Below are 142,895 nucleotides of genomic sequence, written 5' to 3'. Positions count from 1 at the left end.
GTTCGCTGTTTGTTTTTCCCACCCATCGCGAGCCCACTTCGCCGGCTCGCGGCACTTCCGTTTACTTTCAACCAGCCACGACACTCTACAATTCCCACTCACTGCGTCTGCGCCAGAGCTCCCCGTGTGCGCTCCTCTTGAAACGACCGGGTAGAAACAACAGCCCCGATAGCCTTCTCGGTACTGGCGCACCCAAACAAAAGTACCAAATCGGTTTTTTTTCTCTCGCAATGATGGATTTCGACTTGGAGTGGCTCGAAAGGCGCAATGTCTATTTCTGGGGGAATCTAGGTGGCACTCCACTCCAAGGAATTTAGATTTTCGTCACGGTTTTCGTGCAGTTTCCCATTATCATGAGGTCAAATTATTGATTTAGCAATGAAGGTGTATTCATAGATTAACACAGCTTGCACTTTAAGGTAGAAAAAAAATCCCAGCGTGCTTTGTTCAAACAAACAAACAGGCAAAATTCATCATAAAGTCTTAATTGTTGGAGATTTAAGGATGAGTGCCTCCCTGCACACTCAGAGCGTGGTTTTAAAGGAGCTCTCGAGGAAGGTGAAGAGTTTTAATCGGTTTTTAAGTTCTACTTCCTGGATTTTCAAACGGCATTTGATAAATTGGCATACCAACAGGTTGATAGGCAAGATAGGAGGCATGGAACTTGGGGTAATAGTGTGGGTAGCAGATTGCTTACAGACAGGAAGCAGAGAGTGGGCATAACTTGGACATTTTTAAGTGGGGAGGACATAGAGAGACTACAAAGAGATAATGACAGGTTTTGTGAGTGGGCAATAGGATGACAGGTTAAAGATAATGTAGGAAAGTGTGAAGTATATTCACTTGGGTCAAAAGAATGGAAAACCTGTTTTTTTTTTTGAAAGGTGAGAAATTGGTAACTTGATATTCAAAGAGATTTGGATGTGCTTGTCCAAGGAACACAAAGTTAGTATGCAGATACAGCAAGCAATTGGCAAATGGCATATTGCAAGGGGATTAGAGTATAGCAATAAATAAGCCTTTCTATGGTGGACAGGGTTTTGGTACAACTACATCTGGAGTACCATAGAAACAGATAATAGGACTTCTGATTGCGGCTATGTCTAGGTAGGTCGCACGTTCGGCAGCTCCCGCCGGGAACGGACTTTTGGGCTCTCTAGAGGGGCCTCAACGGCAATTGTTCGAAGGCTTCCAGTGTGGGAAGGTGACAGCAAGGTCCCCCCGACATTATATGGATTGAACCAGGAGTGGAGGGGTGAAAAAAGTGATCTTGGAGCAGCGAAAAGTGAGAGGGAGAAAAAACAAGATGGCGGCGGGTGGAGACGAAGCAGCATGGGCGCAGTGGTCGCAGGAGCAGCAAGGGTTTCTTAAACGCTGCTTTGAGGAGCTGAAATCTGAAATGCTGGCGCTAATGAAGGCGGTGATCGAGAAGCTAGTGGAGACCCAGAAGGCACAAGGGGCGGCAATCCGGGAGGTGCGGCAAAAAGCCTCGGAGAACGAGGACGAGATCTTGGGCCTGGCGGTGAAGGTGGAGGCGCACGAGGCGCTGCACAAGAGGTGGGCGGAAAGATTTGAGGACCTGGAGAATAGGTCGAGGAGGAAGAATCTTCGGATTCTGGGTCTCCCTGAAGGAGTGGAGGGGCCCGATGCCGGGGCATATATGAGCACGATGCTCAATTCGCTGATGGGCGCGGGAGCCTTCCTGAGGCCCCTGGAGCTAGATGGGGCTCACCGGGTCCTAGCAAGGAGACCCAAGGGCAACGAGCTGCCAAGGGCTGTAGTGGTGAGGTTTCACCCCTTTATGGACAGAGAGTGTGTCCTGAGATGGGCCAAGAAAGAGCGGAGCAGCAGGTGGGAGAACACGGAGATCCGAATCTACCAGGACTGGAGTGCAGAGGTGGCTAAGAAGAGAGCTGGTTTCAAGCGGGCCAAGGCGGTGCTCCATCGGAAGGGGGTGAAGTTCGGTATGCTGCAGCCAGCGCGATTGTGGGTCACGTTCCAGGATCGGCACCACTATTTTGAAACGCCTGATGAGGCATGGAGCTTTATACGGACTGAAAAGTTGGACTCAAATTGAGGGTTTGTTGTGGGGGGATGTTTCCTGTGTATATGGTGTTTATAACGTTTCGGGAATGTTTCTTTGGTTGGGTGCTGGATGGGGATGGGTGAAGGGATTTGATGGGGAGAGTGTGGGCGTCGGTGTTGGAGGGGCAGACCCCCACGAAGGAAGAGGGGGAGTGGAGGCCCGGGGATGGGGAATTGGGGTAAGGCCGCAAAAGGAGCTGCGCCAGAGGGGGCGGGGCCGGCTCAGGAAAGCGGGATGGCGGGAGAGGCCGGGTCAGCAGGAGTCAGCTGACTTACGGGAGTGTTATGGGGGGAGCAAAAGGGCTAGATGTGGATCTAGCGGGGGGAGAGGGGGGGTATAGGGTTGCTGCTGCATTGGCCAAAGGGGAGCTGGAAGTAGGAGAGGTGGTCGGGGCGGGGGTCCGCCGTCCTGGGGACTGGAGGGTGCGGGAGGCGTGGGCACGTGCCTGGCCTAGAAAAGGAGATGGCTAGTCGGCAGGGGAGGTGGGGGGGGGGGGTGTGGGGGGGGGGGGGGTGAGCAGCCCCCCAATCCGGCTGATAACTTGGAATGTGAGGGGCCTGAATGGGCCGGTCAAGAGGGCCCGGGTGTTCGCGCACTTAAAGGGACTGAAGGCAGATGTGGTTATGCTCCAGGAGACACATTTGAAGGTGGCAGATCAGGTTAGGCTGAGAAAGGGATGGGTAGGACAGGTATTCCATTCAGGGCTGGATGCGAAGAACAGAGGGGTTGCAATACTGGTGGGGAAGCGGGTGTCATTTGAGGCAATGAACATTGTAGTGGATAATGGAGGTCGATATGTGATGGTGAGCGGTAGGTTGCAGGGGGTGCGGGTGGGACTGGTAAACGTATATGCCCCGAACTGGGATGATGCCGGATTTATGAAACGCAAGCTGGGTCGGATTCCGGACCTGGAGGTAGGAAGCTTGATAATGGGGGGGATTTCAACACGGTGCTGGACCCAGCACTGGATCGCTCTAGGTCCAAGACGGGTAAGAGGCCGGCTGCGGCCAAGGTGCTTAGGGAGTTTATGGACCAGGTGGGGGGAGTGGATTCATGGAGGTTTGTCAGGCCCCTGGCCAGGGAATTTTTCATTCTTTTCCCACGCCCATAGAGCCTACTCCCGGATAGATTTTTTAAATTTTGAGTAGGGCGCTAATCCCGAAAGTGGAGGGAACGGAGTATTCGGCCATAGCCATCTCAGACCACGCCCCGCACTGGGTGGAGCTGGAGTTAGGAGAGGAGAGGGACCAGTGCCTGTTGTGGCATCTGGATGTGGGATTATTGACGGATGAAAAGGTGTGTGGGCGGGTGCGAGGGTGCATTGAAAGATATTTGGAGGCCAATGACACCGGGGAGGTGCAGGTGGGGTTAGTCTGGGAGGCGCTGAAGGCGGTGGTCAGGGGAGAGTTAATCTCCATCAGGGCCCACAGGGAGAAGAGAGAGGGCAGGGAGAGAGCGAGGTTGGTGGGGGAGATCTTAAGGGTGGACAGGAGATATGCAGAGGCCCCCGAGGAGGGACTACTTAGGGATCGGCGGAACCTCCAGACGGAGTTCGACCTGTTGACCACAGGGTAAGCGGAGGCACAGTGGAGGAAAGCGCAGGGGGCGACGTACGAGTATGGGGAGAAGCCGAGTTGGATGCTGGCACACCAGCTTCGTAAGAGGGAGGCAGCGAGGGAGATAGGTGGAGTTAAGGATAGAGGGGGGAATACGGTGCGGAGTGCGGTGAGAATAAACAAGGTATTTAGGGACTTCTATGGGGATTTGTACAGATCTGAGCCCCCAGTGGGGGAAGAGGGGATGCGACGATTTTTGGATCAGCTGAGGTTCCCGAAGGTGGAGGAGGAGGAGGTGGCTGGTTTGGGGGCGCCAATTGGGCTGGAGGAGCTGGTTAAAGGATTGGGGAGCATGCAGGCGGGGAAGGCCCCGGGGCCAGATGGGTTCCCGATCGAGTTTTACAGGAAATACGTGGACCTGGTAGGCCCATTGCTAGTGAGGACTTTCAATAAGGCAAGGGAGAGGGGGGGACCTTGCCCCCGACAATGTCCGGGGCGCTGATCTCTCTGATCCTGAAGCGGGACAAGGACCCACTGCAGTGTGGGTCGTATAGACCGATCTCGCTCCTCAATGTGGATGCTAAGTTGCTGGCAAAAGTGCTGGCTACAGGAATTGAGGACTGTGTCCCGGGGGTGATTCATGAGGACCAGACGGGATTTGTAATGGGCAGGCAGCTAAACACCAATGTGCGGAGGCTCCTCAATGTGATTATGATGCCCTCTGTGGAGGGAGAAGCGGAAGTAGTGGCAGCTAGCTATGGACGCGGAGAAGGCCTTCGACCGGGTGGAGTGGGAGTATCTTTGGGAAGTGCTGCGGAGGTTTGGGTTCGGGGAGGGGTTCATCAGCTGGGTCAGGTTGCTATATAGAGCCCCGGTGGCGAGTGTGGCTACGAATCGGCGGAGGTCGGAGTACTTTCGGCTGTACCGAGGGACGAGGCAGGGGTGCCCCCGTCCCCCTTGTTGTTTGCATTGGCAATTGAGCCTCTGGCCATGGTACTAAGGGAGTCCAGGAAATGGAGGGGACTGGTCCGAGGGGGAGAGGAACATCGGATGTCGTTATATGCGGATGACCTGTTGCTGTCTGTGGCAGATCCAGTGGAGGGGATGGCGGAGGTCATGCGGATCCTAAGGGAGTTTGAGGACTTCACGGGGTATAAGCTCAATGTAGGGAAAAATGAGCTTTTTGTGGTGCATCCAGGGGACCAGGGAAAGGGGATAGACGACCTACCATTGAGGAGGGCGGAAAGGAGCTTTCGGTACTTAGGGATCCAGGTGGCTGGGAGTTGGGGGGGGGGGCCCTGCACAAGCTCACTTTGACGCGGTTGGTGGAGCAGATGGAGGAGGATTTTAAAAGATGGGATGTGCTGCCACTCTCGCTAGCGGGCAGGGTGCAGTCGGTTAAAATGATGGTCCTCCCGAGGTTTCTCTTTGTGTTCCAGTGCCTTCCCATTATGATTCCCAAGGCCTTTTTCAAACGGGTAGGTAGGAACATCATGGGTTTCGTGTGGGCAAATAAGACCCCGAGGGTAAAGAGGGTGTTTCTGGAGTGTAGTAGGGACAGGGGAGGGCTGGCTCTGCCAAATTTGTGCGGCTATTATTGGGCTGCCAATGTGGCGATGATCCGTAAGTGGGTAATGGAGGCAGAAGGGGCGGCGTGGAGGAGGTTGGAGATGGCGTCCTGTGGGCACGAGCCTGAGGGCGCTGGCGACGGCACCGCTGCTGCTTTCGCCGACAAGGTACACCACGAGTCCGGTGGTGGCGGCGACGTTGAAGGTCTGGGGGCAGTGGAGACGACACGGGCGAGGTGGGAGCCTCGGTTTGATCCCCGATTCGGGAGAACCATCGGTTCGTCCCGGGAAGGATGGATGGGGGGTTTCGGAGCTGGCATCGGGCAGGGATTAGAAGAATGGGGGACCTGTTTATAGATGGGATGTTTGCGAGCCTAGGGGCGCTGGAGGAGAAGTTTGGGTTACCCCCGGGGAATGCTTTCAGGTATATGCAAGTGAGGGCTTTTGTGAGGCGGCAGGTGCGGGAATTCCCGCTGCTCCCGGCACAGGGGACTCAGGACAGGATGATTTCGGGGGTATGGGTTGGAGAAGGCAGGGTTTCGGCGATTTACCAGGAGCTGAAAGAAGAGGAGGAGGCCTCGGTAGAGGAGTTAAAGGGCAAGTGGGAGGAGGAGCTGAGGGAGGAGATAGATGAGGGTCTGTGGGCTGATGCCCTGAGTAGGGTTAACTCTTCCTCCTCTTGCACCAGGCTCAGCCTAATACAATTCAAGGTTCCTCACAGAGCACATATGACAGGGGCGAGGTTGAGTAGGTTCTTTGGGGTGGAGGACAGATGTGGGAGGTGCTCGGGAAGCCCGGCGAATCACGTTCACATGTTCTGGTCATGCCCGGCACTGGATGGGTTTTGGAGGGGTTTCGCGAGGACTATGTCCAAGGTGGTGAAAGTCCAGGTCAAGCCAAGTTGGGGGTTGGCACTATTTGGGGTAACGGACGAGCTGGGAGTGCAGGAGGCGAAAGAGGCCGGTATCCTGGCCTTTGCGTCCCTGGTAGCCCGGCGGAGGATCTTGCTATTATGGAAGGACGCGAGGCCCCCCAGTGTGGAAGCCTGGATAATTGACATGGCAGGGTTCATTAAGCTGGAGAGCATAAAGTTTGCCTAACGAGGGTCTGTGCAGGGGTTCTTCAGGCGGTGGCAACCGTTCCTAGACTATCTCGCGGAGCGTTAGGAGGAGGGCAGCAGCAGCAGCAACCCAGGGGAGGGGGGGGGTCTCTTTCGGGGGGGAGAATTCGCGTGGGTGGGGGGGGGGCTTCCCTATGGGTATCTTTGAATGTCATTTGGTGGGGTTGCTGTATATGGGGGAAACCCAATGTATAAGTTTTGTATAATTTTGACTGTTGTGTTTGTGTTTCTTTCTTTTTGTTATTGGGGGAGGGTTTTGTTAAAGATTCTGTTGGAAAATTTGAATAAACATAGTTTTTTTAAAAAAGAAACATAATAGGAGGAGGCCATTCAGCCCTTTGAGCCTTGAGGCAAGATCTATTTGGCTGAGACGAAGTTGAATTCAAACTGAGGCTTTATTAGTATCTGAAGTGTGGCCTCCTACAGCAGCTGACGAATTGGCTGCGAGCTGGAGGCCACGCATATTTATAACCCGGCTCCTGGGCGGAGCTAGCATGCAGGGACCCAGGTGAACCTGCAGTGCAGGTTCTACCGTACAACCCTTAATATAGTAACACAGTGGTTTACCACATTCACCCCCTGTTAAAATTGAATCCGGCGGGGGTGGTGGATAACTATATACAATTCGCAATCTTTAATATTTACAGAACAGTGAAAAATAAAATGTCTCTGGTCATCCGGTGGGCCGGTCCGGCGCCTTGATCGTCCTCTGGGATCGACGAAGTGGAGCCAGCGATGTTGGTGCTGCCGTGGTCGAAGTTGACTCCGGGAGCATACCAAAATCGTCTTCATCAACGGGGGTGGGCAGGGGGAGGACAGACAGTCCTAGGGGGGGGTGATGGGGGCGGCGGGGGAGGGGAGGGGGCGACGGGGGTGGTGTGGGGGTGGAACCTGCTGGTGCCAGGTCCCTGAGGGAGACGGTATCCTGGCGACCGTCGGGGAACGCCACGTAGGCGTACTGTGGGTTTGTGTGGAGCAGGTGCACCCTTTCCACCAACGGGTCCGCCTTGTGGAGCCGCACATGTTTACGGAGAAGCACGCTTTCCGGAGCTGTGAGCCCAGTTGGGAGTGATACCCCAGATGTGGAATTCCTGGGGAAGGCAAAAAGACGTTCATGCGGTGTACTGTTAGTAGCAGTGCAAAGTAATGAGCGAATGGAATGTAGTGCATCAGGGAGAACCTCTTGCCAGCGGGAGGCCGGGAGATTTCTGGACCGCAGGGCCAGCTGGACGGCCCTCCACACCATCCCATTCTCCCTTTCTACCTGTCCGTTTCCCCGGGGGTTTTAGCTCGTCGTTCTGCTGGAGGCGATACCCCTGCTGAGCAGGAACTGGCGTAGCTCATCATTCATGAATGAGGATCCCCTGTCACTGTGGATGTAGGCAGGGAAGCCGAACAGAGTGAAGATAGAATTAAAGGCTTTAATGACGGTGGCAGACGTCACATGGCGAAGGGAAAACGGGAGTATTCATTGATTACACTGAGGAAATACGTGTGTTGGTTGGAGGAGGGGAGGGGGCCTTTGAAATCCACGCTGAGGTGTTCAAAGGGGCAGGAGGCCTTCACCAGGTGCGCGCGGTCCGGCCGGTAGGATTACGGTTTGCACTCCGCACAGACCTGACAGTCCTTGGTGATCGTCCTTACTTCCTCGACGGAGTAGGGCAAATTTTGTGCCTTAATGAAGTGGTACAACCGAGTGACCTCTGAGTGACAAAGGCTGTCGTGCAGGGTCCGGACCGGTCAGTCTACCTGTGCGCTGGCACATGTACCTCGGGATAGGGCGTCTGGGGGCTTGTTGAGTTTGCCAGGGCGATACTTAATCTCGTAGTTATAGGTGGAGAGCTTGATTCTCCACCGCAAGATTTTGTCATTTTTGATCTTTCCCCACTGTGTTGTTGAACATGAAGGCTACCGACCGTTGGTCAGTGAGGAGAGTAAATCTCCTGCCGGCCAGGTAATGCCTCCAATGTCGCACAGCCTCAACGATAGCCTGGGCCTCCTTTTCGACGGATGAGTGCCGAATTTCGGAGGCATGGAGGGTGCGGGAAAAGAATGCCACAGGCCTGCCTGCCTGGTTGAGGGTGGCGGCAAGGGCGACGTCCGATGCATCGCTTTCTACTTGGAAAGTGTTTTTGAAAACTCACCACTATTCTTACAAGTCCCCCTATACCAAAAAGGGCCGACATTCCAAATGGTGATCAGGAATTCTCACTCCCCGACTCCGATACAGGCTTCAGTGGGTGCTATTCAGGTCAAACTATGTTTTCAAGTTATCCCCTGGTATAACCCATACCTTCACCGAAGATTTAATCTACTTACCACTTAGTAGCATCGATCCTGGGTCTCGCATTGCTAAGTAAGTAAAGTAGACTTTGGAATAACCACTATTTCAGGTTAAATTAAGTTATTTTAATATATGTTTTCTTTTAAAAGCTGCAATTACTGTCTTTACATAAAGGCAAAACGATCTTGCTTCTGGATCCTACTGGTTGGTTGAAGGGACCTTCAGGCCCACCTTGACATTCAATCTTCTTTAAAGTCTGGTCTTCTTTAGGTGCATTCGCTGATGTGCTCGGTTGCTGTGTCCTATCTTCCCCATGTACAGAGCTGTGAGAGCTTACTCTGCTGGCTATCTCTGAGCTGAATCTGCCTACTCTTTAAATTCTAGTCTACCTTAGATATATTAGCTGTTTTAGCTCGGCTGCTTTGCACTGTCTCTTTCCCATGGCCGAGCTGACTGTAATCTGACTCTGAGCTGCTTCTCCGCCTCTCTCTGAGTTCTGCTTCTGGTTGCCCTGGTCTCTAGGTTTATATTCTCTTTCTAACAGTTTAAGTTTTTATGAGTTTATTGTAAAGTAACTCTTATTTTCTTTGATTGTAAAAAAAGTATCTTTGATCTAAATCTTCTAATCCAACTAAGTACTCATTTTGACATGACTTCATCTCATTGATCTGATTACATTGTTTCCTTTGTGATATTCAAAATGCTTTGACCTCAAGAGGTGTTACTTTTAATTCCTGTCATTTCTATAGTTTTATTTTCCAATTGTGTCCTCAGCTCACAATGTTTACTTTGATTTTGGCTTTGAATTATGTTTCTCATAGACTGATAGTCTCCAGTTTTCTTTCATTTACCTGGTATTAGCAAATTTGCACACCTAGAATTCTCACCAAATTCAACTGAACCTCATCCATTATTTTCCAGATCCTTACTAAGATAGTTACTTTCAATGAGGTGTGAGCCATTGTTTTTGGCTTCATTCAAAATCCTGTTTGTCTTGTTTTCTAAGCTTGACCAAGGAAATGAATGAATGAATGAATGAAAACCGCTTATTGTCACAAGTAGGCTTCAAATGAAGTTACTGTGAAAAGCCCCTAGTCGCCACATTCCGGCGCCTGTTCGGGGAGGCTGGTACGGGAATTGAACCGTGTTGCTGGCCTGCCTTAGTCTGCTTTCAAAGCCAGCGATTTAGTCCAGTGTGCTAAACCAGCCCCTGCATCTGCATTTTACAATCCTGCTCTGGCAACTGCTGTTAACCCTTTGTGGGATCTTTCCCTGTATTCTCTCATGTTTCTCTCAGACCAGATATTGCCAGACTTCCATGTTTCAAATGACACATCTTTCCATATTTTCAATAACACCCCGTCTTGACATTTGAAACATAACTATATCATTTGGTCAATTATCCCCCCCCCATCCAATTGTACTAACATTTATCCCCGATCTTTCTCATTTGTCTGTACATGTTTTGTGATTTTAAATTGTGCACCGAAATCAATTCGTAAATGTATCCATATCTTTTCGTTCTTTCCTCAAGTCCAATTACCGTGAACCATAGCCGCAGTTGCTGAGGAAGGTAACACAATAGCTATATCCGTGTTCCACTACCTCCAAAGCATTTTACTTCCTTGGGGTAGCAGTACCGTAGAACCTTCCTCATGTCCCTTAGAAATAGCACACAATTCAGTCCATCAGTAACCAAAAAAGGTCTTTTGTCCATCATTGGCTGTTAAGTGTCCCATTTTTCTGTCATCCAAATTGCTTTCCGTTTCTCATTGGAATGGTAAATTATGACATCATGTACCACCCCTTGCTTCATTAATTTAAAAGGTTCAATTGATCCTGCATCTATCCCTGACTTCTCCACATTAATGTCTAACATTTTCCTGAACCATGTATGTCTGCCAGCCCCTGGTGTACATGAGAGAATATCTTTCTGACAAATTTCCTTCAACTCCCTTTCGTCTGTCATCATTTCCCTTACGACATTTGCAATACAACATGCCCACAGTATTCGCAAAACCACATCGAACTGTCACTTTTTCCAAATAAATTCTCCTTCTTGTTAAATACACAGTTAAAAAAAAATTAAGCCTTATCTTAACACATTAATCATCACCTAACTACACAAATAGACTGTGTGTTACAACTTTACATATTTGCAACTGTTATTACAATTTCAATACTAAAAATAAAGTACAATATCGACACATCCCTTCGAGGCTTTGGAACCAATAGTCATTACATACTAAATATGGCGTGTTAACAACATCAATATTATTTGTGATGTTCTATGCAGTTAAATCAAGACAACACACTAAACTACCACTATTCCCCCTCTATTAAAACATTCACACAGTTTAGAAATGCTGATCAAGTTCTTGAATGGCACACATACCCCCATTATCATACATAACAGTCCCTACCAATTTACATGACATTTCTTCTTTAATAACGATTACAGCTCTTCAATGCAATATTGTTTGCTGCATTGTTAACAATTTTCCCGCCGTGGCATCAAGCTACAAAAATTCTTAAACTTTTGTCATTTATCATATTGGAGTTCCTTGTCAGTCGCTGCTGTCTGCCGAGACCCTTAATAACTCCACCGCGTAGTACATACCCCGTGGAGACCTCAGATCATCCATCAGCTGATGTCCAATTAGAGATGTCTGACCGGAGGTTTCTTTGCTCAGTAATAATTTGATATTTTGATTTGTTTCTAACCCGTAAAGTTTTCCTCTGGGTTCTGTCATTTAATTCCCTCAAATATGTAGCCAATTGTATCATTAGTTCCCCCCCCCCCCCCCCCCAATCCTATCTAAAACATTCTTCTCTGGAGTGCAGTTCTCTTCCTTCTTGTGAACTGGTTTGTCTGTTATTTATTTTTTCCATCTGAAAAATCAAATGAACAGGTCAAGAGTGGAGAGGGCCCTATTCTTTAATTTGTACTTTCTATCTTTGTTTGGATTCCAGAAGTGCCCTCTCCAGGACTTCCGGATTTCTTTTGCCACCATTTCTTTCCTTTTTTTAAAAACTGGTTTATTTTCCTTATCATTTATGACCTTCATACAATTAAGGCCTTTTAAGCCTCCTCCTTCTGTCATTGCACCCCTGAGTGAGATTCAAAGAATCTCAAACTCCTCCTCTTTTGCTCACTCTGATCCAATCTGTCGAAACCTTACCCTGATACACTCCTGATATTGCATTTACTTTAATTACTTTATTTTGATTACGGCTGGATTTTTATGAAGGTAAGTTCCAAACATGACATTTTAACTTCATCATCTGTCCAATCAATGCTGCTAACGGGTTTTAATTCACTGCCTTCCCACCAATTGCGTCATGTGTTTTAATTGTGGTACAATTTCTTTTGCTCCAGGCACCATTCTTCTCTAATTCAACTGTATGTTTACCCAAATTCTGAACAATCTTGTCTTTACATTTTACAGCTTCACTGATTATTTTTCTTGCAGTTTTAGTTGGTAGCTTCACCCAAACTTCCTCTCTATTATCAATTGATTTTATATCTTAATTTTTACCTGCATCAATTTTTATTAAATCTTTCCCTGCCATCAGATTCTCATTTCCTTATACTACAAGTAATTCTCTTAATCTAACTGTTGGTCCAATATCTTTATTCTCCAAAGCTCCTTCTTCAATGTATTTAACATTCTAAACATCATTATTTTTTTTGCTAGTGAAGTTTGGTTATCGTCGGGCACTAGGACCCTGCGGAGCTATCCAGTGTCAATTTCAACTCTCAGTTTCAAAGCCTGCAAGCAGCTGACTGCTGCCCAGTACAAACTCTTTATCTGTTTATTCTAAGACTAATTAAGTTCTGAACATACTGATTTACCACCTTATAATACTGATCACATTTCTACCTGCCATTTATAACTTCCAATTGATGTCAAACTCGGTTTTGCAAAATACAACATTTTAAAAAAAAATACAAACACCAAAGGAAATTCACAACTCCTTATTAGACATACACATACTCATTCATCCACTCAGATCTTGGATCTCTACTTTGTAGGGTTTCACAAACCCTTATTGAACACACACTCACGTTTATCCACTGAGATCTTAGACCTCTATTCAGTAGGGTTTTAGTTACTTTTAACAAAAATTGAGACCCCTCCATGCTGATAAAGTTTCACTTATGCAGGAGTTTTTTGCCTCTGTTAATTTCTTCCACTCTGTTTCATTGCTTCAACTCACTTGACCGTGTTTCAGAGCAAGAGGATTATTCTAATTGCCATTTTTCGGAATTCGAAGTTCTGTTCCTGGTTGTCCCTTTCAGTTGCAATCTGAAATTAAGGATAAGAACCCTTTCTGGACCCCATCCAAGGCTAACTAAGGCACTATCTTCCTGTTTTAGTTAAGGGTCGATTGGTTATTGGTCTCTAAAGATTCTAGACATCCCCTACATAGACCAGAAACTTCTAATATTCTAGCCTTTGTGCCGGTTAGAAACTTCTAATATTCCAACTGTTTCTTGGGAACTAGAAACTTCTAATATTCTAGCCCCCACTCTAGCCCCCATTCTGCTCAACTAGAAACTTCTAATATTCTAGCCTCGTTTTCCCTAGAAACTTCTAATATTCTAGGATTCCGCGCTGGATGCCATGGAGAAAGCAAAACAACCGGCTGGGCGTAATTAACACAGTGTTAACACGACGGCTGCCATGTAGAAAATAAAGCAACCCGCTAGGCGTAATTAACAGAGTTTTAATTAAAATGTTGGGCGCCATGTTTTTGAAAATTCACCACTATTCTTAGAAGTCCCTCTATACCAAAAAGGACCGACATTCTAAATGGTGATCAGGGATTCTCACTCCCCGACTCCGATACAGGCTTCAGTGGGTGCTATTCAGGTCAAACTATGTTTTCAAGTTATCCCCCGGTATAACCCATACCTTCACCGAAGATTTCATCTACTTGCCACTTAGTAGCATCGATCCTGGGTCCCGCATTGCTAAGTAAGTAAAGTAGACTTTGGAATAACCACTATTTCAGGTTAAATTAAGTTATTTTATTATTATATGTTTTCTTTTAAAAGCTGCAATTACCGTGTTTACAGAAAGGTAAAAAGATCTTGATTCTGGATCCTTCTCGTTGGTTGAAGGGACCTTCAGGCCCAGCTTGACATTCAATCTTCTTTAAAGTCTGGTCTTCTTTAGGTGTATTCGCTGATGTGCTCGGTTGCTGTGTCCTATCTTTTCCATGTACAGAGCTGTGAGCGCTTACTCTGCTGGCTATCTCTGAGCTGAATCTGCCTACTCTTTAAATTCTAGTCTTCCTTAGATGAATAAGCTGTTTGATATTACCAGACTTCCATATTTCAAATGACACATCTTTCCATATTTTCAATAACAAAGGGAAGTGTTTCGTCTACAGCGTGCATTCCAGCTTTGGCAATATCAGCTCTGATCCGGGGGAAGGCCTGTTGGGCCTCTGCCGTCAGGGGGAAATGAGTGGACTGTATGAGTGGGCAGGCCTTGTCCGCATAGTTTGGGACTCACTGAGCGTAATACGAGAAGAACCCCAGGCAGCGTTTGAGGGCCTTGGGGCAGTGGGGGAGTGGAAGCTCCATGAGGGGGTGCATGCTGTCGGGATCGGACCCCAGAACTCTGTTCTGGATCACGCAGCCGAGGATGGCTAAGCGGTTTGTACGGAACACACACTTCTCCTTGTTGTACGTGAGGTTGAGGAGAGTGACGGTGCGGAGAAATTTAGCGAGGTTGGCGTCGTGGTCCTGCTGATCATGGCCGCAGATGGTCACATTGTCTAGGTATGGAAACGTGGCCCGCAAGCCGTACCGGTCGACCATTCGGTCCATCTCCCTTTGGAAGACCGAATCCCCATTGGTGATGCCGAAGGGAACCCTAAGGAAGTGACATAGCCGGCGATCTGCCTCGAAGGCGGTGTATGGCCGGTCTGATTTACGAATGGGGAGCTGGTGGTAAGCGGATTTCAGGTCCACCTTTGAGAAGATCCGGTTCTGTGCAATCTGGTTAACCATGTCAGATATGCGTGGGAGGGGGTACGTGTCGAGCTGCGTGTACCTGTTGATGGTCTGGCTGTAGTCCACGACCATTCGATTTTTATCCCCAGACTTAACTACTACCACTTGAGCTCTCCAGGGGCTGTTGCTGGCCTCGATGACTCCCTCCTGAAGCAACCGCTGGACCTCGGACCTGATGAAGGCCTTATCCTGGGTGCTGTACCGTCTGCTCCTGGTGGCGACGGGTTTGCAATCTGGAGTTAGATTGGCAAAGAGGGAAGGAGGATCAACCTTTAGGATCGCGAGGCTGCACACAGTGAGGGGTAGTAAGGGTCCGCCGAATTTAAGGGTCAAACTCTGGAGGTTGCATTGAAAATCCAGGCCAAGGATAAGTGCAGCGCAGAGGTTAGGGAGGACGTAGAGGTGAAAACCGTGGAACTCTACGCCTTGGACTGTGAGCGTGACCGTGCAGTACCCCCGGATCGCTATGTGATGGGATCCGGAGGCCAGGGAGATACTTTGATTGGTAGGGTGTACTTTAAGGGAGCAGCGCCTTACCATATTTGGATGTACAAAGCTCTCAGTGCTCCCGGAGTCCAGTAGGCAGGAGGTCATGTGGCCGTTGACTTTCACGCTGGTGGATGCGTTGGTCAGAGTGTGTGGTCTGGACTGGTCGATTACCATGGATGCGAGTCATGGTTGATCGTCGGGTAGTGAGGCGGCCGCAGCGTCAGGGTCCTGAAACGCCGTTGGTCTCCATGTGCTGCGGGGTGGACAAGATGGCGGCGCCCGGAGGTCCTGGGGGTCACAAAATGGTGGCGCCCATGGAATGCACATTGTGGGGGTGGAGCCCATGGAATGCACATTGTGGGGGTGGAGCAAGATCGCGGCGCCCATGAAACGCACGTGTTGTACGGGGGAGAAGATGGCGGCGCCCATTGCTCGCACATGGCCTGAGGAGGATAGCGGCGCCCATTGTCCGTGACCGGCAGGGGTGGGGGCTGCCGCTGAGCGGGCCTGGCACACCGCTGCGTAGTGCCCCTTCTTCACGCAGGCCTTACAAAGGGCAGCGCGGGCCGGGCAGTGTTGGCGGGGGTGTCTTTGTTGGCCGCAAAAATAGCGTTGGGGTCCCCCAGAGATCACTGGCTGGCTCGTAGCGCAGGCGTATTGAGTGGGTAGCGCCCCCGCTGGGGCGGCTGCCTGTGGGGCCCATGAAGCATAGGAGGAGTGGGCTGCGCGGTTGGGGGCGTAGGACTGTACATTGCGCAGGGCGACCGTCATGGAAAGCGCTAGTGTTTCAGTCTCTGCGAGGTCGCGCATGGCCCCTTCTAGGAGCCGCTGCCTGATAACATCGGACCCAATCCCAGTTACAAAAGCGTCCCTCATAAGGAGATCTGAGTGCTCCTGAGCTGTAACGTCCTGGCAGTCACAGTCCCGAACTAGTGGGATCAGGGCCCTCCAGAAGTCCTCGATTTACTCACCCGGTAGTTGAGTACGCGTTGCAGGCGCATGTCTGGCGAAGAGCGTGTTCGTCTTCTGCTCATAACTCTCTTTGAGTCGAGTCATAGCATCAGCGTAATTGGGCGCATCTTGGATCAGCGGGAAGGTTTTAGAGCTGAGTCTGGAGTACAAGATTTGAATCTTCTGGGCCTCTGGAACAAGGGTCGGCGCCGCATTGATATACGCTTCAAAATAAGCTAGCCAGTGCTGAAAGTCCTTTCTGGCGTCGCTTGCGTGTGGATCCAGCTGCAGTCGATCTGGTTTAATCCGGAGGTCCATCTTCTGAATCAAATACTAATAAATTGAGGCACGATGAATTTGGCTGAGACGAAGTTGAATTCAAACTGAGGCTTTATTAGTATCTGAAGTGTGGCCTCCTACAGCAGCTGACGAAATGGCTGCTAGCTGAAGGCCACGCATATTTATAACCCAGCTCCTGGGCAGAGCTAGCATGCAGGGGCCCAGGTGAACCTCTGGTGCAGGTTCTACCGTACAACCCTTAATATAGGAACACAGTGGTTTACCACAAGCCTGCTCCAACATTCATAATGATCATGGCTGGTCATCCATCTCAATAGCCTAATCCCACTTTCCTCCCATATCCTTTGATCCCCTTCGCCTGAAGTATAGAAACATATAGAAGTATAGAAAACGATGTGCTGCTTTGGCCTCCACATTTAAGATGGTATTGGAGATGGTACAGCGAAGATTCACTAAATTGGTCCTTGGGATGAGGGATTGATGAGAGATTGAGCAAATCACATCTATTTTATCTAGAATTAGAGGCGATTTCATTGAAACATGGAAGATTCTGAAGGGGTTTGATAGGGTAGACACTGATAGATTGTTTCCACTCGTCGGGGAAATCTAAAATATGGAGGCACTCTTTTCGGATAAGGGGCTAATCATTTAAGACTTAGATGAGGAGAAATTACTTCACTCAAACGGTTGTGAATCTTTGGAATTCTTTGCCAGAGGGTTGTGGATGTTCCATCATTCAATACATTTAAGTCTGGGATAGACGGGTTTTTGATATCTCGGGGAATCAAAGAAAATAGGGAATGGGCACAAAAGTGTACTTGAAGCCCAAGATCAACCATGATCGATTGAATAACGGAGTCTAAAGCCTACTCCTATTTCTTGGGCTGTTGTGAATTCCAGAATCCAGTGCTTATTTGTTGAAGTCATAGCCACTAATATTTGGGAAATCAAAATTTAAGATACAGAAGAGGACAGAGTTAAAACAATGCAGAGTCCTTGAAAGGTTAGGAGTGGAGAGGTTTACAGATATATGGAGGGGCCATGAAGGAATTTTAATTTGCTGCCCTAGGAGACCAATGTTGGTCAGCCAGCTTAGATGAAATTAGTGAGCCGAACTCGGTCCATGATAAGATATAGGCAGCAGGTTATTAGATGAGTTAAAGTTCATGGAGAGTTGAGGTGAGGCAGACGGGGACAGCATTAAACAATTGACGCTGGAGATGGCAAACAAGTGGACAATGGTTTCAATAGCAGATGGGCTGAGTCAGGTGATGTGAAGACATGTGGGAATATAGGAGAGCAATTAGCTCAGGGTTAGGGGATAGGTTGCAGGTAAACTTAATGCTTGGTATGATGGGAAAGGGAGAGCTGACATTGAATAGGTTTTTCCCTATTAAGGGGCAATTTAGCATGGCCAATCCACCTACCCTGCACATCTTTTGGGCTATTGGGGTGAGTCCCACGCAGACACGGGAGAATGTGAAAACTTCACACGGACAGTGACCCAGGGCCGGGATGGAACCTGGGACCTCGGCACCGTGAGGCAGCAGTGCTAACCACTGTGCCACCCACCATTAAGTATAAACGGTCAATTTGGATATATACCAGTACGAATTTCATCTTAATTTAGTTTGATCTTCATAGGTATATCATTTTTTTAAATTAAAGATAACTTCAAGTTGGCCCAACATATTTAATCATCAGGTAATTATGACAAGGAGGTCCTTCAGTCCATCTTATTTCATCCACCAAGAAAGATCCTAAAGTTGCGACCAGTTTAGCTTATTATTCCTCAATTATTCCTCAAGATTCTGGGCATTTGTCTCCACTACTCTTCCATGAAATCTATTACATATTTTGAACACATTCATGTAAATAATTTCCTGACATCCATCCTAAATTTACCATTTATTAATTTGAATCTAAGATCCCTTATCTAACACTGTGTTTAACTCAAAGTAACGTTTTATGTTTATTTTTATTTATTCTGTTAACTATCTTAGTCTGTTAATGATTCACTCCATGGACACGTCTTCTGAGCTGAAATGCCCAAATACCTCCATCTTTTCTCAAAAATCAGCTGTTTAACACTTGGGAGAAACCATGTGGTTCTTCTCTGCACTGCCTCCACTGTGCTGAAAGTGTTATGACATGGTGACCAGAAAGTGGATGCAGTTCTCTGAAGCGTGATCTGACTAGAAGGCTAAAAAATTGAGCACTAGCTCTTCGGTTTTGCTTTGGCCAAGTCGTCCAACATTCTGTTGCCTTTGTTGGTCACTTGCTCTGCATTGCTTGGACGTGCAGAGTCTCATTTTGCTTTAGTTTTAATTATTTTTAACACCATTCCTGGAGAATGTGCTTTGTTTTATTTTTGTTCCTATGTGTAACATTTTACTTTTGTCCGCATTAAAATTAATTAGCCATTTTACTGCCGATTTACAATTCTGTCCAAATACATTCTGTAATTTCTGAGCTTCCATCACAGATTTCACTCCTCCTCCTAGTTTGGTGTATTCTGCAAATTTGACCACTTAATGAGTTTCTGAATCTAGGTCTTTTGTTTAATTTTTAAAATACTGTAATGAGCCCTGGAGCACCTCACTCAGTACTTGTGTGCCATTCCAACCCCAACATTAGTCCTCTAACCTGTATTCTTCAGCCATGAAAGAGATTTTAAAATAAGGCTAATTTCCAATATGTCTGAACTAGTTCACAATGGTTCTATTTATTTTCTGAGTAAAACATCAAGGGTATGTGCCAGTGGACATTTCTCTTCACTAAACTTATATTTTAGTTTATTTTGTTCTATTTTCAGCAATTTTGAGCTGCCCTTTCTTTGTAATGAAAACTGGGCACATAGAAAAGGAAACTTTGCTTTTAAATTTTTGAACCACTAGCATAATTGCAACTGAAGTGAGTAGGTTATCATGGTAATAGCAGTCTCAACACAAAATGTTACATATTTAATCCCTAACTCCTTCCTTCCAGAATCCATCCATTACTAATATAAAAGGTCTCTGACATAACAAGAGAGCAGGGGAGCACAGTAGCTGAAGAGGAAACCCAGAAATCCCAGGGATGTGACCGTCCTGCTGAATTTAACGGCAGAGCTTCATTATCATTTTTAAAATCCTGTTTCCAACTCAGCAGCTGGACACATTGACAGATTGACCTTTGTCAGCGGAAAGACAGCAGTAGAAGACTGCAGCCAGACTGTTCAGACTTTTGTCCCTGGCACTTCAAAAAGATTTAAGGTTGATGTGGGGGGAAATCAAAACCTGGCAATTGAGAGGGAGTGAAAGATTTGGCTGAAAGTGGGTGGGGAGTCAGACTGGCAATTGGGAGTGTAAGGGAAGATAGATTAGGTATTGAAAGTGGGTAGGGGGAGGTGCACAGGGTCGGCTGATCTCAGGGCAAGAAGCTCAGGATCTCAGGAGATAAGGCCAGTGAGAAGGCAGAAGGTTTGTGCGAGGGGCAGTTAGGAGCACAGAAGAAACAACGTTTACTAAAATAAGTTACTTCGAGAAGACTAAAATAAACTAATTCAATATCATTTTTATTTCAAGAATTATCTATTTAGAAACAGATAAATTTACAGTGCAGAAAATGCTGAAAATACTCATCATGTCAGGCAAAAATCTGTGGATGTTAACAGTTAATATTTAAGAAGATCGGGACTTCCGGTGGCGGCCATGGAGGAGTAGGTCGCACATTTGATAGCTCCCGCCTGTAATGGACTTTTGGACCTGTTCCCCCCGTTTTTTGGGGGATTGCATGTGATAAAGCAGTGAAGAGTGAGGCAGTAAGGAGAAATCCCCCTCCGGTGTATGGAGAACTGGACCAGAAATGGCCGTGTGAGACGACAAAGTCCTATAAGGGAGACGCAAGCAGAGCTGGTAACACGGGACAGCATGGCGGAGGGCAAGGGCCGCGGGGAGATGGCACAGTGGTCGACGGAGCAGCTGGTGAAGTTTTTCGAGGATTGCCTCGCCAAGCTGAAGAAGGACACGCTGGATTGATTGATCAAGTGGTTCAAAATCAGGAAACCCATGGGAGAGCGATCCAGGAGGTTGAACAAAAGTTGTCCGAGCACGAGGAGTATATAACCATGCTAGAAAGCACGGTGGAGATGATGAATGACCGCCAGAAAAGAATGCAGGAGAAGCTGCAGGACCTGGAGAATAAGTCCAGGAGGCAGAATCTCAGGATTGTTGGCCTCCCTGAAGGCAGTGAGGGAATCAGATGCGAGGGCCTATGCGACGGACATGTTGGAGAAGTTGATGGGGGCTGGAGCGTTCCCTCGGCCCCTGGAATTGGACAGAGCGCACCAAGCCCTCGCGAGGAAGCCCAGAGCGAACGAACCGCCGAGGGCCATGGTGGTACGTTTTCACCGTTTCATAGACAAGGAACACATTTTGCGGTAGGCCAAGAAAGAACGGAGCAGCAAGTAGAAGAACTGTGAGTTGCGCATTTATCAGGACCTGGGAGCGGATTTGGCCAAGAGGCGAGTTGGGTTCAATCGGGCAAAAGCAACTCTCTTTAAGAAGGGGGTGAAGTTCGGGATGCTGTACCCAGCCCGTCTGTGGGTCACACATGAGGAACGGGACTTCTACTTTGAAACGCCAGACGAAGTATGGACCCTTATTAAAGAAATGAAGCTGGAGGCAAATTAAAAGACACTTAATCCTTGGAGAAATACTATGGCAGCGATTTGTGGTGCTGGATTGTAAAAATTTAAGTAGCTCTATGTGAAATAATGGGCAGTGTGGATGGTTAAAGGTTGATCTGTCTTGCAGGGACCTAGTTAGAAGGGGGGATGGGCTTTGAATTTAGTTCTGCTTTTTGGGTGACTATTTTTCTAAGGTAATTGTTTCTTCACTTTTTTTTCTGTTGTTTGTTTACTGGGGAATGTGAAGCTTTTAAAATGTTTATTCATGTGGGGAGGGGAGAGAGGAAAGTACAATAGGGAGACAAACGGCTTTGTGCCAGAGGCAGGAGCTATCGAGTCAGCATGGGTCAGCTGACTCTCGGAAGCGCAGTGGGGGGGGGACAGGTATTAAGTTGGAGCTTGACTTGGGGGATTGGGTTTTTAGTGTTGTTGCTAGGGGGGGATGGAGGGGGGGAGCTGCTTTGCTGACAGGGGAGGAACTGTTACCAGGGGACAAATGGCAGGTCGGGAACGGCGAGCTCGAGGCTGGCCTAAAAAGGGTGATGACTAGTCGGCGGGGCGGGAGGGGGGGGTGGGGGGGCGTTGGAAACCCCCCGCCCAGGCTGATCACATGGAATGTGAGGGGACTGAATGGGCCGGTCAAGAGGGCTCGCGTGTTCGTGCATTTGAGGGAACTGAAGGCGGACGTGGCAATGCTACAAGAGACACACCTAAAGGTTACAGACCAGACGAGATTGAGGAAAGGGTGGGTTAGCCAAGTGTTCCACTCAGGACTGGACTCAAAGACCAGGGGGGTAACGATCTTGATCAGCAAACGAGTGGCATTCGAGGCAGGGAGAATTGTGTCAGACAAGGGGGTTAGGTACATAATGGTGAGAGAAGCTGGAGGGGGTGCGAGTGGTACTTGTGAACATATATGCTCCGAATTGGGACGACGTGGAATTTATGAGGCGGGTGTTAGGTAAGATCCCAGACTTAGAGTCACATAACCTGATCATGGGAGGGGACTTCAACACAGACATTGATCCGGAATTGGACCGGTCAAAATCCAGGACAGGGAGGCCGGCTGCGGCAAAGGAATTGAAGGGTTTTATGGAACAGATGGGGAGAGTAAACCCATGGAGGTTTGCATGGCTGAGGACGAAGGAGTTTTCCTTTTTTTCACATGTCCACAAGGTATACTCTCACATCGACTTTTTTCTTCTGAGCAGGGCGCTAATACCGAAGATGGTGGATACTGAGTATTCGGCAATTGCAGTGTCGGATCATGCCCTGCACTGGATGGATCTACGGATTAGTGTGGAGAGAGGGCAACGCCCGCTGTGGAGACTGGGTGTGGGGTTCCTAGCGGACGAGGCGGTCTGTGGGCGGGTTAACAAGTCCATCCAGAACTACCTGGAAACAAATGATACGGGGGAGGTCTCTGCAGCGACGGTCTGGGCAGCTTTGAAGGCAGTAGTCAGAGAGGAATTAATTTCGATGCGGGCCCACAGAGAAAAGGTGGAATGGGCTGAGAGGGATAGATTAGTGGAGGAGATACTCCAGGTGGACAGGAGATACTCTGAGGTCCCGGACTCGGGGCTACTGAGTGAGCGGTGGAGATAACAGGTGAAGTTTGGGCTGTTGACCACAGGGAAAGCAGTGGAACAGTTGAGGAAGGCAAGGGGGGCGATCTATGAGTACGGGGAAAAAGCAAGCAGAATGTTGGCGCACCAGCTCAGGAAAAGAGAGGCGGCCAGGGAGATAGGTAAAGAGTAGAGATGGTAATACTGTCCTGGACACAGCAGGGGTGAACGAGGTGATTAAGGACTTTTATAGTAAATTATAGGAGTTGGAATCCCCAGCTAGGGTGGAGGGGATGAGGCAATTTCTGGATCAGTTGATGTTTCCGACGGTGGAGGGGCTGGGAGCCCCAATTGAGATTGAGGAAATAATCAAGGGGCTGGAGGGTATGCAGTCGGGCAAGGCCCCGGGGCCTGACGGCTACCCGGTGGAATTCTATAAGACGTTTTCAGAGATATTGAGCCCAGTGCTGGTGAGGACATTTAACGAAGCAAGAGAGAAGGGAGTCCTCTCCCCAACAATGTCGCAGGCCTCAATTTCATTGATCTTGATCTTGAAATGGGAGGAGGATCCGGAGCAATGCGGGTCATACAGGCCGATTTCTCTCCTGAACGTGGATGCCAAACTGCTGGCTAAGATACTGGCCACAAGGACAGAGGACTGTGTCCCGGGGGTGATAGGGGAAGACCAGACGGGATTTGTTAAGGGCAGGCAACTCAAGGCCAATGTTCGAAGGCTTGTTAATGTTATTATGATGCCCTCAGAAGGAGAAGAGGCGGAGGTGGTGGTAGCGATGGATGCGGAGGCGGCTTTTGATCGGGTGGAGTGGAATGACCTGTGGGAGGTGCTGGGAAGGTTTGGGTTTGGCGAAGGCTTTATTAACTGGGTGCGGTTGCGCTATCAGGCGCCAGTAGCGAGTGTGTGTACGAACCGGCTGAGGTCGGGGTATTTTGAACTACACCGAGGGACAGGCAAGGGTGCCCCCCCTCCCTCCCCCTCCCTGTTAAGAGCCTCTAGGAACTGGAAAGGGCTGGTTCGGGGCAGGGGGAGCACCAGGTCTCGCTCTATGCAGATGACCTGCTCTTGTACATTTCGGATCTGTTGGAGGGGATGGGGGTATAAATTGAACATGGGGAAAAGCGAGATGTTTGCGATCCAGGCAAGAGGGCAGGAAAGAGACTGGGAGAGCTGCTGCTTAGAATGGTAGGGAAGAGCTTTCGATATCTGGGAATCCAGGTGGCCCGGAAATGGGAGCTACTACACAAGTTAAACCTATCCCGGTTGGTAGAACAAATGGAAGGAGACTTTAAGAGATGGGACATGCTCCCGCTATCACTGGCGGGGTTGGTACAAACCGTGAAAATGACGGTCCTCTCCAGATTTCTGTTTGTCTTTCAGTGCCTCCCCATCTTCATCCCAAGGCCTTTTTCAAGCAGGATAAGAAGATTATTTTGGGCTTTGTGTGGGCGAGTAAAACCCCGCGAGTGAAGAAAGTGTGGCTGGAGCGAAGTCGGGGGAGGGTAGGTTGGAGCTGTCGAATTTCTGCAATTCCTACTGGGCGGCTAATATAGCCATGATCAGGAAGTGGGTAGTGGGGGAGGGGTCATGTAAAGACACCAGTCTGGGAGCATTGGTAACGGCACCTTTGCCATTCTCACCGGCCCGATACACTACAAGTCCGGTGGTAGTGGCGGCTCTGAGGATCTGGGGGAAGTGGAGGAGATATAGATAGTGGAGGGAGCATCAATTTGGACCCCGATTTATAACAACCACAGGTTTGTACCGGGTAGGCTAGATGGCGTGTTCCGGAGTTGGCAGAGGGCAGGAATTAGAAGGATGGGGGATCTATTTATAGATGGGAGCTTTCCCAGCTTAAGAGCTTTGGAGGATAAATTTAAATGGCCAGCAGGGAATGGTTTTAGGTATTTGCAGCTGCCCGACTTCCTGAGAAAACAGGTGCCGGCCTTTCCGCTGCTGCCGCCACAGGGGATACAGGATAGAGTAGTTTCCAGTACCTGGGTGGGAGAGGGGAAGGTTTCGGACATTTACCAGGAGCTTTCGGAGGCGGATTAAACTCCGGTGGAGGAGCTTAAGGGCAAGTGGGAGGACGAGCTAGGAGAAGAGATAGAGGCAGGTCTATTGGTGGATGCCCTAAGCAGGGTTAATACCTCCTCATTGTGCGCCAGGCTTAGCCTGATACAATTTAAGGTAGTCCACCGGACACACATGACAGTGGCTAGGATGAGCAAGTTTTTTGGGGTAGAGGATAGGTGTGCGAGGTGCACGGGAAGCCCAGCAAATCATGTCCACATGTTTTGGGCATGCCCGAAGCTTAGAGGGTTTTGGCAGGGTTTAGCTATGGCAATGTCCACGGTGCTAAAAACATGGGTGGTGCCGAGTCCGGAGGTAGCGATCTTTGGAGTGTCGGAAGATCCGGGAGTTCAGGGGACGAAAGAGGCCGACGTTCTGGCCTTTGCCTCCCTGGTAGCCCGAAGACAGATCTTATTAATGTGGAGGGACTCAAAGCCCCCAAGTATAGAGACCTGGGTTAGTGACATGGCTGGGTTTCTCAGTCTTGAGAAAATAAAGTTCGCCTTAAGAGGGTCACTGTTAGGGTTCTCCCGGAGGTGGCAGCCGTTTGTCGACTTTCTCGGGGAAAATTAAAAATGTCAACAGATGCAGTATTCCAAAGGGGGGGGGGGCGGGGGCAGGTTGAGGTGTGTGAAGATTGGGCTGGGGGGGGAAATGTTTATTTTACCATGTTGATGTCATTGTTTTTGTTACTGTTATAAAAAATTTCAAATACTTTAATAAAATATTATTTGAAAAAAATATTTAAGAAGAAGGTCATTCAGCCCATTGTGTTCACACCGGCTGAAAAACAAAGAACCATACAGCACAGGAACAGGCCCTTCTGCACTTCCCAAATCCGTAACTCTCTATTCTCATCGTATTCATGTATTTGTCAAGATGCCACTTGAACGCCGCTATCGTATCTGCTTCCACCACCTCCCCCAGCACCACGTACCAGGCACTCACCACCCTCTGTGTAAAAGACTTGCCTCACACATCTCCTCTAAATTTTTTCCCTTGCACCTTAAACCAAATTCCCCAGGTAATTGACTTTTCCACCCTGGGAAAAGGCATCTGATTATCTACTCTGTCTGTGCCACTCATAATTTTGTAAACCTCTATTAGGTCGCCCTCTCACGTTTCAGTGAAAACAATCTGAGTTTATCCAACCTCTCCTTATAACTAACATCCTCAAGAACAGGCGACATCCTGTAAACCTCTTCTGTACCCTCTCCAATACCTCCACATTCTTCTGGTAGTATGGTGACCAGAATTGTACACAATAAGAGAAAAAAAAGTTAATCCCACTTTCCAGCTCTTCGTCTATAGCCCTGTTACGGCAGCTCAAGAGCGTATCCAAATATTGTTAAAATACAATCACAGTTTATCAATCTATAGAGTCTCGAAGTGGCTTTGAAAAAAATTGATTTGTTAATTATTGTTAATTATTTTATTTCAGAGTAGCAATGTCAAGTTTCTTCATAACCTTGACAAGTGTTCTGGGTGATGAAATGAAAGAGCTTTTCTATGATTGTAGCTTTTCTTCTAATTGTTACCATTCAAAATATTATTGTAATTTCAATGGCATTTAATTGAAGATAAAACTGATTAAAGGTATTGAAAATCATCACAGTTCACTCATTTAATTCTGCTTTTAAGGAGTTTTCTTTGGTAGAAACCACATTTTGTGTTTTTTAATCCATCTAACCTTTCTGGCATTGATTCATTAACTACACATCTATTATAGCCATTGCTCGATGAGTCTGACCATAGGAGACTAAGGATTACAATCAGAAGATTGCTAAATTGATACAAGACAAATAAAAGCAACGTATAAAGTCAGTAAGATTGAGATTCCTAGGTGAACAAAGCAGATTTTTCTTTTAAAAAAAGCTATTCAGCCAGCACTGACATGGGCCAAATGCTCCCTTCTATACTGTAACTATTCTATGATTCAATAACTAGGATTTTTAATAAATCTAATTAGATTTCGAATTTCTGTAGCTGGATACAACGCTGGAGTGTTGTATTGTATTTGAACATTGTTTTCCTGTTACCAAAAAAATGATGTGAACACAAAATAATTTAAGAAGTTTTTCCTTCAACACCAAAATACAATTGAAAAATGTCTCCACATTCCCTTTCATTTAAGAATTGGTACAGCTGCCCCAGATCCATATGATTTCCCTTGGTACCACGGACATCAAATATTTTCTCTTCAAAGTCTGTAAACTTCCGAAACATTTGTATTGCAGCATCCACACCAATGTTTGTAATGTCCAAGATAGCATCCTCTCTGTGGCGGATTAGAATCCTTTTCCAGGTTAACCGTTTTGCTCTGTAAGGAGATGGAAATATGTTATGGAAGAGGTGGTGCAGTGAGTTGGTGCCTATGAAGACCACACCACCCAGCTTTAGACATATCATTCTGGAAATGCATCCAAGTTTAGGTCAGGAACTATGCTCTTCAACTCAGTCAACTTAATCAAACACTATTTGTCTTTACCAAATCCTTGCTGAGATTCATTATTAGCCCCTAGTTTTCCAAGTGCTGAATTAAAGTCTCTAAAATGTTGCCCACCACTGCTATTGTGCTGTCTTGCCCTGTATTGACAGATTTATGCCTCAGCCATTTTTGTTTGAATAGGACTGTAACATTTACAATTCTCCAGTCCTCTGACATTGGCCCTTGTAGGAGGATTAGAAGATTGTGGATAGTCTTCACAATTTCCACCTATACTTCCCTCAGTAAAGTACAGTACGAAGTCTTACAACACCAGGTTAAAGTCCAACAGGTTTGTTTCGATGTCACTAGCTTTCGGAGCGCTGCTCCTTCCTCAGGTGAATGAAGAGACCTCTTCATTCACCTGAGGAAGGAGCAGCGCTCCGAAAGCTAGTGACATCGAAACAAACCTGTTGGACTTTAACCTGGTGTTGTAAGACTTCGTACTGTGCTCACCCCAGTCCAACGCCGGCATCTCCACACCTCAGTAAAGTAGGATGTATTCCACCTGGACTTTTCTACTTTGCAGTATGATAACCTGGCAGGGCCTAGATTTAGGCCTGATTAAATTAGGTATTTTAAATTTAATAATTGGGTACTTCAAATCAAGCCACAGCCACTCCAGCACAGAGCCCCATGGGAATTCTAACGGGCCAAGTTTGAATACATGGAAATCAGACAGGCTGCTAGGACATGTGCGGACCTGCCCTGTCAATCGACCATCAAGAGATAATCGATCCGATTGGTATGCACCGATCTATTGTTCAAAGCCCAAATCGAGCCAGACTCTCGGGAGCAGATCGAGCCAGACTCTCGGGAGTCTAGAGTTCCCGCTGTCACCTTATTTGGTAAGGACATATGCGCAAATAACGCCACCAGAGATGGACACCTGGGGTTGGCCCAGATGCCCTGTCAACCCGCATCATTGGATACTGGAATCCCATTAGCAGAAGGCCACGGGAAGGAACAAAAGGATGTGAAGTCAAGGGGGATAAAAATAGGCATTCCGGACACCTCAGGATCGAAGACCAGTGGGTGATGACCTTCACAGACCAGATAACATAGATGGAAAGATGGAAGAAACTATCTTTGTGACGATGGACCAGAGGGACTCATGGATGCCATCAACAGTCATACCAAGCCATCTTTGAGGGTATTATAAACTAATCTTGGGTACCTCAAGAAAATATTTTGTAGGTGATATACGGGTAATTGTGTTAAACAAAGAGTGTTTGAATTTATATCTGTGTTAGTACTTTGTTCTCCTCGGTATTAAAGGACACCTAGGTAAAACATTTAAGTAAATAAACTGATTGAAAGTATCTGAATTAGATTGATACAACAGCGGATTGTCAACCTTTCAAGTACCTCTTTTAGCCGATCCATTATCACTATTATCTTTTCCTTTACTGCCACATTGTCAACTTCCTTTTTGAGGGAAATACTTACTAAGTCATTTAGTACCTAAACCGCACCTTAAATAATTAAAGTCACTACAGAGAAGCACTTTAACACAAAATATGACATCAAGACACATAAGGACATATTAAGTCAAATAATCAAAAGCTTAGCCAAAGGTAGGCCTTGAGGGCAGCATGGTGGCACAGTGGTTAGCATTGCTGCCTCATGGTGCCGAGGTCCCAGGTTCGATCCCGGCTCTGGGTCACTGTCCATGTGGAGTTTACACATTCTCCCTGTGTTTGCGTGGGTTTCGCCCCCACAACCAAAGATGTACAGGGTAGGTGGATTGGCCTCGATAAATTGCCCCTTAATTGGAAAAAATGAATTGGGTACTCTAAATTTTTTTTTTTTTTTTAAAGTAGGCCTTGAGCAGCATCTTTAGGAGTAAAGTGAAGTAAAGAGGTGACGAGTGTAGGAAGGATACAAAGAACAGTACAACACAGGAACAGGCCCTTCAGTCCTTCAAGCTTGCGCCAACCATGGTACTTGCCTGAACTAAAACCGTCTGCACTTATAGTCTGTATCCTTCCATTCCCACCCTATTCATATATTTGTCTACATGTCCCTTAAATGTCGCTATCATACCTGCTCCCACCACCTCCCCAGGCAGCATGTTCCATATATTTACCACCCTCTGTGTAAAACACTTGCCACGCACATCTGTTCTAAACTTTTCCCCGCGCACGTTAAACCTATGTCCCCTAGTACTTGACTTTCCTATCCTAGGAAAGAGCATCTGACTATCCACTCTATCCATGCCACTCATAATCTTGTAGACCTCTATCAGGTCGCCTCTCAACCTTCGCCGTTCCAGTGAGAACAGACCGAGTTTATCTAACCTTTCCTCATAGCTAATGCCCTCCATACTAGGCAACATCCTAGTAAAACACTTCTGTACCCGCTTCTAGCCATCTAAGATGACCACCTGCAAAGGACCATGGGAATTATGTCCAACCCAGAGACAGATACAGAGCCTATGTGTATTTGAAACACAGGTAACCAAGCCTGATCGAAACCCCCGCTCGTTTGCATTTCAATGGCCCATTTTCCCAGGACAATAGAACTCCAATCAAGAAACCGGTACAGCCACAGATTGATCGGCACCACTCCCTTTACTCAGAGAGCCCAACTGCCAAGGTCAATGACCGCTAAGGACCCGCCCAGCCACCAAGGCACCCGCCCCTTTATTGGCCGAAATTGAAGACAGTGATCAGCGCCCTGTCGAACTATTGGGTCCAAGGTTAAGGACCGCCCCAAAGAGCGCAAAATCACAGAGGGATAAAAGAGAGCACAGCCATGTGTTCTGTCTCTTTTGGATCCAGCCTGTGCCAGCCCAACTGTAGCAGGAACAGGCAGCCAAGTTCAAGACCAATGATCGCTACCTGAGAGATGAGCCCAGCAGAGACAGAGCCACTTTCTTCGAACCAGCCAAGTGAAATCCAGATAAAGGCCTTATCCATTTGCACAGTGCCAGTCGCTCTGAAGTTAAGTATAGGTTATTGTAGCTGATAGGTGTAGTTTAACTCGTAGTAGATATTGTGTTTGCATGTCGAGGTAACTCTTGTGTATGTAAATAAACCACCTTTTGAACTAACTAACTGGTTTGTGGTCATTTGATCGATATAAGGGAAGGTTTGTGGTTCACCAACATTATAATTAATATTAGCAACAGTATTGGCGACGCTGTTGGGATCGAAAACGAGCAACACTCGCTAAAGCATCCACATCCTTCTGGTAATGTGGCGACCAGAATTGTACGCAATATTCCAAATGAAGCCTAATTAAGGTCCTGTACAGCTGCAACATGACTTGCCAATTTCTTTATTTAATGCCCCGACTGATGAAGGCCAGCATGCCGCATGCTTTCTTGACCACCTTATCCACATGCGTTGCCACTTTCAGTGATCGGTGGACATGCACGCCCAGATCTCTCTGCCTGTCAATACTCGCAGGAGTTCTCCCATTTATTGTCTAATTCCTACAGGCATTGGACCTTCCAAAGTGCATTACGTCACACTTGTCCGGATTAAACACCACCTGCCATTTCTCCGCCCAAGACACCAACCAGTTTATATCCTGCTCTATCCTCTGACAATCCTCTTTACTATCCGCAACTCCACCAATTTTTGTGTCGTCTACGAACTTACTAATCAGACCAGCTACATTTTCTTTCAAATTATTTATATACACCCAAAGAACAAAGGCCCCAGAACTGATCTCTGTGGAACGCTGCTAGTCACAGCCTTCCATTTAGAAAAGCACCCTTCTACTGCTACCCTCTTTTCTGTGCCCAAACCAGTTCTGTATCCAACTTGCCAGCTCTCCTCTGATCCCATGTGACTTCACCTTTTGTACTAATCTACCAAGAGTCTACCTTGTCAAAGGATCCACAGCTTGGGTCTAGGTAACTGAAAACATGTCTACCAAATGTGGAGTGATTTGGGATGCACAAGAGGCTATCATCAGAGGAGCATAAATATCTGACAGTGTTGTTGGGTTGGATGAGATCAACAGATAAAGTGAAGGTCGAGGCCATGGATGGATCTGAAAATAACACTGATAATTTTAAAACCAAAGCATGCTTGACCAGGAGCCAACGTAGATCAGCAAGCACAAGTATGATAGGTGAACGGGACTTGCTGCTAGTTAAGATATGTGCAGCAGAGTTTTGGATGACCTCAATTATACAGAGAGTAGAAGATGGAAGACATGCGAGGAGCGTAATGGAATAGCCACCTTCTCAGTTAACAATGCTAAGGATGAGGAATTTCAGCAGCAAATGAGCGGAGATGGGTGCAAGATCTTGTGATGTTTGGTGTACATAGGTGGTCTTAGTGATGGCTTGAAGATGTGGTTGGATGGTCACCTTGAGGTCCAATATGATACCAAGATTGCTAACAGACTGTAGTCTCAGACTGTTGTCATGGAGAGGACCGGAGGTGGTGGTTAAGAAATGGAGTTTGGAGCGAGTCCAAAAACAATGGCTTCAGTCTTCCCAGTGTTTAATTGGAAGACATTTCTGCTCACCTGGTAGTGAATGTCAGATTATCAGATAATTTACCAACAGTGGGGTAATAAAGAGAGGTGGTGATGAGGTAGAGCTGGGTGTCCTCAATGAACATGAGAAAACTAATACTGTGCTTTTGGATGACGTTACCGAGGGCAATATCGAGATGAGAAATAAAGGGTGCCAAGGATAAATACTTTGCTACCAGAGGTAACAGTGCAGGAGTGGGAAGAAATGTCATTGCAAGTGATTCACTGGCTAAGATTACAGATAACAATGGAACTAAGTGAGAGCAATCCCATCCAGCTGGAGAACCGTGGAGAGGCATTGAAGGATGGTGCGGTCTACTGTGTCAAAGGCTGCAAAAACAATGAGGAATAGTATGCTTTTGCCACAGTGGCTTAGGATGTCATTGTGACTTTAATAGTCATTTCAGTACTGTGGCAAGGATGAAAACCAGATTGGAAGGATTCAACATGGAGTTTATGGAAAGGTGGGCACGGATTTAGGTGATAACAACACGTTCGAGGGTTTTGTAGAGGAAAGGAAGGTTGACAATGGGTCGCTATTTCACAAGGAAAATTAGATCAATGATTATTTTTTTGAGGAGAAGGGTGATAAGGGTAGATTTAAAGGAGAGGGTCAACATCTGAAGAGAGAACCATTAACAATATCAGCTAATATGGGGGATGAGGAGGGGGATGTTGACTAGTCAGCATATTCTTGCGAAGGGGTCGAGGGACTTTGGAGAGGGCAGAGAGGAGATAGAGATGCAAATTCATCGCTCGGGCATATCAATGATATGTGCCTTGTGTGAATACAATAAAAACCAAAGGCACTATAGCGAATAGAATCCAAACTGAAAATCTGTCAACATAAACCATGGCGGTCCGGTAGGAGGGAGATGCAAATCTCTTGGAACTCAGGAGTGGCAAATTTAAAAATTACAATTCTGTCCCTGAAACTATGATGAGGAATATAAATTCATATTTTATCCTGTGCTCTGTTGCGTTTCTTGATGGTACTTTTTCTGATTAAACCAATAATGTACCAAAGTCAAACCTTGTCCAGTATTCTTCACATGCACTCTGTGCCCCTTCCACACAAATCACTCCAGGTTTGCCAGGCATACTGAACCCAGTAAGTGAAAGCTCTTTTGCCCACTCTAGAATATTTTTTCTCTTTTCTTTGTTATAGATGTGGTGGCTGTAGATCCAGAGTCGGGTACAAATTACATCTTTGGTTCTGTTAGCAGGTTGTCTCTTTTCACTTGGAATAGTTTCTTTGCTCATGTATGCTGCAGCATGGTCCTTTATCCATTCAATTGCATTCAACACACATATCTCACCACAACAGTTCTCTTGTAGATACTCATGAAGGTCCATATTTAATTGCGCTTGCTGTGTTCTGTATATAGCATCAGATCTGGAAAGTAGAATGTCAGTTAATTTACACTGGAATTTACAGCACTTGTACACAGAAAAATTAACTGAATGTATTCTTTCAACTCAACTCTGAGGAATTATGTTCCTTTTTTAATACAAAACTTTTCCATAATTATAGAAAATGCTGAAATACCCAGCAGGTATAACAACATTTGGAAAGACATTGGATGAACAGCTTGGATGCAGGCATTTTAACAAACCTTATGTAATTACAGTTAAAATGTTTATCCCAAGAATCCCTACAGTGCAGAAGGAGGCTATTCGGCCCATTGTATCTGCATCAACTTTTTGAAAGAGCACCCTACAAAGATCCCACTCCCCCACCCTATCTGCATAACCTCAATTACTTTCACATCTTTGGACATTAAGGGGCAATTTTAGAATAGCCAATCCACCGAACCCGCACATCTTTGGATTGTGGGAGGAAACCGGAGCACCCGGAGGAAACCCATGCAGACCTGGGGAGAACGTACAAAGTCCATACAGTCTCTGTTTTGGGTTTCCAGATGCTGACGGAATCATTAATTTTTCATCATTTTCAGTATTATTTCCGTGTGCAGCTTTTTTCTTTTTAATCTGTCCTTGGTTTTACTGGTTTTCCTGGATAACAAAACAATTCATACTGTACAGTGGAAAACTACAACTCCAAGAAATCAAAAAGATTCTTGGAAGAGATTCTTGGAATGGCAGCCATCAACATTTTGCTCTTAGTGGAATCCAGTGAACCTGCCCCAAGGACTTCATTGTCGACCTATGCAGGTTTATTATGCTACAGCCTTGTCTGCAAAACCATTACCAAGATCAACCCTTTAAGGAAAAGAGGGAGTTTCAGCTACTGAAACATTGACAATACCCACGTCCAATACATGAATTAAGCACAAAATTTTGAATCTATCCCACTCACCTCACGTGTCAACATTTCTCTTCCCATCACAGACAGTATGATGGTTATTGCTTCTCAATACAGACTACACACATGCACATTAAAGCTGTTATTGTTCTGGAATTTTCCAACAACCCTATTAACCTGAATATTTGAAGCACCTTTTCCCAGAGAGGGTATTGTTTTGAAAGCAGGCCACTCACGTATTTACACAGCTTCGAGCTGCCTCTTAACAAAATTCACAATTTGCTTAACCAAGGTATAGGAAGTTACAAGAGCAGAGAAAAGAAACAAATTATCTTGTGAAACTTCAACTGCTCCTCACCAAAAATAGCTTGTCTTGTGAATTATAGCAACCCAAATGTTTGACACTAGAAACTGAAGATTCAATTTCTAGTTATACCAATATAATTTGAATACGCTTTGTTTAAATTGTTTCTTTTCTACCAGCTAGTTAGAACGATAACTTTACTTTTTCTGAAAATAATCTGTTGCACAAATCTGCCATAAGGACATACATATACTTTACCTTGTTGATATTTCTGGTACCACTGCGGGATAATTTGGAGGAAAGGCACAAGATAATACACAAACTTCCTGCAACAAAAGAAGTAATTCCATTGGAGCAAAGGATATTACTTTTCATGTACAATTCTTCAAAACAGCCAAAAAGATGTACATTACATAAGCATTTCTAATGTGGCACTGACATTAGGAGCATCCAGCTGGAGGTGTACAGTGAACTGCAGTCTTGAAGTTGGTGGGTTCAGTATCTTTCCTTGGGCGTACTCGCCGAGATCTGCGAAAGCCAACTGATCATCCACCAGAAGCTCATTAGGAAACATACTGAATAGAAGATCCAGTTCAGATATTTGGGCCTCAGCATTAGCAGGACTGGTCATTTTTTAAAGAATGGCTCCAAAAGGTATGATGACCCAATGAGAAAACCTAAAAAAAAGGAAAGATAGCATTCTGCATATCAAATACCGAATGTGTAAAAACAGCATTTTTTACATTTCCTGAAGGAAAATTCACTGCAGAATCAGCATGGAAATGTCCATGAGTCGGGCTTCTTCATTCCTGGTGGTGAATGCATGCAAGTAAATGATAGGCAAATTATATAAAATTAAATACAATATTACAACCTGTTATTGCACTCATCTGAAACATATTCTAAACCATATCTACCCTGTTATCTAAAACAAACTGTCAATTTAACTAACTTGCAGGCTCCCAAGCAGTATCAGGTGCAAATTCAATATCATTACTGATCTAATGTCTAACTTCCATGGTCCTAATGTTTCTCCATGCAAGTTCTTCTTCCTTTGTCTCCAGACCCATATGCATCCAGTTTCAAATGTCAAGATATTTCAGTGTCCACATCCAAAAGTCACCAGATAAAAACATTAATCACCAAGACTAATAGAAAGCTGGCCTTTATCTCAAAAGGGTTAGAATTGATAAGTAAGTAATTGGTGCTTTGGTTTTAGAACTTTCACCAAAACCCACCTGGAGTACTGTGTTCAGTTTTGCACACTGAACCTCAGGTTGTGGAGGACTTCAGTGTAGATTCACCAGAATTGTGCCAGGGCTTAAAGGGTTCAATTATTGGGCCACGTTTCATAAATGTGTCTTGTATTTCCTTCCATTTAAAAGGTTGATGGATGATTTAATCAAATGTTTATAATGATAAAGGGAGATGATAGAGTAGATGCAGTGAAGTTATTCCCTCTGGAAGAAAACATCAAAAACTCTTCAGTTCTAAAGTTCAAGCTCAAACTTTACAACCATCTCCCAAAAAGGCAAAACAAATGATGTATCTGTCCCATTGTTACACATTTGAGTCTGCATAGATACCCTTTTAGTTACGGTAACATAAATTGTTTGAGCATCACACTATTGCAGTTTAATCCTGACAATACTATCAGAATAACTTATCAGTGTATTCAATGTATTTCTTCTCCATCAACAAGACTGCCTGCCTACAGCTCCACAACACTGTCCAACCCTGCTGAAACACTCATCTGTGCTTTTGTTACCTCAAGATCTTCTGGAGGCCTCCATCAGCCCCACATGCTTTTGTGATATCTGTAATCCTACTCTGGCCCATTGTGCATCTCTGATTTTAACCAATGCAGCAGAGGAGGCTGTATGCTCACCTGCCTTGATCCTAAGCTCTGGAATTCCCTACCTAAACCTCTCTGCCTCTCTACCAGTCTCTCGTCCAAGATGCTCCTTAAAACCCTGTCTTTGACGAGATATTTGTTCATCTGCTGTGATATCTCCCGTGGTTTTGTTTAAAAATGTTTTTATTGATATTGCTTCTGTTCAGTGTCTTGGAACAATTTGCTATATAAATTTAAGTTGTTTGTTTTTGGCAGCCAGTAAGATCCGAAGGGTTACTCAGGGTCTCTGTTGCTAACCTACTTTTTCTGGGCAAAGGGGAGACTTTTGGCTTAATCACAGGTAACTGTTCCAGCAAGGAGGTTCTGCTTGTGGAATGAAAAGTGATTGATTTCATATTAACTGCAGTGAAAGTTTGTTCTAAACTTGGGAAGGTAGTGAATTAAGTGTAAACCTTAGTGCTGCTGTTTTAAGATGTATTTATATGTCCATTGCTTCAAACAATCCACCGTTCCAAAGTCCATCTGATGGGAATACTGTCAAAGTTGCTGTTGCTCCTTTTGCAGTTAAACCCAATTGAATACTCAAAATATGTTCCATTTTCTCAGGAGTAGCTTCTTCATACAGTACTTAACGAATTTACAAACACATGCGATAATGTAATTCACATAGTGAACTGGGACATAACTTCACTCACAATAAATATCCCTGTCATTATTCTGGCGCCCGCATTTTCTGTATTCTCTCTCATACCCTCTCAAATTATTTAATTAAGGAACAAAGCTTGGCTTTTAGGACACGATACACAGATGTGGACCTGAGTGGAGTATTTATACACAGAAATAGTACAACAATGATTTAAAAAACACCGAGAAAGCTTAACTGGATGAAAAGTGTCAATGATAAGCCTATAAGTAAAATTACTCTAATTCGGTTGTAAGGACTGGTAATATTAAATAAAGATAACGTCACTGCCTGTCTACGGCCTTGCAGGTCGGTTACTAGCCATTTTTTATGGGACAACGGTTACACGACATCACATCGAGAGCACAAAATTCAATGTTGTCCTGTACCTGCTCTTTGTCAGTTGTCCTCCACTTCCGGCCCCCGCGCGCCTCTCGGGGGTGTGTTTGAGCTTCTCGGCCACCGTCGCCCCGGCTTGGTTGCGCATGCGTGCTGCTAAACGCTATTGGTGACCTGAGCCACCTCGCGGCCGCGGCTCCCGGGGGCGGAGAGCAGTCGGTAAGAGGGTCAGTCAGTCCCGGGAAGGTCGGCTTTAGCAGGACACCAACGTTCCAATTTAGCTTATTTTACTAAATGTATTTATTCATGTATTTGTAAATCTCAGCTCATTTCGTACTATAACTCTTAGCTGTGCCTGCGTTACCTCCAGGCTTGACGAATCCAACACACTACTGGGGTGGCCTTCTGTCTTGCATCGTCCATACAGATGTGCTTGAGTTCATCCAAATCTCTGTTGCCTGTCTTGACTCGCACTAATTCCTCCTGATCTATCATCCCTATGCTCGCCACATTGCACCCCCTCCCCCTAGCCGATCAGCGTCTTGATTTTTAAATTTTCATCTTTGTTTCCAAGTCCTCCCTATCTCTAATTCCCCCAGACAGTTTCATAATCCCCTGAGATATCTGTCCTCTGATCTAATTCTGGTCTCTTGTGCATCTCCTGTTTTTATTGTTCCACCATTGGTGGCCCGACCTTTAGCTGCCTGGGTACCGAGCTCTGGAATTCCCTCCCGAAGCCTCTCTGCTTGGCTTAAAACACCCATTAATCCGATTTGATTTGTTGTCGTGTGTACCAAGGTACAGTGAAAAGTATTATTCTGCGACCCTCTTCGAGCAAGTGTTTGTTCACCTGCCCTTTTATCTGCTCATGCAGCTCTGGATCAAAATTTGATAATGCTTCTGTGAAGAACCTTGGAGGTTTTATTATGTTTAAAGGTGCTAATGTTTAGGTTCAAGACGGGGGGATGTTATGCCCCTCGTTGCCCACAGGCAATTTGGACTTGTTCAATCATTTATAAAGGATTTGGGGTAATGCTGAACTAAGACGGGTGGCACAGTGGTTGGCGCTGAGGATCTGGGTTTGATCCTGTCCCTGGGTCACTGTTTGTGTGCAGATTGCACATTCTCCCTGTGTCTGCGTTGGTTTCCTCCGGGTGCTCCGGTTTCCCCCCACAAATCCCAAAAGGTGTGCTGTTAAGTAATTTGGACATTCTGAATTCTCCCTTCGTGTACCCGAACAGGTGCCGGAGTGTGGCACCGAGGGGATTTTCACAGTAACTCCATTGCAGTGTTAATGTAAGCCTACTTGTCACAATAAAGATTATTATTATTTTCACATTGTCCCTGTGTTTGTGTGGGTCTCACCCCCACAACCCTAAGATGTGCAGGATAGGTGGATTGGCCACATTAATTTGTCCCATAATTGGAAAAATGAACAAAAAATTAAGTTTACCATCCAGGCTGAGATGGATTAGAGCCCTCCATGTAGGTGGTGTTAAATCGTTGGCATCCCCATTAAGTCACATGTTCAAACTAACATGAGTGACTCATTCCTAATGCTTTCCTAATGATTCACAGGCCTCTTCATTTTATTATTTTGTAACCTTATCCCCTTTCACTATATAAATTTTGCTTTTTGATTCCCACCTGTAAAGTTCCCATGGCAGAGTTTTGTGGTGGGGAGGAATTATTGTGCGTTTAAGATCCAAAATGTTAGTAGTTGTGCATACAAACAAGCCAAATAATTTGCATGCTGGAAAAAATGAAAGAGCACGGTAGCATTGTGGATAGCACAATTGCTTCACAGCTCCAGGGTCCCAGGTTCGATTCTGGCTTGGGTCACTGTCTGTGCGGAGTCTGCACATCCTCCCCGTGTGTGCGTGGGTTTCCTCCGGGTGCTCCGGTTTCCTCCCACAGTCCAAAGATGTGCAGGTTAGGTGGATTGGCCATGATAAATTGCCCTTAGTGTCCAAAATTGCCCTTAGTGTTGTTTGGGGTTACTGGGTTATGGGGATAGGGTGGAGGTGTTGACCTTGGGTGGGGTGCTCTTTCCAAGAGCCGGTGCAGACTCGATGGGCCAAATGGCCTCCTTCTGCACTGTAAATTCTATGATTCTATGATTAAAGGAAAATATTAGAGAAAACTCAGCATGTGGAGCGTGAAACAGTGTTTCGGGTCAATGACAAGATCAACAACAACTTGTAATTCGAATCAGAGTTTTACAGCACAGAAAGAAGCCCTTCGGCCCAAAATGTTTGTGCAGACAATCAACCACCTAACTATTCTAATCACATTTTCTATCATTTGATCCATAGCTTTGTATACTATGCTATGCTATTCCAGGTGCTCATCTAAATGTTTCTTAAATGTTGAGGGTTTCTGACTCTACCACCTTTTCAAACAGTGAGTTCCAGATTCCGACCACCCTCCAGTGAAAGGTTTTTCCTTAAACCCATGTAAATCTCCTGCTTCTTACTTTCGCAGTGGGTTAAACAGCTGGCTTGTAATGCAGAACAAGGCCAGCAGGACGGGTTCAATTCCCGTACCAGCCTCCCCGAACAGGCGCCGGAATGTGGCGACAAGGGGCTTTTCACAGTAACTTCATTGAAACCTACTTGTGACAATACGCAATTATTATTATTAATAAATGAGGGTTTTGGCAGCAAATAAGCTGAGGCAGGTGCTGAGTATGGAGATTTTACATAGGTGGAAAATAGGAGTTTTACCAATGGAATGGATATATGATCAGAAGCTCATCTTCAGATCAAATAGGACACCAAAGTTGCGAACAGTCTGGATCAGCCTTGGATGGCTGCCAGAGAGGATTGGTGTCTAAGGAGTGGAGTTTCATTTGGAAGTAGAGAACAATTGCTTCAGGCTTCAAAATATTTATTTGGAGGAATGGATGTCGGACAAGCAGTGTGATACACTGGAGGAGTTGAGAGAGGTGGTGGTGGGTAGAGCGTTGTGTCATCAGTGTACATGTGGAACCTAATGTACTGTTTTCAGATGATGTTACCAACGGACATATTTTGTTTTTAGTTCAGATTTCCAGCACCTGTGGTATTTTACTTCAGGCACGTTAAGTGGTCAGTAAATTAATGAGAATAATGTTAAGAATGCAGGAGATAAGTCTCCTGGACAAGATTACCTCGGAAAGGCGATCAGGGGAGATAGAAACTAGAGTAAGACATAAGTTCAGGTCTAGCACAGGGCAATGGGGGGAAGTGGCAGAGACAGTTGATCGGATTGTCTCAAAGAATTCCATGAGCTTTTTGCACTTATTAGAGGTGAGGGTGTAGAAGACAAAACAAGAGAGGTATAAGAAGATGGTTCACAATAGAAAAAAAGGGGCTGGGTGTTATTTTTACATTGCATCCTGGAATTGTGGGCAGTTCTGGTAGATGAGAGCATGATTCGCTAGTGCTTTATGTGGCCAGCTAGATCTGATGGTGAATAGCTAATACAGTTGTCTGTTCAAATCTGCATCCCTTGGACTTAAGGGAGCCTTACTGGGGGAATGGCTATCTCTTAGAAGATGATTAATATGCAAGGTATGTTAGCTCTGTTTCTCTCTCCCCACAGATGGTGCTTGACTTGCTGAATGTTTCCAGATTTTTCTGTTTTTATTTTGGGTACATACATTGTTTTCAGCAGTTTGAGCAGAACTGCACACCAACATACTGTCTTTTGACAAGCAGGTGGAGGCCAAACTCTTGAATGGAAGGGTGTTGGAAATTTACATTTGGTTATTTGTCTATTTTGTTAGGATCCCTGTCGAGACCAAATAACTTTGAAAAAGAGATATGAATTTCTCAATGATCAACTCAAAGACTTCACATTTTAAGACTTTTACTGTAAAAGAAAAATAAACTAAAATCAACATTGAGTAGATGTTACTTAATAGGCAACTAACACACTAAACTACAGTAAAGGTATTTCCCTTTAACTTAACACAGAGCGCCAGATCATGTTTATACATTATACCACACTCTCCACAGACAAAAGCAAATTACTGCAGATGCTGGAATCTGAAACAAAAACAGAAAATGCTGGACAATCACAGCAGGTCTGACAGCATCTGTGGAGAGAGAAGGAAGCTAATGTTTCGAGTCTGGATGACTCTTTGTCAAAGCTAGAGATTGGGTCAGATTCATATTGTTGTGGAGTGGAGGGTGGGGGGAGCGATGGGGCTGGATAGGGGGCCAGCGTCTTTCTCTCCATAGACATATAGGCTTCAGTTTAAAGCCCAACTCCTCGTGGCATTAATAGGATCCCTTCCCCATGCCCTGCCAAGGTGAATCTTCCAGTATCCTTTTAAACCACGTCTTCTTCACTCAACCCTTTGAGCTTAATCAAACAGGCGTCCTATTGTAAGTTTCCACCTGGTGATTCCGTGGTATTTAACGTTTCACAATCCTGGTTTCCTCCAATATTGATTCGTGCCTGACTACCTGTTCCTGAAATTCTTTGAAATAGTGCCATGTACTCTTTCACATCCACTTGAGCGGGCAGGTGGAGCCTCGGTGTAACACCTCATCCAAAAGATCTCCAGCAGACTACCTTTGCACAATTCACCACGGCATGGAATTTTGCCTGGATTTTGTGCTCCGGATGTGGAGTTGGACTTGAACATAAATCTTCTGACTCCGAGGCAGGAATGTTACAACTGAGCTGCCGCTGATGGAGTTGGGAGTTTAGGGTAAATTTGAGAGGTCACTGGGGAGAGATTCTGGATGATGAATATACTAGGATTTAGAATATAATACTGTCCTATATAAGGGAGATGAGAAATAAATTGTGGTGTCTTGTGTTTGGAAGTCAGTTTAGTTGCCTGCTGATCATTCAGAGGTACTCAAGGTTTCCTTATTCTTGCATATCCTATAGTCATTTGATTCAGTAGACATGTTTGTGAAATTATTTTTTAACAGCATTGCACCACATTGGTTTTATTTAATATCTTCAGGCGTACAGTTTTCCAAATGCTTGGTCTTGAAGTTGCCTTTCTGTTTTTGTGGGCATTATAGTTGAAGGATACTGGGACAACATTGAAATGGGAAAGAAAAAGGAAAGACAAAATTCTCCACCAGCCAGTGAGACCTCTGACAGCTGTGGTAAGAAAATGCTTCTTTGGTTTCAAATTGTAAAGTGAGGGCAAGTAATACTAACGGTATTGTGCTTTGAAAGAGCCAGCACAGACACAATAGGCTAAATGGTCTCTTCTGTACTATTCTGTGATCTGTGCCTTTCCTACAAAAGTTTATTCTTTCAACTCCGTTTTGTTAAGGATTCAAAAGAAATCTTCAAATAAACTAGAGTCAAAGAAATCAATCGCCAAAACTAGCAAAATAATAAAAGTTCTTTGGGAAACAAAAACTGCAAATGCCTGATGGCCTTGGGCTGCACTTGGTTGGAATCTTTAATTTTTTGTCAGTGCTCTGTGTTCTCTAAATAGCCATTCATTTAAAAAAAAAAAAATTTTGAGTACCCAATTAATTTTTTCCAATTAAGGGGCAATTTAGCGTGGCCAATCCACCTATCCTGCACATCTTTGGGTTGTGGGGGCGAAACCCACGCAAACATGGGGAGAATGTGCAAACTCCACACAGACAGTGACCCAGAGCCGGGATCGAACCTGGGACCTCGGTGCCATGAAGCAGCAATGCTAACTACTGCGCCACCATGCTGCCGTTTAAACAGCCATTCATAAGAATATTCATTTTCATTAGTGTCAGGAGAGCGAAATTTGGAGTGTAAGTCGTCATAATTCCTGAGGACCATACGCTGCTCTCCCCTTTTGAGAGAGAGCTGACTGGTGATGATTTTAACCTGAGTGTCACTGCACCGCAGGCGAGGGGCAAGATTTAGAAAGCAGTGCCTTCATAGATAACTTCAGCTGATCCTGGAATTGAACCCACGCTGTTGCCGTCAATCCTCATCCAGCCAACTGAGCTAGAGCAAATTGTGTAGATTGATTGACTACACTAGTTTTCAAGCAAATTGGGGACACCTTCGTGCAATAAGCCTAATGTTGAGTGGCAGGTAGACAGCTAGATGTAGCAGGGTAGGTACTTGGATAGTCCTGCATTAGACAGGACAACATAATTATTTTATTTCTTGTGCAATATCATTCCGTTTCCTTCATCGGTAGAATACACTAAGCTCCAGTTTTTCTACCTGGACTTAGCTAATCACATAGTTAGAGCGGCTAGCCAGTTTGGAAAGTTATTCACAAAAGATTTCTAAATATGTGGACGACACCAAATTGGGGAGAGAGAGTTAATGGTGATAACTGCAACAAATTGCAGAAAGGCATTAATAAATTGTAGAATGGGCATGTCATTGACTAATTTCATTTTGGAAAGAAAAAGGAGGATGTGGCGTATTTGGAAAATAAGAATCTAAACGGGGTAGAGGAACAAAGGAAGTTTCAGTACAAATACAAAAGTCAAAAGGTTATGGCGCAGGCCAACAAGGCCATCAAAAAAAGCAAACCAAGTACTAGAATTTATTTTTTGGAAGGATAGAACTGAAGAATAGAGAAATTATGCTGAAGCCTGTATTTTTTTTAATTCACTTACAGGATGTAGGCGTCGCTGGTTAGGCTAGCATTTATTGCCCATCCCTAGTTGCCCTTCAGAAGGTGGTGGTGAGTTGCCTTCTTGTACCACTGCAGTCCTTCAGGTGTAGGTACACCCACTGTGCTGTTAGGGAGGGAGTTCCAGGATCTCGTCCCAACAACAGCGAAAGAACGGCAATATATTTCCAAGTCAGGGTGGTGAGTGACTTGGAGGGGAGCCTCCAGGTGGTGGGGTTCCCAGGTATTTGCTGCTCTTGTCCTAGATGGTAGTGGTCATGGGTTTGGAAGGTACTGTCGAAGGAACCTTGGTGAGTTACTGCAGTGCATCCTGTAGATGGTACACAAGGCTGCCACTGTTCGTTGATGGTGGAGAGTTTGAATGTTTGTGCAAGGGGGAGCAATCCAGCGGACTGCTTTGACCTGGATGGTGTCGAGCTTCTTGAGTGTTGGAGCTGCACTCATCCAGGCAAATGGAGAGTTTTCCATTACAATCCTGACTTGTGCCTTGTAGATGGTGGACAGGCTTTGGGGGGTCAGGAGGTGCATTACTCGCCATAGGATTCCTAGCCTTTGACCTGCACTGGTAGCCACACTATTAATATGGCAAGTCCAATTCAGTATCTGATCAATGGTAACCCTCAGGATGTTGATTGTGGGGGATTCAGCGATGGTAATGTAACCATGGCTCGACCATACTTTGAGTACTGTGTGTAATTTTTCATTTTCATATTATACAAAGGATATGGACACACGGGTCAAGAAATTTACAAGGATGATACCAGTACTGAAAAGTTATATCTGTTAGAAAAGGATGAATAAACTGGGCCACTTGTAAAAAGGCTGAGAGGTAGCTCCAAGAAATAAAACAGATTCAGAAGAAACATCCAGAGAGTGGTGGGAATGTGAAACATGTTACCACTGGACGTAGTTGAGGCAAATTATGTAGATCAGGCTTGTCCAGTGTCTGGCCTGCCAAGGCTGGCCATCCAGCCAGCCAACCAGTATGCGAAACACTAACAAACTTACTCTTGTGAACACAGGAGGTGTTTGGCAGCTTTCAGCCTGAGACCTGAAGACAGGAATGGCAGTATCCCTAGAGGTGAGGAAGAGACTGTGAGGGAGTGTTTGTCTGCTAAGGGTCGGGGGAGAGGCTAAGTGGGAGTGTTTGCTTGCCGAGGGTCAGGGGAGATGCAGTGGGGAATGTTTGTCTGCCAGGGATAAATTGAAACTGGCCAGTAATTGCTCTAGCAAATTCCAAATTATTCTACCAATGTCCTATAAGCAACAAGCACTGAATTGAAATGTTGAATTTTAGAAAAGCAAGAAATTCATAGATTTGTACCCAAATTGCTGATGGTTGTTTTGTTTGCGTTGGAATTGTGCATGGCGTGCGCCTTTTCTTCTGTTAGAAAACTATACAAGTTTGCAACCTGGAGTTGCAGGTTTGGAACACTGACTCTCTGGGAGAGGCTTTGGGCCTGCTGTGCCATTTCTTGCTGCATGGGTGAATGCAGAATCACAGCTGGTGGTTCAGTTCATCAGCTTAATTTCCATTGGTGGTCACTGATCGTCAGTCTGAACTGTCACATATAGGTCAATAACCTTAAATCAGCCGTAAACTCTCCCTTGAGTCAGCTAGTGCAAGTGCTAGACTTGGCAGCAGTGAGTAGGGCAATAACACAATATATGTCCACTTTAGGGCAGGAGTTTCATTCCATTTTAAGGAGAATTAACTGGGGTTGCAGTTGGATTCAATTCAATTGATGGGTTGGTCCAATCTTTAGAGCAGGAGAGAAATAGAAAAACCAAGAATAATTTTTTAAAAACTTGTCAATCCAGCACCTTTCACCATCTCAGGACTGATTTGGACAAATCCCGTTCACCCATCACCTCCTGTGCTTGATCACCAACATTGGTTCCCGGTCAAGTAACTCCTAGATTTCAAATTTCTTAGCAAGTAAGCTAATACATGAATCTTTTCATTTGAAGCACGTTTATAAAAGTGCATACTTCTTGTTGTTTTTACAATCAGCGAGATGCATTTCTAATTCCTTATCTTTCACTAGCCCTGTGAGTGTGAAAATAATTGATATGTGGCCCCTGGCCTGAAAAGCTTAAACACCCCTGATGTAGATGCATTTAAGGGAAGCAAGATAAGCAAATGAGGGAGAAATAAATAAAGGACTATGCTGATAGATGATGAAGGATTGGAGGAAGCTGTAACGGAGCATAACCACCAACATGGACTTGTTGGGTCGAAAGGCCCATTTCTGTGCTGTGTAATCTATGTAGTTCGATGTACTAGTGAGGTAAATTCACAAAGTACAGGGCTACTGCAAAGAAAGAAAAACTTTCAATTATATTAGAGCCTTTCACAACTCAAAGCACTTCAATGTCAAAGAGCTACTTTTGATGTGTAGACACTGCAGGCAAATTGAAATGCCCATTTCCACACAGCAAGTTCCCACTATAAAATAAATGGCAGGTAATCAGTTTTAATATTAGGGATCTGGATATTCGGAAAATACCCTTGTTCTTCAGATAACTTTGTAGGATATTTTATGTACACCTGAACCGACAAAAGGGAGATTTCTCTAATATTTCACGTGCAAGATGGCAGTTCTGACAGTGCAACTTTCCCGCAGCACTATAATTTTGTGATTAAATTCTTTTGGATCGGGGCTTGAAACCTTAACCATGTGAGTCAGGTGAAAATACTACCCTGAGCAAAGGCTGGCACCAACATTGTTCTATCAAAAAGGTATTTTAGTTCTTGCCAAATTGTGATAAAAACTGTTTCTATTGAAAACGTGAGACTGCAGATTTTGGGTAAAAATTTCTGCCTGACTGCCCCCCAATTAGCATCTGTATCTCCAATCTCAGATAGCAAAGTAAGCAGATTACCTGCTTTCAGACTATTAAAATGTTGCTGTAATCAACCACTTAGAGGTGCACATGATAATGTTATATTGACCAAGATTTTACAGTCAAAAATGAAGTGAAACTGTTTGCCACTGGCAGAGAATGTTGACCACAAAGATCTGGTCATCACTGTTGCCTGGATTTTACCTTTCTTGACCTTGCATTCCAGCATTAGGTCTAGCATCCAACAGGTGATGACATCAAGGAGGCCAAGGAACCAGTCACATTGAAGATTTCTCACAGACAGCACACCAGGAAGCAAAAGCACTGATTATCCATCACATTTTAATAATTTTACAAGAACAAAAAAAGATTGGGATGTTTGCATGGAATTAAGATGGAAACTGAAATATCAGGAACTTTAAAAAGAAAGTAAAGTCTATGGGATTTTCAAATCACAATCTGGAAGTTTGACATTACACAGACATGAAATTAGTTTTACAAGCGCAGAGAGGTTGTCCAGAAGTCATTATGCCATAGTATGTTGTTTAAAAGCCCAGTTACACCTCATTCAAAGTATAACCTTTTCAAGGATTTTTGCAGTGAGACACATGGTGCGTAAAGTGAAGTTCACATCAATTCCTGAAATATTTAAGATTTCCATCTACAAACGCTTTAACTGTGCATCCTGTGGAAGAGCAGGGAATCACCGGCAGCAAACTCTGAATTTCCAAGTTTAATTACACACATACGGTTGCCAGGCGTTTCTGTCAGTTTCAGAGTTGTAATGATGACAAACACTGACAGTTGCATTGTCATTATAACTGCAAAATCCAAGCCAGTAATTTGTTTTGTCACCTTCATGGGGCAATATTTTCTTGATACTCTGTGCACCCAACAAAGACTAAGAGCTCAGTGGGAATATACAAGTATCAGTCTGTGTCCTCCGAATCCAAAGTACAACACAGTGGCACTGCAGCTTTATCTTTCTGCCAATGCGTAGAATTGCTCCATATTAATATAGGAACAAGTTCATCATCCATTTTATATCATGTATTTGCTGTTCAAGATATAGCACCAGTTCAAGTTAAATCTTTTACTACACTATTTGAATTTAGAGCAAGAATATTTATTGCAATCAATAACATTATATATGCAATTCAATACCAAATTTGAATGTCCTAAACAACTTGTTACTTCATTTCTGATTTATTGCAGTGCCACAATGTGTACATATTCGCAAGGGACTCAACCTAAATCAGATTAAAAAACAATTACTTCAGTATTGTTGGAACACTTGTGAGGACTGCAAAACGAGTAGTAAAACAGAGGACAAACACGAACCGGACGACCATCCGACTGTCTGGTTATGCTTAAAATGTGGGCATCAGGTAAATTGCTGTTTTATTGAAATATTACCCTTTGTGAAACATATTATCCTGAGATCATGACAACTTTAGTTCTGGGCCATCCATTTCAGGCTGTTAACTTCCTTTACATGGTCATGTTTTGTAAAGAACTTCACATCTGATAAATACGTTTCATGTTTAAATTACTTTTGTAGCTAACAGCGCAATATTTTTAGAATGGTATGACAAAGTCTGCCGCGCTTTCCTCCGGATGCTCCAGTTTCCTCCCACAAGTCCCAAAAGCCTTGCTTGTTAAGTGAATTGGACATTCTGAATTCTCCCTCAATGACCCGAACAGGCGCCTATTGCAGTGTTAATGTAAGCCTATTTGAAACACTAATAAAGATTATTATTATGCTGAAATTTATGTTTATGTTGGCTACTGAGGTAGCTGATTGATTTTTTTTGTTTGTGTGTGTGAACAGTTTTATTTAACTACATCTACACTACAATTAATACAATCATGAAATTTCATATCAGCAAATAAAATAATGTTCAAAATGGTAACTTAACTAGGGGATTAGAATCTAAATCATAAGGACAATGAATGTAACATCACAGTAGCACAATTGCATGGTTAAGGAGTACAAGAGTAGCTGAATAATATACAGTGTGTAAATTCACAGTATAGAATTATCTTGATTAAATTCAAAATATATTACAAGGTGAGTTGATGGGCTTCCATTTTAAGAAATATGTTTTTATTGAAGTTTTGACATTTCATATCATACATTACACAAGACAAAATCAGAATATGTATCTACAAGAATGTACAGCAACTGCAGTTTTAGCTATTCTACATAGGCTGTATCCTCTCGAAATGTGAAGCTTGGCATTCAGGGTGTCTTGGCTACAGTCATAGGGTAATCGGCATTATACAGACAAAAGTAATTTACACAGGAATGCTGCTGAGCGCTAGCTGGTGCTGGCCCGCGTATGGCCACTCGGTCTTGTGAGGCTGGTAGCTGTCTGTGCTTCCCTGAGAGGGAATGGGCTTCCATTCTGATATGACCCATATGTAACAGGATAAAGGCAAACAGACTATCAAGTTAATTATTTAATTAACCAGTATTGGATAGTTCTATTTCTTCAGTGTTGCAATAGATCTCTTTCAAGTCAGTTTTGACGTGCACTTTAAAAAAAAAAGAACCTCCTATTCTTTCTTTAAGCTGCTGTCTTGAGCATACTGTTATTTTGTACTTGTGGTGAGGGAAACTGAGCAGGTAGAATTCATTGGAATATTAATTCCAACTAATAACCGCACCAAGGTGAAAATAGATGCTGTGGCAATTCTGACCATTCTCTGAGGCATGTTAGCAAGTGGTCCAAATGTATTTTTTTATTTAAAATTGAACCGAAAGCTATTTTGTTTTTAAACAAAAAAATACACTTTACTGTAAACAAAACAGTAAATTGATACATAGGGATTAAAAATCAAACCATTTCACCACACAAAACTATGTTTACATTTAAAACAAGCTTAATGCATAACCATTACATCAAAATCCCTTTTAATTTGTGAGACTTTTAGCAGCAACTACAGACTCTGAAAAGCTTACATTGATACTCAGTCACTGCCCAATTGCAATTACTGCAGGAGTAGATCAATTTATACAGCAGTTACAAATCATATTTTTGTTTAAAGAACAAAGAAAAGGAACAGGCCCTTCGGCCCTCCAAGCCTGTGCCGACCATGCTGCCCGTCTAGACTAAAATCTTCTACACTTCCTGGGTCCATATCCCTCTATTCCCATCCTATTCATGTATTTGTCAAAATGCCCGTTAAATGTCACAATCGTCCCTGCTTCCACCACCTCCTCTGGCAGCGAGTTCCAGGCACCCACTACCATCTGTGTAAAAAAAACATGCCTCGTACATCTCTAAACCTTGCCCCTCGCACCTTAAACCTATGCCCCCTAGTAATTGACCCCTCTACCCTGGGAAAAAGCCTCTGACTGTCCACTCTGTCTTTGCCCCTCATAACTTTGTAGACCTCTATCAGGTCACCCATCAACCTCCGTCGTTCCAGTGAAAACAAACCGAGTTTATTCAATCGCTCCTCATAGCTAATGCCCTCCATATCAGGCAACATCCTGGTAAATCTCTTCTGCACCCTCTCTAAAGCCTCCACATCCTTCTGATAGTGTGGCGACCAGAATTGAACACTATACTCCAACTGTGGCCTAACTAAGGTCCTATACAGCTGCAACATGACTTGCCAATTCTTATACTCAATGCCCCGGCCAATGAAGGCAAGCATGCCGTATGCCTTCTTGACTACCTTCTCCACCTGTGTTGCCCCTTTCAGTGACCTGAGAACCTGTACACCTAGATCTCTATGACTGTCAATACTGTTGAGGGTTCTACCATTCACTGTATATTCCTACCTGCATTAGATCTTCCAAAACGCATTACCTCTCATTTATTCGGATTAAAATCCATCTGCCATCTCTCCGCCCAAGTCTCCAAACGATCTAAATCCTGCTGTATCCTCTGACAGTCCTCATCGCTATCCGCAATTCCACCAACCTTTGTGTCGTCTGCAAACTTAATAATCAGACCAGTTACATTTTCCTCCAAATCATTTATATATATATATATATATATATATTACGAACAGCAAAGGTCCCAGCACTGATCCCTGTGGAACACCACTAGTCACAGCCCTCCAATCTGAAAAGCACCCTTCCATTGCTACTCTCTGCCTTCTATGACCTAGCCAGTTCTGTATCCATCTTGCCAGCTCACCCCTGATCCCGTGTGACTTCACCTTTTGTACCAGTCTACCATGAGGGACCTTGTCAAAGGCCTTACTGAAGTCCATATAGACAACATCCACTGCCCTACCTGCATCAATCATCTTTGTGACCTCTTCGAAAAACTCTATCAAGTTAGTGAGACACGACCTCCCCTTCACAAAACCATGCTGCCTCGCGCTAATACGTCCATTTGCTTCCAAATGGGAGTAGATCCTGTCTCGAAGAATTCTCTTCAGTAATTTCCCTACCACTGACGGAAGGCTCACCGGCCTGTAGTTCCCTGGAGTATCCTTGCTACCCTTCTTAAACAAAGGAACAACATTGGCTATTCTCCAGTCCTCTGGGACATCACCTGAAGACAGTGAGGATCCAAAGATTTCTGTCAAGGCCTCAGCAATTTCCTCCCTAGCCTCCGTCAGTATTCTGGGGTAGATCCCATCAGGCCCTGGGGACTTATCTACCATAATATTTTTCAAGACGCCCAACACCTTGTCTTTTTGGATCTCAATGTGACCCAGGCTATCTACACACCTTTCTCCAGACTCAACATCCACCAATTCCTTCTCTTTGGTGAATACTGATGTAAGGTATTCATTTAGTACCTCGCTCACTTCCTCTGGCTCCACATATCCCTTGCCTATCCTTCAGTGGGCCAACCCTTTCCCTGGCTACCCTCTTGCTTTTTATGTACGTGTAAAAAGCGTTGGGATCTTCCTTAACCCTATTTGCCAGTGACTTTTCGTGACCCCTTTTAGCCCTCCTGACTCCTTGCTTAAGTTCCTTCCTACTTTCCTTATATTCCACACAGGCTTTGTCTGTTCCTAGCCTTTTAGCCCTAACTAATGCCTCCTTTTTCTTTTTGACGAGGCCTACAGTATCTCTCGTTATCCAAGGTTCCCGAAATTTGCCGTATTTATCCTTCTTCCGCACAGGAACATGCCGGTCCTGTTGTTTTTTTACTCGTTTCCAAAATCTGTCTACCTATCTGCTCCTCTGTCTCCCGCTGGCTGTTGGGAGGCCTGTAGTAAAACCCCAACATTGTGACTGCACCCTTCTTATTCCTGATCTCTACCCATAGAGCCTCGCTGCCCTCTTAGGTGTCCTCCTGTATTACATCAGTGATATTCTCCCTAACCAGTAGCACAACTCCGCCACCTCTTTTACATCCCCCTCTATCCCGCCTGAAACATCTAAATCCTGGAACGTTTAGCTGCCAATCCTGTCCTTCCCTCAAACAGATCTCTGAAATGGCAACAACATCATAGTTCCAAGTACTAATCCAAGCTCTACGTTCATCTGCCATACCCGTAATACTTCTTGCATTAAAACATATGCACTTCAGGCCACCAGACCCACTGTTTTCAGCAACATCTCCCTGTCTGCTCTTCCTCAGAGCCATACTGGCCCTATTCCCTAGTTCTCCCTCAATGCTTTCACCTTCTGACTATTGCTCCGGTACCCACCCCCCTGCCATACTCGTTTAAACCCTCCCGTGTGACACTAGCAAACCTCACGGCCAGGATATTTATGCCTCTCCAGTTTAGATGCAACCCATCCTTCTTATACGGTCACACCTGCCCCGGAAGAGCTCCCAGTGGTCCAGATAACGGAAACCCTCCCTCCTACACTAGCTGTTTAGCCACGTGTTTAGTTGCTCTATCTTCCAGTTTCTAGCCTCACTGGTACGTGGCACAGGGAGTAATCCCGAGATTACAACCCTAGAGGTCCTGTCTTTTAACCTTCTGCCTAGTTCCCTGAACTCCTGCTGCAGGACCTCATGCCCCTTCCTGCCTATGTCGTTAGTACCAATGTGTACAACGACCTCTGCCTGTTTGCCCTCCCCCTTCAGCATGCCCGTTCTGAGACGTCCTGGACCCTGGCACCAGGGAGGCAACATACCATCCTGGAGTCTCTTTAGCTGCCTATCTTTATCTACCGTCCTGCTAAATTGACTAATTGAGTGATGTCTACTCCAGACAATCTGACTGCACATCATGGATGCTGGAAATATGAAGTAAAAACTTAAGGTTTTCAAGTAAAAAGTGAAGTAAAAAATGCTGGAAATACAGAGCAGATCAGACAGCATCTGTGGAGTGAGAAACAATATTAACATTTCAGATTGATGTCACAACCACAGTGTGATTCAAGAATTGACAATGTGGTTGTACATGTACATACAGTAATTAATTTCAGGACTGCGGCAAGATAGCAAAACTGGGTAAGGGTGCAATTCCACCTTTTCTAACTGTTTTCAATTTAGAGTCACTTGATTACAGATATTAGCTCATTCCTCCAGATTGCTGAATACTTTTTACTTTTCTAGTTCAGCACCTTGTGTGTGAGAATATTACTCAAATTACATTGTAAATTCATATTCTGGTGGGGCGGGGGAACTTGATCTGCCATCAGCTATAAGATTAGTTCCGAGCAGATCCCCTTTTGATGTTTACATCCAGTGTAGTTCATGTCTACAGATAAAAGTCCTTATTTCTCTGTCAGTACTACTCAATCCACTATGCAGGGATTGTACTAATTTTATATTCTATAATCTTGTAAGAAAATTGAGATCTACTATTGTGAAACTGAGCAATTGCAAATTATATCCATAATATTCACTGGTTATATAATTTATTTGGTAATCAACTACAACTTATTTCTTTGAAAATTTACTATCATTATAGTACACCAGTTAATTCTTCAGTGTGGAAATGATTGAAATGCTTCAACAATCTTACTGCAATACAAATGAACCTAAAATTGAGTAATCCTGGAAAATTAATGTGTTGAGCAAAAAGAACAGTAGTTCTATGTATTCTCTAATTTCAAGGAACAAATTAGTGTTCCAATATCTCAAATAGTATACCGTGCCTGGATTTTTCAGTTGCACAATGTCCATGTTCTTGTCATCCGTGAAAGCTACTGTGCATTCACTACATAACTTTAACTAAAATATTGTTAGAAAGTCGAATTATGCACATGAAATCTATAATTGAGTGAAAACATTGGCCTGCTGCAAGTCTTTGTTCACTTTGTGTATTCAGCATTGCACAAATGTCCTGACTTGATTTGTATTTTTCAGGGATGTGGGAGGAATTCGGAAGATCAACATGCTCTTAAACATTACGAGAAGCAGCATTCAGAATCACACTGTGTGGTTCTTAATTTAGACTCCTGGAGTATATGGTAGGTTCAATATTTCATGTGTGGTGACATTTTCATGGATTATCACTTGTAAATATTTGAATTAAATTAGTTTTGAATCAATTTGTGACATTCACTTGCTATTTTGATCATTCACTCGTTATTTTGATACTATAATATTTGTGGGTTCTCATAAAACAGTTAGAAACCAAGTAGCCAACATTAGTGAGAATCAGTTACATTTTTTGAGGTCTCTAATTCCTGTTGGTTGACAAATACACAGGGCAGGATCATATGCCGGTTAACCAGCATTACTGAAGTCAGATGTTTGAGTTTCAATATTATCTGTCGCTAAATTGCTTTTCATTGGCCCATAAAGGTCCACGGTAAGAAAGTTTGTGGTATGACCTGCTTGTGAGCGGCAATGAAGTGTTGAGAATGGTTTCAGGAAAAATATTGCAAAACTCTGATTTGCTCTTCTGATTAGAGGAGAAGGTATAGAGATGGTAGTGAATGGTGGGGCAGGGCTGGGCAAGTGGGGAGTGTTGAAGCAGCTGTATAAGAGCTGTATTGGGGGCTGGTTTAGCACAGTGATCTATATAGCTGGCTTGTAAAGCAGACCAAGGCCAGCGGCGCGGGTTCAATTCCCTTACCAGCCTCTCTGAACAGGTGCCGGAATGTGGAGACTAGGGGCTTTTCACAGTAACTTCTTTTGAAGCCTACTTGTGACAATAAGCAATTTTCATTTCATTTCATAAGAATGTATTTTAAAGAAGAAGCACTGCTGCAAGTATTTGTACAAGATTAAAAGGTAAGAAGGATTGGGAAGGATGGTTGTGAAGGACAAGGATTTACATTGATTTTGTGTTTGTTTTGATTAACTCTTCATTATTTTGATATAGGTGCTACTTGTGTGATGATGAAGTTCATTATGAAGTCAAAGATCAATTAGGTCAATTTGTAACATGTATACAAAAAAAGACAGCTCCCAAATGCACCAACAGAGGTGGGTTATCAAGAAGGTTATTTGAGTTAACTTATAACATAAATATGCATAAATTTAGGGGCGGCACGGTGACGCAATGGTTAGCAGTGCTACCTCACAGCGTCGAGGTCCATGTTCGATCCCGGCCCTGGGTCACTGTCCGTGTGGAGTTTGCACGTTTTCCCCGTGTCTGCGTGGGTCTCACCCCCACAACCCACAGATGTGCAGGGTAGGTGGATTGGCCATGCTAAATTGCCCCTTAATTAGAATAAAAAATAATTGGACACTCTAAATTTTTAAAAGTATATATACATTTTATACATCTTTAAATGCTATTTAATTCCCACATTGCTGACTATTAAGGTGCAGTTATTGCAGACTGTTGCACTTTTTGGAAAATCTGCATATTAGAGCACGACAGCTAGTCTCATTTTAATGTGCAAATTCTTGCGGTTACTGAAGCTTTGGGATTCATCCCCTTCACCTCGGAGACCTCGGGCGAGCGCCGTTTGGTACTGGTCTCCACAAATGGGTACTTAGGACACACGGATGTAAGAATTCAAACCTGATTTGTACAGTTTCGGTTGAGTCTGCAGAACAAAACTAGACTGCTTATCTGACAAAATCAACTTGAAATATGTACAGATACATTGTCACCTGTGAAATATGATTAATTGAGTGCTGTAGCAGGTGTGATGGTACCTGATGTTCAAGTGATTAATGTATGTACCGTGGATACATCTAGTTTAAATTGTGTTGAATTTCTATTTATAGCTGCACTGCCTGAAACAAATGAAAATGGTAAGGGAAAGGAAGACAACACAATGGAAACTGAAAAACAAGAGAAAGGAAAGACTGTGGCACAAAGCAGCCAACTGACCCCAGTGAAAGGACTCAGCAATCTTGGCAATACTTGCTTTTTTAATGCTGTCATGCAGGTGATTGTAAAGCATTAACATGAAGGACTGTATCTCGTGGTTACAAAACATCGGCTTACTAGCTCACATTTTATATAATTGACAATTTAAAGTGCATACTTGAAATTGCACTAATGAGAAAACTGAGACAGTACTTTGCAACTAGTCCAGTCAGCTGTGGATTTAGTCATAGCACCGAAAGACATTACTACCATAAAATGCACAGTAACTTATTTCCTCTTTTTTGTTATTAAAGGGACAGAAAGACTAGCCTAAAAGACTATCATTATAAATAGCCATTTACTCAGAGACCAGAGTACATTTTTGTATTCTTTATCCCCGATGCTGCTGCACTCTTATATTTAATAATAATAATCTTTTATTCTCACAAGTATGAAGTTACTGTGAAAAGCCCTTAGTAGCCACATTCCAGCGCCTGTTCAGGTAAGCTGGTATGGGAATTAAACCCGCGCTGCTGGCCTTGTTTTGCATTACAAACCAGCTATCTAGCCCACCGACTAAAAAAGGTTATTCTCTATTCTGATGCTTTACATAAGAATTTCTTTGAAAATTACCTGATTGAATTTTGTTCATTGAAGTTGTTTTACTTTACAATGACTTACTGTTGAAAGGAACAGACAGTATCCTTCTCTTTATTCATTACTCCAGATCTTATCACAGACCTACGTGCTGAATGAGTTGATTCAGGGGTTAAAAACGAATGAAGCTACAATGACCGTTGTAATGCCTCACTCTCTAAATCTGGTAGGTTAATATTTGTGACGAACCACTTGAAAGGCTTCCATTTTATAGTAATCTACCATATTATAGAATTCAACCATTGTAAGAAATTAATATAAATAACTGTCCATCTTTTGAGCTTTTATGCGTACCCTACCCATGTATCTGCAAAGCTTTGAATTATTTCCTCTCTGCTTTCAATGATGCCTAAAGAACATATTGTTCATTATTATCATTAAAGGAACATTTTACAAAGGCATGCAAAAATCTTATTTGATAAGACTTGTGACTTGACAAATTATCTGTAGAAATTGAAGCCTCTTAAACCCCTTACACAACTTTAATTACAACTTCAGGACCGACAAAGTATGGCTGTTTATTGGAGGTAAAAGTCAAGTTGTACCTCAGAATTATGCTTTTCCATATAAATGTGTTAGAGGTTCATACCTGAAAGCAGTGCTCACATGATCTTCATTCCTTGATTGTTACAAAGTTGTGATGTTTATTTTATTGCAAATCTGAAAATTATGCAGTTAATTTATGGGCAATTTTCAAGTTTTCTCATCTAGTGGCTTTTCAGCCAGTAATTTACCATGGGTGCGATTCAACTAATTGGGAACAAAGTCCAATAGCGAATGCTGAGAAACACATGACTATACAACGTGACTCTCGTTGTCTAAGGGGCCTCAGCGGGGAACGCGTGGCCGAGGCCACACATAGATCCATTTTGCACACTGAGGAGCTCCACTTGCCAGAACTCCCCAATGTAGCGAGAGATCGGGGCGCCATATTTAAATGGTGTCTGAACTCTGAGCCGCACAAAGCAACCCCCGACCCTCCCACAGCCTGAAAGAACTATGTGTGTGTGTGTGTGTGTCCCCGCAACACCCAGGCAGGGCACCCCTTGCCCGATCACATGTGTGCATAAAATGCCAGCTTGGCACCCTTGTAGTGCCAAGCTAGCACCCTTGCAGTGGCACCTGGGCAATGCCAGGTTGACACCCAGGTGGCACTGCCAGGGTGCCCAGGTGGCACCAGAAGTGCTAGGGCACCACCCTGCCCAAAGGGCATGAAGCTGGGGGCCTTCGATCCTTTGGGCGAGATCCCCAGAAGTGCCATTCTGTATGGTCCCCGTTTGTGGAGACCAGTACCAAACGGTGCTCACCCGAGGTCTCTGACATGAAGGGGATGAATCCCAAAAGTTTAAGGTACCTCAGGAATCTGCACATTAAAGTGAGACTAGCTGTCTCACTCTAATATACAGATTTTGAAAAAAGTGATCCCGCCCACAATGGGCATTGCGAGCCGGGTAGATCTCGGGAGCAGGATCTCCCGGCTTTTATCGGTCCCGTTGTGCCACTGCCAGCTGCTTTTCGGGCACAGCGTGGCCATTGGATTGAGCCTCATGTGTCTACGAAGGTTATGAAAATCAAGTCACTTTGATTAACAAGCTCTCCAGGTCTCAGTCAGATCCTGGTATGGTACCCACCGGCTGATCAGAAATGCAAAATAACTTCTCAAATTACTGACTTGCTTTCAATTATTTTAATATTGAAGTTCTCACATTTGATATTTTTATTAAATATACATGTTTCAGACTGTTAGCTCCTAACCCATAAACTATTGTTTTGCTTTGGACTTCATATCAGAATTAGAAATCTCCTAGAACTCATCCCAGTTGGATATGGCCAAACATAACTTACAAGTAATAACAGCTCAAAGGGATGCATATGTAATAATTTTCTAAGTTTGCTCCTCCTATGTCTCAAAAATATCTTCATATTTTTGCAAAAGAGTTGCATTTATTTCGGGTAAAAGAGTAAGCTCTTCTCCTGGTGTCCTGACTAATATTCCTTCCTCCACCAATGCTTGTCAGAATAATTGCAGTGCTACTTGGGGACCATGTTATGCAAAGTGACTGCTGCATTTCCTTGCAATACAGCAGCAATGGCAATGCGATGTGAAGCCCAGATGTTTGTGTCAAAGGTTTTCAGTTTTTCCTTTTTTTTTCTTTTCATTTTTCAAGACTAAACATTAAATGTTTTAGCCAGCAGACATTTATAGGGCAATGGTGAAAGAAAAGAGGAATGGGACTAATTGGACAGCCCTTTCAAAGAGCTTGTACAGATATAATGGATTGAATGGCCACTATCTGTGTTATATGATTTGATGAATACCAAAGTAAGGGTGAGGATTTCTAGGCACCAGGCATCTTTTCTCTGAGATTACAGTCATGGAATAATGCAGCACAGAATTTAACTTGGCTTTTCTAAGACTATATACCATAAGAAGTGGGAGCAGACGTAGGCCATTTGTCCTATCAAGCCTGCTCTGCCCTTCAATGAGAATAAATAATTTAGTTTTTGACTTCAGAGCTTTATAAATTTTACTTCAAATTCTCAGGGACACCTAGAGATTCACCTTGACCAACCAGGACCACTGTCATCAGCAATGCGCCAATTTCTTCTTGATTTCCAAGATATAAAAAAGAATGTTCTCACCCCCAAGGAGCTGTTCACTCAGGTCTGTAAAAAGTGAGTACCCACAGTCATTGCTATGCAGGTATGAAGCCAATAATATTCAGACTAAAACATCCTGTACTGCAGAGAGTTCTCAGAACAAACACAACAGTTTGAGGATTGTGATGTTGGACTTGCGAAAGGCAGCCGTACATTTTTAAACGCCCACATAGACTTGGAATGAATTTTGTTGCTCTATATGTTAGAGAATGACCCTCCTTGACCTTATTGATAATGTTTCTCCAAAATTGAACATGGGGAAAAGCGAGATGTTTGCAATCCAGGCAAGAGGACAGGGAAAGAGACTGGGAGAGCTGCCGCTTAGAATGGTAGGGAAGAGCTTTCGATATCTGGAATCCAGGTGGCCCGGGAATGGGAGGTACTGCACAAGTTAAACCTATCCCGGTTGGTAGAACAAATGGAAGGGGACTTTAAGAGATGGGACATGCTCCCGCTATCACTGGTGGGGAGGGTACAGACCGTGAAAATGACGGTCCTCCCCAAAGTTCTGTTTGTCTTTCAGTGCCTCCCCATCTTCATCCCAAAGGCCTTTTTCAAGCGGGTGAATAAGGTTATTTTGGACTTTGTATGGGCGAGTAAAACCCCGCGAGTGACGAAAGTGTTGCTGGAACGCAGTCGTGGGGAGGGTGGGTTGGCGCTGCCAAGCTTCTGTAACTACTACTGGGCGGCTAATATAGCCATGATTAGGAACTGGGTGGTGGGGGAGGGGTCGGCATGGGAGCGGATGGAGGCGGCGTCATGTAAAGGCACCAGTCTGGGAGCACTGGTAACGGCACCTCTGACGTTCTCGCCGGCCCGATACTCCACAAGTCCGGTGGTAGTGGCAGTTCTGAGAATCTGGGGGCAATGGAGGAGATATAAGAGAGTGGAGGGAGCACGGGTCCCCAATTTATAGTAACCACAGGTTTGTATCGGGTAGGTTCTATGGCGAGTTCCGGAGTTGGCAGAGGGTGGGAATTAGAAGGATGGGGGATCTATTAATAGACGGGAGCTTTCCCAGCTTGAAAGCTTTGGAGGATAAATTTAAATTGCCAGCAGGGAATGGTTTTAGGTATTTGCAGGTGCGAGACTTTCTGAAAAAACAGGGGCCGGCCTTTCCGCTGCTGGATAGAGTAGTCTCCAGTCCCTGGGCGGGAGAGGGGAAGGTATCAGATATTCACCAGGACCTTTCGGAGGCGGAGGAAACCCCGGTGGAGGAGCTTAAGGGCAAGTGGGAGGACGAACTAGGAGGAGGGATAGAGTCGGGCTATGGGCAGATGCCCTAAGCAGGGTTAATGCCTCCTCATCATGTGCCAGGCTTAGCCTGATACAATTTATGGTAATCCACCGTGCACACATGACAGCGGCTAGGATGAGTAAGTTCTTCAGGGTAGAGGATAGGTGTGCGAGGTGCGCGGGAAGCCCAGCAAATCATGTCCACATGTTTTGGGCATGCCCGAATCTTAGAGGGTTTTGGCAGGATTTTGCTGAGGCAATGTCCACGGTGCTAAAAACACGGGTGGTGCCGAGTCCCGAGGTAGCGATCTTTGGAGTGTAGGAAGATCCGGGAGTTCGGGTGGCAAAAGAGGCCGACATCCTGGCTTTGCCTCCCTGGTAGCCCGGAGACGGATCTTGTTAATGTGGAGGGACTCGAAGCCCCCGAGTGTAGAGACCTGGGTTAGTGACGTGGCTGGGTTTCTCAGTCTCGAGAAAATAAGGTTCGCCTTAAGAGGGTCAATGGTCGGGTTCACCCGGAGGTGGCAGCCGTTCGTCGACTTTCTTGGGGAAAATTAAAATGTCAGCAGATGCAGTATTCCAAGGGGGGGTGGGATTGTTGTTGTATGGTTAAGGTGTGTGAAGATTGGGCTGGGGGAGAAATGTTTATTTTACCATGTTACGTTATAACATTTTCAAATACCTCAATAAAATATATTTTTAAAAAGATAATGTTTCTCCATAATGACAACTACCATTCCACTACCATCTTATTTAACCTCTTCTACAGTTAAACTGTAACTAATGTTGAAAAGAGCAGAAAGATTTGTATTCATATGGCACTTCTCATAACTCAGTATTCCAAAGTGCTTGGCAGCTAATTGACTTTCTCTCCTAAGTGTCGCCACTGCTGTAGAAAATGTGCCTGCCAACAAGCAACAATGAGGCATTTCAGTGTTTGATTGCGAGGTAACCCTGTTTGTCAGGAGTGTATTTCTCTGTTCTTCAAAAAGTACCCATAGGATCTTCTATGTTTAACTGAAAGGGCAAAGGGCGGCCCGGTGGCGCAGTGGTTAGCACTGCTACCTACGGTGCTGAGGACCCGGGTTTGATCCCCACCCTGGGTCACTGTCTCTGGAGTTTTCACATTCTCCCCGTGCCTGCGTGGGTTTCATCCCCACAGTCCAAAGATGTGCAGGTTAGGTGGATTGGCCACACAAAATTGCCCCTTAATTGTTAAAAAATAATTGGGTACTCTAAATTTATTTTAAAAACTGAGGGCAGGACCTTGGTTCTGCTGATGTACTGCAACAAAATGTCAGCCGAGATTCATGTGCTCAAGCCTCGTGAACGAGCAACCTTCTGACTCCCTGGTGAGAACACAAAACCAAGCCTGTTTTTCTATTTTGTTTTCCTCAGAGCTGCACGATTTAAAGGATTTCAACAGCAGGATAGCCAAGAATTGCTTCGTTACCTATTAGATGGAATGAGAACTGAGGAAATCAAAGTAAGTGGACTGCAATGGGTTATCAGTGACTGTCCATCAACTGTTGCCTGAAATTGTCAGGGTGGGTGACATTAGGCCGAGGGACAAATATTTATTTATCTAAATTACAGATACCAAATTGTGAGAATTTACATCTGTTGGCAAAAGAGCATATTTAATATGGATAAGTGTAAAGTATTTTTTTTGTAAGTATAAAGTATACATGGGTCAAAAAACATGGCTCAAATGTAAATAATAAATGAAACTGATTTGATGCAGAGGATAAATTAGACGTGTCATTTAAGTTTCATCACCCAACCAATGTGTCAGAGCATTTTATAAAAGTTGATGGGAAAGGATGTACGACCAGAGCAATATTTCTCCACAGATTTGTCAGTGCTTTGGGAAGAGCATGTTGAATTCATCATGCCCAGTTCTGATCAGTTCTGTCCCCCCCCCACGCTCTGTGTCCCCCCCACGCTCTGTGTCCCCCCCACGCTCTGTGTCCCCCCCACGCTCTGTGTCCCCCCCACGCTCTGTGTCCCCCCCACGCTCTGTGTCCCCCCCACGCTCTGTGTCCCCCCCACGCTCTGTGTCCCCCCCACGCTCTGTGTCCCCCCCACGCTCTGTGTCCCCCCCCCTCGCTCTGTGTCCCCCCCCTCGCTCTGTGTCCCCCCCCTCGCTCTGTGTCCCCCCCTCGCTCTGTGTCCCCCCCCCTCGCTCTGGGTCCCCCCCCCTCGCTCTGGGTGTGTGTGTCCCCCGCTCGCTCTGGGTGTGTGTGTCCCCCGCTCGCTCTGGGTGTGTGTGTCCCCCGCTCGCTCTGGGTGTGTGTCCCCCCCGCTCGCTCTGGGTGTGTGTCCCCCCCGCTCGCTCTGGGTGTGTGTCCCCCCCGCTCGCTCTGGGTGTGTGTCCGCCCCCGCTCGCTCTGGGTGTGTGTCCGCCCCCGCTCGCTCTGGGTGTGTGTCCGCCCCCGCTCGCTCTGGGTGTGTGTCCGCCCCCGCTCGCTCTGGGTGTGTGTCCGCCCCCGCTCGCTCTGGGTGTGTGTCCGCCCCCGCTCGCTCTGGGTGTGTGTCCGCCCCCGCTCGCTCTGGGTGTGTGTCCGCCCCCGCTCGCTCTGGGTGTGTGTCCGCCCCCGCTCGCTCTGGGTGTGTGTCCGCCCCCGCTCGCTCTGGGTGTGTGTCCGCCCCCGCTCGCTCTGGGTGTGTGTCCGCCCCCGCTCGCTCTGGGTGTGTGTCCGCCCCCGCTCGCTCTGGGTGTGTGCCCGCCCCCGCTCGCTCTGGGTGTGTGCCCGCCCCCGCTCGCTCTGGGTGTGTGCCCGCCCCCGCTCGCTCTGGGTGTGTGCCCGCCCCCGCTCGCTCTGGGTGTGTGCCCGCCCCCGCTCGCTCTGGGTGTGTGCCCGCCCCCGCTCGCTCTGGGTGTGTGCCCGCCCCCGCTCGCTCTGGGTGTGTGCCCGCCCCCGCTCGCTCTGGGTGTGTGCCCGCCCCCGCTCGCTCTGGGTGTGTGCCCGCCCCCGCTCGCTCTGGGTGTGTGCCCGCCCCCGCTCGCTCTGGGTGTGTGCCCGCCCCCGCTCGCTCTGGGTGTGTGCCCGCCCCCGCTCGCTCTGGGTGTGTGCCCGCCCCCGCTCGCTCTGGGTGTGTGCCCGCCCCCGCTCGCTCTGGGTGTGTGCCCGCCCCCGCTCGCTCTGGGTGTGTGCCCGCCCCCGCTCGCTCTGGGTGTGTGCCCGCCCCCGCTCGCTCTGGGTGTGTGCCCGCCCCCGCTCGCTCTGGGTGTGTGCCCGCCCCCGCTCGCTCTGGGTGTGTGCCCGCCCCCGCTCGCTCTGGGTGTGTGCCCGCCCCCGCTCGCTCTGGGTGTGTGCCCGCCCCCGCTCGCTCTGGGTGTGTGCCCGCCCCCGCTCGCTCTGGGTGTGTGCCCGCCCCCGCTCGCTCTGGGTGTGTGCCCGCCCCCGCTCGCTCTGGGTGTGTGCCCGCCCCCGCTCGCTCTGGGTGTGTGCCCGCCCCCGCTCGCTCTGGGTGTGTGCCCGCCCCCGCTCGCTCTGGGTGTGTGCCCGCCCCGCTCGCCTGGGTGTGCCCGCCCCCGCTCGCTCTGGGTGTGTGCCCGCCCCCGCTCGCTCTGGGTGTGTGCCCGCCCCCGCTCGCTCTGGGTGTGTGCCCGCCCCCGCTCGCTCTGGGTGTGTGCCCGCCCCCGCTCGCTCTGGGTGTGTGCCCGCCCCCGCTCGCTCTGGGTGTGTGCCCGCCCCCGCTCGCTCTGGGTGTGTGCCCGCCCCCGCTCGCTCTGGGTGTGTGCCCGCCCCCGCTCGCTCTGGGTGTGTGCCCGCCCCCGCTCGCTCTGGGTGTGTGCCCGCCCCCGCTCGCTCTGGGTGTGTGCCCGCCCCCGCTCGCTCTGGGTGTGTGCCCGCCCCCGCTCGCTCTGGGTGTGTGCCCGCCCCCGCTCGCTCTGGGTGTGTGCCCGCCCCCGCTCGCTCTGGGTGTGTGCCCGCCCCCGCTCGCTCTGGGTGTGTGCCCGCCCCCGCTCGCTCTGGGTGTGTGCCCGCCCCCGCTCGCTCTGGGTGTGTGCCCGCCCCCGCTCGCTCTGGGTGTGTGCCCGCCCCCGCTCGCTCTGGGTGTGTGCCCGCCCCCGCTCGCTCTGGGTGTGTGCCCGCCCCCGCTCGCTCTGGGTGTGTGCCCGCCCCCGCTCGCTCTGGGTGTGTGCCCGCCCCCGCTCGCTCTGGGTGTGTGCCCGCCCCCGCTCGCTCTGGGTGTGTGCCCGCCCCCGCTCGCTCTGGGTGTGTGCCCGCCCCCGCTCGCTCTGGGTGTGTGCCCGCCCCGCGGCCCGCCCGCTCGCTCTGGGTGTGTGCCCGCCCCCGCTCGCTCTGGGTGTGTGCCCGCCCCCGCTCGCTCTGGTGTGTGCCCGCCCCCGCTCGCTCTGGGTGTGTGCCCGCCCCCGCTCGCTCTGGGTGTGTGCCCGCCCCCCGCTCGCTCTGGGTGTGTGCCCGCCCCCGCTCGCTCTGGGTGTGTGCCCGCCCCCGCTCGCTCTGGGTGTGTGCCCGCCCCCGCTCGCTCTGGGTGTGTGCCCGCCCCCGCTCGCTCTGGGTGTGTGCCCGCCCCCGCTCGCTCTGGGTGTGTGCCCGCCCCCGCTCGCTCTGGGTGTGTGCCCGCCCCCGCTCGCTCTGGGTGTGTGCCCGCCCCCGCTCGCTCTGGGTGTGTGCCCGCCCCCGCTCGCTCTGGGTGTGTGCCCGCCCCCGCTCGCTCTGGGTGTGTGCCCGCCCCCGCTCGCTCTGGGTGTGTGCCCGCCCCCGCTCGCTCTGGGTGTGTGCCCGCCCCCGCTCGCTCTGGGTGTGTGCCCGCCCCCGCTCGCTCTGGGTGTGTGCCCGCCCCCGCTCGCTCTGGGTGTGTGCCCGCCCCCGCTCGCTCTGGGTGTGTGCCCGCCCCCGCTCGCTCTGGGTGTGTGCCCGCCCCCGCTCGCTCTGGGTGTGTGCCCGCCCCCGCTCGCTCTGGGTGTGTGTCCGCCCCCGCTCGCTCTGGGTGTGTGTCCGCCCCCGCTCGCTCTGGGTGTGTGTCCGCCCCCGCTCGCTCTGGGTGTGTGTCCGCCCCCGCTCGCTCTGGGTGTGTGTCCGCCCCCGCTCGCTCTGGGTGTGTGTCCGCCCCCGCTCGCTCTGGGTGTGTGTCCGCCCCCGCTCGCTCTGGGTGTGTGTCCGCCCCCGCTCGCTCTGGGTGTGTGTCCGCCCCCGCTCGCTCTGGGTGTGTGTCCGCCCCCGCTCGCTCTGGGTGTGTGTCCGCCCCCGCTCGCTCTGGGTGTGTGTCCGCCCCCGCTCGCTCTGGGTGTGTGTCCGCCCCCGCTCGCTCTGGGTGTGTGTCCGCCCCCGCTCGCTCTGGGTGTGTGTCCGCCCCCGCTCGCTCTGGGTGTGTGTCCGCCCCCGCTCGCTCTGGGTGTGTGTCCGCCCCCGCTCGCTCTGGGTGTGTGTCCGCCCCCGCTCGCTCTGGGTGTGTGTCCGCCCCCGCTCGCTCTGGGTGTGTGTCCGCCCCCGCTCGCTCTGGGTGTGTGTCCGCCCCCGCTCGCTCTGGGTGTGTGTCCGCCCCCGCTCGCTCTGGGTGTGTGTCCGCCCCCGCTCGCTCTGGGTGTGTGTCCGCCCCCGCTCGCTCTGGGTGTGTGTCCGCCCCCGCTCGCTCTGGGTGTGTGTCCGCCCCCGCTCGCTCTGGGTGTGTGTCCGCCCCCGCTCGCTCTGGGTGTGTGTCCGCCCCCGCTCGCTCTGGGTGTGTGTCCGCCCCCGCTCGCTCTGGGTGTGTGTCCGCCCCCGCTCGCTCTGGGTGTGTGTCCGCCCCCGCTCGCTCTGGGTGTGTGTCCGCCCCCGCTCGCTCTGGGTGTGTTCCGCCCCCGCTCGCTCTGGGTGTGTGTCCGCCCCCGCTCGCTCTGGGTGTGTGTCCGCCCCCGCTCGCTCTGGGTGTGTGTCCGCCCCCGCTCGCTCTGGGTGTGTGTCCGCCCCCGCTCGCTCTGGGTGTGTGTCCGCCCCCGCTCGCTCTGGGTGTGTGTCCGCCCCCGCTCGCTCTGGGTGTGTGTCCGCCCCCGCTCGCTCTGGGTGTGTGTCCGCCCCCGCTCGCTCTGGGTGTGTGTCCGCCCCCGCTCGCTCTGGGTGTGTGTCCGCCCCCGCTCGCTCTGGGTGTGTGTCCGCCCCCGCTCGCTCTGGGTGTGTGTCCGCCCCCGCTCGCTCTGGGTGTGTGTCCGCCCCCGCTCGCTCTGGGTGTGTGTCCGCCCCCGCTCGCTCTGGGTGTGTGTCCGCCCCCGCTCGCTCTGGGTGTGTGTCCGCCCCCGCTCGCTCTGGGTGTGTGTCCGCCCCCGCTCGCTCTGGGTGTGTGTCCGCCCCCGCTCGCTCTGGTGTGTGTCCGCCCCCGCTCGCTCTGGGTGTGTGTCCGCCCCCGCTCGCTCTGGGTGTGTGTCCGCCCCCGCTCGCTCTGGGTGTGTGTCCGCCCCCGCTCGCTCTGGGTGTGTGTCCGCCCCCGCTCGCTCTGGGTGTGTGTCCGCCCCCGCTCGCTCTGGCTGTGTGTCCGCCCCCGCTCGCTCTGGCTGTGTGTCCGCCCCCGCTCGCTCTGGCTGTGTGTCCGCCCCCGCTCGCTCTGGCTGTGTGTCCGCCCCCGCTCGCTCTGGCTGTGTGTCCGCCCCCGCTCGCTCTGGCTGTGTGTCCGCCCCCGCTCGCTCTGGCTGTGTGTCCGCCCCCGCTCGCTCTGGCTGTGTGTCCGCCCCCGCTCGCTCTGGCTGTGTGTCCGCCCCCGCTCGCTCTGGCTGTGTGTCCGCCCCCGCTCGCTCTGGCTGTGTGTCCGCCCCCGCTCGCTCTGGCTGTGTGTCCGCCCCCGCTCGCTCTGGCTGTGTGTCCGCCCCCGCTCGCTCTGGCTGTGTGTCCGCCCCCGCTCGCTCTGGCTGTGTGTCCGCCCCCCGCTCGCTCTGGCTGTGTGTCCGCCCCCGCTCGCTCTGGCTGTGTGTCCGCCCCCGCTCGCTCTGGCTGTGTGTCCGCCCCCGCTCGCTCTGGCTGTGTGTCCGCCCCCGCTCGCTCTGGCTGTGTGTCCGCCCCCGCTCGCTCTGGCTGTGTGTCCGCCCCCGCTCGCTCTGGCTGTGTGTCCGCCCCCGCTCGCTCTGGCTGTGTGTCCGCCCCCGCTCGCTCTGGCTGTGTGTCCGCCCCCGCTCGCTCTGGCTGTGTGTCCGCCCCCGCTCGCTCTGGCTGTGTGTCCGCCCCCGCTCGCTCTGGCTGTGTGTCCGCCCCCGCTCGCTCTGGCTGTGTGTCCGCCCCCGCTCGCTCTGGCTGTGTGTCCGCCCCCGCTCGCTCTGGCTGTGTGTCCGCCCCCGCTCGCTCTGGCTGTGTGTCCGCCCCCGCTCGCTCTGGCTGTGTGTCCGCCCCCGCTCGCTCTGGCTGTGTGTCCGCCCCCGCTCGCTCTGGCTGTGTGTCCGCCCCCGCTCGCTCTGGCTGTGTGTCCGCCCCCGCTCGCTCTGGCTGTGTGTCCGCCCCCGCTCGCTCTGGCTGTGTGTCCGCCCCCGCTCGCTCTGGCTGTGTGTCCGCCCCCGCTCGCTCTGGCTGTGTGTCCGCCCCCGCTCGCTCTGGCTGTGTGTCCGCCCCCGCTCGCTCTGGCTGTGTGTCCGCCCCCGCTCGCTCTGGCTGTGTGTCCGCCCCCGCTCGCTCTGGCTGTGTGTCCGCCCCCGCTCGCTCTGGCTGTGTGTCCGCCCCCGCTCGCTCTGGCTGTGTGTCCGCCCCCGCTCGCTCTGGCTGTGTGTCCGCCCCCGCTCGCTCTGGCTGTGTGTCCGCCCCCGCTCGCTCTGGCTGTGTGTCCGCCCCCGCTCGCTCTGGCTGTGTGTCCGCCCCCGCTCGCTCTGGCTGTGTGTCCGCCCCCGCTCGCTCTGGCTGTGTGTCCGCCCCCGCTCGCTCTGGCTGTGTGTCCGCCCCCGCTCGCTCTGGCTGTGTGTCCGCCCCCGCTCGCTCTGGCTGTGTGTCCGCCCCCGCTCGCTCTGGCTGTGTGTCCGCCCCCGCTCGCTCTGGCTGTGTGTCCGCCCCCGCTCGCTCTGGCTGTGTGTCCGCCCCCGCTCGCTCTGGCTGTGTGTCCGCCCCCGCTCGCTCTGGCTGTGTGTCCGCCCCCGCTCGCTCTGGCTGTGTGTCCGCCCCCGCTCGCTCTGGCTGTGTGTCCGCCCCCGCTCGCTCTGGCTGTGTGTCCGCCCCCGCTCGCTCTGGCTGTGTGTCCGCCCCCGCTCGCTCTGGCTGTGTGTCCGCCCCCGCTCGCTCTGGCTGTGTGTCCGCCCCCGCTCGCTCTGGCTGTGTGTCCGCCCCCGCTCGCTCTGGCTGTGTGTCCGCCCCCGCTCGCTCTGGCTGTGTGTCCGCCCCCGCTCGCTCTGGCTGTGTGTCCGCCCCCGCTCGCTCTGGCTGTGTGTCCGCCCCCGCTCGCTCTGGCTGTGTGTCCGCCCCCGCTCGCTCTGGCTGTGTGTCCGCCCCCGCTCGCTCTGGCTGTGTGTCCGCCCCCGCTCGCTCTGGCTGTGTGTCCGCCCCCGCTCGCTCTGGCTGTGTGTCCGCCCCCGCTCGCTCTGGCTGTGTGTCCGCCCCCGCTCGCTCTGGCTGTGTGTCCGCCCCCGCTCGCTCTGGCTGTGTGTCCGCCCCCGCTCGCTCTGGCTGTGTGTCCGCCCCCGCTCGCTCTGGCTGTGTGTCCGCCCCCGCTCGCTCTGGCTGTGTGTCCGCCCCCGCTCGCTCTGGCTGTGTGTCCGCCCCCGCTCGCTCTGGCTGTGTGTCCGCCCCCGCTCGCTCTGGCTGTGTGTCCGCCCCCGCTCGCTCTGGCTGTGTGTCCGCCCCCGCTCGCTCTGGCTGTGTGTCCGCCCCCGCTCGCTCTGGCTGTGTGTCCGCCCCCGCTCGCTCTGGCTGTGTGTCCGCCCCCGCTCGCTCTGGCTGTGTGTCCGCCCCCGCTCGCTCTGGCTGTGTGTCCGCCCCCGCTCGCTCTGGCTGTGTGTCCGCCCCCGCTCGCTCTGGCTGTGTGTCCGCCCCCGCTCGCTCTGGCTGTGTGTCCGCCCCCGCTCGCTCTGGCTGTGTGTCCGCCCCCGCTCGCTCTGGCTGTGTGTCCGCCCCCGCTCGCTCTGGCTGTGTGTCCGCCCCCGCTCGCTCTGGCTGTGTGTCCGCCCCCGCTCGCTCTGGCTGTGTGTCCGCCCCCGCTCGCTCTGGCTGTGTGTCCGCCCCCGCTCGCTCTGGCTGTGTGTCCGCCCCCCGCTCGCTCTGGCTGTGTGTCCGCCCCCGCTCGCTCTGGCTGTGTGTCCGCCCCCGCTCGCTCTGGCTGTGTGTCCGCCCCCGCTCGCTCTGGCTGTGTGTCCGCCCCCGCTCGCTCTGGCTGTGTGTCCGCCCCCGCTCGCTCTGGCTGTGTGTCCGCCCCCGCTCGCTCTGGCTGTGTGTCCGCCCCCGCTCGCTCTGGCTGTGTGTCCGCCCCCGCTCGCTCTGGCTGTGTGTCCGCCCCCGCTCGCTCTGGCTGTGTGTCCGCCCCCGCTCGCTCTGGCTGTGTGTCCGCCCCCGCTCGCTCTGGCTGTGTGTCCGCCCCCGCTCGCTCTGGCTGTGTGTCCGCCCCCGCTCGCTCTGGCTGTGTGTCCGCCCCCGCTCGCTCTGGCTGTGTGTCCGCCCCCGCTCGCTCTGGCTGTGTGTCCGCCCCCGCTCGCTCTGGCTGTGTGTCCGCCCCCGCTCGCTCTGGCTGTGTGTCCGCCCCCGCTCGCTCTGGCTGTGTGTCCGCCCCCGCTCGCTCTGGCTGTGTGTCCGCCCCCGCTCGCTCTGGCTGTGTGTCCGCCCCCGCTCGCTCTGGCTGTGTGTCCGCCCCCGCTCGCTCTGGCTGTGTGTCCGCCCCCGCTCGCTCTGGCTGTGTGTCCGCCCCCGCTCGCTCTGGCTGTGTGTCCGCCCCCGCTCGCTCTGGCTGTGTGTCCGCCCCCGCTCGCTCTGGCTGTGTGTCCGCCCCCGCTCGCTCTGGCTGTGTGTCCGCCCCCGCTCGCTCTGGCTGTGTGTCCGCCCCCGCTCGCTCTGGCTGTGTGTCCGCCCCCGCTCGCTCTGGCTGTGTGTCCGCCCCCGCTCGCTCTGGCTGTGTGTCCGCCCCCGCTCGCTCTGGCTGTGTGTCCGCCCCCGCTCGCTCTGGCTGTGTGTCCGCCCCCGCTCGCTCTGGCTGTGTGTCCGCCCCCGCTCGCTCTGGCTGTGTGTCCGCCCCCGCTCGCTCTGGCTGTGTGTCCGCCCCCGCTCGCTCTGGCTGTGTGTCCGCCCCCGCTCGCTCTGGCTGTGTGTCCGCCCCCGCTCGCTCTGGCTGTGTGTCCGCCCCCGCTCGCTCTGGCTGTGTGTCCGCCCCCGCTCGCTCTGGCTGTGTGTCCGCCCCCGCTCGCTCTGGCTGTGTGTCCGCCCCCGCTCGCTCTGGCTGTTTGTCCGCCCCCGCTCGCTCTGGGTGTGTGTCCGCCCCCGCTCGCTCTGGGTGTGTGTCCGCCCCCGCTCGCTCTGGGTGTGTGTCCGCCCCCGCTCGCTCTGGGTGTGTGTCCGCCCCCGCTCGCTCTGGGTGTGTGTCCGCCCCCGCTCGCTCTGGGTGTGTGTCCGCCCCCGCTCGCTCTGGGTGTGTGTCCGCCCCCGCTCGCTCTGGCTGTGTGTCCGCCCCCGCTCGCTCTGGCTGTGTGTCCGCCCCCGCTCGCTCTGGCTGTGTGTCCGCCCCCGCTCGCTCTGGCTGTGTGTCCGCCCCCGCTCGCTCTGGCTGTGTGTCCGCCCCCGCTCGCTCTGGCTGTGTGTCCGCCCCCGCTCGCTCTGGCTGTGTGTCCGCCCCCGCTCGCTCCCTCTCTCTCTCCCTCGCTCCCTCTCTCTCTCCCTCTCTCTCTCTCCCTCTCTCTCTCCCTCTCTCTCTCTCCCTCTTTCCCCTCTCTCTCTCCCTCTTTCCCCTCTCTCTCTCCCTCTTTCACCTTCCCCTCTCTCTCTCTCTGTCCCTCTCTCTCTGTTCCTCGCTGTCCCTCGTGATCTCCGATTTCTGCAGGAAAAGCAGTGCATGGTTCATTAAAGCAAATTACTGCAGATGCTGGAATCTGAAATCAAAAGAGAAAATGCAGGAAAATCTCAGCAGGTCTGGCTGCATCTTTAGGGTGAGATAAGAGCTAATGTTTCGAGTCCAGATGACCCTTTGTCAAAGCTACAGATGCTGCCAGGCCTGCTTAGATTTTCCAGCATTTGCTCTTTTCGTGTATGGTTCATGTTTATTCACATTTTTGGCAATTCCACTCCATGCCTCGCAGGTTGTAAACGTTTTCAATTAAACTTTTATCCATGTGTAAATGAGAATCCTGCAATGATGACACAGTCATTGGCATTTCAAAGTTCTATAAACGTAAAGCTTGTTTGCCACATCTTTGGAACAAAGAAACTAGTTTCTACAATGCATGCTCCAGACTCCCTTTCCTATCTTCAATTTATTGATCATTGGTAACAAGTTGGAGCAAAAATATAATTTATAGTTCCCTTATTTTAATCTACAAAATTATGCTTTTAAACATGTATTAAGTCTGTTTAGTTACGCAGTGTGAACAATAACTAGGATGTTTAGACAGAAGCAAAGGGGATGAAAATTCTCTTTGCTTTTGAAAAAATTCTAATTTCCTTATATAGCATTGACACCAATGTGCTTGTTATAAGCAGTGGGGACTGTACATGTGAAATACAAAGGTGATTTTTCACTGTGTAATCCAATATGTTTCTCAAGTTATTTATCGAGGTGTCTTTGTCTCTCTTTCACCTGGAGTGATGCAAACTCTGCTGCATGTATAATCAAGAAATATTTTTTTTAAGCATCTTTTAAATATATTTATCTTTCAGCGTATAGATACTGGCATTTTAAAAGCCTTAAATTACTCTTCAGAGATGATGGAAAATGAAGAATCCAGGAAAACCATGAAAGGTAATATCATACTATCACCACCTACGTTTACAAAATATGAGAATTCTCCCAGTGGCTGAACAATATGGGTAACAGTGGTTAGCACTGTGGCTTCACAGTGCCAGGGACCCGAGTTTGATTCCCGGCTTGGGTCACTGTCTGCTGAGTCTGCACGTTCTCCCTGTGTCTGCGTGGGTTTCCTCCGGGTGCTCCGGTTTCCTCCCACAAGTCCTGAAAGACGTGCTGTTAGGTGAACTATCCGAACAGGAGCCGGAGTGTGGCAACTAGGGGCTTTTCATAGAATTTACAGTGCAGAAGGAGGCCATTCGTCCCATCGAGCCTGCACCGGCCTTGGAAAGAGTACCCCGCTATAGCCCACACTTCCAATCTATCCCTGTTACCCAGTAATCCCATCTAACCTTTTTTGGACACTTAAGGGCAATTTATCATGGCCAATCCACCTAACCTGCTCATCTTTTGACTGTGGGAGGAAACCAGAACTTCACAGTAACTTCATTGTAGAGTCAATGTAAGTCTACTTGTGACACTAATAAAAATTATTATTATTCAGTGGGTTGAATGCACTGCCCGATGTGCTGTTAAGCCACATAGCTTCTAAGTGGGTGGCAGAGCTGTTGAAGTTGGTTGTTCAGGTTTTGAGAGGTGGTGGAGGAAAGATACCTTTACTACCTGGGACTGTGGTGACCTTAACCATTACAACTGGTGCTGGTTGTGATGTTGCATCATCAATACAAACACTGCGCTCTATTAACTTTGCATATTATTTTTAGAATTCAGGCATTCTTTGTTTTATAAAATGTCGAAATATTGTGTTGCAATGACAGATAAGTGAGGCTATTCTGTGCAAGTGACCCTTTGAAAAGTCGCCCTCTTCGAGCAAAAGAGAGACATTCATTTATTTTTGAGAGCCACGCTACAGCAGTTTTAAGAAACGGCTTGTGTTTCAATTTGAGTTATCAATAGATCAACATATTTTGTAAGCAACTTAATTGAATTGAATTTTTAAAAAGGTTCTACTGCAGTCTAGATACTGAAGAGTACAAAAACAGTAGGATGTAAAAAGTATGTGGGTACATTCAGAGTATTTATGTATTTAACAGATTTGTTTGTTTTCAGCCATCATTCTTGGGGCATTTGTTGCCCATCCCTGTTTGCCTGAAGTACATTAGCGAACAGCAATTGTTCATCGCTAAAACTAGCTTTCAATTCCAGATTTATTAATGGAATTTAGTAATTTGCCTCAAACTCCACCAACTGTCATGGTGGTACTTGACCGTCGTCTCCAGAGCATCAGCCTTGGTCTCTGAATTACGTTGCCACTATGCCAGCAGCTTTCCCTTCCTCTTTATGCTTTCAGGATACTCATTCTTTGGGCTGGGACGAAATACTCAGCTTCGGTGATTGTGAATTTCTTTGGTTCAAGCTCTGGATAACAGAAGATATTTAGTTTAATGGAGTTACTGCTCACAATGTGTGCTCTGCTCATTAGCAACTCCTTGTGGCTAAAGTCAGGCAATGCAGTACTGCATGGTGTTGAACCCGTAATTTGGCTTATTTTGAAATTGCAAGTTTTTAATAATCCCATGCATATTCATGCAGAATAATCAAATATGTCCAGTTTACAATTATGTTTCCTCCCTCACTAGTGTATGAAAAAGAGGGGTCCATGCTGAACTTTGTTGACCAGGTATTTGGTGGTACATTGACGAGTACAATCATGTGCGAGGAGTGCAAAACGGTGAGATTGATTCCTGTTGATCTATTAAAAAGAATAGATGCAGAATATTAATGGAAACTTTGTAAATGATAGTATGTTAACCATTGTTAACCCAGCTGAAGTTAAGTGCTAGGGTATTCTAACTCTCAGAAGTCTTACACCAGATTAAAGTCCAAGAGGTTTGGTTTGAATCACTAGCTTTCAGAGCACTGCTCCTTCCTCACCTGAGGAGTGCTCTGAAAGCTAGTGATTCGAAACAAACCTGTTGGACTTTAATCTGGTGTTGTAAAACATCTTACTGGGATTTAGAATCCTCACCTGAGGAAGGAGCAGTGCTCCGAAAGGTAGTGATTCGAAACAATTCTGTTGGACTTTAATCTGGTGTTGTAATACTGTGCTCACGCCAGCATCTCCACATTATGGCTACCATTCTAAATCCCAGAAGAGAATCATGATTCCTAACTGTATTTTTTTTACAATTTGGTATCATTTGAGGAAAGACCATTGTGGAAGGGTCCAGTCTTGTTGTAATAAGTAGCTAAATAAATGTTTATTAAGCAATCAAAAACACAACAAAGGCAACTAAAAAATATTTGCTTAACGGTAATAATGGCTACACACAATATTGTTCAATTGACCCAGTTCCAAACCCCTCTATTTTCTATACTCATAAAGCTAAACCTCCCAAACAACATCCCATCAGTTTTAACACTTTCAGCAAAATACAGCAATATATGCCACGCTCGGCACCTCTCTCTTTTGAGAATAGCAATAACTGGCAGTTCAAACAGGATTCCCCAGGCATTGGCTTGTTTGGAGTGAACACAATACGGCTGTGATCTTGAACCAGCTCAGCTCAATTCACCTCTGCTTATAGGATGAACGCTGCCACTGATATACTGCTTTTCCTTTTGATCTTTTCTTATCTGAACTACTTGTCTTAGAAGTCCCTCTTAATGACATCTCTTAAATGACCTCACCCTTTTAGAATCTAAGTGTGAAATTCACACCCACCTTCTCTTTTGAACTTTTACCATTTGTAATAATAATCTTTACTGTCACAAGTAGGCTTACCACTGTGCTACTGTGCTGCCCCATGCTTTAATTCCTGAAATCTATGCCCTATTATTATCCACATTCACTTAGGTAAATATCTGTTTGCAGTGTTGCTAGGCTAATCCACATATCATAGGGTGGCACGGTAGCACAGTGGTTAGCACTGTTGCTTCACAGGCCAGGTTCCCAGGTTCGATTCCTGGCTTGGGTCACAGTCTGTGCGGAGTCTGCACGTTCTCCCCGTGTCTGCGTGGGTTTCCTCCGGGTGCTCTGGTTTCCTCCCACAAGTCCCCAAAAGACATGCTGCTAGGTAATTTGGACATTCTGAATTCTCCGTGTACCCGAACAGGTGCCGCAGTGTGGCGACTAGGGGATTTTCACAGTAACTTCATTGCAGTATTAATGTAAACCTACTTGTGACAATAAAGATTATTATTATACAAGACCCCAGTCACACTGTCTCCCTAACAATTCCCATTTATTAGATTCCTTTGTTTTGTTTTAACACAAGTTGACACTATTAGGGATTTAAAAATAGTTTAATTTTGTTTACAATGTGTATTTTTGATAAGTTAGCTTGTAAGCCAATTTTGTTTTTCCTCCGTATACCCAGCCACTTTTCTTTTCTGTTCCCTTTCTCTCTTGTACTATTGATTTCTTGTTGAGTTACAATTCCACAGTGCCAGATATCCTCCAACGCTTTAACCACGTGTCCCCACTTGTTTGTATATGAGCATTAACAATGAGAATCAGCAGGATGTCTTGACCTAGGAGCATCACAATTAAATCTGATCCTGATCTACAAAGAGGTGGACTTCTCGGAAAGAACCTTGAACACTTTTCAAGTTCAGCCATAGAATCCCTACAGTGCAGAAGGAAGCCATTTGGCCCATTGAGTCTACACCGACCCTCTAAACTAGCACCCGATCAAGGCGCACTCCCCCACCCTATCCCTGTAATCCCATAATCCCACCGAGCCTTTTGGACATTACGGGCAATTTAGCATGAACAATCCACCTAATCTGCACATTTTTGGGCAAATTTCAGTACTGTAGCTGAGGTCACCTAATTAATAAGATGCCTGGGTGTGGCCGGTTAATCCTTGTTCCATTTGTTGAAGTGAAAGTCTGTATGCTATGCCTCTGCGTTGTTGGAGCCCATCTTTGCTTTGGGAGTAGGCTTGTTGGGAGAGTTAGGCGCCTTCCTCCAAGTGCCTGATATAATGGCTTCCTGGGTGTCCTCGTATTTGTGGATGGGTCTTCCGTGGTGGGGGGAGGAGGGGTAGTTTTCTCTTCATTTTATTATAATCCCGGTTTTGGTCCAGTGGGTTACTTCTCTTCAGTGCTGAGGTCTCCTCGATCAAAATTGATGTGATTTTTCTCGTGTCAGTGGGGTTTGTGTGATGCCCTGGGTGTGGTTTGTAAGGTGCAGGGCTGGGTGGTGCGTCCTGGCGTGTGCTGGTGGTACAGACTCCTTTGTGTCAGTGTGCTAGACTAGGCCAGGTCCAGCGCTGTGATTGGTATCCTGTTGCCCCCTTATGGTTGGTGCATCCTTTTTATTTTCCAATTAAGGGACAATTTAGTTGGCCAGTCCACTTACCCTGCACATCTTTGGGTTGTGGGGGTGAGACCCACGCAGACACTGGGAGAATGTGCAAACTCCACATGGACAGTAAGCCGGGGCCGATCCTGGGTCCTCGGCGCTCGAGTCAGCAGTGCTAACTACTGCGCCACCGTGCTGCCCTTGGTTGGTGCATCCTATCTCAAAGGCACTTATTAGGGACATCTTGAGAGGCTGACTTTTCTATGTGCTTTGAATATTCTTGGTTTTCGATTCCTACGTGCACGAGGGTGTGGAGTTAAGCCAGGTCCGGTACTGTGATTGAAATCCTGTATGAACGAGCAGCTTTTTCTCTTCTGCATTTCGTGGTGGGCGTGCGATGGATACAGATCTATGGTTGTACCTTGGTCCTCTTTTACCCTGAGACCTTTTGCTCATGGTATGCCCTTATTTATCCTGTCTTGATTATTGTTTTGGGAGGGGCTGACCATTATCCGAGTCCACAGCTGCTGGCCCTCTTTGTATAATGTGAAATGATGATCATTCCAACCTGTGCCTGAGGCTGGGATTCCTTTGCATTGTCTGTATATGTACCTTTTTCTTTGTATTTTTAAAGTTTTGCTATGATGTTTAAGATTCTGTGATTGGCTGCTTCAGGGGTACAGGTGGGTCTGGTATCCGAGGGAAGGAGGTTACAGTGTGTCATTGGTGCCTTTGGTATTGCTGGATTTGTGGGAGATATGGTCTGGTGCATGCCCAAACATGGCACGAGAAACTTATGCTGAATTCTCATGGTGTTTGCAAGCAATCACCGCGTGGGCAGGTGTGCACCATTTTACCATGTTTTTTATGGCTGTATCCTTCTCTTGTTCTCTAGTGGTGCGTACGGAGGCACCAAGTTGAATCTAATATATGTACTGAGCCAATTATATTTCTGTTCCGCTGTTCCCCTCTGTATCTATGCATGTTGAGACTTTTTTTTTCCTGTGATTTTGTTGCGTTATTTGTTGAAATGAAAAACTACAATAAAAATACTTCTGACATTTACAGTTTCAAATTGATTATTTTAATGATTTTCTTTAGGCAATTTGGAGCATGGACTATTTTTAAGACTTGGGCCTGACCTGATTTTACAGGATGTACCCAAGTTTAAAACATTTAAAGCAGGATGTGTGAAATACACTCAAGGTGATCTGTAGCAATCTTTAACATTTATTTAATTACAGATTTAACTCTATTGATCTCAACCAGAGCAGCAGTTAGAAGGTTACCATTTGCCTGCTGTGTGCGAACAGGAAGAAAATAATTTAATGTTTTGTTTTTGCTTTGTTAAAGTACATGTGTATGCCTAGGTTAAGAACAACAGGCTCAGTTGTAACGTCCTGAAAGGCATAAGAACCTGGCAACCCATTAAGAATAGCCACTTGGGTAATATATGAAAGAGCTCTCATTGGCAGGAAACTACTTTGGCAGTGGCAGAAGGGGAAGAAAGGTGTTGCTAGTTTGCAGGTTCAGCAATAAATCACCCAAAACCATAATCAAAATATTTTGTCTGCTTTGTTCTCAGGTTACGTTAGTAAAAGAGTCTTTTTTAGACTTGTCGCTCCCTGTTTTGGATGAGCAGGTAAAAATGGTGCTGTGGATCCTTTCATTTTTAAGTTCTGTATTTTTTCCTAGCTTTTTCCTTTCTTTTGATTCCAAGGGCAATGCTTGGAAGCTCATCGCTGCAAAGCCTGAGTTGCATAACAGCCGAACTGGCAATGTTGGCAGCAACGTCTCAACTTATACCTGCAGAATATCGCTTGATGTGTAATGTTCTGAATGTGATGATAATTGCTCAATATCTGATGTTACTTCATAATGGATTGTCCCACATTTTGCACACTGTTAATTGGTCCCAACCAGAGTAGCCAAAGGGGTCACTATATCTGACCTCAGCCTCTTTGTATTGTGGAAGAAAAATCAATCAATGTTCCCAATCTTATTCGCTACCCAAAACCGCTGGTGGAACCATGTCTGTGTGATTATTGCTGGGTGTGGTCTTGTTCATTTAGTAAAGGCCGATTCAGTTGGGCATGGCAATGACTGGGATTGGTTCTGCTGCCTCATGCGGTCAAAGGTACATAAGAACAGCCCCTGGAGTCTGTTCTGCCATCTATTTAGATAATGTCTGTTCTGTCTCTTAACTCCATTTTCCCATCTTGGTCCCATATGCATCTTGCCTAACAAAAACTATTGATCTTAGTTTTGAAATTTTCTCAACAGCATTTTTGGCAAGAGTTCCAGATTTCCACTATCCTTTGTGTGAAGAAGAACTTACAGACATCACCCCTGAATGGCTGAGCTCTAATTATAAAAAGTTGTTAACTCCCTTGATCTGGGCTCCTCTGCCACAGAAAATGTTTCTCTCTCTACCCAATCAACACATGTAATCATCTTAAATACCTCAGTTAGACCATTGCCCATCAGAAGACCTGACTGGTCTTTGCTGCCAATATTCAGACATGAATCTTGGCCACAGAGTCAGTTTAAGAAGGTTTCTTGAGATCTTGGAATTTCCCTCTGTGAAGCAGTCAGTACTTTGACTGAATATATTATGAAGTATTTTTGATGTGTATATTTAGTCATATAACTGTAATTGTCCTTGGAAAAATATCAGTGCTTTACAAAAGCTGACTGTTTATGGGCAGAAATCTATTTGGCCTGTGTCAATAAAATCACCGATTACAGCAACATCATTCAAACCTTGCAGTATTTTGATATTTCACTATGTTGTTCATCTGTCTCCCAGTAATGTGGCAAAATGCATGGGACCAGGTTTGTTATAGTAGAGACTACATGTAAAAACTGTTCTGCATTAGGGGTTATGATTGCCAATACATTCATTGTGATATTTAATTGCAGAGTGATAAGAAAAAAACCTTGGGAAAAAGTGGAAAAAATACTAGTGAAAATGACCAGAATGACAACCATGGGGATTGTGATGGAAATTTTGTTTCCAAGAACAAAGGTGATGTATCAACTGGCATTACCAAATACCAACAAAAGAAGGCAAAGAAACAGGCTAAAAAGCAAGCAAAGGTAAAGCAGGTCTTGCTGTAATCTAAACAAATATGATCAACTGATCGTTGTTTTTGAATCCTAGAAAGTTATGGCTCAGAAACAACTCGTTTGGACTATTGGGTTTGTACTAACACTTTGCCCACGCAATGCAATATTAATACCCGTGACATCTCTCCCTCGCCTCATAACCTTGTTTTGTTTTTCATCGGCGTGCTGCTCTTTAGCAACATCATCCAGCAATGCATTCTCAGGTTCGCATGGAACACTGACAACCCCAAATCTGACTCATTGGCAACCTTCGACCTCCCCACTCTCTAAATTGTCAAACTGCTGGTCCATTATTAGATGAAGAGAAAATCACCACTCCCTAGCAATCAACACTCTCCCTCTCCCTGGTAACTGTCTTGAGGCTAAACAAAATCATTTATTACTTTGGCACACGATTCAACCTCGAGATGAGTTTCTGATGACACGCCCTCTCTAACACCAAGACGGTTTTCTTTCCCCCATCCCCGGTTCTGTTCTTATTGGATCAGAAATGCATTGATTTAGGAAGCAGACCTGGATACGTTTTAAATGATATTTCCACTTTAGCTACAAGCATGACCTTTTTCTTGGAATAGTTAAATTCACCCAGCATCAATGTTCCGTTGTTCATGCATATCCTTATGATCTAACTTCCGAACTTCCCTTCGATGTCATCTTTACTCTTTGGTGTATTGTAATGCACAACTAGGAATTTCCTTCCCATTTTTAAGTGATATACATATGGATGCTGCCCTTTAGGGCATCCTCAAATATGTGTCTTGTGATAGAATTATTTCTTTTAATGTAAATTTAGAGTACCCAATTCTTTTTTTTTCCCAATTAAGGGGCAATTTAGCACGGCCAATTCATCTATCCTGCACATCTTTTTGGGTTTCTGGGGTCGAGACCCACGCACACAAGGCAAAATTGTGCAAACTCCACAAGGACAGTGACTTGGGGTTTGATCCCGATCCCAGGTCCTCAGCGCCGTGCAGCAGCAATGTTAACCACTGCGCCACCGTGCTGCCCGCACGATAGAACAATTTTTTGTTCACACTGGCACCCCCATTCACCTACTTTTCCTGCTTATCTCTTCCAAAAATATTATGATGGGGGACCTTGAGTATTTCTAATCCCGCCCAAACTTTTTTAAATAATAGATTTAGAGTACCCAATTCTTTTTTTCCAATTAAGGGGAAATTTAGCATGGCCAATCCAATTACCCTGCATATCGTTTTGGGTTATGGCGATGAGACCCACACAGACACGGGGAGAATGTACAAACTTTACACAGACAGTGACCCAGGGTCGGGAGCGAACCCGGGTCCTCGGCACTGTGAGGCAGCAGTGCTAACCACTACGCGCCATGCTACCCTAATCCCATCCAAAGGTAAGCCATCTCTGTTGGTGTTACAGTGTCATATCCACCTATTGTCACCAGTGCTCCAGTTTTGTGCTTTGTGTATTCACACGCATACCCCTGCCTTGCCTCTCTGCAAGGACATTGGTGCCATTTTAGTGTTTTAGGTGTCACTGCAATGCTACAAGAATATGAACTCTTCTGCCCAGCACCACCCCTCACCAGTACATGGAATTCCTAATCAGGAGGCAATGTGAAGATTGGCTCTTGTTTTTCAGGCTAGCTTCCAACACCTTAAACCCCCTCTACAAGACTTCAAACATCTGTGTCATTAGTTCCAGTGCAGATCTTGATTCTTGGCTATTGTTCCTCCTGTTTTTTAAAAATAATTTTTTCTCAAGGTAAGTGTGTCGCTGACAAGGCCACTATTATTGTACATCTTTCGATGCCCTCTTAAACTGCTAGTCACAGTCAAATACAAATAAATGGCTTGCTTGCTCTCTTCAAAGGAGAGTCACGAGGTCAACCACATTGACGTGGAACTGGCATCACCTATAGGCCAGGCTAGGTAAGGACAGCAGGTTTCCAAAGGACACATCCTTCACTCTGGTGCCAGAGATACAAATTATCATTTGGAATGTCTGGCCAAAACGTCAAAAGAACACTGTCTGAACATACAGTGCAGAAGGAGGCCATTCGGCCCATCGAGTCTGCACAGGCTCACTTCCAGCCTATCCCCTTAACCCAATAACCCCTCCTAACCTTTTTGGTCACTGAGGGCAATTTATCATGGCCAATCCACCTACCCTGCACGTCTTTTGACTGTGGGAGGAAACCAGAGCACCCGGAGGAAACCCACTCAGACACGGAGAGAATGTACAGACTTTGCACAGACAGTGTGGAATCGAACCTGGGACCCTGCCGCTGTGAAGCCACAGTGCTATCCACTTGTGCTGCCCAAGTTCTGTACCTGTTCCTTGATTCTTCTGAGTTGCCATCACTGTTCACTTCATAGTATCGAACCCTATGTATCTCTTGGATAGTTCCAGTAATTGAGGTGTTTCCTGCAAATGTATGTCCCATCTCCCCTCTGCTGCCTCTGCAAATGGTGGCCTATTGTTTCTTCCTGAATTAGTCCATTTCCTGAACTCCGTAACACAGTCTCTTGGGTAACTGCATTCTGGAGAGTACTGTTCAGAAACCCTTATGATGTCCAATTGCTCTTTGAGCAGAGAGACCCACTCCTCTAAAGACTCAGTTTTCGAATACTTGGTGTAAATGGGCTTCCGTTGGATACACTGAGGGTCCATGATGGCTCGCGCACCACCACCCACATATGCACATTCACACACAGCTGCTTTATTGCACATTCACACACAATTGCTTTATTGTACATGTTCCTCATTTTTAAAAAATTAACTTTCGATCCTAATGTAATGCAGAGTTTCCATTTGACCAACTTCCTCAGTAAAGATAGTCAACCAAAATTTGCGGGATACAATTTATGTATACAAATTAACTGGAAATAAACTATGGTCCTTCTTCTCGTTATGACCCATGTTTAGTTGTAATTTTACCCACCAGGGTGAAAAAAAATTAAAATTTACGAATCCACATGGCATTCATAATTTTGTACACATAGCCTCTGACTCTGTAACAACAAATATCAGATCAACTGTTGTTTTATCCAATTGAAGTAAATTCAGTTTGTACGTCTCTCCAAACCAAGGACCCCAACATCCCATAATTATTGAATCATACTATTCATCATATACATCTCCCTCTTGCAGAAATATTGAAAGGAATTTATGTATGTACATTGTTACTGGCCCACTCTATATCTCCCTCCTCCACCATTGCTGCTTTACTATCCAACATCAACTTGTGTAATTTCCAAAAGCTCAGTATAGGTAAGCTTGACTGCACCTTATTCATTTCACATTTGCCTCAAGCACTAAGTCTATCATGCTGTCCAACTGTAGCTGCTTCCTCAGGCAGATCTTGGTGGTGCACAGTATCAATATTGTATTAATATTCTACCCCAGAGACCATGTTTCGACTCTGGGGCATTGCCTGGTTATGCTCCACCTCACCATCTCTGCTGCAAAAACCCTCATCCATACCTTTATCTCTCAGAGCTTCAGCCTTCTCCCTTCCTAAGCAGTGACATGCCATCATTCCCAAATCTGTCCAACTCTACTGACTGGAAAAGCAACTTAAAGATCCTTGGTCCAAAGTCCCTGCACATCCTTACCCTCTCCTGCCCCATCTGAGTAACCTTCTCAAGCCATACATCTTACTTTACCCCCTCCACCCCTGACCCAACTCTCTCATTCCACCATCAGAGACCAATTAATCAGTATTTCAGCTAACGACAATTAACTTGCATCTCAAAAAGTGTGCCAAATGACCAGCTTTATTTTTTGCCAATTCATCTTGCATAATTAAGCTAATACTTCAAAATCTTATTCCTGTTTGAATCTCAGATTCAAACTTTCAGCACATTCTCTCTTTTTATCCTATGCTCTCACAAGGTATATGTGACAAATAATACCATTAGATTGAGAAACAAATCTCATTTGGTTTTTGTACTGAAGCATCCTAATTTGCTGATGCAGTGACTTGTTTTGCTTTGCTGCACCCTGTACAGAAATAAATTTCCACTAGCTTAATACGCAGGACATTCTTGGTCAATAGCATTGTCATGACATTCTGAGCAATGCAGTGGTAAATGTTTGAAGTTTACTACTTTTTTTCTTATTTGAATTCTTATGAAACTGCCTCTTTTATTTTTTGGTTGAATTGTAGAACCAACGTCAACAACAAAAGCACCAGGCAAAAGTGCTTGATCTGGAGAACTCCCCTGCCAAATGTTCCGCGGATGAAGTACAGAATGAAAAAGATGCTGCTGTTTCAGAAAACAAGGAAGACCTAGAATCTGATAACATCGTAGAAGAGGTTTCTCAAGAAGAGAGTCTTTCTGATGGCTTATCCACTGACCAATGTCTTGGAACCATAATAAATGAATCCACGGAGGAAAATGGTCAAGAACCGAGCCAAGACAACACTGATGTAGATAATGAGGAAGAGGAGTCGAGTGAAATTTTGCATAGGGAAGAACATTCTGATCATTCCCACAGCTCAAAGAACTTTGACTCTTCAGATATATTTGAGTCAAACACGATGAATGAGAACCACTCGCGTTGTTCCACTGAAGATGAAGAAATAATCAAGAATATGAATAAATTAAATTTGAATGAGTGCACAGTGAATCATGATGAAATAACTTTAACCCTGGAGGAGTATAAGAACTCTTCTGGAATTACAAATGATTTGCTCTCTTCCACAAAAGTTAAACAGGTGGTTTTTTTGGACCCAGAGGATGCATTTTGCACCCTTACAGACAAAGAGTTGCTGAGTGTAGAGGACTGTTCTATTGGGGCTTGTTTACGTCAGTTCACTCAGATAGAAAAACTCACTGGAGCAAATAAACTGCTGTGTGAAGAATGTACCCAAAGGCAGCACAAAAATGGATCAAAGACCAATGCAAATGGTAGTAAAATAACAGAATTGTGTTTACAATTTCAAATATCAAATGCCTTCTAGTATGGATTCATAGCTTGGCTTTAGTATAATGCCTTAAAACTATTAGGATTGTTGTGTTGTAAGCTCTTGAATACTGATTGCAGAATTTAAACCCAAGTTTAAACACTTGCTACCAATAGTATTTGAGTGCAGTGATAATCCACATTTTGACCAGCACCGCCCCAGAGAACTCGAACAAGAACTTGGATTTCTATAGTGCCCTTAACATAGTAAAACTTCCCAAGCTGCACAGATTACATAGAAGTGCGATCGGTCAAAAATGTGATGTCAAACCAGAGAAGGGAGACCCTAAGGCAGATGACCAAAAGCTTGGTGAAAGACATAGATTTGAAGCAGTGCCTTAAAGGAGGAGAGATGAAGAGACAGAGGTTTTGGGAGAGGAGTTTCATAATTCAGTCTAGGTGGCTGAAGGCCAGTCGTAGGGTTACTGCAAATCAAGATCACGGTTAAATGAATCATGATTTGCAGTAACCCTACATTCTAATGTTTGAATTGCTGTATATTTATCTCCTACTTTATTGTGTTCCATATAAATCTACAGCAACTGTTTTGCAGAGGTGCTTGTTTGAGGGTTAAAATGATCCTCCATGGCTGAAAAGGTTTAAATTTCATTAGAATGTAATCAGACACATTTAAGCTTACCTCCTTTATATTTGCAGATAAAAAGGTGTACACGAATGCCAGGAAACAAATGCTTATTTCATCTCCACCTCCAATTCTTACTCTTCATTTGAAAAGATTTCAGCAGGTAATTGTTCAGAATTACTTTTTAATACTAAATTTATGCATCTGGTGGGGAATCTATGTCTCTACATTTTTGCCAGTGAATTGCCGTAATTTGAATAAAATGAACATGGAACATGTCTAAAGTCTGGATTTTTACATGCTGTAAATACAAACTAGAGTATCATGATGTTTGCCATGCATATAATATGCATATTGGACATCTATGTCTTTTTGTTCTGTGTGTATAAATGTGGTAACTTTCTATATTACAAAAGTGACTAAAACTTCAAATAACTTGTTGGCTGTAAAGTGCTTTGAGTCAGTGAAAGATGCTGGATAAGTTCCAAGTTCATTTTAATGGAAAATATTTTTAAGCAGTTACGCAGGATTTTATTGGAAACAATTGTACAGGTTGAAAAATAAAACCTACATTTGCTCACAAATTCCATGCCTGAAATAAATGATTTAATGATTTCTGATAGAAATGATAGGTAACTGAAGCAGTAAATATTTGGCTGGCAAGTACAATGAAGCTTGTAAGAATGTAGTGATTTTAAAAATTCTTTCATTGGATATGGCCATCGCTGGCAAGGCTGCCATTTGTTGCCCATCCATAACTGTCCTTGAACAGTGGGCAGTTCAGAGTTAACCACCATAGTTGTGACTCTGGAGTCACATGTACGCCAGGCTGGGTAAGGATGGCAGATTTCCTTCCCTGAAGGACATTAGTAAACCAGATGAGTTTTCATGATAATGCATGGTCGTTTCATGGTCACCATTACTGAGATGAGCTTTTTAAAATATTCTAGATTTATTGACTGAATCCAAATTTCAACAACTGCCATGGTGAAATTTGAACTTGTGTCCCCAGAGTATTAGCCTGGGTCTCTGGATGACTAGTCCAGTCACATTACCACTGCACCACTGTTTACCCTGTTCTGAAGGACAGAATTACTTTTGTAAAAATTGGAACGAAAAAGCAAATTTATTCAGTTTCATTGCAATTTAAAAAAAATTATTCTGAATTATATTGGCAAAATGGTTTATTTGCAATATAATGTGGACTTTTAAAAAACCATTCTGTGGGCCTGAACATTATTTTTTTATAAATGTTTTATTAAAGCTTTTCCAACCAACATTTTTACATAACAAAGCGAGAAGTACAAATAATAATAAAAATAAACCAGAATTATTAAACATAGAACATAGAACATAGAAAATACAGCACAGAACAGGCCCTTCGGCCCACGATGTTGTGCCGAACCTTTGTCCTAGATTAATCATAGATTATCATTGAATTTACAGTGCAGAAGGAGGCCATTCGGCCCTTTGAGTCTGCACCGGCTCCTGGAAAGAGCACCCTACCCAAACTCAACACCTCCACCCAACACCAAGGGCAATTTTGGACATTATGGGCAATTTATCATTGGCCAATTCACCTAACCTGCACATCTTTGGACTGTGGGAGGAAACCGGAGCACCCGGAGGAAACCCACGCAGACACGGGGAGGACGTGCAGACTCCGCACAGACAGTGACCCAAGCCGGAATCGAACCTGGGACACTGGAGCTGTGAAGCAATTGTGCTAGCCACAATGCTACCGTGCTGCCCTTAAGAACAAATAAATCTACACTATATCATTTTACCGTAATCCATGTACCTATCCAATAGCTGCTTGAAGGTCCCTAATGTTTCCGATTCAACTACTTCCACAGGCAGTGCATTCCATGCCCCCACTACTCTCTGGGTAAAGAACCTACCTCTGATATCCCTCCTATATCTTTCACCTTAAATTTATGTCCCCTTGTAATGGTTTGTTCCACCTGGGGAAAAAGTCTGACTGTCTACTCTATCTATTCCCCTGATCATCTTATAAACCTCTATCAAGTCGCCCCTCATCCTTCTCCGTTCTAATGAGAAAAGGCCTAGCACCCTCAACCTTTCCTCGTAAGACCTACTCTCCATTCCAGGCAACATCCTGGTAAATCTTCTTTGCACCTTTTCCAAAGCTTCCACATCCTTCCTAAAATGAGGCGACCAGAACTGTACACAGTACTCCAAATGTGGCCTTACCAAAGTTTTGTACAGCTGCATCATCACCTCACGGCTCTTAAATTCAATCCCTCTGTTAATGAACGCGAGCACACCATAGGCCTTCTTCACAGCTCTATCTACTTGAGTGGCAACTTTCAAAGATGTATGAACATAGACCCCAAGATCTCTCTGCTCCTCCACATTGCCAAGAACTCTACCGTTAACCCTGTATTCCGCATTCATATTTGTCCTTCCAAAATGGACAACCTCACACTTTTCAGGGTTAAACTCCATCTGCCCCTTCTCAGCCCAGCTCTGCATCCTATCTATGTCTCTTTGCAGCCGACAACCGCCCTCCTCACTATCCACAACTCCACCAATCTTCGTATCGTCTGCAAATTTACTGACCCACCCTTCAACTCCCTCATCCAAGTCATTAATGAAAATCACAAACAGCAGAGGACCCAGAACTGATCCCTGCGGTACGCCACTGGTAACTGGGATCCAGGCTGAATGTTTACCATCCACCACCACTCTCTGACTTCTATCGGTTAGCCAGTTCGTTATCCAACTGGCCAAATTTCCCACTATCCCATGACTCCTTACTTTCTGCATAAGCCTACCATGGGGAACCTTATCAAATGCCTTACTAAAATCCATGTACACTACATCCACTGCTTTACCTTCATCCACATGCTTGGTCACCTCCTCAAAGAATTCAATAAGACTTGTAAGGCAAGACCTACCCCTCACAAATCCGTGCTGACTATCCCTAATCAAGCAGTGTCTTTCCAGATGCTCAGAAATCCTATCCTTCAGTAACCTTTCCATTACTTTGCCTACCACCGAAGTAAGACTAACTGGCCTGTAATTCCCAGGGTTATCCCTAGTCCCTTATTTGAACAGGGGCACGACATTCGCCACTCTCCAATCCCCTGGTACCACCCCTGTTGACAGTGAAGACGAAAAGATCATTGCCAACGGCTCTGCAATTTCATCTCTTGCTTCCCATAGAATCCTTGGATATATCCCGTCAGGCCCGGGGGACTTGTCTATCCTCAAGTTTTTCCAAAATGCCCAACACATCTTCCTTCCTAACAAGTATTTCCTCCAGCTTACCAATCTGTTTCACACTGTCCTCTCCAACAATATCGTCCCTCTCATTTGTAAATACAGAAGAAAAGTACTCGTTCAAGACCTCTCCTATCTCTTCAGACTCAATACACAACCTCCCGCTACTGTCCTTGATCGGACCTACCCTCGCTCTAGTCATTCTCATATTTCTCACATATGTGTAAAAGGCCTTGGGGTTTTCCTTGATCCTACCTGCCAAAGATTGTTCATGCCCTCTCTTAGCTCTCCTAATCCCTTTCTTCAGTTCCCTCCTGGCTATCTTGTATCCCTCCAATGCCCTGTCTGAACCTTGTTTCCTCAGCCTTACATAAGTCTCCTTTTTCCTCTTAACAAGACATTCAACCTCTCTTGTCAACCATGGTTCCCTCACTCGACCATCTCTTCCCTGCCTGACAGGGACATACATATCAAGGACACGTAGCACCTGTTCCTTGAACAAGTTCCACATTTCATTTGTGTCCTTCCCTGCCAGCCTATGTTCCCAACTTATGCACTTCAATTCTTGTCTGACAACATCGTATTTACCCTTCCCCCAATTGTAAACCTTGCCCTGTTGCACGTACCTATCCCTCTCCATTACTAAAGTGAAAGTCACAGAATTGTGGTCACTATCTCCAAAATGCTCCCCCACTAACAAATCTATCACTTGCCCTGGTTCATTACCCAGTACTAAATCCAATATTGCCCCTCCTCTGGTCGGACAATCTACATACTGTGTTAGAAAAGCTTCCTGAACACACTGCACAATCACCACCCCATCCAAACTATTTGATCTAAAGAGTTTCCACTCAATATTTGGGAAGTTAAAGTCGCCCATGACTACTACCCTATGACTTCTGCACCTTTCCAAAGTCTGTTTCCCAATCTGTTCCTCCACATCTCTGCTACTATTGGGGGGCCTATAGAAAACTCCTAACAAGGTGACTGCTCCTTTCCTATTTCTGACTTCAACCCATACTACCTCAATAGGGTGATACTCCTCGAACTGCCTTTCTGCAGCTGTTATACTATCTCTAATTAATAATGCCACCCCCCCACCTCTTTTACCACCCTCCCTAATCTTATTGAAACATCTATAACCAGGGACCTCCAACAACCATTTCTGCCCCTCTTCTATCCAAGTTTCCGTGATGGCCACCACATCGTAGTTCCAAGTACCGATCCATGCCTTAAGTTCACCCACCTTATTCCTGATGCTTCTTGCGTTGAAGTATACACACTTCAACCCATCTCCGTGCCTGCAAGTACTCTCCTTTGTCAGTGTTCCCTTCCCCACTGCCTCATTACACGCTTTGGCGTCCTGAATATCAGCTACCTTAGTTGCTGGACTACAAATCCGGTTCCCATTCCCCTGCCAAATTAGTTTAAACCCTCCCGAAGAGTACTAGAAAACCTCCCTCCCAGGATATTGGTGCCCCTCTGGTTCAGATGCAACCCGTCCTGCTTGTACAGGTCCCACCTTCCCCAGAATGCGCTCCAATTATCCAAATACCTGAAGCCCTCCCTCCTACACCATTCCTGCAGCCACGTGTTCAACTGCACTCTCTCCCTATTCCTAGCCTCGCTATCACGTGGCACCGGCAACAAACCAGAGATGACAACTCTGTCTGTCCTGGCTTTTAACTTCCAGCCTAACTCCCTAAACTTGTTTATTACCTCCACACCCCTTTTCCTACCTATGTCGTTGGTACCAATGTGCACCACGACTTCTGGCTGCTCACCCTCCCCCTTAAGGATCCTGAAGACACGATCCGAGACATCCTTGGCCCTGGCCTCCGGGAGGCAACATACCTTCCGGGAGTCTCGCTCGCGACCACAGAATCTCCGATCTATTCCCCTAACCATTGAATCTCCTACAACTATTGCTTTTCTATTCTCCCCCCTTCCCTTCTGAGCCCCAGAGCCAGACTCAGTGCCAGAGACCTGGCCGCTAGGGCCTTCCCCCGGTAGGTCATCCCCCCCCAACTGCATCCAAAACGGTATACTTGTTTTGAAGGGGAACGGCCACGAGGGATCCCTGCACTGTCTGCCTGTTTGTTTTTTTCCCCCTGACTGTAACCCAGCTATTCTTGTCCTGTACCTTGGGTGTGGTTACCTCCTTGTAACTCTTCTCAATCACCCCCTCTGCCTCCCGGATGATCCGAAGTTCATCCAGCTTCAGCTCCAGTTCCCTAACACGGTCTTTGAGGAGCTGAAGTTGGGTGCACTTCCCGCAGGTATAGTCAGCGGGGACACCAGTGGTATCCCTCACCACCCACATCCTACAGGAGGAGCATGCAACTGGCCTAGCCTCCATCCCCTCTTACCTTACAGAATATAGCTGCCGTGTGGACTAACTAGATCTCCGCCCTCCGACTCTGCTCCCAGTCAGCTACACTTTCTGTAAACTCCTGGCTCTCTTCGCACTCTTTGCGGAAATGTCGGAAACAAAATGAAAGGAGCACCTTACTCCCTCCTCACCTAACTCCCTCGGTCACCAAACTCTTACTATAGCACTCAAAAAGCACCAAATTCAGCACTCCCTCGGTCACCAAACTCTTACTATAGCACTCAAAAAGCACCAAATTCAGCACTCGGTGCAAACAAAGTCTGCACTGTAGGGGATCACTTTTATACTGTGAATCTCGCCTCTGAAAACTGGCCTAATCCAATTAACTAATTAACAAGCTCCAGCTGCAAGTGCCTAGAAGTAGAAGCCTGTTTAAAGCTGATTGAAAATTCACTTCTTCTAAACCAAACAGCAACTTTTAAGTTAATAACTAAATAAAAGAAAGACTAAACTTTAGATAAAAATGAAGCCTTATACTCCCTCAGTCACCAAACTCTTACTATAGCACTCAAAAAGCACCAAATTCAGCACTCAGTGCAAAACAGAAGAAGGTGGGTGTTGTCTTCATATGAAACTTACATTATATCAACAGTTCCCCCCCCCCCCCCCCCCCCCCCCCCCAGGATGCTGCTGCCGCCGACAATTACTGCTCCCCTAGAAAGTCAAGGAAAGGTTGCCACCGCCGGGAGAACCCCATTAAGGACCCTCTCAAGGCAAACTTTATTCACGCCAGGCTGAGGAACCCCGCCATATCGCTAACCCAGGTCTCCACACTCGGGGGTTTTGAGTCCCTCCACATTAGCAAGATCTGTCTCTGGGCTACCAGGGAGGCAAAGGCCAGTACCTCGGCCTCTTTCGCTTCCTGCACTCCCGGATCCTCCGACACCCCAAATATTGCTGCTGCTGGACTCGCCTTCACCCAAGTGTCCAAAATCCTAGACATCACCCTCGCAAACCCCTGCCAGAATTCTTTAAGCGCCGGGCATGCCCAAAACATATGGGCATGGTTCACCGGACTCCCTGCACATCTCGGGCACCTGTCCTCCACCCCAAAAAACTTACTCATTCTTGCTGCTGTTATATGCGCCCGATGCACCACCTTAAACTGAATTAAGCTGAGCCTGGCACATGATGAGGAGGTGTTCACCCTGTCCAGGGCGTCAGCCCACAGGCCGTCATCCAGCTCCTCACCCAGCTCCTCCTCCCACTTGCCCTTCAGCTCCTCCACTCCGGCTTCCTCCACCTCCTGCAGCTCCTGATATATGTCCGACACCTTCCCCTCCCCTACCCAGATGCCAAACACCACCCTGTCCTGGTACCTACGCGGGGGCAGCCGCGGGAATGTCCCCACCTGTTTTCTAAGAAAGTCCCGAACCTGGAGGTACCTGAACGCATTCCCCGGGGGCAGGCCGAACTTCTCCTCCAGCGCCTGCATGCTGGGGAAAGTCCCGACTATAAACAGGTCCCCCCCATCCTCCTAATACCTGCCCTATACCAGCCTTGAAATCCCCCATCCATCCTACCTGGAGCAAATCTATGGTTATTCGGTATCGGGGTCCACACACAGGACCCCTCCTCCTGCCTGTGTCTCCCCCACTGCCCCCAAATCCTCAGTGCCGCCGTCACCACCGGACTTGTGGTGTATCGCGCCGGTGAGAACGGCAGCGGAGCCTTGACTAGTGCCCTTAGGCTGGTGCCTTTGCATGACGCCGCCCCCTCCTCCATCATCCTCTTCCTAACCATGGCCACATTGGCCGTCCAATAATAGCTGCAGAAGCATCTTTTCCACGAGCCGGGTTAAGTTGAGCTTGTGCAGGGCATCCAAGTTCCTGGCCACTTGTATCCCCAAGTACCAAAAGCTCCTCTCCACTATCTTGAGCGTGAGCTCCCTCAGTCTCTCCTCCTGGCCCCTAGTGTGGACCACGAACAGCTCAGTCTTCCCCACGTTCAATTTATACCCCGAGAAGCTCCCTAAGTCCCTCAGGATCCGCATGACCTCCCCCATCCCCTCTAGCGGGTCCGAAATGTACAACAACATGTCATCCGCGTAGAGGGAGACCCGGTGTTCCTCCTCCTCTCTTTCCCCCCCCGCGCGCGCGCACACCAGCCCCTCCAATCCCTTGAAGTCCTGAGCACAATGGCCAACGGCTCAATTGCCAGGGCAAACAGCAACGGGGACAGGGGACACCCCTGCCTCGTCCCCCGGTGCAGCCTGAAATACTCCGACCGTCGCCGGTTCGTGGACACACTTGCTACAGGGGCCTGATACAGCAGCTTGACCCTATGAATGCCTCACTGAATCCAAACCTGCCTAACGCCTCCCACAAATACTCCCACTCCGCCCTGTCAAGGGCCTTCTCCGCAGCCACTGCAGTCACCACTTCCGCATACCCCCGTCCGAGGGCATCATGATAATATTCAGGAGCCTCCTCACATTCGTGTTCAGCTGCCTGCCCATAACGAAACCCGTCTGGTCCTCCCCGATCACTCCCGGGACACAGTCCTCTATTCTGGTGGCCAGAATTTTTGCCAACAGTTTGGCGTCTACATTCAGAAGCGATATCGGCCTGTAGGACCCACACTGAAGCGGATCCTTCGCCTTCTTCAAGATGAGCGAAATCAATGCCTGCGACATCGTCGGAGGGATGGTCCCTCTCTCCTTTGCCGCATTGAAGGTTCTTAGCAGGAGCAGGCTCAGTAGCTCCGAGAACTTCTTATAAAATTCTACAGGGAAGCCGTCCGGACCCGGGGCCTTGCCCGACTGCATGCTTGACAGCCCCCTGACTACCTCCTCCAACTCAATTGGGGCCCCCAATCCCTCCACCCGCTCCACTTCCACCCTCGGGAACCTCAACCGGTCCATAAACTGCCTCATCCCTTCCCCCTCCCCAGGGGGTTCCGACTCGTATAACTTCACGTAGACCACCCTGAAGACTTCATTGACCCTCTCTGGGCTCAGCACCATGTTGCCCTCCTTATCTCGCACTCCCCCAACCTCTCTAGCCGCCTCCCTCTTGCGCAGCTGGTGCGCCCGCATCCTACTCTCCTTCTCCCCATACTCGTAGACTGCCCCTTTCACTTTCCTTAACTGCGCTTCCGACTTCCCCGTGGTCAGCAAGTCGAACTCCGCCTGAAGTTTCCGGCGTTCATTCAGCAGCCCCCCCTCTGGGGCCTCCGCGTATCTCCTGTCTACTTGGATTATCTCTCCCACCAGCCTCTCCCCCTCCGCCCTCTCCTTCTCTCTGTGGGACCTGATGGAGATTAACTCTCCCTTAACGACCGCGTTCAAAGCCTCCCACACCACTGCCACCGTTACCTCCCCTGTGTCATTCGCTGCCACATAGTTCTCAATGCTCCTCCTTATCCGTCCACACACCACCTCATCCGCCAGCAGCCCCACATCCAGTCTCCAGAGAGGGCGCTGACCCCGCAGGTCCACCCAGTGCGGGGCATGGTCCGAGACCGCAGTGGCCGAGTATTCAACCCCCTCCACCCTCGGGATCAGCGCCCTACTCAACACAAAGAAGTCGATCCGCGAATAGACTTTATGGACGTGGGAGAAAAAGGAGAACTCCTTCGCCCTTGGCCGCACAAACCTCCATGGTCCACATCCCCCACCTGGCCCACGAACTCCCACAGGGCCCTGGCCGCCGCCGGCCTCTTTCCCGACCTGGACTTGGATGGTCCAAAATCGGGTCCAAGACCATATTAAAGTCCACATCCATAATCAGGTTATTTGACTCCAAGTCCGGGATCCTACCCAGCACGAGCCTCATGAAGTCCGCATCGTCCCAGTTTGGGGCATACACATTCACTGGCACCACCCGGGCCCCCTGCAGCTTGCCACTCACCATTATGCACCTGCCCCCCTTGTGTGCCATGCTGCTCCCCGCCTCAAATGCCACTCGTTTACTAACCAAAATTGCCACCCCTCTGGTCTTTAAGTCTAACCCCGAGTGAAACACCTGTCCCACCTATCTTTTCCTTAGCCTCGTCTGGTCCGCGAGCTTTAAGTGCGTCTCTTGCAACATGGCCACGTCCGTCTTCAACCCCTTCAAATGCGAGAACACACGGGACCTCTTGACCAGCCCATTCAGGCCTCTCACGTTCCACGTGATCAGCCTGGTCGGGGGTTGGCCACCCCCCCCATCCTGCCGACTAACCATCTCTCTTTTTCGGCCACGTGCCCCTGCATCCCGATTCCAGCCCTCCCCTCGGTGGCCCCCCCAGCCCGACTCTCCATCCATTCCCCTCACCTGGCTCCCCTTCAGTCAGCCACAGCAGCAGCACCCCCCCCCCCCCCCTCCCAGCCAGCGCCAAGCATCAGCTTAGGTCTGATTTCCCCCCCACTATGCTTCCGTGAGTCAGCTCACCCATGCTGACCCCGGCCACTCCCGTCCCTATATGCCGACCCTAAACTTGTTGCCTTCTTCGGTCCACCCAACCCCCCCCCCCCCCCCCCCCCCCACAGGGTAGAGGGGGGCAAGCGCCAACCGGGACCTTCCTGTGCGCCGGACAACCCGTCCCGGGCGTTTCCCGCCCCCTAAAACCAAACCCCTGAAAAACAAAACAAACAACAAAACCGCCGACCAAACTGGAGCAGACAAGCAAATAATCTTATGCTTTACCCCCCATCTTACCCCTGGTCCACCCCCACCCGCACATTTCACCCCCATACAACTGTCCCTTAGTTCAGGTCCAGCGTCTCGTGTCTGATGAACGACCATGCCTCTTCCGGCGTATCAAAGTAATTGTGCCTGTCCTGGTATGTTACCCAGAGTCTCGCCGGATGAAGGAGCCCAAACCTCACCCCTTTGCTGTGGAGGACCGCCTTAGCCCGGTTGAACCCCGCACGCCTCCTCGCCAACTCAGCTCCCAAGTCCTGGTAGATGCGGATCTCGCCGTTCTCCCACTTACTGCTCCGCTCTTTCTTCGCCCACCGCAGGACTCGCTCCCGGTCTGTCAAACGATGAAACCGTATCAGCATCGCCCTCGGCGGCCCGTTCACCCTCGGCTTTCTGGCGAGGACCCTGTGCGCCCCATCCAGCTCCAAGGGCCGTGGGAAGGCCCCCGCGCCCATCAGCGTCCCCAACATTGTGGTCACGTACGTGTTTGCGTCCGCCCCCTCCGCTCCTTCGGGATGGCCCAGGATCCGCAGATTATGACTCTGAGACCTGTACTAAAGGTCATCTAGCCTCTCGCCATCTCTTATGTTGCACCTTCACCGCCAGGCCCAGGATCTCGTCCTCATTCTCCGTCACCTTCCTCCTCACCACCTTGATCTCCTTCTCCTGCACCTTCTGGGCCACCACAATCTTCTCCATGGAGGCCAACATCTCCGTTTTAAGCTCCACAAAGCAGTTTTTTAGGAATTCTTGTTGTTCTTTGGCCCACTGCGCCCACACCTCCCGATCTTCACCTCCCGATCTTCCCGGACCTTCTCTACCTTCCCTGCGTTTGCGCGTCTGCCGGTCTCACTCCTCGTTCTCTCCATGCAGCACCGGGAGGCACCTCTCCAGCGTCCGTTCCCACACCGGTCTCAGCCTCCAAATGCCGCCGCCGTCCCGTTCAGCGGCCCGAAATACCGACCTCGGCGGGAGCTGCCGTGAACGTGCGACCTAGCAGGTCATGGCCGCCACCGGAAGCCCAGGCCTGAACGTTATTAACAGTTGAATATTTACTCTGCTATGATAACATGATTAAATGAATTGCTAGGATTCTCAATGGTTTAAAAATATATTTTGCAGAACTATTGCTGTAAGTTGTCAACCATGTGGTATATCAGCGAAAGACCAGCTTTATTTTTTTATTAATGACCGAGGTACGCACAACCATTGTCAAACTACAAATGTTTTTTTCTCCCCATAGTTAGGGTTCAACCTTCGCAAAATAAACAAGCATATCCATTTCCCACAAGTGCTTGATCTTGCTCCATTCTGTGCACTAAACTGCAAGGTAAGACTTGGGGGGAAAAAAATGTAAATATGATTACACCCATTATCATAGCTTTACCAATGAGACAGTGTATGTTACTGGTGTCATTAAGTTATATTACCTTGTATATTAAAAGCTTTTCTATCCCAATTTTCTTCTCTTCCTCGCGTCTTTTTTTCCTGCAGGTAACTTATGCTCGGAGCACTTTCCAAGTGCTTTGAGGCATGATATTGCTGACAGTAGATTTGTTTCACAGCATATCCAACAGTTTTAATTAATGTAGAAAAAGGGAAGTGGTGCATTCCGTTTAGAATAAGTATTTATACGGATAACATTTATTTGTTTACAGAGTGAAAGAGTTTAAATTATGTGCTGAAATTCTGATTTATCTATATGTAAATGGATATCCAAAATTATGATTGAAGTGATTTAGTGTTTTTGTTTGAGGTTTTGTTATCCAGTAATTGTGTTCCTCTTTCCCGTACCCTTTTTTATGGTCTCACTGTGATATACATACACCACCTGCACCAACTTGAGGTTGATCAAAGTTCAGAGAATAGTTAGCAGCTACAGACCTTTTGGCCATGCCGGCTCTCTGCAAGAGCTCGTCTCACTCCCTCATCCTGTGGGCTCCAATTTGTGATAATCACTGGTTTGTCCCAGGGAGGCTAAATGGTGAGGGTTTCGGGGTGGCAGAGAGCAGAGATTGAGAGGCTGGGGGATCTGTTTATTGATGGGAGCTTTCAATATTTCGAGGATTTGGAGGAGGAGTTTGAATTGCAAGGAGGGAATGGGTTTCGATATCTGCAGATAAGGGATTTTACACAAAGGCAGGTTGCGACTTTTCCGCTTCTACCGCCACAGGGTAACAGGACAAAGTAGTTTCTAAAATGGGGGAGGGGAAGGCTTTGGATACCTATGAAGAACTCATGGAGTGGGAGGAAACATAGATAGGTGAGCTAAAGTGTAAATGGGAAGATGAGCTGGGAGGGGAGGTAGAGGTGGGTCTGTGGGAGGATGCTCTGAGCAGAGTCAACATGTCCTCATCATGTGCCAGGCTCAGCCTGATACAATTCAAGGTGGTTCACCAGGCACACGTGACGGTGGCCCGAATGAGCCAGTTTTTTGGGATAGAGGACAAGTGAGAGGTGTGCGGGAGGGCCAGCAAACCATGTCCATATGTCTTGGGCATGCCCGAAGCTTAGGGGATACTGGCAGGGATTTGCGGATGTCATGTCGATGGTACTAAAAACAAGGGTGGCGCCGAGTCCAGAGGTGGCGATTTTCGGAGTGTCAGAAGACCCAGGAATCCAGGGGGCGAGAGAGGTTGACGTTTTGGCCTTTGCCTCCTTAGTAGCCCAGAGACGGATCTTATTAGCGTGGAGGGACTCAAAGCCCCCAAAATCAGGGGTTTGAGTTAGTGACATGGCTGGGTTTCTCAAATTTGAGAAAATTAAGTTTGTCCTGAGAGGATCAACGTTAGGGTTCGTCCGGAGGTGGCAGCCGTTTATTGACTTCTTCAGAGAAAACTAAACTGTCAGCAGATTCTTTTTTTTTAAATTAAATATTTTATTGAAAATTTTTGGTCAACCAACACAGTACATTGTGCATCCTTTACACAATATTATAACAACACAAATAACAATGACCTATTTTATAAACAAAAAATGAATAAATAATAAATAACAAAAATGAAAACTAGCCCTAATTGGCAACTGCCTTGTCACAAGTAACACTCTCCAAAAATATAATTTAACAGTCCAATATTTAATTATCTGTCGCAACGACCTATACATACTATACAGTATATATTAACAACCCTGAGAGTCCTTCTGGTTCCTCCTCCCCCCGCCCCCCCCCCTCCCCGCCCCCCCCCTCTCTCCCCCCCCCCCCCCCCCCCCCCTCCGATCCTGGGCTGCTGCTGCTGCCTTCTTTTTCCCATTCCGTCTATCTTTCTGCGAGGTACTGTCAGCAGATTCAATAAGAGGGGGAAGGGGTAGGGGGGAGTTAGGCTATTTTGTGTTTAGAGTAGACGGGAACAATGGGAGATGGAGGGATGTGTTACGCACTGAACTATGTGTATATTTGTATTTGTATTGTTTATTGGTGTAAAATCATGCCTTAATAAAATGTTTATTTAAAAAAAAAAAAAAATTATTATTATAATCCAGGACAAACTTAACAAGCCACCTTATTTGGGCACCACATCCATCTTTGCAATGCACTAACTTCCTACGGCAATTTGAAAACAAATTACCCAATAGAATAATAAGAGCCTTTTTTCCTAATTTTTAAGATTTTAGAACTGGTAAAGATAAACATTTGTTTTAAATTATGAAAAATAAAACTCTTTTTCAATGTCCCGATGGTTTTCTCCAAGGTTGCACATGGCAGTGTCCTGGAGATTGATCATCAAATCCTGGAAACTCCAGGCTAATCCTGGAGGGTTAGCAACCCTAAGCACACCCCCAGGCAGTGTATTCCAGATCTTCACTCGCTGCAGTTACTCCTGCTGCATTTGTTGCTTTTGCCATTTACCTTAAATTGATGGGTGGCACAATGGTTAGCACTGCTGACTCACAGCCCCAGGGACCCGGGTTCAATTCCAGCCTTGGGTCACTGTCAGTGTGGAGTTTGTACGTTCTCCCCTTGTCTGCATGGGTTTCCTCCGGGTGCTCCAGTTTCCTCCCACAGTCCAAAGGTGTGCATGTTAGGTGAATTGGCCATGATAAATTGCCCCTTAGTGTCTAGGGATGTCAAGGGTAGGTTATTGGGTTACGGATATAGGGGGAGTGGGCACGGGTAGAGTGCTCATTCAAAGGGTCGGTGCAGACTTGATGGGTCGAATGGCATACTTCTGCACTGTAGGGATTCTATGATCTCCTTTGGTTCTCGTCCAATTCACCAATGGGAATAGTTTCTTGCTACATGATTTTGAACACCTACCGAGTCTCCTCTTAATCTTTTTTCCAAGGAGAACAGTCCCAGCTTCTCCAAATCTCTCCTTATAACTGAAGTCCCTCATCCCTAGAACCATTCTTGTAAATCTTTCAAATCCTTCCTGAAGTGTGGTGCCAAGAATTTGACACAATTCTGCAGTTGAGATTGAATCAGTATTTTGCAAAGGTTCACTAGAACCATGCTTTTATATGTTATGCCTGATTTCCTTTTCCTCAACCTGCCCTGCAAACCTTTGCACATGAATCCCAAAGTTCCACTATTCCCACAGTCCCTGTAAAATTGCATCTTTTGTTTTGCCTTGACTTGTCCTTCCTACCAGAATGTATCACTTCGCACTTGTGGCAGAGGAAATTTAATGCAGGCATGTCTGCACATTATGCCAGCCTGCTTTTGAACTCTATCCCTATCTTCCTTAGTTCACAATGCAGTTTTGAGACATCCACAAATTTTGAAACTGTGCCCTGCACACCCATGTCAGGGTCATTAATATAGATCAAGAAGAACATTGTTCCGAATGGCCCTGGGAACTCCATTCTTTAACTTCTTCCAGTCTGAAAGATAGCTGTTCACTAGACTGGTTCCTGTCACCCAGTTAACCTCCATATTCACACTGCCATTGTCCTTTTATTCCATGGGTTTTAACGTTGCTGACAAGTGGCACTTTTATCAAACACCTTTTGGAAATTTGTGTATGTAACAATCACATTGCCCTCGGCAATCCTGTTACCTCATCAAAAATTCAATTGAGTTAAGCATGAAGCAAGCTGGCTTTCTGTAATTAATCCACATTTGTCCAAGTGCCTGTTAAATTTCTCTTGGATTATCCTTTTTAAAAGCTTTCTCACCACCAAGGTTAAACTGACTGGTCTGTAGTTGCTGAGTTGATACTTGCACCTTTTTTTGAACAAGGGTAAATTTGTAAATATTTGTAAATCTCCAATTCTCTGGCTCCACCCCAGGATTTAAGCAGGATTGGAAGATTGTGACGATCGCTTCCAAAGTTTCCACCCATACTTCCCTTGTGTTTGTCCTTGGATGTATTTCATCTGGCCCTGGTGGGTTATCATTCAAGGGCAGCCAGCCTTTCTAATACCTGCTCTTTATCAATTTTTAGACCATCCAATATTTCAGCTACCTCCTCACCACTGTGTCTTTGGTAGAGACATGCAAAATATTCATTTATTACCTCAACCGTGCCCTCTGCCTCCATCGTAAATGTTTTTGCTCACTGACAGCCCCTCCTTTCACCATTCACATGCCAGTATGTTAAACATATTAGTTCCTGCCATATCTTTAGAGAATAGGAAAATCCGTTTCATGTACCTTTCACATAAAGCCTGAAGCTGGCTACAAGATGGTGTGACAGCTGCCTGGTAATTTTACTTCCCTTCTGTTGCTCCTTAAGTGTGCTGCAAAACAGTCAGCCTGCACTTCATTTCATAGCCGGCTGTTTATCCTGTTACTTATGCATTCTATCTCTATCCTTTGAAGATATGGCTAGAATTGCGTAATTGTATTCAATAGTTTAATGGAAATAAAGACAACAAAAAGTCTAAGAGATTAAGCTTTTCCTTGCACCTCAACAGCAACTGTTTTGAGTTAATTGCCATCCCTTTGTTTTGTCACGCAGAATGTAACAGAGAACTGTACAAATGTATTATATAGTCTGTATGGAGTAGTGGAGCATAGTGGCACTATGAGATCGGGACATTATACAGCTTATGTTAAGGTCCGAACTCCCAGCAACCGCCTTGCTGAATACGTGATGACTAGATGTACACTGCCAGGTAAGTGTTATCTACAACAAATGAATATTAGTGCTGGCCAATCCATATCATAATTCTGACAATTATTGTTTGAGATAAATAATTGGATTAGGTTGAAGATTCATAAATCTTTTTTTAAAGTTCCTATTGTTTACCATAATAGCTCTGTTACTATAAAAGCAAAGTACTGCAGATGCTGGAAATTTCAAATGCAACTTGATAATGCAGGAAATACACAGCCAGTTTGGCAACATTTGCAAAGAGAGAGTGTTTCCAGCATTTTCTATTTTTAATTCTGCTACTCAATTGATTCCGATTTTGGCGGCACAGGGGCGCAATGGTTAGCACTGCTGTCTCACTGAGAGCAGTGAGGACACGGGTTCGATCCCGGGTCACTGTCACTGTGGAATTTGCACATTCTCCCCATTTCTTTGTGGGTCTCACCCCCACAACCCGAAGATGTGCAGGGTAGGTGGATTGGCCACGCTAAATTGCCCCTTGGAAAAAATGAAGTGATTCAGATTTTAATACATAGCAAGCAAGGTTAAAAAGAGTACTCATTTTGGAAAAACTTTGGAGAAATATTAAATTTCACTGCTTAAATGCTTGGAATTCATTTTTTATTCTTCAGTGTTCATCATATTTCCCCCAAGACAATAATTTAAAGCTTGTTCCATATAATTAGCACATTTAAAAAAACACTCATTCTTGGTACATTGGAAGGAGATTTGCCGCCATTAAAAAAAATTCCAGCTATTTCAAGCAGTGCATCTCTATATACGGTCTTTGGTAATCTCTATGCAGTTCATTTTTAAATGAAATGTCAAAATGATACAAGTCCATTTAAAGTTTAATTAGAACCCAGAACGGTGCAATTCAAATACATTTTATTTTTCGGTAACCTTGGGAGGGAAAACAGTCGAAACCTTAATTAGCTGAATGTTTTACTTTTGATTTAACTACATGGTCATTGACAGTTCTGTTTCTTTTGTTAACAGAAATTAAAGCAGAGCCACCCATGGGTAACTGGTTCCATATAAGTGATACCCGTGTGCAAGCAGTGCCAGAGATGAAAGTACTGAGTGCCCAGGCCTACCTGCTGTTTTATGAGAGAATTTTCTAACTGTCCCCTATGAAAGGACATTTTCAATTTGTTTCATTTCAGAACAGACCACTTGTTTAATTTCTAGCAGAAAAATGAAAAGCACCATCAAGGTCTAAATCTATGCAACATTCAATGAGATTAAATGATTGCCTACTGTTCAACAAGCTGAGGGAGAAAATGGCTCGTGTGATATGAACCCTTCTGTACTATTGTAGGTAAAAACAAATGCCTTGTATTTTGCCTGGATGTTTAATAAACTAAAATTATAGTAATTTTGAAAGTAAGCCATACAAAAGTTTTAAATAAAATGTATTGACCCAAGTACTTTTGATAGCAAAATATACTTCTGAACAAGCGCCATTTAAAAAAATGTTCACAGCCCTCATTTCTTATCACAGAAACACAGGAGCATTTCAATAATTTGAAACCAAATGTTCACAGGAGTCAAATGGAAAATGTTTTTTAAAATAAATTATTCTACTCATTTAAACTGTTGTGAAATGATGTTTCCAAGTTTGAAAGTGAGGAAAACAACTACATCTGTTGATCAGACCAATTAGCTTTTTCACTTAAAATAAGTAGATGGCAGTGGTTGCAAAGTTAAAACTGACATTTTGAGTGAGATGCTTCAAGTCTATGCATAATAATACAATGTTGTAAAGTTTATTGTTAATCAAAAGTCACAGACAATCACAACTGGAATAAAAAAAAGTTTTTATATTCTCTTGGTAACTTTTTGACTAGTAAATTTGGTAGCACCATAGAAAGACAATGGGCGGGATTCTCCGACCGTGTCCGCCCAGCGACCGGAGAAACCCGCCCGTTGTCCGCGTTTCGCCCATGGCGTTCTTGCGGCAGGTGGGGTGGAAGAATCCAGCTTTGCGGTTTTGACAAGTTTGTCTCACTGAAGCTCTCCACCCGCTACTCCCAAAATATGTTGGTGGCGTTGTCTTTATCATATAATTTCTCCTGCTCCAAGCACCTCACTTATTCACACTCTTCCTGCAAATCACTGAACACTTACAAAATCTGAACTGCTTAACCATTGGCCTTCATTTCCCACAGTATTACTTCAACCATCCTGTCTACTTTGATGATCTTGTCCCAGAAAAACCATTGTCTCACTGGTAATTCCAAGTTGGTGTGCAGCCTTAAGTATTTTGTGTACTAATTTTGACATCCATGGAGGAAACTTGATGATGGTTCATTCACGGGTATTTTAAAATTCTAACAGACTGTTGCATAGACCAGGCATTGTCAAACTCGGGGGCGTGACCTGCAGGTGGGTCACAGGCAGGTGTCGGGAGGGTCGGGGAGCCGACCGACGCGGCGCTCCCGATTGCGCAAATCTGCGTGTAACAGCCGGCTGTTATTAACGCCGGCTGCAAGCGGCTTTCAAAATGGCCGCGAACATGTAAAAAAAATGCGGCCGCACTGCACATGCGTGTCAGATCATCCACACGCATGCGCAAAACTATGCGCATGCGCGCCGATCGGGCATGCAAGCGCATGGCAGCCGCTTTTTTAAAAAACGGGCGCAGCTTTTTGGTTTACAAGTTTTGGGGTTTTTTTTTTTTCATTTTATTCATTTATTTTATTCATTTAATTTTTATTTTTTTATTTTTATTTTTTTACAAGTTCGGTGGGGGGTTTATTTGATAAAATTTTACAGGAAAAAAATGCAGAACTTTCGACAGATGAAGACACCATACTTTCCGACACCAGAAGGCTTCACCTTCATCCAACAGGTTCCATTGGAGGAGCGTGTTCGAGGGCCAAAGGGACCCAAAACCATTTCCTCCATTTTTGTCAGCAGCAAACAAGTTAAGAGAAAATGGTGGGTAGCACAGGTCGGCCGACGTGGGTCGCGAAGGACAGCCGGGCTGGGTTCCGAAGGTTGGTCGGTTGGTAAAAATGGGTCCCCAGAAAAAAAGTTTGAAGAACATTGGCATCGCCTACTACGTTCCAGAGATAAAATAAACAATGTTTGGAATTCAAACAGAAGCTGTGTATAATTAGTGAAATGTACAGAGGAGAAACAAACCTCTTTATAAAGAAACATTTTATCTTTGGCATGTATTTTAAAACACCAACACCCTCTAAGGGTGTTCAGTTTGCTTTTGGTAATGCAGATTTAGAGTCTGGCTTAAGTCAATTTCCAAGTTTCTAATGCACAAAAGTAACAAAGAATGAGAACGACCTTCAACTCATTCATGTAACCAGTTTAAAGCTAACTTAGAATGCAAAAATCGTGCAATGAGCCCCACTGTATTTTTAGTTCACATATTGCTGTAAAGGTTAGATTCGCCTTTCAGAAGGATTACTGGAGATCCATTTTCTCATAAAATCCAACTAGTCATAGTTATTTAGAATAGTTCCATAGTACACCTCAGATGGAAGTCATTTTTGCATGTTTATGCAGCTGTAAAATACCTGTTACCTGTCTGGTTTTCATTTCATATACCTGGCAAAACATAAGCTGCCACATTATGGTAGTGTAATTTCAATTGTTAAGCAGTTATGCACACCATTGAAATTGGGGAGCAAGACCATATTTCTCTGTCAAAAAGACACTGAATCAAGTCTCAGATGAGCCAGCAGTGAAGGAAAGCACAAATAGTTGTTAGAGACCGCTAACTTGAAATTGCATTTTGTTTTGAAACCGTAAGTAGCAAGAATGCAGCAATGCACCTAAATGTGACAGTCAGGGCTCCTATTTACAGGAGTGAAAGTCCAAGAAATTCTTGATTCTAATAAATTGTAATTTTACTGCTCAAGTACTTTTAATGCCCTTTGATATTTCAACTGATCCCAAACCACACCAAAACAAATGCAATTCAAGTATTAAATAATTTATAGACTTAAAGATAAAGAAAAATTGGAATTTGTTGAAAGAGGGTAATGCTTTTGATGCATACAGAGTCATGGACTTCAATATAGTGCCGTACAACAGGCTTGAGAAAAGTTATAGCTCATGGAATAAAAGGGGCAGTTCCCAATGGAATGTGGGTCAGATTGCCCCATCTCTTTGTTGAATGCAGATGCAACATTGCTAGCTGCTCAAAATGATTCTGTCCCCCTCTCCATCCCCTGAATGGAGGTGATTATTTCTCTGGACATAGAGAAGGTGTTCGATAGCGTGGAATGGAGCTATTTATTTGAGGTTTTGGGCACGTTTGGCTTTGGACCTGGGTTTATATCCTGGATCCGGCTTTTGTATAGAGCCCCCACTGCCAGTGTCCATACAAATTATTTAAACTCAAAATACTTCCGACTGGAAAAAGGCACCGGGCAGGGTTGTCCATTGTCTCCTCTACTGTTTGCCTCTGGCTATCGCACTGAAGGCACCCACAAAGTGGAAGGGGATAGAAGGGACAGGGAGCATAGGGTGTCCTTGTATGCGGATGACCTGTTACTGTATGTGACAGTGCAAAGGAGATAATGAAACTTCTCGAGGGCTTTGGCTTTTCGGTGTACAGATGAACCTGGGTAAAAGCGAATGCTTTCCAGGAAGGGGAGCTAACCTGAGAAAGTTGACTTTTCGCCTAGCCAAGTCCAACTTTCGTTATCTGAAAGTCGGGGTGAGCACGACTGAGCCTCGTTACAGAAGCTAAATTTTGGGGTCCTGGTTAGAGCGGTGAAGGAGGGCCAGAAGGGATGGGCTAGCCTCCCGCTGACACACCAGAACACAAAAGCAATCCAGTCAAAGGGAATACAGCAGTAGTAAGTTTCAGGAGAGTAAGACAAGGCTGAATGGCCTCTGCTTTATTACAGGTAAAACGGATGAGTTAAGGGTGAGGGTTGGCACGTGAAATTATGATATAGTCGCAATCATAGACATGGTTGAGGGAGAGGCAGGATTGGCAGGTTAACATCCCAGGATACAGAATCTTCAGAAGAGATGGGAGGGGGTAAAAGGGGGAGGCATCGCACTACTGCAGTAAGGAGAGATATGTTGGGGGTGGCATGAAATGAGTTTAGGAATAAAAAAAGGGGCAGCCACATTGCTCGGTGTTTATTATAGACTCTCAGATAGTCAGCAGGAAATTGAGGAGCAAATATGTAATAATAGGATAATCATAGTGGGTGATTTCAACTTTCCCAGCATTAACTGGGATAGTCATTGTGGAACAGAGTTCATAAAATGTATACAAGAGTACTTTTGGGTTCAACAAGGGACAGTGCAGTGCTGGACCAAATTTTTGGGGAATGAAGCCGGGCAGGTGGTTGATGTGATGGCGGAGGAGCGTTTTAGTGATAGCGACCATAACATGGTGCAATTTAAGTTTGTTATGGACAAGGAAATAGATAATTGCAGAAAAGGTCTTGGATTGGGAGAGAGCAGACTTTAGTAAAATAAGGCAAGGTCTGGCCACGGTAGATTGGAACAAGTTACTGGCGGGGAGATCTACATAAGGGCAGTGGGGGGTGTTCAAAGAAGAAATGGGGAAGGTCCAGGCCCAACATGTTTCCTCTAGGGTAATAGGAAGGAGTAACAAGCCCAGAGAACCATGGATGACCAGAGATATTCAGGATACAATGAGAAGGAACAGAGAGAGTTTTAATAAGTTAAAGGGGAGCAAATCAACAGAGGCATTAGTGGAGTACAGAAGGTGCAGGATGGAGCATAAAAATTCAATTAGAAGAGCAAAGAGGGGATATGAGAAATCTCTAGCTGGTAAAAGTAGGAAACATCCCAAGATAATCTATTACGTATATCAATGGGAAGAGGATAACTAGGGAAAAAGTAGGGACTGTGGGTGGGGGGGAGGGGGTGGGGATCTGTGGGTGGAACCAGAGGACATTGGTAGGGTGTTAAATTAATATTTCACATGTCTTCACCCAAGAGAATGAGGAGGCAGATATAGAACTCTGGGAGAGAGAGACTGAGGTTATTGAGCAAGTTGTCATAGGGAGGGACAAGGTTTTCGAGGTGTTGGCAGGTTTAACGGAGAAGTCTCCAGGTCCGGATGAATTGTGTCCCAGGTTGCTGTGGGAAGCGAGGGAGAAGATTGTAACGGCCCTGATCCAAATTTTTAATTCTTCTCTGGCCACAGGAGAGGTGCTAGAGGACTGGAGAACTGCGAATGTGGTACCACTATTTAAGAAAGGCTGCAGGGATAAGCCATGGAACGACAGGCCAGTGAGTCTCACATTAGTGGTGAGGAAACAAATGGAGAAAATTCTGAAAGAGAGAATCTATCTCCACTTGGGAGAGGCAAGGTTTGATCAGGAATAGTCAGCACAGCTTTGTCAGAGGGAGGTCAGGCCGAACAAATTTGATTTGAATTATTTGAGCACATGACTAAGTGTGTAGATGAGGGTAGTGCAGTTGATGTAGTTTAAATGGATTTCAGCAAAGCATTTGGCAAGGTCCCACATGGGAGACTTATAAAGAAGGCGACTGTGCAAGGGATACAGGGGAACTTGAAAGGTGAATTCAAAGCTGGCTGAGCTATAGGAGACAGAGGGTGATGACAGACGGCTGCTTTAGTGACTGGAAGCCAATGACCAGTGGCAGGTGAACCACAGGGATCTGTCCTGGGTCCCCTATTATTCATCATTTATTTGATTTGATTTATTGTCACATGTACAGTGAAAAGTATTTTTCCGCGGCCGAGGGAAAGTACACTACGTACATAGGAGACAAAGAATAATCAACAGAGAACATCGACAAACGGTGATTGGTTACAGTGCGGAACAAGGGGCCAAACAAAGCAAATACATGAGCAAGAGCAGCATAGGGCGTCGTGAATAGTGTTCTTACAGGGAACAGATCAGTCCGAGGGGGAGTTGTTGAGGAGTCTTGTAGCTGTGGGGAAGAAGCTGTTCCTATGTCTGGATGTGTGGGTCTTCAGACTTCTATACCTTCTGCCTGATGGAAGGGTCTGGAAGAAGGCAATGCCTGGGTGGGAGGGGTCTCTGATAATGCTGTCTGCCTTCCTGAGGCAGCAGGAGGTGTATACAGAATCAATGTATGGGTGGCAAGCTTCACCACGCTCTGCAGTTTCTTGCAATCTTGAACCGAGCAGTTGCCATACCACGCTGTGATGCAGCCGGATAGGATGCTCTCTATCGCACATCTGTAGAGGTTTGTGAGAGTTGATGCAGACATGCCAAATTTCTTTCGCTTCCGCAGGAAGTAGAGACGTTGTTGGGCTTTCTTGACTGTTGGATCAACGTGAGTGGATCAGGACAGACTGTTGGTGATGGTGACCCCCAGGAACTTAAAACTATCCACCATCTCCACTTCGGAGCCATTGATGCAGACGGGAGTGTGTGTCGTGCTACACTTCCTGAAGTCGATCAGTTCCTTGGTCTTTCCGACATTTAGAGAGGTTTTTGCTACACCATGCAACCAAGTGATTTATCTCCCTCCTATGATCTGATTCGTCATTGTTTGAGATATGACCCACCACAGTTGTATCATCTGCAAAATTATAGTTGAGTTGGAGTTAAATCTTGCCAGTCATGTGTGTATAGGGAGTAAAAGACTGAGCACACATCCTTGCGGGGCTCCGGTGTTGAGGACTTATGTGGAGGACGTGCTGTTGCCTATCCTGACAGGTTGCGGTCCGTTGGTGAGGAAGTCAAGGGTCCAGCTGCACAGGGAGGGTCACGTCCAAGATTTACAGAGTTATTAGTCTTGTCGGAGTAATGGTGTTGAAGGCGGAGCTGTCGTCGATGAACAGCAATCTTATGTAGGTGTCCTAATTGTTGAGGTGTTCGAGTGTTCATTGTAGACCCAGGGAGATAGCATCTGCTGTGGACCGGTTGCGTATTGGGCAAACTGCAGTGGATCGAGACCGTCTGGGAGGCTGGCAATGATCTGTCTCATGACTACCCCTTCGAAGCATTTCATGATAACAGACGTCAGGGCCACCGGTCGAGTCGTTGAGGCAGGCTACCTTGTTCTTCTTCGGTACTGGTCTTATGGTGGTCTTCTTGAAGGAGGTGGGGACCTCAGAGCGGAGGAGTGAGGTGTTAAAAGATATCTGCAAATACACTCGCCAGCTGGTCTGCGCAGGCTCTTAAGAATGCTCGCCCAGGGACTCCCTCGGGGCCTGTCACTTTCCACGGATTCACTTTCAAGAAGGCAGCTCTTACCTCTCGAGGCTGTAATAGTAGGTATGGGTGTGTCTGGGGCTGTTGGGGCGGGTGACACTGATGCATTGGCTGACTGCTCAAAGCGGGCATAGAATTTGTTCAGATCGGGTAGGGATGCTCCAGCCCGATATTCCGCCTGGCCTTGCTTTATAGCCTGTGATCTTGTGTAGGCCCTGCCATAGTCATCGTGGGTTAGTGTCGTTGGCCCGGGACTCTAGTTTGATGCGGTATTGTCTTTTTGCATCCCTGATGGCTTTCCGTACGTCGTACCTGGATTTCTTATTTCGGTCAGGGTCATCAGACTTGAATGCCTCCGTCCGGAACTTCAGCAGGGAGTGAACCCTTTGGTTGAGCCAGGGTCATTTATACAAGTCATTTATATAAATTACTTGGATGACTATGTTGTGGGGGGTAGGATCAGTAAGTTTGTGGATGACACAAAGATAGGCCGGGCGGTTAACATGGAGGCTGAAAGTCTTGGGTTACAGGAAGATATCGACAGGATGGTCAAAGGGACAGAAAAGTGGCAGATGGAATTTAATCCTGAAAAGTGTGAGATGTTACAACTTTGGAAGGAGCAATTTGACAAGGAAATATTCAATGAATGGCACCACACTGGGAAGTCCTGAGGAAGAGACTTTGGTGTTTTTTAAAATCGATTTCTGAAGGCAGAAGGGCAGGTGAAAAAGGCATATGGTACACTTGCCTTTATCAATCATGGCATAATTACAAAAGCAAGGAAAGTCATGTTGGAGTTTTCGAGAACATCGGTGAGGCCACAGCTGGACTGCTGTGTACAGTTCTTTTTTATAATCTTTGTCACAAGTAGGCTTACATTAACACTGCAATGAAGTTACTGTGAAAAGCCCCTAGTCGCCACATTCCGGTGATTATTCGGGTACACGGAGGGAGAATTCGGAATGTCCAATTCACCTAACAGCACGTCTCTCAGGACCTGTAGGGGGAAACCGGAGGAAACCCACAGACACGGGGAGAACGTGTAGATTCCGCACATACAGTGACCCAAGCCGGGAATCAAATCTGGGACCCTGGTGCTGTGAAGCAACAGTGCTAACCACTGTGGTACCGTGCCACCACATTACAGGAAGGATGTGATTGCACTGGAATGGATGCAGAGGCGTTTCACCAGGATGTTGCCTGGGATGGAACATTTAAGTTATGAAGGGAGGTTGGATAGGTTTGGGTTGTTTTCGCTGAAGCAGAGAAAACTGAGGGGCGGCCTGATTGAGGTGTACAAGATGGAGGGGCATGGACAGGGTGGATAGGGAATAGCTGTTTCTCTTAGTTGAAGGATTGATTACGAGGGAACACAAGTTCAAGGTGAGGAGTGGGAGGTTGAGGGGGTATTTGAGGGGGGAAAAAAAATTATTTTCTTTTTAAGTGTGGCAATGGTCTGGAACGCATTGCCTGGGAGGTGTTAGAGGTGGGTTGCCTCACATCCCTGAAAAAGTATCTGGAGAACACTTGGCACGTCTTAACATTCGAGGCTATGGGCCCAGTGCTGACAAATGGGATAAGGATTGGCAGATCAGGTGTCTTTCATGCAGTGGTGCAGACTCAATGGACCGAAGGGCTTTTACTGCACTATATTTTCTGTGATTCTGATTGTGACTTTGGGTGGAAGGATTCAATCGATTAAAATGAATACTCTCCCAAGATTTCTGTTTTTGTTTCCGTACCTTCCAATTTTCCTTTCAAAGTTTATTTTTAAATTTAGAGTATCCAATTTTTTTTTTTCCAATTAAGGGACAGTTTAGCATAGCCAATCTACCTACCCTGCACATCCTTTTTCTGATGTGGGGGTGAGACCCACGCGGACATGGGGAGAACGTGCGAACTCCACACAGGGTGCGGGGGTGAGAGAGGGATGGAGTCCATGTGGGGCGGATGGAGAGGGATGACTGGAAAGGTACCAGCTTGAGGGCATTGGTTACAGCTCCCGTTCCATTTTCCCCAATGAAATGGGCTGACAATCCGGTGGCGGCCACCTTGAAAATATAGGGACAATTTAGACGGCACTTCAAGCTGAGTGCTGTCAGTGTTGACCCCAATCTGTGGGAACCACTGTTTTGTGCTGGCATTTTGGATTCGTCCTTCGGGGTTTGGAAGGAGGGGGCTTGGAAAGGTTTGGGGATGTTTGTTGAGGAGTTGCTGAAAAGGGGTAAACCCACAAGAGCTAACCAGTTTCAAAATTACCAGGTGCGACATTTTGCGCGCAAGGAGATTGCTTCCTTCACTTTGGTCCCCCACTCCCTCAGCAGCAAGTGTAAGGGAGGGAGAGGTGTCAGAGATCTAATGATGTCGACGGATTTGGTCCTATTGGACAAAAAAGAAAATGGGAGGAATTTATAATCCTTAGTGCAGAAGGAAGCCATTCAGCCCATCAAGATTGCACTGACCCTCAGAAAGAGCACTCCACCTAACCTGCACACTCCACCTAACCTGCACATCTTTGGACACTAAGGGGCAATTTAGTATGGCCAATCCACCAAATATGCACATCTTTGAACTGGGACAAAAGTAGAGCACCCAGAGGAAACCCACACAGACACTGGGAGAAGGTGCAAACTCCACAGTCATCCAAGCAGGAATTGAACCTGGGTCCCTGGTGCCGAGAGGCAGCAGTGTTAACCATTGTCCCACCCCCAGGAATTATGCCAGGAAGTTGCGTATGTGGAATGGAGTGAGGCTCTACATAGAATCAACTCTACCTCTTAGTGTGCTCGGCTCAGCCCGATGCCGAGGGTGCAATTGACCAGAGCCCAAATTAGTGGGTTTTTTTGTGCAGATGTAGGGGATAGATGTGAGCGATGCTCTGTCCATCACACACACATTCTGGTCCTGCCTTGGGCTCGTGAACTTTTGGGTCTCCTTCGACAGCACCATGTTGGGCATTCTTGGTGTCGACTTAGAACCATGTCCTTTGATGGCTATTGTTGGGATCTCAAACTTGCCAGTTACAGACAGAGACAAAGGCCGATGCTCTTGCCTTTACTTCCTTGATAGCCCTTAGGCAAATCTTGGCTGTAGGTCCTCATCCCTGCTCAGTGCAGCAGCTGGGCTAGGCGACCTAATAGAATTTTTAGACTTAGCGGCATTGGGTATTTGGTTGTTGCTTCTTTTGGGTTTGTGGAGGTGCGGATGAAAAGGTTGGAGTACTGTTAACTTGTACATAAATGGTTGTATTGGTGTTATTCTGAAAAACTGTTAACTAATTTTTTTTTTTTTAAATTAAATTGGAGGGACAGGTTGGGCAGCAGGGGATATATTTTGTCGTGTATGAATCTGGTTGAATATTTTGTTTGTAAACTGAAAATTTGAATAAAAATATTTACTATATAATGGGCAGTTATTCACATTGCTAATAGGAAACGGTAATGGTCAAGAGATGCTTTTGGATTCTTACTTTGCCACATATATATTAATGATCTAGATCTTTGTATGCAGGGGGACATAAAACTTGGAAGCACTGTAAACGGTGAAGAGGACAAACATAGGATTCCTACAGAGCAGGAGTTCATTCGGCCCAGCAAGACTGCATCAACCCTCCCAGTACCCCACCTAATCTGCATATCTTTTGACCTTAAGGAGCAATTTAGCATGGCCAATCCACCGAACATGCACATCTTTGGACTGTGGGAGGAAGCCGGAGCAAACCCACAGGGAGAAAGTGTGAACTCCAGTCACCCAAGACCAGAATTGAAACTGGGTCCCTGGGGCTGAGAGGCAGCAGTGGACAGATCAGTTAGATAGGGGGAAACTGTTCCCATTCATAAAATAATTGAGAAAAGAGGGGGCACAGCCTTAAAAATGATTTTCAAAAGAAGCAAATGTGATGCGAGAAAGAACATTTTCATACAGAAAGCAGTTTGTATCTAGAATGTACTGCCTGGGCACGTGGTGGACGCCGATTTAATAGAGCCATTCAAGAGGACATGAGACGATTATTGAATAGAAACAATGTGTTGGGGTATTGGGGAAAAAATAGGAGAATGGCACTTATCTGCACCGTACCACTTGTGATATTTCATTTTAATACGCAAGCACTATATCCTTGAAACTAAGCACCAAAATCTAAGATTGATTTTCAAATTAACAAAATAAACAAAGACAGGCAATATTGTGGTCGTCCAAAGCCTTTATTAGACAGAACAGTACCAGTATTTTCTGACCCTTCGGCATAATGCCACAAATTTGTGTATCATAAGTAAACAAGCTGCATAAATAACAAAACTCAACAGATCCAATTTGTACTTGCTGCTCAGTACGTACATTAGTTGGTAAATATTAATTCCTAGGTGGTTAAATCTGTTCAGTCATTTTGATCATCATCCCAGTCTTTCTTCTGTGCTGGAGGTTTGGGTCCACCTGCCTGTTTTGCCATTATTATCTGCAAAGAAAAAAAAGCATCCAAGAGGGTATTGATCATAAATTAAGACAAGCAAAGTTTCAGATTTGCACAGCTATCAACAGAAGAACAAATAAAAGTCTGTGGAACAGTTAGTGAAAAATAAATAAATTATTTAAGCTTTTGCAGGTGGAGTGCAATATTTTTACATCATACTCTGCATTAATCACTTCAACAAGTTTATGAAGCAACTAAAAGTTTAAAATAGATTCAATAAAATGCAAAAGTGGAGACAGGGCAGCAATCTGGAGTTATGCAGAAAAAACAGACTCATTATTTAGAGATGGACTACAATATAGTGTGTTTATAAAGCCCTTGTGCAGATCTAAACCTGAACTTGGACAAACAAATGATAGAACACATTTTGTATCGATTTGTTAACTCGGTACAAATATGACGTTTTTGTGCATTTTTTCTCAAATGAACAGTGAATTGTCCTCGCACAGCCATTATGGACTTCAATTCTACTTGCCACTATACGCAGTTTTCAGCTGCTGTTGCTGTTTCAATCACTAAAGCAGTAACATTAAAAAAACTAGTACATTTTATGTTTAGATGTATAAAAACAAAATATAATTTTTAAAGCGACAAAAGAATTTATAAATGCACTGTATTTTGTGATTCCATTCAAGTAAATGACCTTACAAAAAATCTTGAATGAGGCCAAGATCAATAGCAAAGAATTTAATTCCTGTTTGAAAAGGAAAAGGTAATTTATGTTGAAATGAATGCATCATACAAATCAAATTCCAAAATCTTATTATAGAGCTACTCTATACAAATACATCAAGAAGAAATTGCATCCGAGCAATCAGGAAAAAGACAGCAACCTGACAATATTTCTACCACTTGTATTGCACCCGAGGATGGTGGTGGGAAATTTTTTTATATCACGATTTCCTCAACTCACAGCACTGGCAGGCATTTGACTATCAGCCCACTTAACTGTGCTTTTTGTGTGAAGGGTGGGGCTATGTTGAAACAATTATTCCACAAGTGTCTCTGCATTCCTCTCTATTGTTTTAGGCTCACCACTACCATGTGCCAAAAAAATTAGTATTCTTTAGCAAAGAAAATGAACTGCAGATTCATTACAGCTACTCCCCTTCCAAAATTTCTCAATTTAATGATCTTAGGAGGAAGATCAGAAACTCAAAATCAGACACCTGAAAATTAATTAATGGTTGCTGTGGATCATCCTATTATGGAATATCAATTCTATGTTTAATGCCATTCACCCTACATTTCAAAGTAAAGTATTGCTTCTTTGAAAGCTCTGCTTGATAAAGTCACGTATAAGTGAGTCAGAGATCAGAAAATTCTACGTTAATCAATGCCAAATTAGCTGATCTCAACCAATAGTATCCACAATTGGCATTTGGATCCAAAGAAACAGTTCAAAATTAATTGAGGCTCCCACTCCCAACTGCAATCCATTGCACCTTGCCAGAAGTGCACGTATTATATTAGACAAGGACATCCAATAACTCGGTGACATTCTGAAGCTCATCCAAGAAGAATGGGCACTTGGGCAAGTTCCAAAAATACCCATGGAACCGCACCCCAGATTTTTTTTAAAAATCCCAATGTAATTGCACATATCCTTTTACTTTCTCCACAAGAGTGGTAAACCAATAAGAAAATATTTTAGAACGTTTACAATTAATAACTGCAAACAGGAATAAAATTGAAATGCCTGTTTTGTTAAATATTGAACTCAATTAGCTTCTCCATCATAAACTAAGGATGAATTTGCTTTGATGCTGTTCCATGAAATTTAGACCATTCTGAGCAAAGACTTAAATCATTCAGAGGGGTTAATATTTTAAAATCTTGCACAAAGTGCTGCAAAAGACTCAAATACCAAAATTAATTTCTGGGATCTAGGCTTGTAGGTTTATATTCTCAAATATGCCAAACCCTGTAACACACAATGAAACCTAAAGCAGACTATTTGTATAACAGAAGCAACAGAGATTCAAAATCTTTCAAATACATCATCATCACTCTGGGAGCCACTACTCACCTGGTCTACTCTTAGAACAGTTACAGCAGCATTTGTAGCCAGCTTTATTCCCCAGTATTTAACCAAGTATGGGTCTAATATTCCAGCTTCAAGCATGTCCTTCAGGCCTGAACCTTCACCCTGAAAACAAGAATATGATAAAAAAAAAAAAAATCAGCCACTCAACTTAACCATTTAGGAAGAAAAACAATTACTGGGTTTCTTTTTGGAAAAAAAACCTGATAAATCACAATGACCTGGTTTAGTGTTTTTAATCTATGAATTGAGAGAGATGCTACTAAAATTACAATACCTACCGGTTTCAACAAGATGTACTTTTTGAAGTAACTCCTTCGTTTATTTTTAGTTTTTGGCTGTTAATACCAAACCAAAATTAGCAGCATGGTAGCAAAGTGGTTAGCACAGTTGTTTCACAGCTCCAGGGTCCCAGGTTCGATTCTTGGCTTGGGTCACTGTCGGTGTGGAGTCTGCACATTCCCCCGTGCATGGGTTTCCTCCCACAGTCCAAAGATGTGCAGGTTAGGTGGATTGGCCATTCTAAATTGCCTTTAGTGTCCAAAAAGATTAGGTGGGGTTACTGGATGAAGGGGATAGGGTGGAGGCGTGGGGCTTAAGTGCTTAAGGGCCGGTGCACTCGATGGGCTGAATGGCCCCCTTCTGCACTGTAAATTCTATGTAAAATGGCCACTTGGGACTAGTTTTGGTAAGTAACAATACTGTGGCACCATGACTTCACGGAAAGACTTATCACACAAGTGTCTGGTGGTAGATGCACAAATCATTTATATAATAGATTATGCAACACATGATAATTAACACAAAACATTGAATGAAATTATTCAGCTAGCAAGCAGAAACAGCAGTTTCTATGCGTTAAAATGCAGTGAATTGTTTTGAGTTAAATCACATGAATGTAAAGTGCTGGTTATGAGTTACGAGTTAATGTTCATTAAAGTTAAAGAAATGTAACCACCACTTATAGCACAACATAAAGCAGCAGTCAGATCAAAAGTCAGAGCCTTCAGAGAAATCAGAAATGTATCATCAATTTTCCGATATTCAGCCCATCTTTCGTCAGCTAATATAATAAATCCACAGCTAATCACAATTTATTTTATGATGCCAATTTTCATCTACCAAAACACGAGGCAAACTAAATTCACGTAGGATTGTACATGAGATGGTTGAAGAGATTTTCAATCCATCTGTATGCGCTAGACGTTAGCCAAGGTTCCAGAGAAAGACAGTGCATCTACCACTGGTGAGGACGTGAGACTGAACCAAAAGGCATTCCATTCAGAATATCAGTAACTGCTGCAAAGGCCAATGAATTACCTCAATATCAAATCCAATGTTTTTGTTTCCTTCCTGATGTACTGCATACAATTTTGAAATTATTTCATTAGCCCGAATGCCCGAGTTCGCAACCAAAGCTCGTGGAATACTTTCAAAAGCTTCTGCAAATTTCTTGATGCCATATTGCTCAAGACCAGGACATGACTGAAAATAAACAAAAGAATCAATTATTAATTCCTTACTGCAAATTCCTTAAAAATTGAAAACTGATAGTTTCCTTCCATACCTCTCCGTAAGTTGTGATCTGCTTAGCCAGCTCAATCTCAGTTGCTCCTGCGCCTGGTAAACAGCGTTTATCCTATAAATTATGTATTGGTTAGTAAGAAAGTATATCTGAACAAGTTAAACTGTGCAATGAGTGTTAAGTGAAATATAAGGATCTACGGAAATGTAAGTCCTATCACTGTAAGGTCTATACAGGAATTACTCTTCCAGTCAAAACCAGGAAGGAAGTCAGAAACTGTATAGACTCAGTTGCCCCCACAGCAGAAACAAAACCACTCCAAAGATGAATAATTAGTTTGTAATCTTTAAATTAGAGAATACTTGGTCAATTTGTGTTCCATAGATATAGACATACAGCTGAAGAAATGAAGGAAATTACAGGCATCCTTACTTCAATTATCAACCCACCAGCTTCCAACAATAAGTTTCAAGTCTTCACATATCATGTAAACCTTGGATGATGACATATACAGATCCAATATCCCCAAACCCGGCAGAAAAGCATTAGAAGTGGAAATACTCCTGGGTCGCACGGTGGCGCACTGCTGCCTCACAGCACCGAGGACACAGGTTCGCTCCCAGCCCCGGTCACTTCCCGTGTGGAGTTTGAACATTCTCCCCGTCTGCGTGGTTTCACCCCACAACCCAAAGATGTGGAGGGTAGGTGGATTGGCCATGCTAAATTGTCCCTTAATTGGAAAGAAGTGAAATATTCCAATCGACTTGAAGTGCCCAGTATACAATACCTTTGTGAGAACTTTAAAAGTGTTGACACCATCATCGACTGCCCTCTCAACATCATCCATTATGTTATCTGTAGAACCACGGACTACAATTGTGGAAATTGCTCCATTTTCGTTCTCTGTAATAAGGCATAATCCAACAATTAGGGGTTATGTTCTAGTAGGTAATGGTTTCATTTTTGTCCAATCTAGGAAGTAGAAAAAGACAATCCTGAGTAGAAGCTTATGTGATGTGCATAAAAACATTCATTTTAGGACATTTGAGTCTCGTGTGCAAATTTGGACAAAAAAGATTAACTGCACCATCTCTACAATACATGTCACGTTATAGGTCATGGAGGAGTCTCATGTGCAAATTTAGACAAAAAAGATATCGATTAGTTGCCTTCTATTAAAATTGATAATGAGTACAGTAACTGGCCCAAGGTACAACTTAAGTTAATTTTTTGCATGAGAAAAAGTTCCACACTTCAAGCTGTAGTGGAATTGTAAATACACAAATAAAAAAGCACTACAAGACACACTTAAAAATGAAAGTCAATGCATGACCAATTAAAAGCAGGGACAAAAACTGTTGATGTTTATATTTTCTGTAAATGACAGATTATGGTCAAGTTTTCACAGAACAACTAGGGATCTAGTATAATGCTTTGAAAGACTGTCAGCTGTAACTCAATTGGTGGTAGCACACTCGCCTCTACATCACAAGGTTCCAGGTTCAAGTCCCAATCCAGGGCTTGAGCACAAAATCAAGGTTTGACACTCTCAGTGCAGTACTGGGGAGAATAGCACTGTCAGAAGTGCTATGTTTAGGATGAGATGTTGATCTGCCCGTTTGAGTGGAAGTAAAACATTCTGTCACTATTTCAAGAGGAATGGTGGTATTCCAGACGCCCTTCCCAATGTTTAACCCTCAGTCAACATCACAAAAACAAATTGTCATTCCAACATTACTGCTTATGGGATTTCACAGAGGTCAAATTAGCTACCGCATTTCCTACATTACGAGTGGCTTCAGGTCCAAAAGTACTTAATTGGCTCTAAAGTGCATTGAGATGTCCAGTGGTCTTGAAAAATGCTACCCAAATCCTTTTTTATTTTTAAGTTACTGTTTTGAGACTTTGTCAGAACTGAAACAAAATGAACAAGCCTTTCACAAAAAGAAAAACAGCAAGAAAACAACCTTTTTGGTGGAGGAGGGAAAGGTTTGGCAGATAAAGTTGATTTTTTTCTCAGCTGTTTTTAAGTGCTATGCCTGTACTTTTACTTACCTTTATATTTATCTACAAATTCTGACTGCTTAACGTTTGCTGTTTTTGTTCCTGTTTGCCTGAGCAAAAATCTTCTGCTTCTTTACCCATTCCATGCAGAGTTGAAGCAACCAAAAATGTTATTTTACCTGAAAAGTTGCCTCAGACCAGATTACATCAACGGTTCCCACACACCTCAACAGCCAAACTGAACTCACCCACAGCATATTAATGTTTATGTCACTTGTGTTTCATTAAAAAGTATATTTCATTGAAGTTTACATTGAAATATATTTAAGTGACCTTGAAAATATTATAGACATTTGAAACAGATTTTTGTTACCTATTCAATTGGTGCAGTGTTTAAATCCACAAACTTGGAAAAAGTAGATTAAAAAATAATTGAATACATGTAATACACTATGTAGCACATGTTCACTCACTTCAGAGGAAAGACTGAGATGAACTACCTCAATGTAGTCAGCAGTTTAAAACAGGTTCACAATAGAGGTGACAAAACATATACTATTGATGACAAGATGACAGAACTATATCACTTGTGATTGGTTGTACCATCAGCCGACAAGGCTTTCACAGGTGTCTGAATCAAAGAGGTCTTGAGAATATAATACTTTGAGCTTATCAAGAGAATAAGCTTATTGTTGACCCAAGAACACCCATATTTCGGGTCACAGGAAGCAAGAGTTTCCATATTAAAATATATTTTTCCAATAGATTTCAGGGAAAATTGTACCATGAACATATTAATAATTTATAATCCATGTTCAAAACAACTCACCATGCTTAAATATCACCACCTGTGTATCGCCAACTTCTGACAAATAAACACTGTCACAGTATCCCATTTCTTCTGGAGTAGGTGGTGTCTGAAAAAGATTTAAAAAAAAACAACATTGGATTGGATTTGTTTATTGCCACGTGTACCGAGGTACAGTGAAAAGTATTTTTCTGCGAGCAGCTCAGCAGATTATTAAGTACATGGGAAGAAAAGAAAATACATAATAGGGCAACACAAGGTATACAATGTAACTACATAAGCACCGGCATCGGATGAAGCATACAGGGTGTAGTGTGAATGAGGTCAGTCCATAAGAGGGTCATTTAGGAGTCTGGTAACAGTGGGGAAGAAGCTGTTTTTGAGTCTGTTTGTGCGTGTTCTCAGACTTCTGTATCTCCTGCCCGATGGAAGAAGTTGGAAGAGTGAGTAAGCTGGGTGGGAGGGGTCTTTGATAATGCTGCCCGCTTTCCCCAATCAGCGGGAGGTGTAGATGGAGTCAATGGATGGGAGGCAGGTTTGTGTGATGGACTGGGCGCTGTTCACGACTCTCTGAAGTTTCTTGCGGTCCTGGGCCGAGCAGTTGCCATACCAGGCTGTGATGCAGCCAGATAGGATGCTTTCTATGATGCATCTGTAAAATTTGGTATGGGTTAATGTGGACAGGGCGGACTTCCGGTTGCGGCTATGCGTGGGTAGGTCGTACGTTCGGCAGCTCCCGCCGTGAACAGAGTTTTGGGCCTTTTGAGGAGCCCCAGGGGCACTTGGACGACGAATCCCAGTGTGGGAAGGCAGCAGTAAGGTTCCCCCAGCATTGCATGGAATGGACTAGGAGTGGAGCGGTCAAAAACTGATCTTGGAGGAGAGAGGAGAACGGGCGCGAAAAAGTAAAATGGCAGCAGGCGGAGACCAGGCAGCGTGGGCGCACTGATTGCGGGAGCAGCAGGAGTTCCTGAAAAGCTGCTTTGCGGAGCTGAAAGCAGAGATGCTGGCCCCAATGAAAGTGTTGATTGAGAGGCTGGTGGAGACCCTTCCAAGAGGCGGCGACTAGAGAGGTGCAGTGGAAAGCCTCTGAAAACGAGGAGGAGATCCTGGGCCTGGCGGTGAAAGTGGAGGCGCTGCATAAAAAGTGGCAGGAAGACTTCCGGGTGCGGCGATGACCAGCTGAGTCGCACGTTTCGGCAGCTCCCTGTGAAACGGACTTTTGGGCTCTTGATAGGAGCCCCAACGGCAATTTTGACGGCTAAAAACACTGTGCGGTAAACCAGAAGGGAATCCCCCCTGGATACGGATGGAAAAAGGAGGAGAAAGTGGCCGGATTGCAGTGGATCCTTTAGAACAGCGGCAAGGAAGGCAAGCAAAAACCAAGATGGCTTCGGAAGGTGGCAGTTTAACATGGGGCCCTGAACAACAAGAGTTCTTGAAATGCTGTGTGGAAGAGATAAAAAAGGAAATGAAGAAAGAGCTGTTGGCCCCGATACTACAGGCGATCGAAGGGCTAAAGGAGGAACAAAAGACCCAGGAGCGGGAGCTTCGGGTCGTGAAGGCAAAGGCAGCCGAGAATGAGGACGATATACAGGGCCTGGTGGTGAAGACGGAGATGCATGAGGCACATCAGAAACGATGTGTGGAAAGGTTGGAGGCACTGGAAAACAACGCAAGGAGGAACAACCTGAGGATTCTTGGTCTTCCTGAAGGTGCGGAGGGAGCGGACGTCGGGGCATATGTGAGCACGATGCTGCACTCGTTAATGGGAGCGGAGGCCCCGGCGGGTCCGTTGGAGGTGGAGGGAGCATACCAAGTGATGGCGCGAGGACCGAGAGCAGGAGAAATTCCCAGAGCCATAGTGGTGAGATTCCTCCGTTTTAAGGATAGAGAAATGGTCCTTAGATGGGCGAAGAAAACTCGGAGCAGTAAATGGGAGAACGCGGTGATCCGCGTTTATCAAGACTGGAGTGCGGAGGTGGCGAGAAGGAGGGCGAGCTTTAATCGGGCCAAGGCGGTGCTTCATAAAAAGATGATAAAATTTGGAATGCTGCAACCGGCAAGACTGTGGGTCACATATCGAGGGAGGCACCACTACTTTGAGACGGCAGATGAAGCGTGGACTTTTATTGTGGAAGAAAAACTGGAATGAGCGGGTTATTAAAAAGAACGTTCGAACAAAGTGGTGGGGCGAATGTGGGGGGCAAAGAGGGGTTTTATGTACTAATCCTGCGATGTGGTAACTTTTCTCTCTCCCACAGGTGGTGATGGGGGGAGGAGGGGAGGTGGAGGAGATGGGGCGTTGGCCATTGGGGGCGGGGCCAAGGGAGAAGCGCGGGCTTGGTTCCCGCGCTATGATAATCATGGCGGGAATAGAGAAGCAGGAAGGAGGGGGCGTCGCACGGTGCGAGCCGAGGTCACGGGGGGAAGCCGAGGTCAGCCAGAGTTTGCTGACTTCTGGGAGCAACATGGGGGGAGTAATTACGCTAGCGGGGGGGTGGGGGGGGGGGGTGGGAGGGGGGAATTACTGGGTTGCTGCTGCTGGGGAGAGGGGGGAGCTGGTATGGGAGAGGATGGGCGGGGGGGGCACCGCCTGGGGGAGATACAGCTGCGTGGGAACCGGGTGAGGAGCTGGAAAAAGGTGATGGCTAATCGACAAGGGGGGGGGTAGGAAGCCCCCCAACTCGGCTGATCACGTGGAACGTGAGAGGGCTGAACGGGCCGATAAAGAGGGCACGGGTACTCGCACACCTTAAGAAACTTAAGGCAGATGTGGTTATGTTACAGGAAACGCACCTGAAACTGATAGACCAGGTTAGGCTACGCAAAGGATGGGTGGGGCAGGTGTTCCATTCGGGGCTAGATGCGAAAAACAGGGGGGTGGCTATATTAGTGGGGAAGCGGGTAATGTTCGAGGCAAAGACTATAGTGGCGGATAACGGGGGCAGATACGTGATGGTGAGTGGCAAACTACAGGGAGAGACGGTGGTTTTGGTAAACGTATATGCCCCGAACTGGGATGATGCCAATTTTATGAGGCGGATGCTAGGACGCATTCCGAACCTAGAGATGGGAAAGCTGATAATGGGGGGAGATTTTAATACGGTGTTGGAACCAGGGCTGGATAGGTCGAAGTCCAGGACTGGAAGGAGGCCGGCAGCAGCCAAGGTGCTTAAAGATTTTATGGAGCAGATGGGAGGTGTAGACCCGTGGAGATTTAGCAGACCTAGGAGTAAGGAGTTCTCGTTTTTCTCCTATGTCCATAAAGTCTACTCGCGAATAGACTTTTTTGTGCTGGGTAGGGCATTAATCCCGAAGGTGAGGGGAACGGAGTATACGGCTATAGCCATTTCGGATCACGCTCCACACTGGGTGGACTTGGAGATAGGGGAGGAAACAGGAGGGCGCCCACCCTGGAGAATGGACATGGGACTAATGGCAGATGAGGGGGTGTGTCTAAGGGTGAGGGGGTGCATTGAAAAGTACTTGGAACTCAATGATAATGGGGAGGTCCAGGTGGGAGTGGTCTGGGAGGCGTTGAAGGCGGTGGTTAGAGGGGAGCTGATATCAATAAGGGCACATAAAGGGAAGCAGGAGAGTAAGGAACGGGAGCAGTTGCTGCAAGAACTTTTGAGGGTGGACAGACAATATGCGGAACCACCGGAGGAGGGACTGTACAGGGAAAGGCAAAGGCTACATGTAGAATTTGACTTGCTGACTACAGGCACTGCAGAGGCACAATGGAGGAAGGCACAGGGTGTACAGTACGAATATGGGGAGAAGGCGAGCAGGTTGCTGGCACACCAATTGAGGAAAAGGGGAGCAGCGAGGGAAATAGGGGGAGTGAGGGATGAGGAAGGAGAGATGGAGCGGGGAGCGGAGAGAGTGAATGGAGTGTCCAAGGCATTTTATAAAAAATTATATGAAGCTCAACCCCCGGATGGGAGGGAGAGAATGATGGGCTTCTTGGATCGGCTGGAATTTCCCAAGGTGGAAGAGCAGGAAAGGGTGGGACTGGGAGCACAGATCGAGGTAGAAGAAGTGGTGAAAGGAATTAGGAGCATGCAGGCAGGAAAGGCCCCGGGACCGGATGGATTCCCAGTCGAATTCTATAGAAAATATGTGGACTTGCTCACCCCGGTACTGACGAGGACCTTTAATGAGGCAAAGGAAAGGGGACAACTGCCCCGACTATGTCTGAAGCAACGATATCGCTTCTCTTAAAGTAGGAAAAGGACCCGCTACAATGCGGGTCCTATAGACCTATTTCCCTCCTAAATGTAGATGCCAAGGTCCTGGCCAAGGTAATGGCAATGAGAATAGAGGAATGTGCCCCGGGGGTGGTCCACGAGGACCAAACTGGGTTTGTGAAGGGGAGACAGCTGAACACGAATATACGGAGGTTGTTAGGGGTAATGATGATGGCCCCACCAGAGGGAGAAACGGAGATAGTAGTGGCGATGGATGCCGAGAAAGCATTTGATAGAGTGGAGTGGGATTATTTGTGGGAGGTGTTGAGGAGATTTGGTTTTGGAGAGGGGTATGTTAGATGGGTGCAGCTGTTGTATAGGGCCCCAGTGGCGAGCGTGGTCACGAATGGACGGGGATCTGCATATATTCAGCTCCATAGAGGGACAAGGCAGGGATGCCCTCTGTCCCCATTATTGTTTGCACTGGCGATTGAGCCCCTGGCAATAGCGTTGAGGGGTTCCAAGAAGTGGAGGGGAGTACTTAGGGGAGGAGAAGAGCACCGGGTATCTTTGTATGCGGACAATTTGCTACTATACGTGGCGGACCCGGCGGAGGGGATGCCAGAAATAATGCGGATACTTGGGGAGTTTGGGGATTTTTCAGGGTATAAATTGAACATGGGGAAAAGTGAGTTGTTTGTGGTGCATCCAGGGGAGCAGAGTAGAGAAATAGAGGACCTACCGTTGAGGAAGGTAACAAGGGACTTTAGTTACCTGGGAATCCAGATAGCTAAGAATTGGGGCACATTGCATAGGTTAAATTTAACGCGGTTGGTGGAACAGATGGAGGAGGATTTCAAGAGATGGGATATGGTATCCCTGTCAATGGCAGGGAGGGTGCAGGCGGTTAAGATGGTGGTCCTCCCGAGATTCCTCTTTGTGTTTCAGTGCCTCCCGGTGGTGATCACGAAGGCTTTTTTAAAAAGGATTGAAAAGAGCATCATGGGTTTTGTGTGGGCCGGGAAGACCCCGAGAGTGAGGAAGGGATTCTTACAGCGTAGCAGGGATAGGGGGGGGCTGGCACTACCGAGCCTAAGTGAGTATTATTGGGCTGCTAATATTTCAATGGTGAGTAAGTGGATGGGAGAGGAGGAGGGAGCGGCGTGGAAGAGATTAGAGAGGGCGTCCTGTAGGGGGACTAGCCTACAGGCTATGGTGACAGCCCCATTGCCGTTTTCACCGAGGAACTACACCACAAGCCCGGTGGTGGTGGCTACACTGAAGATTTGGGGACAGTGGAGACGGCATAGGGGAAAGACTGGAGCCTTGGGGGGGTCCCTGATAAGAAACAACCATAGGTTTGCCCCAGGGGGAATGGATGGGGGATATGGAACGTGGCAAAGAGCAGGAATAACGCAACTGAAAGATCTGTTTGTGGATGGGAAGTTCGCGAGTCTGGGAGCGCTGACCGAGAAATATGGGTTGCCCCAAGGGAATGCATTCCGGTATATGCAATTGAGGGCTTTTGCGAGGCAACAGGTGAGGGAATTCCCGCAGCTCCCGACGCAAGAGGTGCAGGACAGAGTGATCTCAAAGACATGGGTGGGGGATGGGAAGGTGTCGGATATATATAGGGAAATGAGGGACGAAGGGGAGACTATGGTAGATGAACTAAAAGGGAAATGGGAAGAAGAGCTGGGGGAGGAGATCGAGGAGGGGCTGTGGGCAGATGCCCTAAGCAGGGTAAACTCGTCGTCCTCGTGTGCCAGGCTAAGCCTGATTCAGTTTAAGGTATTACAAAGGGCACATATGACTGGAGCACGGCTCAGTAAATTTTCTGGGGTGGAGGATAGATGTGCGAGGTGCTCGAGAAGCCCAGCGAATCATACCCATATGTTTTGGTCATGCCCGGCACTACAGGGGTTTTGGATGGGGGTGACAAAGGTGCTTTCAAAAGTAGTAGGAGTCCGGGTCGAACCAAGCTGGGGGTTGGCTATATTTGGGGTTGCACAAGAGCCGGGAGTGCAGGAGGCGAGAGAGGCCGATGTTTTGGCCTTTGCGTCCCTAGTAGCCCGGCGAAGGATATTGCTAATGTGGAAAGAAGCCAAGCCCCCGGGGGTGGAGACCTGGATAAATGACATGGCGGGGTTTATAAAGCTAGAGCGGATTAAGTTCGTCCTAAGGGGGTCGGCTCAAGGGTTCACCAGGCGGTGGCAACCGTTCGTCAAATACCTCGCAGAAAGATAGACGGAATGGGAAAAAGAAGGCAGCAGCAGCAGCCCAGGATCCGGGGGGGGGGGAGAGAGAGAAAGAGGAACCAGAAGGACTCTCAGGGTTGTTAATATATACTGTATAGTATGTATAGGTCGTTGCTACAGATAATTATATATTGGACTGTTAAATTATATTTTTGGAGAGTGTTACTTGTGACAAGGCAGTTGCCTTATTAGGGCTAGTTTTCATTTTTGTTATTTATTCATTTTTTGTTTATAAAATAGATCATTGTTATTTGTGTTGTTATAATATTGTGTAAAGGATGCACAATGTACTGTGTTGGTTGACCAAAAATTTTCAATAAAATATTTAATTAAAAAAAAAGTGGCAGGAAAAGTTTGAGGACCTGGAGAACAGGTCGAGGAGGAAGAATCTCCGGATTCTGGGTCTATCTGAAGGTGTGGAGGGGTCCGACATTGGGGCATATGTAGCCACGATGCTGAATACGCGAATGGGCATGGGAGTCTTCCCGAGGCCCCTGGAGCTGGATGGAGCTCACAGAGTCCTGCCAAGGCAAATGTGCTGCCAAAGGCCATAGTGGTGAGGTTTCACCGCTTTACGGACAGAGAATGCGTCCTGAGATGGGCGAAGGAACGGTGTAGCAGGTGGGAGAATATGGAGATCCGCATCGACCAAGACTGGAGTGCAGAGCTGGCTAAGAAGAGGGCAGGATTCAACCGGGTCAAAGCGGTTCTCCACCAAAAGGGGGTGAAGTTCGGGCTGTTGCAGCCAGTGCGATGTCAGGTCACTTTTCAGGACCGCCACCATTATTTCGATACGCCTGTTTAGCACAGGGCTAAATCGCTGGCTTTGAAAGCAGACCGAGGCAGGCCAGCAGCACGGTTTGATTCCCGTAACAGCCTCCCCGAAAAAGCGCCGGAATGTGGCGACTAGGGGCTTTTCACAGTAACTTCATTTGAAGCCTACTTGTGACAATAAGCAAATTTAATTTCAGGAGGCGTGGACCTTTATTCAGAACAAAAAATTGGCTCAAACTAATGGTTTGCTGTGGGTTTTGGGAAAGCTGGGGAGTGGGAAGGGGTGATTGGATGTGATAGGTGAGTTTTAATGGGCATGGGTACTGTTTTGGAGGGGGCCGCTCCTCGCGTTTGAAGAGGGTGGCAGGAGGCCCTGGGTCGTCGGGAATTGGGGAGAGGCTGCAGGAGGAAGGAGCTCGCCGTAGAAAACCGCAGGCTTTTTTCCCCGCACTAAAGGGTGGGGCGCAGACCGGCGGGAGGGGTTGTGCCGGAGGGCTGTCCGTATCAAATTGAAGGGGGAGGGGGAGACTTTGACGGGGAATCGTTGGCAGAGGCGGGAGCGGCTGGGGTCAGCAGACTTACGGGAGTGCAATGGGGGGAGCAAGGGGGCTAGTCAGTTTTTTAGCCGGGGAGGGGGGACTGGGTTGCTGCTGCATTGACCGAAGGGGAGCTGGAGGTAAGAGGGAGAGTCGGGGCGGGGGCCCTGCGCCTGGGGGACTGGAGAGTGCGGAAGGCGTGGCTGGCCTAAGAAAAGAGATGGCTAGTCGGTGGGTTGGGGGGGGGGTGGGGGGGGGGGGGGGAGAAAGAGAGATCTGGCTGATCACATGGAACGCGAGGGGACTGAACAGGCCGGGCAAGAGGGCCTGGGTGTTCACGCATTTAAAGGGACTGAGGGCAGACGTTGCTATGTTGCAGAAGACGCACTTGAAGGTGGTGGATCAGATCAGGCCGAGAAAGGGGTGGGTGGGGCAGATCTTTCATTCGGGGCTGGATGCGAAGAATAGAGGGGTTGCAATCCTGGTGAGTAAGCGGGTGTCGTTCGAGGCACTGAACATTGTGGCTGATAATGGGGGTCGATATGTGATGGTGAGTGGTAGGCTGCAGGGGACCCGGGTGATGCTGGTGAATGTGTATGCCCCAAATTGGGACGATGCAGGGTTCATGAAGCGCATGCTGAGTTGGATCCCGGATCTGGAAGCGGGGAGCCTGATAATGGGAGGGGGGGAACGGACGACTTTTAATAGGGCACTGGACCGATCCAGGTCGACCAAAAGGCCAGCAGCGACCAAAGTTCTCAGGGGGTTTATGGATCAGATGGGGGGAGTGGATCCATGGAGGTTTGCTAGGCCGGCGGCCAGAGAGTTCTCTTTTTTCTCCCACGTGCATAAGGCCTATTCACGGATAGATTTCTTTGTGGTGAGCAGGGCACTGATTCCAAGAGTGGAGGGAACGGATATTCAGCCAGAGCGATTTTGGACCACGCCCCGCACTGGGTGGAGTGGGAGGAAGAAAGGGACCAGCGCCCGTTGTGGCGCTTGGACGTGGGACTGTTGACAGATGAGGAGGTTTGTGGGCGGGTCCGGGGGTGCATTCAGAGATACATAGAGGCCAATGATAATGGGGAAGTACCGGTTGGTGAGGTTTGGGAGGCTCTGAAAGCAGTGGTTAGGGCAGAGTTAATCTCAATTAGGGCTCACAGGGAGGAGAGAGGACGGAGAGGGAGAGGTTGGTGGGGGAGATATCAAGGGTGGATAGGAGGTATGCGGATTCCCCTGAAGAGGGGCTGCTGAAGGAACGACGGAGCCTCCAAACGGAATTTGACTTGTTGACCACAGGGAAAGCCGAGACCCAGTGGAGGAAGGTGCAGGGGGCAGTATACGAATATGGGGAGAAGGCGAGCCGGATGCTGGCGCATCAGCTAGGCAAGAGGGAGGCGGCGAGGGAAATTGGAGGAATCAGGGACGGAGGGGGGAACACGGTGCGAAGTTCGGCTAAAATAAACGAGATATTCAGGGATTTTTATGGGAACCTGTATAAGTCAGAGCCCCCGCGGGGGGTGGTGGTGGGGGTCCAGATTGGGATAGGGGAGCTGGTTACGGGGTTGGGGAGTATGCAGGCGGGCAAGGCCCCGGGGCCTGATGGGTTCCCGGTCGAATTCTACAGGAAGTTTGTGGAACTGCTGGGTCCGCTGCTGAACGAGGGGAGGGAGGTAGAGATTCTCCCCCCCCGACAATGTCTCGGGCGCTGATCATCGAACAGGACAAGGACCCGCTGCAGTGTGGCTCGTATAGGCCGATCTCGCTCCTTAATGTAGATGCCAAGTTGCTGGCAAAGGTCCTAGCCACAAGGATTGAGGATTGTGTCCCAGGAGTGATACACGAGGACCAAACGGGGTTCGTGAAGGGCAGGCAGCTAAATGTAAATGTGCGGAGGCTCCTGAATGTGATTATAATGCCCTCGGAAGGTGGGGAGGCAGAAATGGTGGCGGCAATGGATGTGGAGAAGGCCTTTGATCTGGTGGAGTGGGAGTACCTATGGGAAGTGCTTGGCAGGTTTGGGTTCGGGGAAGGGTTCATAGGGCGGGTCAAATTGTTATACCGGGCCCCGGTGGCGAGCGTATCTACGAACCGGTGGAGATCAGAATATTTTAGGTTATACTGTGGGACAAGACAGGGGTGCCCCCTGTTGTTTGCTTTGGCAATTGAGCCGTTGGCCATGGCGTTGAGGGAATCTAGAAACTGGAGGGGGTTGGTCCGGGGAGGGGAGGAACATCGGGTCTCGTTGTATGCTGATGACCTGCTTTTGTACATCGCAAATCCAGTGGAGGGGATGGTTCCTTAGGGAGTTTGGGGACTTCTCAGGCTACAAGTCCTCCCTAGGTTCCTGTTTGTGTTCCAGTGCCTGCCCATCCTCATCCCCAAGGCCTTTTTTTAAGCAAGTAAGCAGGAGCATTATGGGGTTTGTATGGGCAAGTAAGACCCCTAGGGTCAAGAGGCTGTTTCAGGAGCGTAGTCGGGACAGGGGTGGGCTGGCGCTACCGAACCCATGTAGTTATTACTGGGCAATGATTCGGAAATGGGTAATGGAGGGAGAGGGGGTGGAGTGGAGAAGATTAGAGGGGGCGTCATGCTCGAGCACTAGCGTGGGAGCGCTGGTGACGGCACCGTTGCCGCTACTGCCGACACGGTACACCACAAACCCGGTGGTGGCGGCGACTCTTGAGGATCTGGGGGCAGCGGAGATGGCACAGGGGTGAGTTGGGGCCTCAATTTAGTCCCCAATACGGAATAATCATAGGTTTGCACCGGGCAGGATAGATGGAGGATTCCTAAGCTGGCATCGGGCGAGAATTAAAAGGATGGGGACCTATTTATCGATGGGGCTTTTGCTAGCCTGGGGACGCTGGAGGAGAAATTTGGGTTACCCCCCGGAAACGCTTTTAGGTACATGCAGGTGAGGGCGTTTGTGAGAAGGCAGGTAAGGGAATTTCCACTGCTTCCCGCACGGAGGATTCAGGACAGGGTGACTTCGGGTGTATGGGTGGGAGAGGGCAAGGTCTCGGCGATCCATCAGGAGTTGCAGGAGGCGGAGGAAGCCTCGGTGGAGGAGCTGAAGGGCAAGTGGGAGGAGCTGTGGGAGGAACTGGATGAGGGCTTGTGGGCAGAGGCCCTGGGTACGGTTAATTCCTCCTCGTCTTGCGCCAAACTTAGCCTGATCCAGTTCAAAGTGGTTCACAGGGCACATTGACAGGGGCGAGAATGTGCAAGTTTTTTGGGGTGGACGACAGATGCGCGAGGTGCTCGGGGACCCCAGCGAATCACGCCCATATGATCTGGGCGTGCCCAGCGCTAGAGGGGTTCTGGAAGGGCTTCGCAAAGGCTATGTCCAAAGTCTTGGATACTCGGGTAAAACCGAGCTGGGGGATAGCAATATTCAGGGTTACAGATGAGCCGGCTTGTTTTTATTATTGTAAGGGGCGTTTGCCCCATTTTTCTCAGTTTGTTAGATAGTTTAATGTTTAGTGGGTTAAGTTGTTGGTGGGGATAGCGTAAGGCCTCGCTTTTTACTTTTCGATGTATATTTTCTTTCCTTTATAGAGTGTTTTGTAAAAATGTGAATAACTTGAATAAACATATTTTAAAATTAAGGAAATGTGGACAGGCCGAATTTCCTTAGCTTCCTGAGGAAGTATAGGTGCTGTTGTGCTTTCTTGGTGGTAGCGTCGACGTGGGTGGACCAGGACAGATTTTTTGGAGATGTGCACCCCTAGGAATTTGAAACTGCTAACCATCTCCACATCGGTCCCATTGATGCTGACAGGGGTGTGTATAGTACTTTGCTTCCTGAAGTCAATGACCAGCTCTTTAGTTTTTCTGGCATTGAGGGAGATAGTGTTGTCGCTGCAGCACTCCACTAGGTTCTCTTTCTCCCTCCTGTATTCTGACTCGTCGTTATTCGAGATCCGGCCCACAATGGTCGTATCGTCAGCAAACTTGTAGATGGAGTTGGACCCAAATTTTGCCACGCAGTCGTGTGTGGACAGGGAGTATAGTAGGGGCTAAGTACGCAGCCTTGCGGGGTCCCGGTATTGAGGATTATTGTGGAGGAGGTGTTGTTGTTCATTCTTGCCGATTGTGGTCTGTTGGTCAGAAAATAGAGGATCCAGTTGCCAAATCCTAGGTTTTGGAGCTTTGATATGAGCTTTGCTGGGATTATGGTGTTGAAGGCGGAGCTGTAGTCAATAAATAGGAGTCTGATGTAGGAGTCCTTGCTGTCGAGATGCTCTAGGGATGAGTGTAGGGCCAGGGAAATGGTGTCTGCTGTGGACCAGTTGCGACGGTATGCGAACTGCAGTGGATCAAGGTGTTCTGGGAGTATGGAGGTGATGCGCTTTATGATCAACCTCTCGAAGCACTTAATTATGATGGAAGTCAGGGCCACTGGACGGTAGTCATTGAGGCATGTTGCCTGGTTCTTCTTTGGCACCGGTATAATGGTGGTCTTCTTGAAGCAGGTGGGGACCTCGGAAGGGAGTAGGGACAGGTTAAAGATGTCCGTGAGTACCTCTGCCAGCTGGTCCGTGAAGGCTCCGAGTGCACAACCAGGGGTCCCGTCCGGGCCCATCGCCTTCCGAGGGTTCACTTTCTGGAAGGCCGATCTGACTTGGGAAGCTGTGATGGTGGGTATGGGCTGCTGGGGCACTCGACAGCGGATTGTTGGTTAAATTGAAAAGTTAAATGCAACTAAGATATTGCATTTACTATTCTACTCACCAATCTTGGAAGGGCTGTAGCTCCTACTGTTTTGCAGAGTCTTCTTAAATCCCACTTAGAGTTTAACCTGTTAAAACCAAAATGGCAGCCACAGGTGAGATCACGAAGATAAGCCATTTAGACTTGAGATTTTAATTTCAAACCTTACACAAAGACATTTCAGAATCAACAGCAAGACCAATCCACTCATGATCAAATATAAAGCTAATTGATAGAGCACTTTGACACCTAATTAAAATAACCTGAATCACCACATTCTTGAAATGCCAATTTCCCCCCCTAAATGTTGATTCTTGTTCAAACTTTTCATCATAAAACAATTACCCACACCACAATGTTTTCCCTCCACGAAGATCAGTGGTTCCTGTTGCGTACCATGCCATAAGTGCTTGCAGTTCTGGTAACTCACCTAAATGGTTTGTATGCATTTGTTAACATGCTGATGACTATGCTTTTGTTATTTGACTGACAGCACTGCAGCCATACCTAAACCCATCATCCACATGCAAACTTTACTAAGTGCCTCAGTACAGGTCCAGAAGTTTTAATACCAATTGAATGCAAAAGGTTTCACCAAGTAGAAACACTGAATGGATTGCCTATATGCATAATATAAAGTAAGTAATGTCACTATAGTCCCTGATGACCATAGGCTGCTTTCCCCTTTGAGGGGGAGAGCTGATCGGTGGTGATTTGACCTAAGGATCACCACAGCTCAGGTGAGAGGCAAGGCTGAGAAGGCGGGCCTTCGTGAATAGCCCCAGCCAGTACAGGAATTGAACTTGCGCTATTGACTTCATTCTACATCACGAACCAGCTGTCCAGCAAACCGAGCTCAACCACCCCTACTTTATGCATAATATACATTTACGAGTAATGTCACACTTAGTAAGCTGAAGTTTTTTTATAAAAGAACTGATCAATATTAGTACATTCACTGTATCCTAATGGAACACTCAGATCTGCCTCTCAGCATGAAGCAAAAACTAATTTATAAAGGCACTTACCTAACCACCATCAGCTGATACTTGTTAGCATAATGCAAAGCCATGTCTGCTACTTTCCCTCCAGTTACAATTAGATTAACACCAGCATCTGCTATTGCCTTCACCTGAACTTCCATGAGATCCTCCTCGCCTTTGCTGAAAGTCATCAATTCATCTGCATTTTTTAACAAAACTGTGCCCTGCAAAAAAAAGTTTCATATGGAAAAAGATTGTTCACTTCTGTAATTTCTACTTCTAGTGATAATTGTGCTCAGCAGCACCTTGGAAAGAAGATCAATACAGAATGTGCTGAGGGTCGTTGGATAATGTCCAGTGAAATTTAACAAATTACTCTCAAAAAGGGTTTAGGTTATCCAAGAATATTCATAGAACTGCAGGAGGTCATTCGGCCCATCGAGTCTGCACCGATTCACTTAAGCCCTCACTTCCACCCTATCCCCCTAACCCAATTACCCCATCTCAATCTTTTTGGACACCAAGGGCAATTTAGCATGGCCAATCCACCTAACCTGCACATCTTTGGACTGTGGGAGGACATGGAGCGCCATGGGGAAACCCACGCAGAAACGGGGAGACCGTGCAGACTCCACACAGACAGTGACCCAGCAGAGAATTGAACCTGGGACCCTGAAGCTGTGAAGCCACAGTGCTGCCCACAATGCTACCATGCTGCCCACAAATGTGACTACTGCTAAATTAAGGCAAACATGCTCCAGCTCTCCCATCTCCAGTTTGCAAAATAACACAAATTAAAATATTTTGAATTAAATAAAAGACATATCCGAATCACCAAGATCACTGCTTCACTGTTGCAACTCAAGGTTCGCATAACCGTCATAACTATTTTCTTTTACATGGGGAAACTTATATTCTCTATACCCAAATCCTCCTACCCAAGAACAGCAATATAGCAGGCGAGAGATATTGGCAGCATCAATATCCACTTCAGCCATAATCAGATACTCCATGCACAGGTAGTAATGCAGGAAGTGATCAAAATGGGCACTATGTGTGGCACTTGATGAGTCAGCAGCCTAAAGGCTGGAGGTTCTGGCTGCAGACACCTTAACAGGTGTCATTATGAAACAGATGGAGAGTATTGCTATAAAGTCTAACACCTCCGCACCAAGTGCGACACAAAAGACATTTTCAGACAGTACAAGATTGATTCAGGGAGAAGCAACAGAACTAGTGGAAATGAATGAAACTTACTTCTAACGTCAGGTTTATTTACAGTAATTCTACTTTGGCATTCAAATTTAAAGTTCAGATTAAACAACTCCACTTTGAGCATCATATGGTATCAAAAATCACAACATTAAAAACTAGGGGTAGCACGGTGGCACAGTGGCAGCACTGCAGTCTCACGGCGCCGAGGTCCCAGGTTCGATCCTGGCTCTGGGTCACTGTCCATATGGAGTTCGCACATTTTCCCTGTGTTTGCGTGGATTTCGCCCCCACAACCCAAAGATGTGTAAGGTGGATTGAACATGCTAAAACTGTCCCTTAATTGGAAAAAAATGAATTGGGTACTCTAAATTTAAAATAAATTTTTTTTAAACTAGCATGCTATCAATGTACCGTGAGGATTTTCATGGACAGTCTTTTAAAATACCTAGTATTTTGCAATCTACATATTTCGTCTAGTATAAAAATGGCTTACAGTTCAGAAATACCTTATGGATTTTGAAAGGTTAATAAAAAATCTAAACTATGGTACCTTTGTCTCTGTTACCATGCAGTCAAAAGGACACGAATATACTGCTATTTTGGCATCTTTGACAGAGGTAACATCCCCCTCGGTTTCCCGTTTGAAAACCATGCCGTGAAGCACCGATGAAGTAAGCACACCAGATCCCTAAAAAAAAGACACAAATACACCAACATCACACTATGCCCTTCCCAATCAAGCCACTGTGATGTTGTTTAATTACAAATATTTCTGCCAATGACCATCTATTCAAACTAAATTTAAAATCTGTAATTTTAAGTGTTATCATGCATCTTATTTATTCCACTTCAGATGTCATCAGTAAGTGCAGCAACATCATTATTTGTTGTTACCTGTGTATATTTAGATTTATCAGAAGTTAGTTCAGATTCTTCTCAGTTGCTTATTTCAATGTTTAACTAACTGTTCCTGTTTGAGTCCATACTGGATTTTAAACTTTACTATTTTTATATATATATATATATATATATATATATATATATTGAAGATGAACCTTCAACACGTTTCGAACTACCCTTTTGTGGTCAGGTTACCACTGTAATGTAATGTTCTGCAGTTCCTACAATTTAATTCAATAAAATCTTTACGCTACAGCAGCAACAACTTGTATTTGTACAGACCCTTTAATGCAATAAAATATCCCAAGGCATTTCACAGGAGTATTATAAAATAAAACATGACATCGAACCAAATAATACGTCAGATGGTCAGAATCTCGGTCAAAGAACTCAGTTTTAAGCAACGTCTTAGCAGAAGAAAGCATGGTAGAGACGGTATAGGTAGGGAATTCTAGAGCTTAGGGCCTGGACAACTGAAGATGCTGTCACCAATTGTGGAGCAATTAAAATAAGGGACGCACCAAATCTAGAATTACAGGAGAACAAATATCTCGGAGATTACGGATTAGAGACGAGCAAGGCCCGAAGTGATTTGAAAACAATGATGAGAATTTCAAAATCAGAACATTGGAAGCCAATGTAGGTCACCAAGCATAGGGGTCACAGGACCCAGTGCGACTTGGACTGGCAGCAGAAGTATGGGTGCCCTCAAGTTTATGGAAGGGAGAATGTGGGACACCTGCCAGGAGCGAGTTGGAAGTGTCAAGTTTAGAGGCAACAAAAGCATAAGGGTTTCCAAAGCAAATGCACTGAGATAGGAGCAAAATTATGGAGGTGGAAATAGGCCATCTTAGTGAATGAGAGGTCAGAATGTGACAACAAGGCTGCAAACAGACTCGCTGATCTCAGACCGATAAGTAACCAAGAACTGAAAATGTCTTTATTCCTATTTTAAAAACGTACGTTGTAGCAAGTTTAATGCTACAATAACAAAAGGTTTGTTTCACCCATGACTCACCAGGATTTTGCAAACTCTAATATTGTCCACATTAAAATGTCCGGATTCTGAATAGATAGATACTGAAAGGAAAACATAACAATTACTATATAGGCTTTCAATATGATCGAACATGCTTCTTGACATTGAAGTGTTTTTTAAAATGTGTAATATTGTTCCCAACCAAACATACCACATGCTTGTGTAATTAGCTTGCACAGGAAATCGGCATTGCCATATTGTTTACTCATTACAGCACTTCGAATGACAGGCAATGCATCGGCGACATCCCGCAGGTTCTTAACAGAGGAACAGATCAGGTCTGGAAGGATCGCTAGAGCCTTTTTGGACGCTGCCTCATAGCCTTCTATTACCTGTAGTCAAAACAATCAAATTGAAAACATTTTTTGCCCAAGGCATGTTTAGATGCTGAATCTTCCCTCAACAAAAATAGCAATCCAGCTAAATTTAAAGTTAACGTTTGAATCTCTGCTTATTGGTCATAGCAGTAATCTACAGCGCTGTCAAGCACACAGACTCTCATCGAATCCAAAAGCATAGCCTTATCCAAGAGGCACAAATGCCAAGGAAAGTACTTTGCAACCTCTGGGCTCACAAAACTGAATCACGGGCAAACCAGTGAAATAAAATTCGGACCACTCTCAACCAGATTGTCAGCAATTTGGAACTATTCAAGCACCCCAAACCCGGAAGTTATAGAAAGACATTCAACATATACTTTGGCCAGAGCGAATTAGCATACACATTTATGACCACAAGTGTCCATCACATTGAAAACATTGCACTAGGTTCATTTATTTAATATCCGTTTCTCAAGCTTTGAACATTGCAAAATATACGTCAAAACCATGAAGGGGAAACTCCAGTTTAAAAAAAAATAAATCTACCCACCTCGGAGACCGAAAGACCCATTCGCAGAAGTTCCTCAGCTAGGTCCAGCAGAGCGCCAGAAAAAACTAGCACAAAATTTGTTCCATCTCCGACCTCTTGTTCCTGCATGTGGGATGCCATTACCAACATCTTTGCAGCAGGATGCTGAACCTGTATCCAACAAACAGTTAATTGGATTCATCAGATGGGAGAATCACCAAAAATCTAGATGGATTCATATTTGTTTAACGAAGATTCCATCCTTTGGGCAGTTAGGATTATGAAAAATGGTCCAAGTGACTAGGCTTACTACTGCTACAGAACAAAAACTGAGATGAATACATCTCAAGGGTACAGAAGATGTGAAGAACAGCTTGTATTTATACAGCCTTTAGGGCAGACCTTTCAAGATACTTCACACAAAAGGTCAAACAAGATTTGACACCAAGTCACAAAGTGGCAGGTTTTAGAGAGCATCATAAAGGAGGAAATAGAAATAAGATTTAGGGAGGGAACTCGGACACTTATGACCCAGACAGCTTAAGGCAAAGCTGCCAAAGGTGGAGCGAAGAAAGGCCCGAATTGAAGCGAGTAGAGGCACATTTGTGGGTTGTGGAGCTGGAGGAGGTAAAAGAAAAAAGGTGGGGCGAGTCCATCGAGAAATTTGAAAACAAGGATGAGGATTTTAAACAAGTGGAAATAAGCAAATTCTTTATCATGGGCTGTGATCATAGGACTAAGGGGGGCACAAAGAAAATAAACAAGCCTTAATCAAGGTTAGTGATCTCTCCACCAGAAAGATTAGTGAATATATAGAATGAAAAGATGGTCGATTCAGGGTCAACTGATGCCATCGACTAAAAGGAGCGAAGGTCTATAAAATATTTATCACCAACACTTGATTTTCTCTCTGCAAAGGAATTCGGGAAAGTAAATTAGGGCGCCTTAAAGAGCGCATCAACAGGTGGAATGATTTGGGTTTTATCGGGAATTCTGAATGGGATGCAATGAAAATATTATTCATGCCACCATATATCACTAACATTACTGAAAAAAATATACAAGCATGCAAAAATTGCAGGCACAATACATGCAAGATTTCTTCAACCAGCCTCTGTCACTTGACTAATGGTTCCCTAACTTATCCGAGTTACAGTTGTACTTTGCACACATACAACAGCTGATGCGAGAAATAAAATTGCCAAATTGAAACTAAAATGCCATGAAATGGGCTCCGCTCTTTTATTGACCACCTACCTCCAATTCTCGCAGTATAGTAGCAGCATCATTGGTTACAAAAAGTTTCTCCACATGATTGATGACCATTTTATTCATTCCTATACAAATATCAAGTCCATCAGTATGAGAACATCCATAAAACAACCAACAAGAAAGCACTTTTCCTAGAATTGCATGAAGCAACATAATCATACCATTTGGACCGTAAGCTGTACGGGTAGTTTCAGCCAGCTCCTTGCAAGCTTGAATATTCCGGTACACTGCCTCCTCCAAGCCTGAAAAGTGCTGAAAATATACAGATAACAATTATAACTTGCAGAATTACCACATATACCCATTGTGAAAATTTTGACCCTGGGTGGGGTTAAATGTAATTAACTAGTAATAAAATTACTTTACAGAATATACGAAATAAAATATAAGCATTCCACTTATTATGCATGCCGGTAGGAAAGCACTAACTCAGTTTCCCTCACTATAGATGTTGCCTTACCTGCTGAGTAATTTCCAGCATGTTCTACATACTCTCAGCAATCAGAAGTCAGCTACAGATTTATATAGTCAATAAAAGGTAGTAATTTCTTTCCCATTAGTTTCCACTGGGGTCCTCTATGATTTTCCACTATGGGCGCAATTATTAGCAGACAAAGCACAACAAAACCTTCAACATTCTTGACATTAATCTCTGTAGCACTCTGGATTTCACCAGTGTATGAAATCGCAACTGCTTCGCAAACCAGTGACAGTATCTACATCAAGGGTTATTGACAACGTATACAACTGCCAACATGCCCTCATTAAAAACTTACACACCTTCCATACTCCATTTACTGGTTAAACGTGTTACATCCAAATAGGACTGCTTCAAATCCAGCCTTGTTGGCCTCAGATATAAACCCCAAACACACCTAAAACCCTAGCCTATATCCGGATCCATATTAAAAGCTACTCATCCATCACTCCATCGTTCTTGATTTTTATTGGTTCCCATAACACTGAATTTAGTCATTTCCCTCATTCGGACCCTAGCTGCAGCCAACATCACTGGCCTCTTACGCATGCCTGCCTATGTCCCTCAGCCCCAACACTGTAGGAGCACCCTCACCACCAGAAAGAGTGCAGAGGAGATTGACCAGGATGTTGTCTGGGCTGGAGCGTTTCAGCTATGAAGAGAGGCTGGGGTTGTTCTCCTTAGAGCAGAGAAGGCTGAGGGGAGACGTTGAGATGTAGAAAATGAGGGCCATATATAGGGTAGATAGAAAGAAACTTGTCCTTTAGTAGAGGAGTCATAGATTTAAAGTAATGGGTACAAGAATTTGAGAGGATTTAATGAAAACCTTCTTCACCCAGAGGATGGTGGGAATCTGGAACTCACTGCCCGAAAGGGTGGTAGAGGCAGGAACTTTCACAGCATTTAGATGAGCACTTGAAGCACCATAGCATATATGGCTACGGATCAAGTGCTGGAAAATGGGATTAGGATACGGTGCTTGATGGCCGGCACAGACACAATGCGCCTCTTTCTGTGCTGTAAAATTCTGACTCAACTTCCACTGATTCCTCCCACCTTGCTACTTATTTCTGTGCTTTCAAATACTCTCAATTTATGTTTTGGAATATGCTTTCATTGACCTTCTGCTCAGTGTCTATTTATCCTCTTTAAAGCACTTTACAATGTCTTCCTACATATAAATGGATGATACAGAAGTCAGTTGCATATTTTGCACAGGTACATAAGTATTTGAGCATGATGGACATGAGAGTGTACTGACAGACCTGCTACCACAAATTGACAGGTTAAAGCCAAATGAACATCAAGCTTGCAACGAAGCTAGTATTTGTCTTCTTGTCCACTTTGGGGTTGAAGTACTAACAATTGTTATTTAACTTCTAACTCTGCAAGAGCAAGACTGATGGCAGCTGTTAAGTCGATCTAACTGGTTTGCAAAACATAAAACGTATGCTCGATCACATTAACGCAGGTTCAAATGTTTGGTTTTAACCATAGCTAAACTGAAATACGGCCATCTTGTAGTCATTCCAAACTCACCCACTTTCGTCGCTGGCGGTGAAAAAGACTTTTGAAGCAAGACATCTTGTTGAACATTCTTATTTTACAACGTAAACTATATAAGTCAGCAAATACTGTTAGACCTCAGCAAAGCGGATGAACAGTACTCGTCAGGGCTTCTGACAATTAACCAACATCTCAACTTTAATAAACTGAGAGCAGTTATAATTCCAGCTGAAGTATGATCCTCATTCATATGACAAATTATATTATATTTACCACCTTTTTTATTAAAATGTTTTTTTTCCACCCCACCCACTCCATTCTGCTTATAAACTGGATTCGCGGTTTTAAATCCAGCACCAAAGCTGCCTCTTTCCGGGATTGTTCCCTTCCCTCTCCCCCAGTCTGAGGGGAAGGGCCGGCTCCCGGCGCTAGGCCGCGGGCAACCCCGCGCACATGGAGACGCCGCCCCCGCGCTCAGTCCCGGGATAAACACGGGCCTCGGCTGATTCTGGGTCCCCAACACCGACCCCAGCCAGGGGATCCTGACTGCAGTGGAGAAGAGGGTGGGAGGAAGAGGGGATGCGCCGCCATTTCTCGTTCTTTCTGGAACTTTCTCAACACGCGCTGCGCTGAAAAGGCCGACACTTTTCCGCGTACTTCTCCCGTCCGCTTTCCTCCCTCCCGTCCGCTTTCCTCCCTCCCACCATCTCAACAACGCACCTTCGCGCCGTCCTTTAACATCTGGCCAAAGCCCGGGGCTTTGGGAATATGTAACGCCATTTTCAGTTACTTTGTGTCGCTCAAACCGGACCAAATTCCGACAAGCCGGAGAGAAACGCCCAAAATGCACTGCGACCACTCGCCCGTCTTCCCAGCGACCATTGCGAACACTCGCCCTTCTTCCCCGCGGCCAATGCAAACATTCTCCCTTCTTCCCAGCGGCCAATGCAAACATTCTCCCTTCTTCCCAGCGGCCAATGTGACCATACGCCTTTCGTCCCAGCGGCCAATGCGGCAAAGCTATTCCTGAGCAGCAGCTATTCCCGAGCAGTGTTTCACTCGCCGCCTGAACTAAGTCCATTTGCTGCGCAACAAGACACTTGTCGAGATATCGGACGGAAGGAAAAGAACCACATCAGCTTCCATCTTTAATGGGTTATCAGCATTCCGTGAATCGCATGTGTGATTTGGGCATCAGCTCCTGCAGACACTGGAGAATTCATCCAAAATTAACAAGTGGCTTCTATTTACAAATTTCGGTTTTACAAACTTGAAAAGATGAGCTGGTTCATCAGACCCCTGCCCCTTCAGTCAAATTGAAACTACAAAAAAACTGCATTTACCAGTAACATGATAAAAAAAATCCCAAAGCATTTCAGAGGAATGTCAGTAAACACCATTTGTGACTGAACCATGTAAAAACTATTAGGTTAGTTGGCCAAAAGCTTTGGGAAAGAGGTCGGTTTTGAGGAGTGACTTTAACTCTAACCCTCGGTTATGGCCGAAGGCCTGGAAAGTGGGATTAGACAATTGATATTTTTTGACGAGAAGAGATATGATGGCTGAATGGCCTCCAGTGTTATAAATCTTCTGTTTCTTAAAGCAGGAAAGTGAGGCAGCCGAAGGCACGGCCACCGTTGGTGGAAATGGGAGATTCTCAAAGCGAGAATGGGAAGATCGCAGCTCCCTCAGAGGGACATGGGGCTGCAAATTATTACAGAAATAGGGGGGGATGAGGTCATGAAGGGATTT

The 142,895-nt window shown here is 46.6% G+C and overlaps 4 protein-coding genes across 7 annotated transcripts in view; 1 reads left to right on the top strand and 3 right to left on the bottom strand.

Moving 5' to 3' along the window:
• ltn1 (listerin E3 ubiquitin protein ligase 1) overlaps nucleotides 1–136 on the bottom strand; it is a 268,450-nt gene extending 268,314 nt beyond the window's left edge. For both annotated transcript variants that reach the window (XM_072514034.1, XM_072514036.1), the window contains exon 1: nucleotides 1–136. This exon is cut by the window's left edge and continues 16 nt beyond it. In XM_072514034.1, the coding sequence (XP_072370135.1) occupies nucleotides 1–26 (26 nt within the window). In that variant the 5' untranslated portion in view covers nucleotides 27–136.
• A 25,989-nt stretch (nucleotides 137–26,125) lies between these two features.
• On the bottom strand, nucleotides 26,126–37,243 carry rwdd2b (RWD domain containing 2B). Of its 2 annotated transcripts, XM_072514032.1 has the most exons (6): nucleotides 37,184–37,198; nucleotides 35,496–35,717; nucleotides 34,697–34,934; nucleotides 34,516–34,583; nucleotides 32,721–33,083; nucleotides 26,126–27,025 (listed from the first exon to the last, which is right to left on the bottom strand). In XM_072514032.1, the coding sequence occupies exons 3-6, from the start codon at nucleotides 34,886–34,888 to the stop codon at nucleotides 26,773–26,775; spliced, it is 876 nt and encodes a 291-aa protein (XP_072370133.1). In that variant the 5' UTR covers nucleotides 34,889–34,934; nucleotides 35,496–35,717; nucleotides 37,184–37,198; the 3' UTR covers nucleotides 26,126–26,772. The 2 variants fall into 2 exon arrangements, with proteins under 2 accessions (XP_072370133.1, XP_072370134.1); XM_072514033.1 differs by lacking the exon at nucleotides 35,496–35,717 and having other exon boundaries at nucleotides 37,184–37,243.
• Nucleotides 37,244–37,278: 35 nt separating this feature from the next.
• On the top strand, nucleotides 37,279–103,230 carry usp16 (ubiquitin specific peptidase 16). Of its 2 annotated transcripts, XM_072514029.1 has the most exons (18): nucleotides 37,279–37,352; nucleotides 42,161–42,247; nucleotides 47,794–47,966; nucleotides 53,823–53,926; nucleotides 54,787–54,890; nucleotides 55,644–55,807; nucleotides 56,456–56,551; nucleotides 58,931–59,061; nucleotides 61,681–61,768; nucleotides 72,051–72,132; nucleotides 73,779–73,870; nucleotides 78,033–78,089; nucleotides 79,370–79,546; nucleotides 83,724–84,468; nucleotides 85,181–85,269; nucleotides 96,613–96,699; nucleotides 101,270–101,426; nucleotides 102,404–103,230. In XM_072514029.1, the coding sequence occupies exons 2-18, from the start codon at nucleotides 42,187–42,189 to the stop codon at nucleotides 102,526–102,528; spliced, it is 2,532 nt and encodes an 843-aa protein (XP_072370130.1). In that variant the 5' UTR covers nucleotides 37,279–37,352; nucleotides 42,161–42,186; the 3' UTR covers nucleotides 102,529–103,230. The 2 variants fall into 2 exon arrangements, with proteins under 2 accessions (XP_072370130.1, XP_072370132.1); XM_072514031.1 differs by lacking the exon at nucleotides 37,279–37,352 and having other exon boundaries at nucleotides 42,142–42,247.
• A 10,528-nt stretch (nucleotides 103,231–113,758) lies between these two features.
• Nucleotides 113,759–142,040, bottom strand: cct8 (chaperonin containing TCP1, subunit 8 (theta)). Its single transcript, XM_072514028.1, has 15 exons — nucleotides 141,864–142,040; nucleotides 139,321–139,411; nucleotides 139,145–139,224; nucleotides 137,909–138,058; nucleotides 137,190–137,370; nucleotides 137,018–137,079; nucleotides 135,650–135,787; nucleotides 133,930–134,108; nucleotides 132,923–132,989; nucleotides 120,446–120,533; nucleotides 118,400–118,515; nucleotides 117,655–117,726; nucleotides 117,408–117,572; nucleotides 116,073–116,192; nucleotides 113,759–114,028 (listed from the first exon to the last, which is right to left on the bottom strand). The coding sequence occupies exons 1-15, from the start codon at nucleotides 141,921–141,923 to the stop codon at nucleotides 113,951–113,953; spliced, it is 1,647 nt and encodes a 548-aa protein (XP_072370129.1). The 5' UTR covers nucleotides 141,924–142,040; the 3' UTR covers nucleotides 113,759–113,950.
• Nucleotides 142,041–142,895: the final 855 nt, after the last annotated feature.

Source organism: Scyliorhinus torazame, chromosome 8 (assembly GCF_047496885.1).
Source record: "Scyliorhinus torazame isolate Kashiwa2021f chromosome 8, sScyTor2.1, whole genome shotgun sequence".
NCBI lineage: Eukaryota > Metazoa > Chordata > Chondrichthyes > Carcharhiniformes > Scyliorhinidae > Scyliorhinus > Scyliorhinus torazame.
The sequence above is the reverse complement of the archived record's forward strand: the minus strand, read 5'-3'. Positions and strand labels throughout refer to the sequence as shown.

What these genes read in the sequence shown, in the direction of transcription:
- rwdd2b (XM_072514033.1), bottom strand. Translation starts at nt 34,888, where the DNA reads ATGACCAGTCCTGCTAATGCTGAGGCCCAAATATCTGAACTGGATCTT. An exon ending in TCCAGCTGGATGCTCCTAAT is followed by an intron (nt 34,584 to 34,696) that starts GTCAGTGCCACA and finishes CTTTTGTTGCAG; the next exon opens with GAAGTTTGTGTATTATCTTG. An exon ending in TGTGAAGAATACTGGACAAG is followed by an intron (nt 27,026 to 32,720) that starts GTTTGACTTTGG and finishes ATCTCCTTACAG; the next exon opens with AGCAAAACGGTTAACCTGGA.
- usp16 (XM_072514029.1), top strand. Translation starts at nt 42,187, where the DNA reads ATGGGAAAGAAAAAGGAAAGACAAAATTCTCCACCAGCCAGTGAGACC. An exon ending in TGAGAACTGAGGAAATCAAA is followed by an intron (nt 61,769 to 72,050) that starts GTAAGTGGACTG and finishes TTTATCTTTCAG; the next exon opens with CGTATAGATACTGGCATTTT. An exon ending in ATCAAAGACCAATGCAAATG is followed by an intron (nt 84,469 to 85,180) that starts GTAGTAAAATAA and finishes TTATATTTGCAG; the next exon opens with ATAAAAAGGTGTACACGAAT.
- cct8 (XM_072514028.1), bottom strand. Translation starts at nt 141,923, where the DNA reads ATGGCGTTACATATTCCCAAAGCCCCGGGCTTTGGCCAGATGTTAAAG. An exon ending in CTATACTGCGAGAATTGGAG is followed by an intron (nt 138,059 to 139,144) that starts GTAGGTGGTCAA and finishes TGTTGGATACAG; the next exon opens with GTTCAGCATCCTGCTGCAAA. An exon ending in CTTTTAAAGTTCTCACAAAG is followed by an intron (nt 117,727 to 118,399) that starts GTATTGTATACT and finishes CATAATTTATAG; the next exon opens with GATAAACGCTGTTTACCAGG.